We start from the raw sequence: 144,179 nt of genomic DNA, 5'->3' as shown, positions 1-144,179 counted from the left end.
CCTAATAAGTCAATCCTCCATCAGCTCATCCCCATTGAAGAACCTCCTACCCCTCCATCTACCTCACTTGAAGGAACCATCCATACTTCTCCTATCATAGCATCCACTCCCACCCATTCCTATCTAGATCTTGTCCAAAAGCATTTTGAAATATCCTACAACACAAAAGAAGATCCCACCATCCCACTTATTCCCCTACATGATCCTCTTTTACCACCCCCTCCATATCTGAATCCTACCATCTTACCTCCTCCATCTCAAAATCCATTTCCATCAGCCCATCCCTATCAAGATCCTCTCCTTCCATCCCCTTTGCTCCATGATCATACATCTCCCATAATCCATGATGATAGATCCATCGAAAAAGAACTAACTATCATATATGAAGCTTCGACTCCTTTAGCTAATAATGGACTCACATCTTGTGTTCCAAATAATGAACATCATATTAAAGAAAGAAATAAAAGTGTATCTCTAGATGTTGGTATCCCCTCTATCCCTGCATGGTCCCAAGTCCTTCCCTCTCCACCCAAAAGTTCCCATCCATCTTATCCTATATCTATTTTGGGCCCTTATCCTACTCCTTATCTCCAACCCTCCATTTTGGGTCCATATACCCCCTATCCAAATCCCCCACCCTTTCCATCCATTTCGGTTCCTTATATACCTAATATGAATCCTTTATCTCCTTCGTCTATTTTGGGCCCATATCCTCCATCCATTTTGGGCACCTATATCCAGTCATATCCTATGTTCCAATCCATCATTCCATCCCCTCAAATCCACTAGCTAGATCATCAAAGGCACACATCCTTGAATCCCTTCCAACCTGCAACCCCTATCTCTCCATCCATTATCCCTCCATCTCCTCCATGCTCTTATTCCCATCCCATGGCTAATAGTAGCATATTGGATGCCAAAATAAAAAAGCATAAATCCAAAAATCCACAAAAATCCAAGTCTCGACATGTCCCTTCTAAAATACATGTTCAAGAAGAGAAACATTTGATCCAAATCAAAGAAAAGATCAAGAGGCCACAAAGGCCCAAGCTACAAAAGTCAAAAATCATGTGGATACCCAAGATGCTCATAAAAGAAATGCATCTCAAAGAAAAATCTCAATTGGCATCCATTCATGCTACTCCAAAAGCCTCATCCATCCATCCTTTATCCAAATCCCCATATATTCATCCTTCATTCCCCCAATCCACTCTTAGTCCATATGCTTCTTATCCTAAATTTCCCATCCTCCATCTTCCAACTTTACTTGTAGTCCTTATCTTCCTCTTCCTCCATTTTCTCCTCAACCTCGCTCAATCCCATCTTTCCCACCACTTTATCACCTCTCAAGGTGTGTGTGCCAATGATGATCTTTCCTTTCTCCTCATCCATTTACCCACCTATCTTATGTCTTCCTATCCATTATCTGCCAAACTCCCACCCACCATTCCACTTTTTAATCCAATCCTTTTCCATCCATCCTACCAACATCTATGAGTCAAAATGTATAAAAAAAAAAAGGTCAAAAAAAACAAAAAAAAAACATAAAATCAAAAAACAAAAAAACAAAAAAATCGTCCAATGGTGAAAACTTGGCAATTCAGGCGCCTTGGACAAGTACTATGGTGAAAACTTGGCAAACAAGCACCATGCGTAATCCCTCCATCCAAATGCTCTATACACTTGGGGGCACATTCCATCTTCCATCATACCCGTCTCATCCCACCATACCAACCACATCCTATCTGTTTCACCCACCATCCTCCTTTGGATCTTGATACAAATGAAGTCCACTAGATACATGCTTTTGGTCATCCCTTTGACATCCATTTTCCATCAAAGTTTGTATCCACCTATCCCTAATCCACCCATCCTTCTTATCCTCTACCTCATTAACCTTTCACATCCTAGCTTCCATCTATCTCCCTCATCCTCTTGTTGACCAATATCCAATCCTTCCACATCCCTCACAAAAAATCCTCTTGAATAGCATATTATAACTGGGGGCACTCTATTCCTTGGAGACCATGTCGTGTCCATCTTTCCATCAATCCTTATCTTTTTGCATTCCTCTACCCAAATCCCTCTATCCACTATTCCCTTTTTCATCTATCCTTGCATCTCCCAGCATTACCTCCCTCTTTCCATCACCTAGTACATCCCTTGTCATTGGTATCTAGCCCTTAGCTATCCCTCATCCTGAGCTTCCATTCACTATCCTCTCATCCTAAGCTTTTTATCTGCTATCTCCTCATCCTGAGCTTTTTACTCTTGCTATCTTAAGCTTTTCACAAACCATCTTCTCCTCTTGAGCTTTTCATCCTCTCTATCTCCTTATCCCATGCTTTTCCTCTACCTCCTCATCTCAAGCTTTTCATCCACTATTGTCTCATCCCAAACCTATCTTCCACTATCTCTTCATCTTTATCTTTCCTATTGCTATCTTATCATGCTGCACTTTTGTCTGGTAATCCATTGTACATCCTTGGATCTATCAGCTGTATATTCCTTGCCCATTAGTCCTTATCTTGGTCCCGTTGTATACCTCTCATTTCTTCGCATCAGTTCTTGCTTGATCGCAAATTGCAGTTCTCTTGGTTAGGTGCTTTAGTGAATCCTTGTTCGAGATCCCTTGTCATCAAAATGTTGTCCTAAAGAGTTCTGCTTGCCCAGCTCATCCTAGTCCTTGATATTACCGATAAATCCTTGCAGGATGCATCCTTCCTCTTGTCTGATCTTGGTTCGTCAGTATCCAGTCTTACCGATCTCTTTGGAAAAAGGTTAACTTTTTTATGGATTTACATTTTCTTTCGATTTATTTTCTTTTCGAGATTTCAAGCATGATTTTTAAAGTATCTCTTCCAAGTGATTTGGGTTGTTCCCTCCTCACGGTCACCACGATCATTTATATCATCATGTGCTACAAATGGGGCAATTTGAGTGCAAGGTCTTGATCAGGTCTTTCATCTTTTCTTTTCTTTTCTACTTGTGGGTCCCCCAATATCATTCCCACTCTGACTCTTCCCAAATTCATGTGTGATGCTGGGGCAATCCTTGCGTGTTTTTTTTGAGTCAGTCCATCAGTCCTCTAGACGATTGGTGACATGGCCTTGACGTTCTTGGTAACCTTGGCAATTAACCAACAGTCCTATAGCAAATCTAGTGCTCAACTACATGGTGGTACTTCTCTTTGAGGTATCCCCCTACTCAAAAAGCTTCAATGGATTCCCTTCCTCTCCATTATCCCCTATCCATATCCAGCATCTATCTCTCCTACCCCAGCTTGTGCAACCGTATCTCTCAGAATCAATAATCACTCTTAGCTTTAGGGATCCACAATCCTAGTCTTAGGGATCCACCGATCTAATCAATCCACCAAGCCTCATCTTTCGAGATCCATAATCCTAGTCCTAGGGATCTTCAAAACCCATCTTTCATCAATCCGACTCTTTGAAATCCTGTTGCATCAACTTTATAATCCCCTCATCCTTCTCACTATCCTGGATTCCTTTTTATAGCGCTCCACTCCTTCATCCTCCCCCCACTCCTGGAACGACTTAAGCTTCCTTCCTTTTGTGAATTTTACCTCCCTTTATCATTCTTTCGTAGTGAGAGTTTGAGCTAATTCAGCCTCTTCTCTTTGCCAATCTATGTCTCTGCTTATCCCAAATTCTTGTATTTTTCAAGAAGCCGTCGAGCCTCATTTTCTCTCCCCGCTGCCTTCTTGAGGGGGCATCTCATAGTCTAGTCTCTCCTCTTCTTATCCGAGACTGGGGAAACCTTGTTGCTAAAATATCTTCCTCGTGTCGTCTCCGTTCGAACTTCTTTGAAATAGTGTTGTCTCAACACTATGTCAAAGAGGGGAAAAATGTAGACACCTAAATTTGATTACACCGCTTTAGTAATCTTATTTAGCTATCTCTAAAGGCATCATTAATTAAATTCCTATTTAATTAATCCTTTGCCATCCCCTAGCTAATTAATTCAATTAATCATCTATAGTCCTAATTGATAAATCAAATAACCTACTATTTGTCAATTAATCCTATTCTCCTATCTAATTCCAAAACGCTTAGTTATTAAATAAATCACTTTAATAAATAAAGCCCTCAAATCTAATAGCCCCTAAACTATCCTGAATCCTCCATTTAGCCTAATCCACCCCATCCACCCATACTAACCTAGCTTAGCCACTAACTCACCCACCCTCATGAATGCCATCCACTTGCACATCTCTAACATCCTTAATCTAATCCTAGACCAAATGAAATCCCCCCCCTAACCTTGTCACATTCCCTAAGTGAGCTTAAGATTTTCTTAAACCAAGCAAAGTCAACAATCTCAACTCCCACCAAAATATCTCAAACATAAGCCTTCAATGCTCTTACATCCTCACTCATGACTCTTGCATCCTCAACCACCCTCATCAAGCCTTTGACCAACTCTTATCCTATCCTCTCACACCCATCCTCCTTGTGACAAGTGTCACCCCCTATTGTTGGTAAACAAGCACAATCCATGTGCTCCCCTTTAGGTGCATCCTAGCCTTCCCTCACCATCTTTCCATCCTTGCATCTTAGCCCTCTATCCCTCAATCCCTTGGCCTATAAATTGAACCCTCTCCCTTCACTAAAAGAATCCACCTTTCATGCAAAGTTATAATGCTATTTTGAGAGCTCATAAACTACCAAAATGCCATTATAATGTTGGAATCACTCCATGAATCCATTGTTGAAACTTAGCTTCATCCACTCCATCCATCCATCTAAAGCTTGAGCATACATGTGAGCATACATATTTCAATCAGGGAAAAATCCTTCATATCATGTGTTATGCCATTAGGAGCCTACCATTCTTGGTTTTCTTCCTTTTTTGGTGATAACCCTTGGTCCTATCTTAAGTGTTAGCTTGCTTAGTATTGTTAATGCTTTCATTTAATGGTTACTATTCATGTTACACTACTAAACTAGGTGATACACTAGGAACCCAAGGGTGGTCTTTCTTCAGAATCAAATATACTTGCAAAAAGGATATCTTATGAATCCAAGGACTTGGAAGCATTAGAGAGAAGGGTCTAAGGATATTTTAAAATAAAAAACCTTTTTGAAGTTTTGAGTGATTGGAGTGTTGGTTTTTATTAATGCGAGGATTGTATCTAAGGATAAAAAAATCACATTCAATTTTATTCAAGTTCTTATAAATCCTATGGTGTGTTGGATCTTATTCACTCTAAAGTTTTTGGTCCTATAAATATTCTTTACATTGGAAATTTCACATATTATTCTTTAGTTATTAATGATTGTAGTAGAAGGACATGAGTATATTTTATAAAGAGTAAATTTCATGTTTCATTGTGGAAATTGAATATTGGAAGGGAGGAAAAATATTTGAGGACTAATAATGGTGGTGATTTTTTCTCAAACAATTTGATAGGTTCTATAAGTATTGTGGCACTCATAGGGAGAATCTAGATTTGTATGAACTCCATAATAGAACAAAGTTCCATAAAGGATGAACAATATGTCAATAGAGAAGGATATGAGCATGTTGAGTGATGTTAGTCTAGAACAGAGGTTTTGGATTGAAGATGACACACTTGCTTGATACTTCATTAATAGACCCCTTACATTAAATCTTATTGATAAAATACCTATAGATCTGCATGGTCTTGTCATAAGATTTCATTGAATCTTCTTAGAGATTTTTGGTTGTAATGAATATGCATATCTGATAAAGGAAAAAAAAGAATCTAGTTGGAGAAAAAGGCTATGAAATGTATATTTACAATTGAATATCATTATGGAGTGAAAGGGTACAAGCATTGGGACCCTATTGCATATAGAGAGATATGTAGTAGACGTATTTTTAGAGAAACTAGTCCTCCTTCAATTGCATTGGAGTATAAACCAGGGTAAAATATAGTGGCGAATCTTCATATTTTGGAAAATTTGACATTTTTCTAGTGTTATTTTTGGTGATTTTTGAGCCCTTCCATGGTTTCCTGGTCGCCAAGCCTTGTTGGGTTTACTTGGTTGCCTACCATTGTAATCGCTAAGGCAAATGTTACATTTGAGTTTTTTTCCTGGCAGTATTCGCCTTTCACATAGCCAACCAGGTAACGCTTATCATGGTATATTTGCTAGGTTTCAAGTTTCCATTTCATGTAGTATGGGGGAATTCAACATCCCAATTTCATTTTAGTGTGGAGAAGTTAGCTCGTTTCACGTAATTGGAAGTGGAGGAGTTAGCTCGTTTTGGAAACACACTTTCATTTTTTCGTGGAGGAGTCAGCTCGTTTGGTGTAGTAAATTAGTAGTTGTATTGATTTGTAATATGTATAAATCCAAATTAGCCCAATCAATGAGACATTCACTAAATATCGTTGGCACTCCATCAAATTTCTGGCAATGCAAGACACATCGCGGGCACGAATTAGATAGGTTTCATTTGCCTTAGAATGTCAACTCATCAATTATTGAGAATCAAATAATAGATTTGAAAACTTATTCTTTTGTACTTTCAAAGTTTCAAGCTTAAAAAATACATTGTACAATCTTATGAGTTGTGACAGCAAAACCCTTCTTTCTGCACTCTGTCGCAATCAGTTTAACTTAACCTTGAAATCTTTTCGCAAAATTGCGAAACCCTTCTTTTTCTTTTCTTGGGCTATCACAACCGTTAAATCAAATATTCACTTTACCCTTGTGACCCTGAAATAAGCCTTATATCGTCTTCCAATGAGATTCCCCTTTTGTCGTAGCTTCAAAACTTAAACTTTTCACATTGCGGTCTTACAGTTGTCAAAACCCATTTCCTTCTAACCAGTGTTAAGTGGCAAAGACAGCTTCAGCTTAACTTTTAGTGGCTTCGTAGGATGACATATATTTCTATCAGAACCTCATAACATGAAAATCCTTGCCATCACAGTCTCGTGGAAGCCGGAAGTATTTTCCCTTTAACCGCTGTGAACATGCAAAAATTGCCTGACTTAATATTTCGTGGTCTCACAACCAACATACTAACTGCTTGGAAAAAACCTCCGATGATGCAATCTCCCTTTTCGTTACTATTGGAAGTCTTTTCCCTTTAGTCGCTGTGAACATGCAAAAATTTCCTAAATTAACATCTTGCAATCTCGCAACCAACAGACTAATTGCTTGGATAAAACCTCCGATGATGCAATCTCCCTTTTCGTGATTGCTAGAAGACTTTCCCCTTTAACCGCTGTGAACATGTGAAAATTGCTTGAATTAACATTTTACAGTCTCGTAACCAACAGACTAACTGCCTGGATAAAACCTCCAATGATGCGATCTCCCTTTTCGCGACTTCACAACATAATGTTCAATGAATCACCATAATTTAGCTGCTACTGCTGATGCCGCGAAATATCCTTTTCGCAAAGTTGCAAAGTTAAATCCTCATTTATCTTTCCAACCAATGATGATGTGATCTCTACTCTCCTCGTAGTTTCACAACAGACAAACTATTAACTTTCACTTTGATAGCGACATTGCGATAGACCTGTTAAAGCCTTTCTTGTAGTTTTGGAACTGCCAACTTCAAGCTAATGAAACCCTTTGCGAACCTCCAATGTCATAGACTTTGCATATGTTTTTTTGAACCTTGAATACAATGAAATGATTTGCCCAAAAAATTAAAATTTTACTAATTATTATTTTTGGTTCGCCAATGTATAAATTTTTTGTGTTTTTAAAATACCACAATTCGCCTAGATTTTACACATTGTTTGAGACTATGACTGATTCACCAATGGAGATTATTATTTTTTCTTTGTAAACTATTTTTTTTGCCACAATTTTTTATTTTTTTTTGTCAGGCATTCTACACCTTTCGCCAAGTTTTTACACTTTTTTTAAAGAAGGGGTTTCTTAAAGTATACCCTGGTCTAAACAAACTAAAAAGGAAGATGTAATTAAACTACCTTCAACACCTAAGAAATTCAAGTTGAGGCCCTTAGATAGAAAATAAATTGGGAGATCTTGTCGATCTCTATATCTTAAAAAGAGGAGGAAGAACCTCCAACTCAATTTTTTTGAAAGGTCTACAAGGAAAAATAACCACTTGAAAGGTAAATCTTGTGATGTTTAGAAATGCATTTTTTCTTTGAATACTAGTGTGGATCAAACTAGATTTTTACAAGAGACATAAGGTATGAATGATTTTGAATCCTAAAAAACTTCTATGGATGATGAAATGAAACCTTTTAAAAAGATTGATACATGGGATCTTGTATCATTTTCTAAAGGAAAAAACTTATTGATTGAAGTAATTGAATTGAAGAAAAATGTTAGTTTGGATGAAATCATTGTGATGTATAGAGTAAGGGGGTTGCAAAAGGCCACTCTCAGGCTGAGGGCATTGATTATGGTGAGATGTTATCAATTTTTGGAAAAATTACATCCATTATATTTTTTCTTTATATATTATTGTCTCTTATAATTTGGAGGTTTAGAAAATGGATGTTAGAATTGCTTTCCCTCATGGTGGTTTGGAGGAGGATATTTACATGACACAACAAGAGAACTACATGGTAAAATATAACTTGGTAATTTGGTTTGTAAATTTAAGAAATATTTGTATAGTCTTAAGAAGAGTCCTAGGATGAGGTACTATAAATTTGATACACATGTTGAGTTTATAGTTTGAGCATTCGAAAGTGGATGTGTTCATTTCCTATACATTACATTATAAGTTGATGATATGTTATTTAATTAATAAAGGAAAAGTTAAGATTGTAGTACATAAGTCTCAATTCATTGCTAAATTTTAAATTGGAGATCTAGGTACAAAAAAAAGAAAAATTACATTCTTGGGATGAAAATTAGAAGAGATAGAGTGAATACAAAGTTTTGGCTAGGCTAGAGTAAGTATGTGAAATTAGTTTTGAAGAGGTTCAACATGAAAGATTATAGACCATTATGTGTTCCTTTTATAGTTGGAACTAATTTGTATGTTTTTATTGTCCTACATCCCATTAGAGAAAAAATACATTACAAAAGTACTTTATCAAAGTGTAGATGTAAGTTTGATGTATTCTATTGAATGTACTAGACCAAACCTTTCCCAAGTAGTGTGAGTTCTTTCTAAATATATGTCCACTCCTAGAAGTATTCATTTGGATTTAGTTAAATAGTCTTTGTATATTTGAAGGGAACTTTAAAGAATTCTTTGTTAAAGCATATAGATTTCCACATTCCATGAAAATTCTAGTTGTTGCTCTAGATATGATTGCATATAAATTTTTGCATCAATGTTTTGAATCACACTCTGTGGTCCATCATTAGGATCACTCTCTTTTACCCATATGATGTATCACATAGTGCGATTTAAAATTTTGGTACACGCATTTACACACGATCATATCCAAAATAAATAACTAGAGCAATCTTTATGTTATCATGGTACTATGAAGGGAGACAAAATCTCTCTTGATATTTGTGGTTATGTAGATTCAAATTTGGTTGGCAACATTAATGTCTAGAAGATACACTAGTGCTTATGTATTTTACATTATTTAATTTTGTAATTAGTTGGATGAGTAAGTGATAGGTTGTGGTTTCTTTACCCACTATAGAAAATGAGTAAATGGAAGCTACTCACAATTCTAAAGAACCCGTTTGGTTGGCGATACTCTTGTAGTAAGCTTTCTCTATATTTATAATATATTTATTAATGATTTATTAAAATATTATATTGGGAAATTTTTTAATTGTGAGGTTTTACTCCAAAAAGGGTTTTCTTACATCAATCATTATGTTGTGGTATACATTTTAATTATGTATTTTTTTTTTTTTGAGTTTCTATAACTATTGTAAATATTTGAGAAGGTTTTTACTTTACTCTCCTATCAAGATTAATGGAGGAAGTTGTTCCACTACTTAACTTCCTTAGACTTGGGAATCATCATTTGCGTTTTAAAACAGAATTGGTTCTTACAAAATCTTTAAATTTGAAGGGCATTTTAGGTTCGTGCATTTCTCTATTATTTTGATAAATTTTAGTTTTAAATTTTAAAATGTTTTTCAAGGTCACATAAAAGGTCGTCTAGAATAGATTTGAAGAAAATTAGAGTACAATTCAAGGAGTTAATTTAAAATTATGATTACATAATGGCTTCCATCTAATTTACCCCATAATTAAAGTCAACAAATTTTTGATATCTAGAGGTTCATGAAGAATGCATTTACACCAATAAAGTCTAGAAGGGTTAATTTGAGCATAATTAAAGTATATATATTACAAAATTAGAGCTTTCACCAAATTTGTGCTACTAGGGCCGCAAATTAGAGGATTCATAGGATTTTTATTTTTCGAATTGAGGAGGCGGAGGAAAGATTGACAATAAAGACAATGCTTTTGTAAAGAAAAGTGTTATTCAACATATCTATACCTTAATTATTAAGTAAGCTATGCAATCATAAAGTTAAGCATATATTGTTAGGTAAATCATCTTAGAGGCTATAATTTGAGTATCTATGTTATCTTGGGTAATAACTGAGACATAATTGGATACATATAGAAGCTAGTAAATAGTCATTATCATCATGCAGAGTTTATCTCCCTCTTGAAAAACTATTGGATGTATTCCATTTCAAATGGATTGGTAAATGTTACTCTCTCAAAATGACATATTACTTTCTACTATACTCTTATGTTAGACAAAAAATTTCACTGCCATTAGAACGTCTGAAATAACTAAAAGAAACCTTGTCATCATTATCCATGACCTACTCTTGCTAGTTCTATAACTTTTATTTCAAAATACTTCGATTAGAATTCTATTTTTAAAATAATTTGTTTATTCATCGTAAGTTTAACTTTCTATTAAATTAATTTGTTTATTCCACTCCTTTTATAATAATCTTCTTTTCGTTTAAAAATAAATAAATAAATACAACCATCAAATTTAGACCGTGGAGGGCAGCAAGAAAGTCCCTTTCATAAGCAAAGGCTGCATGGCAGTGGGCTCTCACTGTCATGTGCTTTTTAGTGTTGTCAACGCCCTTCACTATCAAAATTCTAAAGTAGTTTTAACATGAGATGATCACTTTATTTCTTTGGTCGCATGCAGAATTGGAGAAGGAAAAGTTGAATTTGGGAGTTTGGGCAAATGTATGAAGTCTTTTCATGCTGATCTTTGTTGGGACCAGAGAGATCTCCTGCATGTGGGTACCCCTCACCACTTTCCTTCATCACAAAATCATCCCAATCATATTTGACTTGCACCTTCTTCACATAAAATATCACGGTACATGTCAATTGCTACTTAGTGGAATTCCCCTCGCTATGCTTTTCAATATCATCATTTGCTTTGCTTTTCAAAGTTGAGAGGCAGAAGACCATCAAACCAGAATAATAATGATGTTTCCTACATATACTTTGATTCCCACCATTTAATGGACGACACTCTCATTTGTACTTGAAGATTCCTTGTCAATTCACTCTCTACTTTTTTTTAAAAGCTACATAGACTTCATAAAGTTGCACAAGATTTTCTTCAAGGCAGTCAGAGTAAGTAATAGTCGAGTGTGGGAATCCATTATTGGTAGGCTAAAATCAAGCATCTTCCTCGACAAGGTATGTGTTTTAATTTGTTGTTTAGATGTGGTCATTAACTACGTGTCTATAATATAAGGATTTTGAAAGGGCTTTACTCTCTTGAACAATTCGTAAGGTAAAAGATCAACAAGCTTGGAACGATAAAGAATTTACAGCATGTAAAACTTGCTCTTACAAATGATAAATCTACACTAGGGTGCTGAGATCAAGTCAAGTTATGAACATTTTGAATTTAGTTATAAATAAAAGAGTTTAAACAATTGATCTATCGGGAAATAAATCTGTATATAGCAAAACGGCTCAGTAGCCATTGTGCACTTACAGTTCTTAATCTGTATATCGAAATTTGTTGATTTTTTGGTGAACCTCTGTAGGTGAGAGCTAACCTTTCGGCTTTCCCACATTTATGGAGCTCTTTGTATAACTCGTAGAGTGCGAGGTGGGTTAAAAGTGTCACTAAGAGCCCCCAATAGCCGCTCACCCAAAAATTAGTACTTTTTGCACAAATGAACCAATCAGCAACCAAGAAAACTAAAAAATGATCAACTATTAGTACACGTGTGATCGACTATTTGTAGATTTCCAATCATTTTTAGTGGGTTTTTATGGTAAGACAATACGTACATGGGAGCCAAGTGACTCGTTTCCCTACTCTATAATATGATTTATATGAGATTGCTTCATAATCTTTATATTAGACATATAATTTTGTTACAAATAAAGTGTACATACCTCATCCCAGCAATTTCAACTTGCAGCTTGTCTTTCAAGAATACAAATTCTCCACCACTAAACTATCTTTTATATTATTGATCAATAAAAAAACATAATTATTTATTTACTTATTTGATTTTAATTAAAATAAAAGTTAAAAAAACAATTTTTTTTTTTTTTTTTCGCCTATGACGGACCCCCACCACCATCAACCTTTTCTCAGACCTTGTCCTTTGATGACTTCATTATCTGTTTGAATTCAATAGAAAAAATCAAACGTGTTCTCACTTTTGTACCTACTATTATGATAGCTGTGCTGCTAACATTTTACCTGGCTTCTCACAATTAGTTTCTATTCCCTAGATTCAGCTCCGCTAAATTGTCAGACAGATATGATTCTAGCAACAAGTTGCGAGTAATACTTTTATATTTTTTAAGCTTGGAGACAACCTGTGTAGCAGCTTTAGACGAATTACAGTACGCTGGCATATATTCTTCAAGGAATTATTGATAATGTCTTCTTTCTACAGACAAACACAAGAGAGGATTTGTAAGAACTATTCTGACAGATTTAGTGTTTATCACTCGACTACAAGATGATTTATCATATGAGTTTTCACCGTCTGTGCTAATGGGAGAGAGACTAGTATTCGTTTTACAGCTAATATTTCCTCCAATTTATGATAGAGGAACAACTTGTCTAATGAAAAGCTCGAGGATATGTAGAATTGTTTGAGTTATTTAGGGGTGACGACAGTGTTGCTTATGTTTGAATGACCTCTATGTCTATTGTTATAGATTTTTCTAATTATAGTTTATAATGGCACATTACAAATGTACTGATAGTTGATCATTTTAAAAAAAATTTTTGTTTGCTGATTGGTCTATTTGTCCAGAAAAACTATTTATTTGGTGAACGACTATAGGTGTGAACATAACAGACATGTTAAAATGGTACTTTTAGACCACCTACAACTTAGCTTCGTAAATGTAGCAAATTTTGACATACAGATTAAGAGTTCTAAATGCCCAAAGTTAACCTAAGCAGCTATTGGGCCATCTCCCCTATACGAAAGTATGAGTCTTTTAAGCGGTAAAAATATGAATATTGGGTTGAACAACTTCTCTTAAAAATGAAAGATAGAGATTTTAATTTCTTTACATTAAAATAATCTAAAAAATTGGTAACTGAAAACTGTAAAAATATGAATATTATGGATTGAACAACTTCTTTTAAAAATACAAGATAGAGATTTTATTTTCTTTACATGAAAATAATCTTAAAAAATTTGGTGATTGTTAGAATTTTTTTTTCCATGAATATGCTCCTTTCTTAATATATTTATTGAAGGATGTCATAAACATCAATACAAATTATTTGTCTATTTAAAAATTAAATATTTTTAATGAACATGTTTCTTTATTGGTGTATTTATTAAAGGATGTTGTAGACACCAATAAAAGATAATTAAATCCACTAAAACTAACAATGCTACTACATAGTACTATTGAGAATTTCTTTTAGTGTTATATATACGTGGAGAATTATAATATTTAAAAAATTTCAAGTATAAGATATTAATTAGTATAATGGTGATTTTTTTACATACAGGTTTCTAAACAAGATGAATTTGATCTAAAATACAACACATATTGAGTAGCTTTTTACAATCAGAATTTACATTAGATGTGACGAGTTTGATAACACTAATTTGACAATTGAAAGACTCAAGGCAGATGTAAACTCAAAGGTTCTCTTGATCAATTCAATGTGACTCATCTTCTTTATTGTCATCCTATTCAGTAGTGTGGGGTTCCTTATCATGTACTACATGTACCTCCAAAGGTTCGTGGACCCAACTACTTGGCGTTGGGATGTACATTTTGTCCCTTGGCATTGACTAGTTTATCTTTTTGTAGCATGTTGATCAAATGAGGTTTATTGTTTATACTATTTAAGATGTAGTAAAAGTTTGTTTGTGGGCAATTAGGCTTTTGGCCTTTGACATACACAAATTTTATGTTGGGTTGGTAGCTCTCAATTTAGGCCTATTTTTGGTTTTCACCCCACTCTTGAGATACATTGTAATCATTCTCTAGTTTTATTATCAACTTTCTTTTTAAGATATATTAAGTAATAAAATTAAATAAATATTATATTTAAATAAGATGTTTAAGTATTTCATTTTATTATATCTTTGCTACATGTTAAAATTTGTAAAATTAAGTCATTTTATTTTTTTCATATTTTGAAGAGATATCTTGATACATGTCTACATTGGCTAACAATGAAATCTCAAAAAATGTTTGATTTATTCTCATAGCCTTCTATCTATCTACATGATACACATTCTTATACACCATCCTTACACATGCATTCTTTATACACTTTCCTTATCCACTTGTTATATCACACTTATATGTGACATTATCTCCATAGAATGGTTAGTCAACAAGATTTGAACATTTTTCCCATAGTAAGACATTTCCATAGTCACAATATTTTCACTTTCTTTTCTAAATTCCAAAATTCACATTTAGCCTAGTTGAAGGCATGCTAGAGTTGCCTTGGTTAAGAGGGCATAATCTAAAGATCACCAAGTGAAGATTTATGAGGATTGTGAGCCGACAATTTTTTTATAATATTCGATAAAAAGTAATATTCTAATTTTTAACATGTATTGTAATATCTTAAGATGGTCCTACATTATTATTATAAATTGGGAAATCCTCAAGGTTGACTAAATAAGTTGTTTAATGGCTTGGTACAAAGAAAAAATGTTTTCCTTCGATGAAAAATATGGTATGCGGTCATATATTTGTAATATGTATTGTGCGAGATTGATACATGAACTCGTGAAGATTAGAGTAGAGTTTGGTGTGATTGAGGCACAGTGAGCTTACAAGGAACTATATTTGGCTAGACAATTTGTTGGTTGGATAGTTGTTATTTTATGCTTGTATTATTCAAAAGGAATAGTACTGAGGGTATTTTGATAGTGGGTTTAGTTTCCCTCCTATCAACTTCTAAAAGGGTTGGAATTTCCTAATAGTGATTCAAAGTCTCCTAGCAGGGACTCATATGTAGTATTTATATTTGATCGAATTCTAACAGGATGATCTATCCTCTAACAAGGAATTTTTATATTAGTACATCATTTTGTGGGTACCATCATCACTAGAGTTTTCCCTCTGATCAAGTGTTTTCCTAGTTAACATATCTAGTGTTATTGTGTATGACTATCTTTCTATGGTTGTTGCATCTACTATTTACATGTTTCAAAATTAATAAAGATATTGAGAGGTATTTTAAGAGCATAACTAAATTTAGCCCCCCTCGTCTTGGTGGACTTTACTTTCTAACAATTGGTATTAAAGCATCAGGTCCTTGAAGGAAAATATTAACAACTTAAGAAGATCTATGGTATATTTTAGGAAAGATTGTCTAAAGTTTGATGGAGTTAACAATGACAACTAGAAAGAAAAGATGAAGACACACCTACTATGCACGTGTTTGGAATTTTGGTTGGTTACTATAAAGACTAAAGTTGTGATTGAATAAGACAAGCGTGAAGGATGTGAGGAAGCAAAGATAAATCTATTGATGCAAAATATGCTTGCTAGAGAAGGATATTTATTAGCTCTTCCCAAAATCGAATATGAAGACGTAAAAATTTTAAGATTTGCTAATGAAATTTGGAATGTTTTACAAATTACATTTGAGGGTGGTAAACATGCTAAGAAGGCTAGATTACAAAGTTGGATAGGTTTATTTCAAGATGTTAAGATGTTGGATGATGAAACTTTAAGAGGATATTTTGCTAGAATATTAGCGATTGTCACATGAATAAATAATTGTAGAGGGGAAAAGTTAGAAGATGAAGTTCTATGGAAAATATTGAAGACTTTGACACCTTCTCATAAACAAACAACACATATGATTAAACATACTATTCCTTACACATCGAACTTTACAAGAGAGACTCTTCTTTTGAGATTGTAGACATCTAAGATGTGAATGAAATAAAGTGGAGAATTGCTTAGAGTCGAGAATGCTTTCAGGGTACAAAGAGACATACCTATGTTGACAAGAAGTGCAAGTACAAGTGGAGACCATGCTAGTAGCAACCAAAAAAAAGATGAAGAAGACAAGAAGATTGGAGAAGGGCTTGTCCTTCTTATGAAGAGAGAACCTAAAGCTAACAAAACTCTTTTTTTTTGGACATGTAAAAAATTTGGTAATTATTCCTCTAAATGTCCTAAAAGAGAAAAGAATTATAAGCCTAGAAAGCCCTATAAATTAAGAGTGCCTAAGGATTTCTTTTATGTTAACGAGGATGATGAGTTTGATTTAAAAATGGTAGACTTATTGAATGATAGTCATCATAAGGATGATGCAATTGGATTTTTTTGCTATTAAATAAGAGAGTCCTAAAAATGAAGAAAGAGCATTAGTATCACAAGTTGAAAAGAAAAAGTCTAATTGGAATGTAGATATTGGTTGTTCCATCATATGACATGAGACATGATTTTTTTTTTTGAATTCAATAGTTATGATGGTGGAATAGTTAGAGTTTAAAATAATGTAGCATGTCATGTAAAAGGAAAAGGATGCATTACACTTGATCAAAAGACTAACAATGAAGATGTTTACTTTGTGGAAGGTTTGAAACATAATATTTTGAGTCTTGGACAACTTGTTGATAAGGGATATTAGTTGTAGTTCACATAGAAGTCTTGTATTATCAACAATAAGAATGATACCTTGATTGGTACTGGTATAAGAACAAGAGGTGATGTATTTTAGTTGAATCTATTGAAATGACATGTTTAGTTTCTAAGGTGGATGATAGTTGGTTATGACATAAGAGATTTTTTCATATCAACTTTGATAATATTGTTAAGGTTAGTACTGCATTTGTACTTAGAGACTTATCTAAGATTGTGAAACCTACTAACATGGTGTGCAAAGAATTTGTTATGGAAAAAATAGAAGAAAAGTTATTTTTTTTGAGAAAAAAGTTTTTACTACTTCATTGAAGTTGGAGATTGTGCTCACAGATTTGAGTGGTCTTGCAAAGACTAGAGCATTTTATGTTGAAAAGTATTTTATCTCTTGTTGATGATTTTCCTAGAATGACGTCAGTTACATTTCTTAACAAAAATTCTAAAGATTTTGAGAAATTTAAGATATTTAAGAGTAGAGTTGAGAATGAATTTGTTTCAAGATCAAATGCTTGAGATCTAATAGAGGTGGAGAATTTATTTCAAATGAGTTTAATCATTTTTGTAAAGATAATGTTATAAAGAGATAAATTTCAACCCTTAAGACACTAGATCATAATGGACTAATAGAAAGGAGGAACAAATCAGTGACTAAAGAAACAAGAGAAATGACATTAGAAAAAAAATGTATCACATATCTTTTGGAGAGAAGCAGTAAATACAACACAATATACTATGAATAGAGTGCTATCAGATAAGGCACTGATAAGATCCCCTAAAAACTTTTGTTTGGAAATACACCTACCATGAACTATTTTGGAATATTTGGAAGTAAATGCTATATTATGAGAGACGATCAAATTGTAAAGTTTGATTCTAGAAGTAATGAAGGAATGTTTCTTGGATATTCATTGAAAAGAAAAGAATCTATATGTTTTAATCAAAGATCAAAAATTATAATTGAGAGCACTAATATGAGAGTTGATGAGAAGTTTAGGAATTAATAAAGTCCATATTTAATAATAATTATGATGAGGAAACTAATAAAAGAACTAACAAAATAATGTTGAAGAGAATTTTTCTTCTTCTGAAACTAACACTAATTTATAGACTGAATAAAGAGAAGAATAAAGAGAAGAATCTAGATCAAAACCTAGAGAAGAACTAAAAATTGAACAAGTGACAACTAACAAAAATATGGCAAAGAATAATAATGTTGAATGGATCATTGGAAGTAAGAACCAATGAGTTATGACAAGGAACAAGGTATATGAAAAACTCTATTTAATTTCTTAAGTTGAACCTAAGAATTTTGATGAAGCTTTTAAAGATGATTATTGGATAAAAGCTATGAAATGATGTTATTTCGTGATTATAACCCTTTTTGTTTGATTTAGTATGTGTTCTTCTATGATGGGTTTTCATATGTTACTTTATGAGTCCTTGATGTATTTTCTATTAATTAAGTTTAATTAAAAGGATTAATTAATGATTTAATTTAATAGAAATTTATTATGATATTTTAATATTTAATTATATTTAATTAATTGAGAAATTAATTGAATAAAAAGTATTAAATTTGGAAATAAAAGTTTTAAGTATAATTTTAGAATGTGATAATATTTATTTAATTTAATAATAATATATATTTAGAGTTCATTTTTAAATAAATGCTAAATATTATTATTAATTGAATTAATAAATATTTTATCAATTAAAGTTTCTTAAATAAATTAAAAGTGGAAAAGATATTAAATTATTAAAGGTTTCTAGATCGCATGATCTAAGCATGAGTTTAAATATAAAAGAAATTAATTAAAACGATTAATTAATGATTCAATTTAATATAAGATTATTATGACATTTTAATATTTAATTATTATTTTTATTTAAATTGAGAAATTAATTAAATGAAAGGAATTAAATTTGAAGATAAAAGCTTTAAGTCTAAATTTAGAACGTGATAATATTTAGTTAATTTAATAATAATATATTTAGAGTTCATTTTTAAATAAATGCTAAATATTATTATTATTTAGGTTAATAAATATTTTTATCAATTTAGTTTCTAAAATAATTTAAAAAGTGAAAATATAATTATTTAATAAAAGATTCTAGTTTGCATGACTTATGCATAAGATTAAATAAAAGAAATTTATTAAAAGATAAAATAAGTGAAAATAATAATGTTACTTTAATTTCATAAAGTGCGCATGAGATTAAAAGTAATAAAGATTAAAAATAGAAGTCAAGTGGAATATTAAATAAAGTTATTTAATAATTCAACTTAATATGCATGAAAGATGAATGCAAAATAAAAGAAAAGATAATAAAGGTTAATTTGGAGTTAACTGAGTTGTGCAAAGAGTCTTCTCGGGTAAACGCACAATTAGTGCCCCGATTTGAGGAGAAATTGCTTATCACAACTTTGGGGGGGTTCATTTTTGAGATAGAGGTATTTGGACGGGAATTTTTGGGAGACAATTTTTGGAAGCGAATTTCAGAAGGCTGATACCAAGAAAGTTTTCGAGAAGAAGGTCATTGAGAGGAGCGAATTCTCTTACAGTTCCTGGAGATTGCATAATAGCATCAGGTTCAGGTAGGGTCTTGTGTTTTGATCATTGATTGAATTATGCAAATTGATATTCCTGTCTACTCTGTGATTGTAAGAACTTGCCTTCTCGAATGTGTCATTTCTTCGTTCTGAATCTTTTGCTACTCGTTTTCATTTGTAAATCTAGATTGAAAAACTGTTTACAAACCTCAGTCAACAATTGAAATAAATAAGAATTAAATCAAGATTTGAGTTTGAATTAAATAGAATTTGAGAAATTTAATAAGGTTAGGGTTGTGAAATTGGATGAAGAAAACTCTAAGTTGGAAAATAAATATGATTGATTTATTTTATTTAAATTTTATGATTGATAAAATTTAATAAAGTAAATTTACTTGAAATCGATATATATAATACATGACTTTATTTATAGAAAACGTTTTAAAAAAAAATTGTTTTTTTTTATACAAAAAAAAAAATATATATATAAAATTATTGTTTTAAGTGGGGGGGGAGGGGATCACCCGTACCCACCCCCCACTGCCGACGGTCGACAGTACCTGCGTCGCAGGTACTACGACGGTAGGTACAATGTACCTGCCGCCGCAGGCCCTGCGACCGCAGGCCTGCGGCAAAGCCGACGGGCTTTAAACGTATGTATTAAAGTTTTATTTTTATATATATATATATATATATTTTAATATAATTTTTATTAATTATAAAATAAATTGTATTATTATTTAAAATTTTTGATTATTAAATTTTTAATATATATATTTTTTAATTAATAAATATTTTAATTTTTATTAATATTTAATAATTAAATAATAATGCATTTAACATAGTTTGTAAATATTAATTTATTAATAATTTTGGTTTAATATTAATAAATTAACAAGTAATGAATAGATTTAAGATAAGAACAAATGATTATTAAAATTAGTTTAATTAAAGTTAATTAATAATGAATATTAATTGATTAAATGGTAGATTTGGAATATTGACTTAATGGAAGTTATTATAGAATTGGGTTAATCGTAAGGGGTAGTTATGAAAACCTAGTTACTTGAATTCGACGTTAAACTGAAACATAAACCTTACCTTAACTCAATAATATACTTTCAAATCCAATCTCTGAGACTTTGATGTTGTCCTTGTGCTTTGAGTGTTTTGGGGTTGGTTTAGCGTTGACCAATTTAGATTTTTACCAGAGGCTCGGGGTTGTGAATGTGATGTCATGATGATTTGGTCTCGATCTTTCTTAACCCGACCATGGTAATGTGATGAAGTGCTCTATGACATGATTGTGTTTACTATTTGTTATTGCTTTCTAGTTTCCTTGTGTGAAGCTGAGGTGTATGCATTTGAGATACTTGACTTAACCATTTTTGAGTCTCGATCAGTTATACTTGGTTTGCTTTTCGGTCGCTTGAGAGGACTGAAGTGTTTGTTATGTTCTTGATGATGTCATGTTTTGACTTGACCATTTTGGAGTCTTCGATCAGTATTGTAATTTACTATTGGGATACTTTCTGGTTGCTCATTGGAGAACCATTGGATTTCGTGATTTATCATTGATGCCTTCAGTTGCTGATAGAGAACTGTCGTGGTCATATGATTATTATTTGGTGCTTATCTGTTGCTCATGAAGAACTGATGTAATTTTGTGGCTTATCTTTTATGATGTCTTTTCAGTTGCTTGTATAGGACTGAGGTGGTTTTATTATGATTCTTGGATTTATGATTTCATGAGCCTAGGGTAGGTTATCTATGTGTAGAGTCGGGAAGTGGCTTGCAATGGGGATCGGGGCCCTAAGAGGCTGCCTGGAGTAACCCATTGTAAGTTGTTTTAATAAGTGAAAACATTTACACTAAATAAGGGAAAATGAACCTAATAAGATAATTGTATGTTCTCTCCCATGCCTTGAGTGCTAGTACAGACTAGGATGGGGTAGAGAGAACGCTTGGTTACGACCTTGCATTCCATAAGTATGCCTCGTCAGTACGAGAGGATACTAATGGCCGCAGGGATCAGTAGGGACCCGGGATTCCTAAGGGATTGCTCGGGTAACTTCTACGTGACTTTTGCGATGACACTTTCCCGCTTGCATATTAGGTTTCCTACGTGTCTTTGGGGTGCCTCTGGGTCTAGATGTCTATCTATGTTGGAACCCTTGAGTTAGTATACTTTTAGGATTTCCCAGACTTAGAGAGTACTTGTGTTTAGTGTTTTGATACCTTGTTTGGGACTTGAGACTATCTCCTCAGCGCGATGGGAGTAGACCATTTAGGTTCCACGCGGTCGGGTGGTAGTGCTTTTACTCTTACCATTGAGATCCATTCTGTGGTCACCGTGGCTGGAGATTTCGTGATTGGCTTTTGCCTTCACTATGTTCTTGGATTATTATGACGGATGGTTAGATTTTATGATAGATGTTTTATCATTATGGATGTATGGATGTATCATGTATGGTGAATAGTTTCATATATTTTTACTGTACCTTGTATCATGGATTTGAGGATATTGTATCTTGATCTTTACATATGTATATTCTTTTAAACCTTTCATACCCTGTGACATGTACAGTGGATGATGGAGCATTCCGAATTAATTTGCCAAGGAACATTCGGAACAAATGTATATTATGGACATTGGAGTTTTTGATTATTCTTTATTATGTATGTATTAGTTGTTAGACTTAGAATTTAATTAAATTTAAACGTGACTCAACGTCTTGGGATCTTTAAGAAATGTAACTTGCAATGTCTGTTTGTCAATGATTACATGTTATTGCTTCCGCTACTATGTGTTTGATGTGTATGTTATACATTCTTACTTTAAAAAAAAAAAAAATGTTTAGCAAACTTAGTGAAACTTTAGGTTAATTCTTTTGGATCCCTTGGCGGGGCGTTACATCTGGTATCAGAGCCCGAGTTTCTACATTGGGAGCTCTGGGTATATTGGAACGCCACTAGTGTTAACTAGTTGAACAAAAATGCAAACCTTAAACTGGAACTTGAAACTAGTTGAACTGAAACATTATGTAAACTATTAGTTACCTATTTTTCATACTTCAACACTTAGGCTTCAAAACTGAAATCATACTTAAACTGAAATTATAGGTAAACTAAAAATTGAAAATATCTTGTTTGCAAAACATGTGTCTTTTATCTATGTGTTTCAGTAGTATGTTTCATGGTTATTTTAGCATCTTGTGTCTTGGATATTATTTTAGGATGGTATCTGGGACGAGATCTTCCGTTAGAGGCCGTAGCCTTGGCCGTGGCAGAGGTCGTGGACAAGGCAGAGGTATTAGTGTTCATGAGTCTATCCACGAGAGCCCCATTCAGGAAGAGAATAGGGAAGAGCATGTCAGTGAGCATCAGGAAGAGAACCATAGAGAGGAGCATGCTGACTCGGAGGAGGTTGACATGAGGCAATTGATGCGAACCATCATTGATCACCTACCTCCTGTTCTTGAGCAGGATAGAGCACATGGGGCAGGACATGAGCATAGACCTAGGTCTAGGAGCCCTCTGAGGGATCGACATAGATCCATTGTATCTTCACAGATGAAGGACCTTCAGAGGTCCAGGGTCAAGCCCTTTAATGGGTAGGGTTCTGGATATGTAGCTGAGCAGTGGCTTATTGCCCTTGACAGGATTTTTGCTATGCAGGACTTTGACAGTAATGTCAAAGCGAGGTTTGCTATCACCAACTTAGAGTTCTTTGGGGCCACCTGGTGGACTATCGAGGAAAAGAAGTTGGGCATTAGCATGGGCAGTATCACATGGGAGTTATTCTTAGAGAGCTTTTGTGAGCGATTCCTACCAGAGGAATGGAAGCAACATAGAGTAGATGAGTTCCATAACCTAAGACAGTACACTATGACTGTTATAGAGTATGAGCGCAAGTTCTTTGAGCTCATGCCCTTTTCAGGATTCAGTGACAACCCAGCGCAGTTGGCACAACATTTCATTAGAGGTTTGAACAACCGTTTAATTGGGGGTGTTAAGGTGTTTGAACCTAAAACCCTCAAGGATGCAGTACATCGAGCCATCCTTGTAGAGCAGAGTGTGAACTTAGGACATGGGGGTTTTGTAGGAGCACCTTCAGCATCAGGATCGAAGGGTGGTCAGGGAACAGGTGGCAATAGGAAACCTCCTACTGGGGGTAATCAGCGGCAGGAGGGTACTTATCCTCCAGCACAGAGTGGTGGCGGTGGTTCCAATACTAGGCACTATCACAACGCTCAGCGCAACAAGCACATCCAGTATGACCAACCATCTCAGAGTGTTCAGTCTTATCCTAGTGGAGGTAGTTTCCAACAATCTAGTGCACCTAGAGTTCAGAGGAGCTTCAATGGAGAGTGTTTCTCATGTGGACAATGCGGACACAAGTCGTCTCGTTGCCCTCAAGGGAAACCACAATTCTCAGGCCAGAGACCTGCAGCTTCAGAACCCACAGTTGGTGGCATGGATAGAGCCCAGAGAGTGTACTCAATGGAGTCTTATCCTCCTACAGGGGGAAAGGGTCCAATGGGACCCGCACAGTGAGTCCTTAGCTTTTCTATTCTTGTAGGCTTCCAGGAGTAAGCCTAAGTCTAGGGGGGGTGGATGTAGTGCCTGCCCCTAAGTCGCATTTTAGTCTTCATTGCCAAACTCTTTTAGGCCAGTTTTATACTTGATGTTTAGTAGCATTACTTTCAGATTATTAGATGTTGTTTTACACTCAATTTTTTATATGATGAGATGACTTGGTACTCTATATTTCATGCATGTATGATGATTATTCAATATTTTTAGTTATCGATGATGATTAGTTAGATGGTTTATTATCACACGTGCTTTCTTATGGATACTTACCCCATACTGCATGTGTATGGTGTGCGTGTTTGTTTTCTTTATGTATGGTGTTTCTGATGTGGTTAAGGAAGGGAGTCGTAGTCACCTGCTAGTCGGGATCTGTACGATGCACCACTTCCTGCCATTGTCTGTTTAGCTTAGAATATTGTGTCTGTACATGCGTGAATTTTATGCAGGTTGCAGGGACCGGGTATCGACTTCCCTGAATTGCCAGGATGAGCGTACCCTATCGCATTATCTCAATGGTAAGAGAGGGGAGATAAACTCTTAAGTCCAAATCCTAAACCCTTTAGCCAATTGTCCTAATTGATAATTAGGACAAGTATCTGAGTTAAGTACCCTCCGAATGCATCAAATGATGTTATTTCGTGATTATAACCCTTTTTGTTTGATTTAGTATGTGTTCTTCTATGATGGGTTTTCATATGTTACTTTATGAGTCCTTGATGTATTTTCTATTAATTAAGTTTAATTAAAAGGATTAATTAATGATTTAATTTAATAGAAATTTATTATGATATTTTAATATTTAATTATATTTAATTAATTGAGAAATTAATTGAATAAAAAGTATTAAATTTGGAAATAAAAGTTTTAAGTATAATTTTAGAATGTGATAATATTTATTTAATTTAATAATAATATATATTTAGAGTTCATTTTTAAATAAATGCTAAATATTATTATTAATTGAATTAATAAATATTTTATCAATTAAAGTTTCTTAAATAAATTAAAAGTGGAAAAGATATTAAATTATTAAAGGTTTCTAGATCGCATGATCTAAGCATGAGTTTAAATATAAAAGAAATTAATTAAAATGATTAATTAATGATTCAATTTAATATAAGATTATTATGACATTTTAATATTTAATTATTATTTTTATTTAAATTGAGAAATTAATTAAATGAAAGGAATTAAATTTGAAGATAAAAGCTTTAAGTCTAAATTTAGAACGTGATAATATTTAGTTAATTTAATAATAATATATTTAGAGTTCATTTTTAAATAAATGCTAAATATTATTATTATTTGGGTTAATAAATATTTTTATCAATTTAGTTTCTAAAATAATTTAAAAAGTGAAAATATAATTATTTAATAAAAGATTCTAGTTTGCATGACTTATGCATAAGATTAAATAAAAGAAATTTATTAAAAGATAAAATAAGTGAAAATAATAATGTTACTTTAATTTCATAAAGTGCGCATGAGATTAAAAGTAATAAAGATTAAAAATAGAAGTCAAGTGGAATATTAAATAAAGTTATTTAATAATTCAACTTAATATGCATGAAAGATGAATGCAAAATAAAAGAAAAGATAATAAAGGTTAATTTGGAGTTAACTGAGTTGTGCAAAGAGTCTTCTCGGGTAAATGCACAATTAGTGCCCCGATTTGAGGAGAAATTGCTTATCACAACTTTGGGGGGGTTCATTTTTGAGATAGAGGTATTTGGACGGGAATTTTTGGGAGACAATTTTTGGAAGCGAATTTCAGAAGGCTGATACCAAGAAAGTTTTCGAGAAGAAGGTCATTGAGAGGAGCGAATTCTCTTACAGTTCCTGGAGATTGCATAATAGCATCAGGTTCAGGTAGGGTCTTGTGTTTTGATCACTGATTGAATTATGCAAATTGATATTCCTGTCTACTCTGTGATTGTAAGAACTTGCCTTCTCGAATGTGTCATTTCTTCGTTCTGAATCTTTTGCTACTCGTTTTCATTTGTAAATCTAGATTGAAAAACTGTTTACAAACCTCAGTCAACAATTGAAATAAATAAGAATTAAATCAAGATTTGAGTTTGAATTAAATAGAATTTGAGAAATTTAATAAGGTTAGGGTTGTGAAATTGGATGAAGAAAACTCTAAGTTGGAAAATAAATATGATTGATTTATTTTATTTAAATTTTATGATTGATAAAATTTAATAAAGTAAATTTACTTGAAATCGATATATATAATACATGACTTTATTTATAGAAAACGTTTTAAAAACAAATTGTTTTTTTTTATACAAAAAAAAAATATATATATAAAATTATTGTTTTAAGTGGGGGGGGGAGGGGATCACCCGTACCCACCCCCCACTGTCGACGGTCGACAGTACCTGCATCGCAGGTACTGCGACGGTAGGTACAACGTACCTGCCGCCGTAGGCCCTGCAACCGCAGGCCTGCTGCAAAGCCGACGGGCTTTAAACGTATGTATTAAAGTTTTTTTTTATTTTATATATATATATTTTTAATATAATTTTTATTAATTATAAAACAAATTGTATTATTATTTAAAATTTTTAATTAATAAATTTTTAATATATATATTTTTAAATTAATAAATATTTTAATTTTTATTAATATTTAATAATTAAATAATAATGCATTTAACATAGTTTGTAAATATTAATTTATTAATAATTTTGGTTTAATATTAATAAATTAACAAGTAATGAATAGATTTAAGATAAGAACAAATGATTATTAAAATTAGTTTAATTAAAGTTAATTAATAATGAATATTAATTGATTAAATGGTAGATTTGGAATATTGACTTAATGGAAGTTATTATAGAATTGGGTTAATCGTAAGGGGTAGTTATGAAAACCTAGTTACTTGAATTCGACGTTAAACTGAAACATAAACCTTACCTTAACTCAATAATATACTTTCAAATCCAATCTCTGAGACTTTGATGTTGTCCTTGTGCTTTGAGTGTTTTGGGGTTGATTTAGCGTTGACCAATTTAGATTGTTACCAGAGGCTCGGGGTTGTGAATGTGATGTCATGATGATTTGGTCTCGATCTTTCTTAACCCGACCATGGTAATGTGATGAAGTGCTCTATGACATGATTGTGTTTACTATTTGTTATTGCTTTCCAGTTTCCTTGTGTGAAGCCGAGGTGTATGTATTTGAGATACTTGACTTAACCATTTTTGAGTCTCGATCAGTTATACTTGGTTTGCTTTTCGGTCGCTTGAGAGGACTGAAGTGTTTGTTATGTTCTTGATGATGTCATGTTTTGACTTGACCATTTTGGAGTCTTTGATCAGTATTGTAATTTACTATTGGGATACTTTCTGGTTGCTCATTGGAAAACCATTGGATTTCGTGATTTATCATTGATGCCTTCAGTTGCTGATAGAGAACTGTTGTGGTCATATGATTATTATTTGGTGCTTATCTGTTGCTCATGAAGAACTGATGTAATTTTGTGGCTTATCTTTTATGATGTCTTTTCAGTTGCTTGTATAGGACTGAGGTGGTTTTATTATGATTCTTGGATTTATGATTTCATGAGCCTAGGGTAGGTTATCTATGTGTAGAGTCGGGAAGTGGCTTGCAATGGGGATCAAGGCCCTAAGAGGCTGCCTGGAGTAACCCATTGTAAGTTGTTTTAATAAGTGAAAACATTTACACTAAATAAGGGAAAATGAACCTAATAAGATAATTGTATGTTCTCTCCCATGCCTTGAGTGCTAGTACAGACTAGGATGGGGTAGAGAGAATGCTTGGTTACGACCTTGCATTCCATAAGTATGCCTCGTCAGTACGAGAGGATACTAATGGCCGCAGGGATCAGTAGGGACCCGGGATTCCTAAGGGATTGCTCGGGTAACTTCTACGTGACTTTTGCGATGACACTTTCCCGCTTGCATATTAGGTTTCCTACGTGTCTTTGGGGTGCCTCTGGGTCTAGATGTCTATCTATGTTGGAACCCTTGAGTTAGTATACTTTTAGGATTTCCCAGACTTAGAGAGTACTTGTGTTTAGTGTTTTGATACCTTGTTTGGGACTTGAGACTATCTCCTCAGCGCGGTGGGAGTGGACCATTCAGGTTCCACGCGGTCGGGTGGTAGTGCTTTTACTCTTATCATTGAGATCCATTCTGTGGTCACCGTGGCTGGAGATTTCGTGATTGGCTTTTGCCTTCACTATGTTCTTGGATTATTATGACGGATGGTTAGATTTTATGATAGATGTTTTATCATTATGGATGTATGGATGTATCATGTATGGTGAATAGTTTCATATATTTTTACTGTACCTTGTATCATGGATTTGAGGATATTGTATCTTGATCTTTACATATGTATATTCTTTTAAACCTTTCATACCCTATGACATGTACAGTGGATGATGGAGCATTCCGAATTAATTTGCCAAGGAGCATTCAGAACAAATGTATATTATGGACATTGGAGTTTCTGATTATTCTTTATTATGTATGTATTAGTTGTTAGACTTAGAATTTAATTAAATTTAAACGTGACTCAATGTCTTGGGATATTTAAGAAATGTAACTTGCAATGTATGTTTGTCAATGATTACATGTTATTGCTTCCGCTACTATGTGTTTGATGTGTATGTTATACATTCTTACTTTAAAAAAAAAAAAATGTTTAGCAAACTTAGTGAAACTTTAGGTTAATTCTTTTGGATCCCTTGGCGGGGCGTTACAGCATCTAGATCTTGGTATGCAAGATTGGATAAACACTTGAAAAATTTGGGATTTGTGAAAGGTGATGATGATAGTAACTTATATCTAAGATAGAATTATAAAGGCTTAAATTGATTTTTGTAGTGTTGGGTATGGGCAAGATCATGAGGGGCCAAAAAGTGGCAATAAAAAAAAAAATCACTTTTCATTTGAATTTGATGAAATGAATTGGGTTTATTTTAAGGACATTATTAGCCTTCTATGGATATGATTATTGTCAAATTATGAGTTTAGTAAGTAATTATTACTTATTTTCTAATGGAGTTACCTATAAAGTGTTGATTTACATACTGATTGAAAAAAGCTTATCACATTAAAATGGTACAACCTTTTCAAAATCAAAAAGACATATCACATTCTATGCTTTTCCTACTATGAGAGAAAAAATAATTTTTAATTTTGTATAGTATTTAATGAGTTAAGTTGGTGAGACAAGAGATTTTTTTTTAATTCCAAAAATTGTTGTAGCAGAAAATTTAATATTTATTATCTACTTGGAATAAAATTACAAAAAAATATACATCACATATAGGTATGGGTCCAATTCTTATATCTATAATTTTAAAACAAATATTATCATTTGATTGTGATTTAGGTGGTTAGACATACACCTACTTCTTATTTTTTCCTAAAATTTGTCATTATTTTGCATTGAAATTCTAAATTTGGAACAATTAATTTATTTTTTAAATCAGAAAAGGGCTAGTAATTTACAAACTACATTCAATTTACTACATATTATATTGTTACCAATTTTTGATATAAGGTTCATACTTAGTTCAAGATTTTACATCAATTTGACTAACACTGATGTCCTAATTTTTCATTGCCCATTAAGGCCATAGTTTGGCCCATTATGATCTTACACACACTCTATTTGTGGATGATAATTTTTTTATAGGTAATGATGAATAAAGTGAAGCATTTTTAGAGGAAAGAAAGAAATAATCTAAAAAGAGTATGATTGGAGAGATGAAATACTTCTTGGGATTATAGATTGTACAGAACAAAAATATATTTTTCATATCACAAGTGAAGTTTTTTAGAGTTTTGTTTAAAATACTTAGATTGGAAATTTGTAAACCTATTGGAACACCTATGGTATCTTGATGTAATTTATCTAGAAAAGATGAACCTCCTACTATTGAACATAAAAAGTATAAATCTATGATTAGTATATTGCACTATTTGACACATACAAGACTTGATATAGCTAATGTAGTTGGGATTGTGGCAAGATTTCAAGAAGATCCTAAAGAATCACATAATGCAAGAGTAAAAAGAATTTTTAGATATTTGAAATGAACACTTTATTATGGATTATGGTATGATAGATAACATGATTCCACTCAAGGTACACTTTAAGAAAGCCGCCTACAAAAAAAGATATTAAATATTGGCGAATCTTTCATTATTTTGAAAAAATGAAATTATTTCTATTGGTGAATCTCTCAATTATTTATTCTAAATATGATTAATATTGACAATTATTTTTTAATCATAATTTTTTTGTATAAATTATTGACAAATCTCAATAATAATAGAAAGTTCATTAATCACCATGGATTATTACAAATCAAAATTGAACATTATTTTATCTCATGGAATATTATGAGGATCATTATGTATACTTTAAATCAATAGTGGAAACTAAATATTGGTGATATATCACTAAAATATCTAATAATTATGATAATTATTGGTTAGTTCCATTTAATTTCACCAATAATATGCTATATTTAGGTGACTCAAATCTAATCATATAACGAATATTGTGGCAAATATTCGAGTTAAAATTTTTTAATAAAATAAATTATTGAATGATTTTAAATATTCTAGAACTAAATTTTATAAAACTATGGCGATTTAGGTTATATCAATTCTTAAATTATTAGCCAAATTACTAGCCCAAAAAACCTAAAATTAGCCAATTTGCGAATTTTAGCCACTAAAATATAGCTTGATTCCACTTTATGTACATACACTGATGTTGATTAGGAATAAAGTGTAGATGACATAAAGAACACCAATGGTCAAGCATTCTTCTTGAGAGGAAGATTGGTCTCTTGGCTAAGCAAGAAAAAATATTGCATTTCACAAAGTACATTGGAAGTAGAGTTTGTAGCAACAACAAATAATTGTAATCAGATTATTTGGATGAAACATATTGTGAAAGACATTGGGATAGAGTTTACTAAGTCTTTCATCATCCATTGTGATAACACAAGTACTCTAAGTATGTCAAAAAAAAAGTATTACATTCAAAGACAAAGCATTAATCTATTAAGTATCACTTTTGATAGATACAATTTGAAAAAAAGAGACTAGATCCAAATATGTTGGCACAAAGGACAAGATAGAAGAGATATTTGCAAAACCTTTGGCTAAGGACACATTTGAGTATTTGAGAGGTATGCTTGGTGTTATGTCCAAACTATTTTTGAGTAGTTAATGAAGAGATTGCATCAGTCCAACTAGTAGTAGAGCATTATTTCTTTATCTAGACTAGATGCTTGATGCTTCTCCTATAGGGAGTTGTGTGGCCTCACATCACATGCCCCATTTTGAGGCACAAAATAGGGAACCCCTAGTTTTAAAATTCCCTATGAGGTATCTAGTGTGAAGCCTTAGTCACTTTGGACCCTTTCTTGGGTCTAGGTCAAACCTTGGTCTCTGATCGGGAATGGTCAAGTAGTTAGACACAAGTAAAAAAGAGCAAGTTTAGGACTTTATTGTGCTTAAAGTATGCACATGCTCTTATGCACCAAGTGTGCACATGTGTACCTCACCTTTATTTTTGAGGTTGTGCACATGCATGCACCCTTGAAGGTGTCCACCTTCAAAGATTCACACTTTGGTCCCTCTTGGGGGCCTATATAAGACCCCCTTCGCTTGAACAATGTCATAATGTGCATGTGCATAGTTGTGCACATATGCACCATGCACATATTTTAAAGGTGCACATGTGTGCTAGTGCACAACTACACACTTTACCATTTCCAAGGAAAAATTAGCATACTAGCGTACTTGCCAAGGTGCACTAGGTGTGCTAGTGCACAAAATTGGCTTTCGGGGGGGAAAATCCACTATCTTGTCTATTTTGACTAGTGTCAACCCTTTTTTTTGTGTCTTTCTAAGTCATGTGGAGTTCTCTTTTGGGTCTTTAAACATAAGATGACTAATTTTTGCTTCTTTGTGCAGATAAAAGACATCCTCATTATCCATAGCACAAAAATTATCCACACTATTGCATGCGCATTTTGAAAACAGGCGCCCTGGGATTTTAGATAGAAGGAGTTCAAATCTATGAAAATGTTGGTCTATAAAGAGGGTGTAAATCATCAAAAATGGAAAAATAAGTACACTAGAGTGCTCCTAGACCTCATTTGAGAAAAACTTAGAAATTATTTTCAAAACTAAGAACTTTGATTTTTTGGTGAATTGATGACCTTGCACGATTCCCTAAAGGTGCACATGTGTGCACGTCCAATTTGAAGATTTTGTGAATGAATTATCTCTAAAGGTGCATAGGTGTGCATACCTAAAATGTCTAGAGGCCCCTGAAGGTCGTGGACATTACCATAGATTCTTTGTCTTCTATAGCAGCTAAGACCACACTCAAACTAATGGCTTTCAAGTTCTAGGGAATGCCAGAGAAGTCACACTTCATGATTTCCACAAGGAAGTGAGGGAAAAGTATAAATCTTTAGAATTATTAGCTCCTCAAGAAATGACATCTACCATCCAAAATTTCAAAGGGAAACATCCACACATCATTTTGGTATAAAGAGGAAGAAAATCTAGATGCTAGAAATCAAGTTTTGACACTTAAAAGATTTTTTTGATTTTTGGGTTCTATCACCAAGGTGTGCATGTGTGCAAGTGCACTTTTCTCAGAGGTGCACCAAATTTTTTTTGAAGAAGCAATGCACTAATAGTTAACTTCTACTTTCTATTATAGAGCATACCATGCATGAGAAACACATTTTGACGATAGTTCAACTACTAGGGATACCTAAAGAAGGTTGAGTTTCCATTTTTAGAGCTTCCAATGACTCTTTGATCCTCTTGTAGCTTCTTTCTTCTTGTCTACTTCTTTCATTTCTTTAAGTCACGTGAAGGCTCATGCACCCATTAATTGATATAAACAAGGGCGAGGATCTACTTAGCACCATTTAGAGAGTCAATTTTTATATAGTTAGATTTGTTTTATTAGTTTTTAGCATGAGTTACATTTTAAGAACTCTCTCTCTTAGCACAAAGGGAGGAGATGATTTCTTATAAATATATGGATGTAATATGTACTCTAGGCCATTACATTGATGCAATAATATATGTTTTTGGTGCTCGCATTCTGAGTGTAGTTATTCTTGCCAGAGTGTGCTATTTTTTATGAATGCATGTTCATGAATTATAATGGAGCCAATGATTTTATTATGTTTTTATGATTGTGTGACCTTTTCGTTTTGGTTTTTTCCTCATGTTAATGAATTTCATTGACATACTAAGTTGGAGAAATGATCACCTATTGTTCCTACATAGCTTCTTGTCTTGCATGAGCACACTTTTTGTGGCCATGTGATTCGATGAGAAGTGAAACATCTTTTGGTTATTATTGAGTTCCCATTGATTATTACATTAGTTGAATTGAGAAAGTGTTTCTCCAATTTTCATCGGTTTCCTACTCAATCTTTTTGATGATTTAACTCGTAGATGTGTTGTTCCCATGGTTTATGTCCGTTAGGAATTTCCCTTTCAAGGTATTTTATTTAATCCCTCGTTATCTTATCTTTTTTATTTGCTTTCCTAGCACTTGGTTAAAATAGGAATTCATATAGTTGCATGAATAAAATTAATTCGTCATAAAACAAAACATACCAAAAATATATCTCTTTTGTGGTTACTTTTGAAAATAGCAGATCAAACATCTTATCTGAAATTGGTTGGAACCATCAAAGGCCTCCTCATGAATATACACATTTATCTTCAATTGAACAGATTATAGTAGGTCACAAGATTGCCTAGAACCTTGGAGTTGATCCTAGATTAGTTTTTCAAGAGAGGAGTTCAAAAGGATTCCTATTGTTAAGCATCATGCAAAACAACAACTCAACAGGGAGTATCTATGTTCGAGATGAGTTATTGAGGACTCTTGATATTGGTATTTAATAGTTTTCTTGGATACTAGAGCTTGAATGGATTATTTTGGAAATGATTAAACTTCAAGAGTTGACATAATATTAACTTTTTCATTGATGTTAGTGGGGGAGAGATGAGTACATGATAAATAATTTACTTGAGGAGAGATGAGTACATGAAAAATATTATTTGATACATCCTTTGGAGGAGAGATGTGTATTTTGATTGATGAAGGTGATTTTCATGTATGAGGGAGATTAAAACCTTCCTTATGCATATTGGTTCTTCATATGATAGGTTGTAAGGATGCAAAAATATACTATCTGAGAATAAGATGAATGTAAAAATATAGATGAAATTCATGAGAAACATGAATGGAGGAGAAAATGAAGATGAGGAAAAAGTATATTTGTTATTCTTGGAACTTAGACATTTTTCATCTATGTTGCCATCAATTCCAAAGGGGGAAATTCTTAGCATTAATGGTGATTACATTCCTATGGGAGAGGATATTAGCATTGATGGAGACATAATTTAGAACTTATGTCTTGCATTCATGACCTTGTTTGTCTTTGATGTCAACATACTAGTTAGTTTGTGAAGAATATCAAAGTTACAGAGGTAGAAGCATTTAGCACAATTCATGGATTGAAGATCAACTTATGTGCACTTGAGGTTATGTTCTACAGTATGTCTAGATACTATAGTTAAGAGAACATACAAAAATATAAAAACTAAATAGAGTTATGAAGATTTTAGTGAAGGAAGCTTTCAAACAAAATTTATGGAAAGAAAGTACTATTATTTTGATTCTATCTCGTCACAAGGATGGAATTGGCTTAAGTGGACTAAGAAAAAGGTTGAAACATATTAGAGATGCCTTGGTTAAGAGGGCATAATTTTTAGATCATTGAATAGAAAGGTATGAGGACTATGAGCCAATAGTTCGTTTGTAATCTAGATAAAGAGTAATATTGTAATGTAACATGTATTATAATATCTTAAGATAGTCCTATATTATTATTGTAAATTGGTAAAACCTTAAGGCCAACTCAATAACTTGTTTAAGGGCTTGGTATAAAGGAAATATATTTTCCTTGGATGAAAAGTATGGTTTGCAGTCATATCTTTGTAATATGTATTGTGCAAACTTGATATGTGAACTTGTGAAGATCAAAGTAGAGTTTGGTTTAGTTTGGAGTGACTGATCAGGGAAGTAATATACATACTTCATATATTCTTTTTTTTGGCTACTATTTTTTCAGTTGGCTATTATTCACCAATTGGCTATTCTTTATTCACCAATTTATGGCCGACATGTTGTAACTAATTTTAACCCTAAAGAGGCAAAAATAATTGTATAAAAGGGCTTAGGGTTAGGGATTGTTTCATAAGGTGTGATGTAAATATTAACTCTTGCAATGGTATTGAGCTGTAAGGGATTACAAATTGTAATTAGATTTTAATCATTAGATCATAATAATATTGAACTTTCTATTTGGTGGACGTAGCCTAAGGTTTGGGTGAACCACGTTAAATCTTGGTGTCTTGTGTTCTCTTCTATGTGATCTATTGTTTTATGATATTATTTATATTTGTATGTAATTGGTATTTCTGTCCATGGTTTAATCCTAACATTTGGTGAAATTGAGTCGTAATGAGCTTACAAGGAACTATATTTGGTAAGACAAATTTATGGTTAGATAGTTGTTGTTTCATGCTTGTATTATTTGGAAGGACTAGTACTAAGGCTATTTGGACAATGAGTTGAGTTGTCCTCCTATCAACTCCTAACAAGGCTTGTACAACCCCTAATAGGGTTAGAGTCTCCTTAACATGGATTTGAAGTCTCCTAAAAGGGACTCATATTTATTGATTGTATAGAATTACCTCCTAAAGTGGTCTATTCTCTAACAAGGAACATTTACATTTGTACATCATTTTTTGGGTACTGTAATACCCCAAAATTGGCTCATTGCCATGATACCAATTCTGGTCTATTGCTGACCAATCCTAAAGTCCTATTCCATTAGGCAAATTCTTATTCGGCTACTCGCTACTTGACTTAATTGTTAGATGTGAAAAACCCTAATTTGCATTCATCATGCTTATTATTTAATTCCTATAGTATTTACTCATATTAGTCACATTAAACCTATTGATTAATATTTAATTTAATTACTAAGTATTTATACTTTAATTAAATTAAATTATATCCTAAGGCTAATGTACTATGGAATTAAATTTATTTAATTTAATGATGTGCCTATTTTAATTAATTAAATGAAATTATTTTATTAAATGGAGAACTTACTTCTAATTAATTAAACAAAGTTGTTCAATTAAATGGGAAGCCATTCCTAATTAATTGAATGAAGTTATTTAATTAAATAAGAAAAGTGTCTGTAATTAGTTAAATAGAATTATTCAATTAAATAGAAAAGGTAATTATGAGAGCATATCTCATTTTATTAAATTAAACATCTCATCAAAATCTCTCTTTAGTTCAAAAAAGGAAATTCCTAGTTCACTGTTGATCAAATTAGAAGTGACCGAAATCACTTGCTTTTACACTAAAGTCTATCTGAGTTGACTGACTCTTACACTCAGATCTGAGTTAGTTAACTCCCTTTAATTTGGGAATCTTCCTTTATGACTGAACTTTACCTTTAATCTTGACCATTGATTGAAATCAATCTCAACCATTGATGGATTCTAGGAAAGTCTATTTAAGAGACCCTCATCTCTTCATTTTGAAGAGGTTGAATGAGAATTTGCATCAAATTGCTGCTGGATTGTGCATTCATTTGAGCTCATTACTTTCATAAGATATTCATTTTCTAGTTTAATCTCATTTAGTAATATGCATACATTTTAGCATAATCTTCTTTTACATGTTCTTAGATTAAACGTGCATACTCCATTCTAGATTAATCTGCATTCTCATATAGATTAGTCACATTTTCTTTTAAATCCTTTGTTCGTAGAGGGTCTGGTTGCTTAACACCTCAAATATGAGGATATCTAACAAGCAATTCCATTTAGATAGAAGGCAACAGGTCACCTTGCCAGCTGATTTTCAGATGAACAATCCAATGTTCATTTCAGGATGAATCCCCAAATAAGGACCATGTTGAAGTGTGTGTGTTAGCATAGGCTGCATTTTCACATATGCAGGTACTACCCCCACCAGGGTTTTCCCTTGATCAAGTGTTTCTGTAGTTACATATCTGGTGTTATTGTGTATGGTTATCTTTCTATGGTTGTTTCATCTACTATTTACATGTTTTAGAATTAATAAATTTATTGACAGTTATTTTAAGAGCATGACTAATTCACTCCCCACTGTTAGTTATCTTGGTGGACTTTTCTTTCTAACATAATCTAGAATGTAATTGGCCCTAATCAGGAAGGCCTTACAACCTAACATATTACTTATCATTTTGTATGTGATTTGTATTATCAATTAGTATTCAATATTTTATATCTTAGTTACAATTACATCTTATTTTATTAGATTTCATGTTGTATTTTCTAGGGACTTGGTCATGTCCTTTGGAGGTTGATGCAGGAGCATCTTAGGTCAATGAGCAATCTTGCATCAACCCATATATGTTTTTAATTAATTTTTTTGTACCACTTTGTTGTTCAAGAAGTATCCATTGTTGCTCATGGTTTCAAGTTATGTATAGTTATCATCTTACTGTGGATCAATTGGACCCTAAGGGTGCAAAAGCTAATTTTTGTTGTTCTTAGAGTTACGTGCCTCTTTCTCTATTTTATTTTCATTGTGTGCTCTTGTACCATCTTAAATTGGAAGCACTCTAATTTAATGAAGGTTTGGTACCTATTTAAAGAAAAATCATTAATCTCCTCCTCTCTTTTATCTCTTCTTCCCTTTGCTATGTCTTATCCTAGGTGGAATTGGGGTAAAACCTAATAGATCCTCATTAAAATTCCTATATCATGGTGTTAAGCTCAAGGTAGGATCTATTCCACCTAGTTCTTTTCTCTCATCCATCTATCCTCTTGGAATCTTCTCCTCATAGTGAAATGGTATTTCCTTAGAATCTGGACCTAATTTTGGGATTTTGAGACATATTTGGGAGCCTTAAGAGACCCCCTATGGGGTTGTTCTCCTGATCATCATAGGTGAAGTACTCCTTGACCAATGAAGAGTGTAGTTCACCCCTAATGGGCCAATAAGAGGTGAATTTCCCCCTTGATAAAGCCCTATTTTGGGTTCCCCTCTTTGGGTCCCATATTTTGAGATGTTCGAGTGTTAACTTCTAAGATTGTTGGCTAGTGTGAGTTAGTTAATTCTAATCTCTATATAAACTCTTCCATTTTCTCCATTTTCATATCCAAGAATCCACAATCTAAACAATAAATTACATCCACAAGTTCAATATCTCAAGTACTCTGGCATTCAAGTTTAAGCCTTCAAGAATCCATTCAAGCATTCCTCCATTGAAGATAATAGATTCAAGTGTTCAAGAAATTGAAGGAGTTTATCTTCAATATCTTCTTCAATCAATTAAAGATCCTTTGTGGCATCTTCTACATACATTTATCTTCATCTTCTAGGTCCAAATCCATTGGTGAAGTCAAGCACATTACATTCAAGTCAAGAGATCTAGCTTTGTAAGGTGAATTCATACATTTACTTGATGTTTCTACTATTTTAATTATTTAAATTCAAGTTTTATTCCTAAATTGGGTATTGATTGAGGAAAACCACCCATAAATGAAACAACATTTTATTATTATTATAGGTTGTGGATCTTGAAATGATGACAATGTTGCAGATCAGAGTACCCTTTCTAACTTTCTTTAAGACTACAAAATTAGAATTAGCATCAAACACAACCATTAGGGGTTACTTTTACCCATGATGGCTAATTTTTCGCCAAAAAAATTAGTTCTCCCCAAAATGATCATTGGAATATTTATAGGTTTCTTTAGTTCCATAGTTTCAAACCTAGATCCGAATACTTCAACTCATTTTGATCAATACAACTAGTAGAAAATAGAATTCAATGGTGTTTTCCCTTACCTTCTTTGTCCTTTTGATATGTCTAGACTTTACATAATAAAAACATTGAGGTTATTTATGGAATTAGATACCTTCCTCTTATTCTTCCCAGATCTAGTTCAAGGATTAGTGATCCTTTTTTCATTTGGTTAGCACTAATCCTCCTAGACATAGTTCTTTAGAATTGGGGTTAGAAGGACCATTTTCCTTATCTTCTCTCCCATTATATTAATATATGTAAAGTAGGTTATGTTTTGAACTTAGGTTTTGCATCATTGAATCACATTTCCTACCATACATTAATTGGTGAACCTGACTTATGACATTTCCACTTCTGATTTGGTGTTAGATCTTTCATTCAACATTATATTTTATTTTGTGATATACATTTGGTGTCTTATTTCCTTGTTTGGTGTATGATCTTTACTACTTTTAGTCCTACTTATAGCCTCCCTATTAGGAGAAGTCATAGAATCATGGCTCTATTTGATCTTGATTCCTCTTCTCCTCTTATTCAAAACCTTGGCGACCCTATGGTTTCTCATGATCCTAATCTTTCCATGGAGAATGAATCTTATCACTCATCTCATGATTAGGATGAGGTTTTAAGAGTTCCTCTTGAATAAGTTGATAAGGTTTCTACTAAGATTGATAAAATGCATGATTTTCTTTTACAAGAAAATCAAAATATTGAGACTATTTTTGCTTTTGATGCTCTTAAAAAAGTGACCCATAATGATGAATGTTGTGTTAATCTTTTGTGTGGTCTTACTTACCTTGTCCATGCTCATGTTAAGCCTTTGACTCAAGATGTTTCTAAAGAAGGAATGGCTCCTCCTATATCTACACTTGAGCATGTTGTGCCTACTTTTGTACCTATCTCTAGCATTTCCACTTATGTCCCTCCTATTATGGCTACTTATGTTTAGGGGCATAATCCTCTTAGCAGTCTTCCTAATCCCTCTTTTCTTGTGATCGTTCTGTTGGAAATGATCAAGACTAACTAGGTTACTGAGAGGGGAGGGGTGAATTATTAACCTCAAAAACTTTAAATCAATTCAATACTTGATCCATTCATCATTCATTCATCTAATCTACTGTATGCATGAGAAAGATAAACATTTATAACACATGTACATATAATTTTGGTGACCCAAAAACCTTCCAAATAGAAAGTAAAACTGGGGTGGAGATGATACCCACAAAACTTTGCTACTGTAGTATGAAGTTAGCTTGTTATGGCTTACATTGATCACTTCTAATAATCTGCCCTATTAAGAGCAATTTGGACTACTAGATCCACCTTGTTAGAGGATTTACAAACATACAATGAAGTATGTACTTTGTTAGGAGATTTATACAAAGACTGTTAAGTCTACCTTGTTAAAGGATTTACAAAACTGATTCACCTATTAGGATGAAACAATGGATCTACTTACAACTTGATTGCTGATTAGATCCTTGAAGTACAGATCTCCTCTTGTGATTGACGAATATTTACTACTCCTTATAGACCTTGCTGAATACTTTTCTCTCCTGCTAATTCGCTTTTATTCTTCTTAAAACATTACATGTCCATTCCTTAAAAACATCTTCATATCTATTGCAAATGATATAATACATTACATATATACCATTCCAATAAATACAATTGCAAGGTTGGCCAAAACACAAGTGAACAAAATATTACTAAGTCGACCAAACAATAGAAAACTCGGGTTCTTCAAGCTGACTTGGTAACCTTTTGATACTCGACATCCACTGCATTACTCGGCATCATCATGCACTTGGTAGAAGTAGAAGATCAGTCCATAGTAATCACATAACATATCTTGGAACTCGGTAACCATTGGAGACTTGGTAGATATAGTATCACTCAGTAAAAATTGAATCCTTCATTTACCTTGCTTTCACTTAGTAAACACTATACTTCCATCACACAAATTGATGACTTGGTAGACACTGTGAAGCGTGGTGAACACTATATGATTGACCTAGATACTGCTAGGCTACACACTCACTTGGTAGCTTCATGAATGCTCGGTATGAACTGCTAGACTGCACACTCACTCGGTAGCTTCAAGAATGCTCGGTATGAACTACTTAAGTGATGAACCTACAAGGTAACCACTGAATGCTCAATATACACTATAGAATGTGTTGGTCTGACTTTTTGTGTAATAGAAGTTTTCTGTTAAATTATAGAAAAGTCAAATGTTCTATTCCTAAGTGAAGCATAAGGTTTTGGATAATTCATCCATAAGAAATAATCATCATGTAAACCCTATATCATCTCTATTCATAAATTGTCAGGCGCGAAATTTTGAATTTTCAAAAGAGACGAATATGCTGTCATATTCCTTTTCCTTTCCGCCCGGGTTACCTTTTCTTCCTTTTTGTCCCAACCGTCAGATTCGACTAGATCTACCATTGTCGTTACCTCGCTATGACAAGTTGCATGCTTATTAAGTATGGCGAGGTAACGAGTGTTGAGTATTTTAAGAGGCAGAACCGTAAAGTGAAGATACGACGATCGGAGATTTGCTTATTAAATGATTTATTGTGCAGGTACACTTTGCAAGTTACCGTCCAAAAAGGATAGGGACCCACTAGAATATCTGACATCAGAGCCGGAATGATGGTTTTACCGGACGTTCCGCCACCTCGCTATCGAAAAAATTAGGCACTTTGCCATTAGCAAAGTAGCGAGGCCATGTGAAAATCTGAAGATGATGACATTGCATCTTACTTGTATCATAATTACACCAGGTGGCATGACCAGTCATAAATACCATTGTCAGCATTAGTTTTAATTAACAGAAGTGATTACTGGGTAACCCTTGCATTTTTTGGCACAGAATCCTTTTGAGTGTCGGAGTTCACTACCTCGCTATCGGAAAATTTAGGTGCTTCACCGTTAACGAGTTAGCGAGGCCCCGTAAAATGGTAAAAGATCGGCAAGATCTTTGGTGACGTGGAATGATAAATGACTATGGTAAATTTTGACATGTGCCAACTATGCAGAGATTCGATTCTCATTAATACCTATCTGACTGAATGTACAAAAAATCTTGAACGTCAGCTTGAAGTGGATCAACGGAGCTCGTTGCCTCGCTATGACAAGTTGCATGCTTGTTAAGCCATGCGACATAGCAAATATAAATCAGGAGATCTTGTGCTTTTTCTTCACCTTTGATTTGGTAAGTGATCAACGATTGTCGTCTCCTTGCTATGAAGAGTTGCGAGGGAGATAATTATAGTGACATAGCGAGTTGCGCCCGCTGCCTTCCTTCTTAAGAAGCCCTGTAGCATATCTTTCGATCATTTTTGGATTAGATCAACGATTGTTGCCGCTTCGCTATGACAAGGTGCTCGTTCTTTATGCATAACGAAGTAGCGACATGCTGACACATGTTCTCAGTCGTCAGTGGGTCCAAATATAAGTGCCATCAAAGAAAGAATTCTATACGTGGCAAGTTCTCATTGGGTAAAATAACTGACATGGCAAATATAACTCCTAGTTGTTCTCTCTATACCACATGATCGTAGGATCTTTGAAGATTGACGACGCAGTTTTAAATGAAAAATGTAGTGCCACTCTCTGTATTAATTAGACAAGAAAGCTTCATCCGTGAGGAAAAACAGAGTATAATATAGAGAGATTTCATCAATTTCATTTCACGCGAGAAAAGATTTGGAGCCATTCTTGTGCAGAAGCCATTACTGAAAGAAAAGCGTGCCAAGGTTTGATAAAAATTGTCAAGTTGTCTGTTCGCGGAAAATTTGCAGGAATACAGAGGAAAATAGAGATAGAATTCAAGTAAGTAATACTACCATAATCTTCGTGAGCTTTTAAGTTCTAAAAAGATAGCCCAAGATGCCTCCAAAGAAGGGATTTTCAGGTGCAATAAACTACTTGGATAGAAATGTGCATGATGATTTGCTTGAGTTGCTTCCTAAGTCTACTGTAGAAACGGTGCAAGTTAAGAGGTTAAGAGGCTAAGGATAGCTGATGGATTGTATGATAAGGGTAATTGGGTTCAGGATGCTCAAACTTCTCAAACTGGTTTGAGTTTATTCAAAAAATGGTTTGCGGAAAGGAAGTTATATGCCCCTCATGCCAATATATGGAATTTTGATCTTGAAAAGCTTGTTGTCCCAGTGTGTTTATGGATTTTGACCTGCTTGAAGCTATAGCAAAAAATTATGACCAAGCCACTAAGGTAGTGAGAAGAATGGATGGTGAGGCTTTAGTTACCATCAGTCCCGAGGAGATTAGGAAGGTTTTCAGTCTGGGACCTCTCACTATGTATCATGTGCCCATTAATTTGATAGAGTTAGAAAAAGAATATATATCCAAAAGGGATGTAGTTAGACAAGGTGCATTGAAATCCCACATAGGCCAGATTGGAGGCCTCCCAACCATAACATCGTCTTCTAAAGAACCATTCAAGAAATCATGCTTTAATGCCAGGGCAGTAGAGATATATAGGACCCTGTGCAGAGTCTTCGAAGAGGGCGAAGAAGATTCTATTCCGGTGAGCTTCATGTATATGATCACCCAAATCTCCTCTTTTGGTGTGGAAATAATTTTTGATTTTGCATCTTACTTGGCTAATGAGATTCACCAGGGATTGGTGGGGATTGCAAAGGGCAAGGTGGAAAAGGTTTGGGGTCAGTACTCCCTATTGATGCATATGTTTCTTTTTAAAGGGGCCACTTATTTTGGTAAAGAAATGGTTTTAAATAGGGAACAAGAGGGGGAGGCACTGCCAGTCCAATTATGGAGTGCAGACATGACTTGGGAAGCAGAAAATGCTAGCTTTGTTAGATTTGATAGGCACTTTGCCTCCAAACTAAGATGCCTCATATTGAGTGATAATCCCAGAATTCCTAAGGCACTAATGCATCTTGTTAGGCCTATGGACAAACCCCATAATCTAAAAGTTTCACATAATTGGGGAGATATTATCCCATATTCAGTCTCAACTGTCATTAGGGTCTATGGATTCAAAGGAACACCCCATGTACTACCCTATCAGGTACCTTTAAAGGTAGGGATAGCTGAATTTTTGTGGCAGTTGGGAGGAGTGGAGGAGGCCTTTTTGCACAAAAGGGGGACAGGATCAATTTTCCTACTTGCACTATAGCCCACCAGTTTGTGATAACTAAAGAAGGGTGGATCTTTCTCCACAAAATTTTGGATCAATATAAGATGGCAGTGTCTCATGCTCATTTTTGTGATACAGAAGGTTTCTTTAACTCTGCTCTTCGACTTAGAATCAAGCTTCATCCAGTTCAGCATGAATTCTATTTTTCTGAAGATATAATAAGAAATGAATATTCTCTCCATGAGCAAGAAATAAAGAAAGAAAAATGGAGAGTCTATTCAAAAGTTTTGGAATTCATTAATTGTTTTGACAAAGATTACAGTCCTCTTAGTAATGCTGCAACCAATGCAGATAAGATAAATAAGCTCATGAGTACTTTCTCTAAGATAATGGAAGTAATGAATGAGAAGAAACAACATTTTATTGATTCTTTTCCAGATAAAGCCAGAGAGGTTATGAGAAAATTGGGTTTCACCCCCAACATTGGAATGGGTCCACTGGTGGTACGAAAGAAGACAGGATATACTATTGTTCAACAGCAGATGCCCATCGTACACAAAGAAAAATAGGTAGTTGAATCTACCAGTACTGTCCTAGAAGAAAGACCCCCTGAACCTTCTCCCAAGAGAAGAAAAATAATAAGGGAAGAAGAATCCCCTGATGAAGGTTACTCACCTTCTCAAAATCCAATGAGAATTGAGGAAGAGCAGCTCACCAATGAGCAATTTGAACAAATGGGGTCACAAGGAGAAATTTTTGTTACACAAGCAAAAATTGATGAAGGGAACCCCCAGGAACCTCATGTGCCAAGTTTTGAATTAACTGTAGTAGATTTCAGAGGAAGGGAATTGGACCCTATTTTGGAACAAGCCAGTCAACAATTTTTTTCAGATAACAGTTTTGTAAGATCTAGGGCTTTCCATCAGTTTGCATGGAGGGTAAACATGCACATTTTTGAGCAAAGGTGTAAGAATATGAAAACAGAGCATCCAGAAATGGATGAGGCCTCCATTCAAAATCAAATAAAGGAAAAAATGATGCAAGAGTTCCTAAATATAACCCCTGATGAGGGTAGACAGATGGTAAAAAGTGCAAATATTTTATTATTGCCCAATTGGGATATTGCTGATGCATTAATTTTTAATTCTGTATCAAATAATTTAGTACTACAGGACCCAAATAAAGAGGAATTCTTGGGTACAACATTCAGTAATGATCAAGCTGCCCTTGTTATGTGGTCCTTGAGAAGAGGATCCAGGACTACTGCATCACAGCCTGATGATTCAGGACTAATAGGGAGTATCATTGTAAGGAGAGTTGCTGATACTTCAAATGTACAGGCAGCCCACATGAATGTGGATTATTCTAAATTTGCCTTGGCCACTACAGAAAGAGAAGAGAAGGAAATGATTGATTTGCACAATAAATATGAAATAGTGGTGGATGCTTACAATCAAGAGGTAAAAAAGAGAATTGAGCTGGAAAACAAGGTATCTCAATTGGAGAAGATACTTGGAAAAAAGAAAGTGGGAGAATCCAGTACACTGAGAATTGCATATCCTCCACAGTCATCTGTTGGATTAACCCCTATCATTAAAATACCAGACACCCCTGAAAGACCCCAATTCTATACTATAGAGGAATTTGAAGCAGAAAAAACCAAATTACATGAGTGGCAGATAGAATTTAGAAATCAGCAGGAAGAAAAATGGAAGCAGGGTGTGACATATTTGAGGGATAAAATACAATGGTCGACTTTTTATGATCAGTTGACAAGGATTGTAACCCTCATGGATGAGTTGAATAAAGAAAAGGATGGACTAGATTCTCTTGCACAGAAATGGAGACAGAGAAATAATGATGTTATAATTATATGTATATCTGCAGTCCAAATGCCTTATCATCAAGTTGAAAAGATTTTTGATTTATTGAATAAGTTAGAAAATTTTGAAAATGAAAGAGATTCTTTACAGAGAAGATTGATACTCTGTTTTTCAAAATATCTTGCTGAAAAATTCACCCTATTTCCTTGTGCTTTAGAATCTGTTGATACAGTAAAGGAAAAAGAAAAATGGAAAAAGGAAATGGATGAATTATTCAATAACAGAATAATAAACATCATCAGTGAGACTGGCCATTGGTTTTGGGTAAAGACAAACGAGGAGCTGGTAAAAGTACAATTGTATTATACTACTATGATAAAAGAATTTGATGATTTAGAGGAAAATACAAATTCTTTAATAAAGATACAAAGAGAAACTCTAAGTTTTGATTGGCCAGATGATGATACTTTTAATAAGTGGAAAAATCAGTTTAGTGAATAGATGTCAGGAGACAATGAGGAAGAAGATGCAAAAGTAATAGTTACCCTTGTAATCAGCAATGATGACATGGAAAATCCCCAGGTTAAAGTGAGTTTGCAGGTAACAAAAGATGATACATCACTTACAGACCTCATGGGTATGTACTCCGAAAGTGAAAAATGACTGCAAGGTCAGATCGTGCTCTTGTCTCAACAATTCAGAAGCATAATAGAAAGGGACCCGCCAAGAAATGTTGTTAATCTTTCTGTTATTTTGTTTTTTGTCTTTCTTTTGAAAGGACACCTGTCACCTTTATTAGCCTGAAGCTTGTTGCATCTCACACTATTTAAGTGAGATCCCAAGGCTAAAGAATGGTCTGAATTCTATTTTTACTAAGTATTGAGCTTAGTCCTATTTTTGGTCCAAACATTTGGAAAGCAAGTTTGTAGCATACTTTTCTGTCAAAATTTTTGAGAATACATGAATGTAGAAAGAACTGTGCTTCTTTTCTGAAGGTCTTTCTGGGTCTATTGTAAAGGATATACCATTTTCAAAGGAAATGAATACAAATTATGAACTGTCCCCATATCAGTTCTTTCTGAATTCTGTCTCCTTTTAAATACTTAGCTACCTTGATGTTGTGTGAGTAAAAGCTTATGCAATTGATTGCAATCTAGTAGGGTTGTACATCCATTTGTTATTGCTGTTAATTCAATGGATTAAATAAAGGCTCTGATGAATGTGATGAGATTGCTTAGGTATTGAAAAGGATTTTTGAATGATAAATTCTGATAAGAATTGCTGATAAGAATTTGTTGCAAAGCAACAAATTAGATCTAAGAATTTACTATAGACTCTGAACCCCAATGGATTAGGCACTGATCGAAAGTTATTTCAGCCAAAAGAGAAGTATATTATGACTAGTTTTTTCAAAATACATCATAAAATCAAATTCTACTTTTATTTCCTGTAAGATATTCAAAGTTGGCCAGCACTTGCCTGCATGGAATGTTTTAGCCTCATTTAGCCATTGCTGTTGAAAACATATGCAGATCTATAGAAGATTTCTAGGCCATATCTGTTCAAGGGATGTGTTTACCAATTTGGTAAGAGTTATGTACATGTTTGAAGATTTAGAAATGAGAATCAAAATTAAACTAAGAATAATTATCATATAATTGTTCCATTTTTGAACCATCCCCGGGTACACCCGCCCTGGTCTTTACAGAGCCAAAAGAGTAGAAAATCGTCTGAGGTTTTGTTGAAGTTGGGTCCTAGTACTTTGCATAGGCAAGTGATAATGAGAATTGGCTATTCTTTAGGTTGTGTATGTACTGATATCTAGGTATTAAGCCTTTTGTCGCTTAGTAGTTTTAGCACTGTTTTAACATTTTCAAACACCAACAGAATGAGTGATGAACTTGGTAATCATTCAGAATCAAATAAGTGTTGTCACTAATGACAAATACAGTATAATTCCAACAATCACCCCCTTTGGCATTAGTGAGAAAAAACTTATGAGCCAAACATTGTGTACACTGACATATTGGATTTGATTTTTCAAAATTGATCTTTGTAAACCTGTTGTATATACATTTCTTACATTTCTTACATGTCTTTGCATATCTCCCCCATACATATGGCATGGTATATACATAGCTTATCACTGTACATATATCAATATATTCTCTCTTATTTTCTCCATTGTCTCTTACTCCCTCTTTGACTTTTACTATCTCTTACTCACAATAATCTCCCCCTTTTTGACAATAATGCCAAAGGTAATCATAATTATACAGAGACACCAAAATGTGAGAAAAGCTCAGAATGTACCTTAAGAATGAGAGCCAATGTCTTATCCTAGTTCTCTTGCAAAATTTTGCAGGTGGAGAGAGCCACTTGAACTTCTACAGAAAGTTCAATCATATGATCTTCTATGGAAAAAATGTTATCATGGATCAATGTTTTTGAATAAGCAATGTGCTTCTGCATTGTGTCCATGATAGGAAGGATCATGTTCTTGATGTCTAATAGTGTAGACCAGATCCTTGCTTCCTATCTCAATAGTTCTACCTACATGTCTGACAGGAATTTGATCTTTATGTAATGTGCGGAGCTTGAACTGGGGTCAAGCTACAACTTTTGAGAACTGACCTTTAGATCTTCATCAATTTTATTCAATTTTACCTTTATTTCTTTTGTGTACTCGGTAACATCACATAGCTTGGCAAAAAGGGATGTCACATTTGTAAGAGAATTTTCAAGATTTCTCAAAATTGAAGATATTTCAACTTGCTTTATTACAATGTGCTAAGCAATGTGCTCAAGCACTTTATTGTCAAATTTCTTCTCTACCTTTTCTATAAGCTTCTCTTGATCAGAAGTGTCCTCATTGAACTTTTGTATGGCCTCTTCTAATTGTAACAAAATGTGTTGAGATGAATCCACATCAACACCTATTGCCTCAGTAATTATATTTTTAGTACTTACAATTATAGTGAATTCTTTATCTCTCTCATCTCTAAGTTGTTTCTGCCTTGCTCTTTGCTCCAAACACTGATTGACCAATCTTATTTCATCAACTGTGGCAGTATCTAGATCTATCTTAGGTATAATAATTTCCTTGTCTAAGTCTATATCCTCATCAATTTCCTTGCCAATAAGTAGAAGTTTTAGTGGAGTCTTTTGTTTTACTTCAGTACTTACAATAGTTGATGAAGTTGGACTAGCAGAAAAAAACTTAAGTTGAGGTAACTGGAGGAAAATGAGAGAGATGCTAAATCTATCCAAAATTGATGTGCTTCTAAAAAATGAAGTATCAATAGGTAATGTACCAACTGTAATATTTACAACTAAAGTACTAACTGGAACAAAAATTGATGCAGTTGAAGCTATGGATGAAAAAACTATAGAACAAACTGGCAAACTTACTATACAAGCTACAATAGGTGACTTAGGAGCTGATAAAGAGGGATGTAGCTTGGTAGATGAAGTGCTTGAAACTTCCATTGAAGATACTTGTAGTTGGGAGATGAAAGGTAAAAATTGAATCCTTTGTTTACCTTGGTTTCACTCAGTAAACACTATACTTCCATCACACAAACTGATGACTCAGTAGACACTATGAAGCTCGGTGAACACTATATGCTTGGTAGATGTTGTTGGGCTACACAGTCACTCAGTAGCTTCATGAATGCTTGGTATGAACTGCTAGACTGCACACTCACTCAGTAGCTTCAGGAATGCTCGGTATGAACTACTTAAGTGATGAATGTACAAGGTAACCACTAAATGCTTGGTATACATTGTAGACTGAGTGATGAACTCGGTAATCATTTAGAATCGAATAAGTGTTGTCACTAATAATAAATACAATATAATGCCAACACGTTCTTCCTACTTCATTATCAACTTCATATCCTTCATACAATAGTGTTCCTTTTATTTACCCCACCCCTCCTACTATGGTTCCTAGTGTCTTACCTATAGTTTCTTCCATAGTAGCTAATTTGTTCACCCTTCCTAGTGTGTCAAATATTCCTATTTTCACTATTCCTTCTTATGATTCCACTATCCTTACTCTTTCTCAGATGATTTCTTCTTTACAACAACAACTCACTTCCTTCAATCAATCTAAGTTCAGTGTTCCTACATGTGATATGGGTAGTCCTTTATCTTTTGGCATTATCCCTATTGTAACTCCTTTACAAGCTGACATACCTCACCTTGACACTTCTAATGGTAAAGATGATCTAGTGACACATCTTAAGACTTTCCAAGTTCTATGTAGTGACTATGCTCATGACTATATTATTTTAGCTAGGTTTTCTTCTCACACCTTTCATGACCAAGCTTTCCAATGGTATTTCTCTTTCATGACCAAGAGAAATAACACATGCATTCATAAGGTATTCTTAAAAATTCTCCAAGCATTTATCAAGTTCAAGTGTTTCCTTCTTGCTTCAAGGCAGTAGCAAATTTTGGATTCTAAGGAGGACATCTATCATCTAAAGCATTCATCTTCTCTCATAATTCATCATGACATGTCACATACATTCCAATTCATAAGGTTTTTTCTTCTTTAATTTCCTTATTATTTCTTTGGGTCAAGGCTCTTAAATTTACATGATCACATATCATATTCAATTGCATCTATAAAGGTAATTATTTGTCTCATTTAATATATTCAATCCTAGTATATGTTGTAACTTACTTTATCAATTCATTTACATCTCAATTTCAAGGTTGATTCGTCAATCTAGGGCTTGACCAAGGAAATCTCTCATCCAACAACAAAAAAAAGTTTTATTGTGTAGGAACAAGATATCAAAATTGTGACCATAGATATTAAAAAATTCACCGAACCATTTAAAAAGAAGTTGGGTAAAATTTGTTACAGTCTTCTGGGAACAAATTGATTTAATCATAAAGTATCTAGAACATGGTGACCTAGTTGACATCTTCTTAAGCCCTTAATAACAATAGTATTTTCTAGGTTTTTTAAAATTGTGATTGTAATTTTGAACTCGAAGTTCCCTCACATTATCAAATTTGTGATTTTGTTGAAAATAGATTGACATAAGTATGAGAATGTGTTTCAACCATTATTTTGTCACTGATGTCAAACCTGCTACTTGCTAGTTGTTGGTGTAAAAATGTATTTACTATTTACACTTTACTTTAGTTTACTTAGTTCAATGCATTATTTTATTATTTATTTGGTGAGACACTTAGGAGTTTGCATACTTTTATGAGTTGTTATGTTGACAACACAGAAATAAGCAACTCTAATTCAGCACATGGTGTCTACAACATTGAAGTTTGCATAATTAACTAAGTTCTCATGTAGACAACATAATTATTCACACTGCTATTTTAGCACATGGTGTCTACAAAATTATTTTGCATGCTACACCTTTTTAGGCTTATCCTCTCATCATCACACTTACTCTTATGCTTAATGGAGGATAACCCACACCTGGTGGACATGTCCCTAGTTGTATGACTTATCATGTTGTTGATTCCTATGTATTCTAGAAGCATTCTAGAGGCCTTTATATATAGGCACTCCTAGTGTACTTACACATTGAATCAAATACATATTGATATTATGATCATACTCTTTATGGTTTATTATTGTGCTTGTGCTTGAGTTCTTTGATCTTGGGTGAATTTTTCCCTAAGAAAAATTCTTACATGGTATCAGAGATTGGATAATTTCTCTTCACATAGCCATTTGAGACCATCTTGTTGCTTTAGCACCTTGACCCAAATCTAGACTATCACAGTCATTGGGAGCATCTAGAGCTAGAACAGACCTTGCCATTGCATCAGGAACACTGATCAGGTGAAAATTGACTATAAATTTACCTATGCTACGAAAAAGTCAATTTTGAGGCAATTTTTTTTGTAAACTAGCACCTGAAGGCCCAATTTACAAGTTTGATATGATCATTCTTTAGATCTGCATATTTTATTTCAAATCAATATTTATTTTTCTCTGCATTTTTGTCAATTTTTTCTGCATATTTTTGGATTTTTTTCAGCCAGTGGGCCCTGCAGAGAAATTTTTTTTGTATAGGCATTGGGCAATGACACCCTAGCCCTACATCCTACATAGAATATTCCTTCTGATTAAGAGAATATTCCAATTTTTTAGTAGTTTATTATTCAACACCAGATTTTATCAATATTCTTGCATTGGGCTAAGCTCAACACAATAGCGGCTAGAACCTTCCAAATCTTGGCAAGGGCACCAACTAACCGACTATCTCAAAATTTGGTAGCCTTGTATATTTTTCCTATCATGGCCTTCACACTTTAAAGTTTGCACAAGGTCCTCTTGCAATGAATGTGGGATAAACCCACACATTTTTGGCACCATGATTATCCTCTCGACAACTATTGAAAAGATTTTGGTGCGACAACAGAGTTTTTTGGTAGCTAACAGGTAACCTCCACTAGCATTTTGATTTCCCAACCTGCATCATAGTTTCTAGTACCACGCGGTGCCTTTTGCACCCCTGCTAGCATCATCTATATGCCATGTAGTGCTTCATGTAGGGATGTGATGATGCTTTTGTTCCACTTGGACACCTTGCATACATCAACATTGCCACCTTGCACTAATCAACAACTGCTACATGGAGTGAGTGTTGTTGACCACATAGTACACATGGAGTATAGTTAGATCAACTCAGATTGCCAACTCACTACCACAAAGGACATGTCAGTAGACACCTATCATCTATACAACCCAATCATCAATAACGTCAGCAATTCATACTACCACATTAGCAAAGGAGTCCTTTTTCCCTAACATTAGCCAAACATGTCATTAAATTTGATGGCTATCTAACCATCATTTCTTAGCATTTTCGAACTATTGTGACATTCATTTGACCATTAAATTTAAGCTCGTAGTTTCTTGCCCAGACCCCTCTCTAGATGTAGTTCTAATTTGAGAGTCTAACTTTGGGAGGCCATAACTCAGTTATCCAAAGTCCAAATCAGGTGCAATTTTTTTCTTGTTTTGGGTAAAATTTCCTAAACTTTTCAATGGTGTAGTTCTTTTCTAGTTTTAGTGCACAAATTTATCAAAAATTGCATTTTTTTATTGATTGTACCTATTTAATCCTTCATTTTGCAACTTAAAACACTCCCTATAGGCTCATCTAGACTTGAAAATAAGTTCCTTTTTTTGAAAGTGTGTTATTTTTTGTTTTCTTTCTAGATTTGCAATTAGATTATAGGGTTGTGTGGACAAAAATATCACTTTTAGACTTGGGGCCTTTTTTACATTGTATTGATTTGATTACTTTTCAGAATTGTTGTACATCCAAGCTAAAATTCTTAGTGAGATATTTGGGCCTCAAAAGGTAGTTGTAAACAACATAATTAGAAGTCCACTTTGTACATTTTGACAAGTGGCCTATTGTATACGCACTAAATATAAAGTGCCAAAAGTATCTTTTTTTCTTTTTTTTTTTGGAGGGGGCGGGGGGGGGGGGGGGGGGTGTGGTTCTTTGATTGAATGAATAGGGGGGGGAGGGGTGGTGTATTGTGTTCTTGTGTCTCTTTTTGTGCTCTTTTATTTTTTTGCATCATGGGTTCACCTAAAGGTCCACTTCTAACCTCACACAATTATTCTACATGGAAAGATATTGTATGGAGTAGATTAATTGTAAAAGGTTTAAATATTTATGTTGATGGTACAATACCCAAACCCACTAATGCTAAAACACTCTCTAATTGGAAAATTAAAGACCAACAGGCTTTAGGAATTATCAAGAGTTGTGTCCATAGAGATCTCTTCTTCCACATTTCTAGTTTCAAGGAAGCCAAACTTGCTTGGGAAAAACTTGAATCATTGTATGGTAAGTTGGATGAGGAAAAGGAATACCATATTGAGGATGACCTACTTCTATTGGATCCAAATAAATTTGACACAATTCAAGAATATATCAACAAAACCAATGACTTTAGAGCACTACTTAAAGATTGTGGTAATCCCATTAAGGATGATAGGTTGATTCATCACATCCTGAAGAGGCTACCTTCAGAGTATGTTTCCTTTGTTTCAAGTTATAATACTCATAGGTTGACCAAGGGAAGTTCTTTCTAGAAGCCTACATTTGATGCATTTGCATAAATGTTGCTTTTTGAACAAACCAAATTAATAGATATGGGACTTCTCATGTCATCAGCTAGCAAAGCATTGGTGGCTAACAATGAGAACCAATCAAATCAACAAGGAAAAAGTTCTAACAATAGCAAGAAAAGGTAGTGGAAGAAAAAATCACAATCTAAGACACAACAATCCTCCTCACAACAAGGTGGTTCTTCTTCCAACAAGAAGGGAAACAATGAAAAGAAGAATAAAAATTTTTGTGCATATTGCAAGAAACTGAATCATGATGAGGATCATTGCAAGACTGAGAGAATTGATGAGTTGGCAAACCTACACAAGAAGAGAAAAAATTAATGTGCCAAATGCTTCCAAGGATTCAGCTCTAACCACTTCAAAGGGAAAAGGGCAAGCACTTATGGCTGGCTCAAGTTCTTCATCCAAATGGATTCTTAACTTCAGTGCCTCATATCATATGGGTTCTTCAAAAGGAGACTTTTCTTCTTCAAAGCAATCATAGGTACCACACATCTTTGTAGGAGATGATACAAAAATGGAATTTGAAGGGAAAGGACATGTGGAGATGGAAATGGGGAATTCAAAGACATTCTCCATGTTCCATATCTTACCTCTAATCTCCTCTCAATTTACTAAATCACTCACCTTGGAGATGGCAACAAAGTTGAGTTCCTTCTAGATTTAGTAATGGTGTAAAGTCTAAAAGATGATACATTGGTTGCAGTGGGGAAAGTCAATTATGACAATAGGCTTTATTCCTTCTCCCACTTTGTGCCTACATCTCCTTTACATGCCTTGTTACCTTAATCTAATCCACAAACCAAATTATGGCATGAGCTGTATGAATATCTAGCCTTCCACTATCTTTAGCAACTTTTCTCAAAAAACATGATCAAAGGTCTACCTATAATAAGTTTTTCTAAGGGTGAATGTTCAACATGTTCAGTGGATATGAATCTAGAGGAGAAGTTTGATAAAGGGAAGTCTTCAAGAGCACCAATTGTTCTTCAGTTGGTTCACATGGTTTTAGCAGGTCCTTTTGTAGTGACTTCAATCAACCAGGGTTGCTACATACTCACTTTCATTGATGACTTTTCAAGCTACACATGGGTCTACTTTCTATATCATAAGAATGAAGTGATGGAAAAATTTCTAGCCTTCAAGAGTCATGTTGAATAGTAATCAAGGAAAGCCATCAAGGTTCTTAGGATGGACAATGAAAGCAGATATGTGGAAACAAGACTTAAAGACTTTTGCAAACTTGAGGATATTGATCTTTAGAATCCACCAGCATTCAATCCACACAAGATAGATGTTGCAGCACTAAGGTTACAAACTCTTAAGACCATGGCAAGTTGCATGATACAAGGCAAGTCTCTTGATCCTACACTTGAAGTTAAAGCTATTAGTAGTACCACTCACATACTTAACAAATCTCCTCATACTACCTTAGATGGTAACACTCCCTTTGAGGCATGGTTTGGTAGAAAACTAGTTGTGAAACACTTTAGAGTCTTTGGTTATCCAGCATGGGAAAACATTTCTTCCAAGAGATGCAAGGCACCACCATCAAGGCCTTGTACTTTCATTGAATATGAAGATAGTGTTAAGGCATATAGACTTATGGGTCCTAAGACTCATGAAATTTTTGTAGAGAGGGATTCACACTTTGAGGAAAATTCACCTAGCTTATCCTCTAATCCTCTCCATACTTCATATACTCTGAAAATTGATAGTGACACTAGTGATAGTGATTCAACAAACTTAGATTTGTGGGATCCTATTGATAGATGTAGAGAGAGGTCACATCATGAGCACATTCCACATGCATACATTTCCATAGTGATAGGTCCAACACAATAGGGTACACCTTGTCTTCTAGCTCTAGCAATAGGGGATGACTACATAGCAGATATTTCAGGTTTGTATGTGGAGTCATACATAGTAGACATGGGAGACATCATTGATGATATAAATCTTCTCTTTGATGATGACAATCCTTCTTTAGTTGTTGCAAGGGCTCACTCTGACCCTCATGTCCATTCTCTACATGATTGATCTTCACAGGTTGATATGATTGTGGATCCTTATGCACAATAGTTGTATAAGGTCTCTTTATCATTCAAGGAGATAGTTGGTTCTTTGGGACAAGTTCTTCATCCATCCTTGCTAGATCTCCACTTGTTCTTTTTAGCAGTCTTGGAGGGGGCAACCATTAGCATTGAAATAGGGACAATTAAGCAGGTTTCAGAGGCATTATTGATCATTGAGATTCTTTCTACACATAGGGGAAGCATCTCATATGTACCTTTGCCATTGTTTCTTCTAAAGGGGAGGAACATTATTCAACACTCGTGGACCAGTTTCTACCTTGGAGTAGCTATCACTAATCGACACTCTTCATTAGGGGGGGACTACCTTGTCTCTTTTTTTTAAATTTTTATGAGGGGAACTTTTTCCTCTTATGGGGTCTTGTCCTTCTCATTCTTCACTATTTTATATACTTGATGTATGTTGTAATTGGGGGTGGGGGGGGGGGGGGTCTTGATTACTCCATCCATCCATGTATCTTGTCTTTTCATCTTTCTTTCTTTTTTTTTGGGGGGGGTGGGGGGGGTGGGGGGGGGGGGGGGGGGGGGGGGGGGGTGGTTCCCATGAGGTTTTAAATTTTTCTTTGCTTTATGAGAGATTACATTTGATTATGTACATAGATACTTGACATGGCCTAGTAGCTAGGATCCATTATGCATTTCATCCTAGTTTTTGTGAGCTTAAGTGCATTCCCCTAAGTTGCACTTTAGGGGGGGTATTGGTATAAATACGTATTTACTATTTACACTTTACTAAGTTTACTTAGGTTATTGCATTATTTTATTATTTATTTGGTAAGACACTTAAGAGTTTGCATACTTTTATGAGTTGTCATGTTGACAACACAGAAGTAAGAAACTCTAATTCTGCATATGGTGTCTATAACACTAGAGTTTGAATAATTAACTAAGTTTTCATGTAGATAACATAGTTATTCACACTCCTATTTTAGCACATGGTGTCTACGACATTATTTTGTGTGCTACACCTTTGTAGGCTTATTCTCTCATCATTGCACTTACTCCTATGCTTAATGGAGGATAACCCACACTTGCTAGACATTTGCCTAGTTGTATAACTTATCATGTTATTGATTTCTATACATTCTAGAAGCATTCTAGAGGCCTTTATATACAAGCACTCCTAGTGTACTTATACATTGAATTGAATACATATCAATATTTTGATCATACTCTTCCTAGTCTACTATTGTGCTTGTGTTTGAGTTCTTTGATCTTGGGTGAATTTTTTTCTAAAAAAAATTCTTACACTAGTAAGGGCCTATTTAGTTAATTTGAGTACTATCATTTGTGTGATTGATGAGGAGGTTTTGATCAAAGGAGATAACAAGAGCACCTAGAGGAAAGGTTGAATTGTGGTATGAAAAAGGAGTACAAAGATCAGTTAAGATAGTGATAATATAGTGTATTGATTATCTACTTAAGGCTACAAAGGTTGAATACACTAACTAAGTCTAGAAGAACAAGTAACAAGAAATGAGTCTACTAAGCTCGACTAAGTCAATAGTAGGTGCCAAGAAAAGTCAGTGCATACTGAGAAGAAAACCAATTGGAGCTAAGAAAAGAGAATTTTTAGTGTGTGCTAAGTGATACAATGTAAGCCAAGTAAAGTTTAATTGATGCTAAGCACTAGTAAATTTTAGTATTTGTTGAGTTATCTAGTGGATGACAAGTGGAAGAATAGTATGAAAGCGGAGTGACAAAATATTGATGCCGAGTGCCAATATTCATATTAAATTATAGATTTGATGAATTTGAACCAACTATTTTGGTTTCTTGAATTTTGTGAAGCATGTGGAAGATAACTATGATGAGTTGATGGCATAGAATCCAAGATAAACCATTTTGAGGTGAATTCACAGAGGATTCAAGGGAGAAGTTTCTAGAGAAACCAAATGAAAAAATGGGTAGATTCATTATATCCTACCTAATCCTACCTAACCCTAAAATGGATGATTGAGGTTGAATGACAACAGATCTTGATTTTCTATTTATAGAGATGATTGGTTAGAAGCAAGGTTGGTCATAATTGAGAACCTAAGTTAGAAAAAAGGTCTAAGGTAATTCTTTATTTAGTTGCCAAACAAAAGAGACTACTATTGGCATGTAAAGCAAGAAGGCTTAAGAGTATGAATTCTTGAAGAGTGAACAAGCTATTAGACCTAAAGTAAGTGAAAGCAAAACAAAATGGAGGACTAAAATTGAGATCTTTAATTTGCAAGTGAGTTGTAATTTGTTATTAGATCAAGCCTTACTGTTACTTTCTAATCACTATAGTAGTCTAGGGTAAATCCTTTCAATTAGGGTTGACCTAATAGTCATTTGTATATTCTTTAACCAGGTGGCATTCCAAGTGAATGGTATACAGTCCTCTAATAAGGCTCACTTCTAATAGGGTGATTTAAACCCTCTAACTAGGTCACATTTAACAATGTGTTTTGCAATATTTAATAGGGTTGGCCTTTCATAGGGCATCACTTTAGAAGAGTGAGAATTAGTAACATTTTATTGGTCATATTTCCCAAATCAGGTTTACATGTAAAATCATTGTGTCAAATGTGTTATTGAATCTATTATGTTTCATGCTTACACTTCTACAATGTTGATTTGATAGTAACCTACAAGTTTAAGTATTGTATGATCTAATGGATATATGCATGAAAATGTTTTATGGATATGGGTTCACTGTGTGAAAATTTTAATTTGTAAGTCTAGACCTTGGATAATTGATTCACCCCCTCTTAGTTATTCTAAAGAATTCCAATAATTGGTATTAGAGTCATTTTCTTAAGAGGACTAATTTGAAGGTACTAGACGAAAAAGATCAAGATGTCAAAGAGCGAGGTACCCAAGCTTAACAAGGATAACTTTCCTGCATGGAAAAGTCTAATGAAGCTATACCTAGGAGGTCTTGGCAATCATGCACAATCTACCATCATCACTGGGCATGTTCATCCTATTGAAGATCTGAAAAAGAAGAAAGAACACAATTGGGAAATATTGGAGATTGCCTCTTCGCTACGTTATTTTGAGTTTGATGATATCAAGGGTTTTGACAATGCAAAGAAGATGTGGGATGCTCGTCACACCATTTATGAAGGAGACACAAATTTTTCGAGAGCCAAATCTAAAAGTCTTAGAGGTAAGTTCAATGATATGAGAATGCAAGAAAGTGAGAATGTTGCTCAATATTGCTCTAGAATACAAGATGTTGTTAATGTTATAAAAGGAGCTACTAGTAAGATTGAAGACGATACTATATTAAGTAAAGTATTCAGAACACTATTGCCCATCTATGCTATTAGAGTTTCTACCATAGAAGAATTGAGATGTATACTGGGTTCTAGTCTAACTCTAGAAGGTTTAGAAGGTAGGCTTACTACCTTTGAACTATCTTTTGATAACTTCAAATCTAACAATGTTGAATATTCTTTCAAAGATTAGCTATCAATAAAGGACCTAAGGAGAAGAAGAAAAAGGTTAAATATGTTTCTACTGATAGTGACACAGATGAGGAGGATGTAGAACAACTTGAAGCACTATTAGCAAGGATATTTTATAGAGGCAAATTAAAATTTAAAGGTAAGTTACCTATCATGTATTTTAATTGCAATGAGGTTGGTCATAATTGTGGTAGATGTCTAGAGAATAAGACCTATAGAAGTGGAGACAAATACAAAAGTAAGAGAGACGAGGACAGAAAATATTACAAAGACAAAGGCAAGAAGTCTTGCTACATTGGAAAAGAGGAAACCAAAGATGGATCTAATGATCATGAAAATGAAGTAGTGTATGTTGCAATGAAGGATGAATCTAATGAGGATGAGGCAACTACATTGGTGTCTTGTATGAACAAGAATGACAAATGGATCTTTGATAGTGGGTGTTCACATCACATGAGTGGAGATAAAAGTAAGTTTATTACCTTGAATTATTATGATGGAAATAGTGTAAGGTTTGGTAAAGATGCACCCTATCTAATAAAAGGAAAAGGATCTATCAAATTCACAAAAAAGATTTTGTGTGACAATTCTTATTATGTTGAAGGACTTAACTATAGCTTGTTGAGTATGTCACAACTGAATAGTTAAGGTTGCAAGGTTGAGTTTTAGAATAAGATAGCTAAGATCTATGATACTGATAGGAAACAAATTGGGAGAGGTGATCAAAATAGAGGTAATCTATTTTATCTTGATATGAATGATGCTACTTGACTTGTTATAGAATTTGATGATGTGTGGTTATGGCACAAGAGATCATATCATGTTAATTTTGATAACTTTGTTAGTATCAATAACATGAGAAGAGTAAGAGGTTTTTCTAAGTTGAAGAAACGTAACAATATAATTTGCAAACATTGTCAGTTAGGAAAAATGACAAAGTCTAGTTTTAAGAGTAAAACTCACACCTCTAAAGGAATTTTGGAGATTGTTCACACTGACTTGTGTGGAACAATTGATGTGCAAAGCTAAAAAGGTGACAAGTAAATTATGCTATTTGTTGATGATTATTCTAGGATGATGATAGTTATGTTTTTGAAACAAAAATTTGATGCTTTCCAAGTGTTTAAGTGGTACTTATCAAGAATTGAGAAGAAAATGGGTAAAAGCCTGAAATGTATGAGATCTGACAAAGGAGGAGAATTTACATGAAATGAGTTTGAGATGTTCTATAATGACAAAGGAATAAAAATACATACATTTGCACATAGGACCCCTCCACAAAATGCAATTGTTGAAAGGAGTAACAAATTTGTAATGGACTGTGCTAGGACACTCATGATGGAGAAAGAATTTGAGATGTCTATGTTTGAAGAGATCAAGTTCTTTGTTGGTTTGTGAGTATATAAGATGCAATATGGTATATGCATCACTTAGTCTAAGTATATGAAGGAAGTATTGAAATTTTTTTGATTGGAAGATTCCAATCTAGTAAGCACACGTATGGTGATAGGACACAAGTTTTTAAAGAATGATGATTTAGCTTATGTGAATCAAACATTGTATAGGTCTATGATTGAAAAATTGCAATATATAATGCATAACAGACCTCATATTGAATTATCTATAGGGATAGTTGCAATATTCTCTACTAATCCTAGGGAGAATCATTTGATGTATGTTAAGAGAATAATGAGATACCTGAAAGGAACAAAAGGCTATGGTCTGTACTACAAGAAAAATGAGAAGTTTGAGTTGAGAGACTACACTAAAGTTGATTGGGTTGGAAAAATTAATGATAGAAAGAGCACTAGTGGAGGAGCATTTTTCTTAGGAAAGAGGTTGGTTACATGGACTAGTAAGAAACAAAACTGCATATCTCAATCTACTACTGAGGTTGAATATGTTGCTGCTATAGTAAATTGTACAAACATTGTATGGATCAAACAATTTCTCAAAGGTATGAAGGAAGAAATCATTGAACATGTTATACTTTATTGTGATAATAAAAGTGTTATAACTATATCAAAGAACCCTATGATGCACACAAAGACTAGGCACATTTCAATCAAGTATCATAACTTGAGAAAGTTAGTTCAAGACAAAGAGGTGAAGATGGAATATGAGAATAAAAAAGAGTAAATAGCTGCTATCTTCAAAAAAACATTAACTAAGGATGCTCATGAGTATCTAAGAGGTAAAGATACCCCTATCCAAAGCTTCTTGAGAAGTACAAGTAGTGTCTTGCATCAATTGGAGCTGAACATTGTATCTTATACATTGATGTAGTAGATTTTGCTTTAGGAGTTTCCTAAAGTAATCAAAGAGCTAGAGTTGCAGATCAATCACAAGTTAGGTGACAGAGGGAGAAACTGAAAGTGTTAACATTTGCATGTTGAAATGACTAGTCTTTGGCATTGTTGTCAAAGAGGGATAAATATCAAAGGGAGAAAAAGGGAGAAATACAGAACAAGAAGAAAAGTAATATTTACTCAGAGGGAGATAATGTACCTAATGTTTACTAAAGAAGGAGAAATACAGAATTGAAAGAAATACATCTACCTAGTAAGAGGTAGAAAAGTATTGAGGGAGATATAAGTCATAAGGAAGAGTTGATTTTTTCTTGATTAGAAGAATTTTTTTTAGCCTATACAAAAGATGAAAGCTACTGATAGAGGGAGATATTTTAATACAAGGAATTATTTTCTTTTTGGTATTATTTTTGGTATGGTTTTTCATCAATTCCAAAGAGGGAGATTTTTGAAAAAAAATTAACATAAGTATGAGAATGTGTTTCAATCATTGTTTTGTCACTAATGTCAAACCTACCACTTGCTGGTAAGGCCATTGCTTAGTTGATTTGAGTACTATAATTTTTAGATTGATGAGTAGGTTTTGATCAAATATTGAGTTATGGTATGAAAAAGGAGTACAAAGATCAGTTAAGACAATGATGACATAGTGTAATGATTATCTACTTAAGACTGCAAAGGTTGGATACAGTGACTAAGTCTAGAAGAACAAGTAAGAAGAAATGAGTCTTCCAAGCTTGACCGAGTGCATAGTAGGTGCTAAGAAAAGTTAGTGCAAGCCAACCAAAAAATTAGTTGGAGCCAAGAAAAGTGAATGTTTAGTGTATGCTGATTGATATAGTATAAGCCAAGTAAAGTTTAGTTGATGTTGAGTACTAGTAAACTTTAGTGTTTGTTGAGTTATCTAGTGGATGACAAGTGGAAGAACAATATGGAAGCCAAGTGACAACATATTGATGCTGAGTTCTAGTATTCATATTAAATCATAGATTTGGTGAATCTGAGCCAACTATTTTATTTTCTTGAATTTTGTGAAGCATGTGGAATATAACTATGATGAGCTAGTGGTACAAAATTCAAGGTAAACTATTTTGAGGTGAATTCAAATAGGGTTCAAGGGAGAAGTTTCTAGAGGAATGAAATGAAAAAATGGGTAGATTCATTGTATCCTACCTAATCCAACCTAACCCTAAAATGGATGATTGAGGTTTAACAATAAATGATCTTAATTTTTTATTTATAGAGATGACTAGTCAAAAGAAAGGTTGGTCATGTTTGAGAACCTAAGTTAGATAAGAGGTCTAAGGTATTGCTTCATTAGTAGCTAGATAGAAGAGAGTGATATCAGCATGTAAACCAAGAAGGCTTAAGAGTATGCATGCTTGAAGGGTGAACAAGCTATCAGAGTTGAAGTGTGTGAAAGCCAAGTAGAATGGAGGATTAAAAAAAAGATTTGTAATATGCATGTGAGTTGTAATTTGTTATCAGATCAAGCCTTACTATTAGTTTCTAATCATTGTAGTAGTCTAGGGTAAATCCTTTGGATTAAGGTTGATCTAATAGTCATTTATAAATCCTTTGACTGGGTGAAATTCCAAGTGAATGGTCTAAAGTTCTCTAACAAGGCTCACTCCTAGTAGGGTGATTGAAATCCTCTAACTAGGTCACATTTAATAGTGTGTTTTGTAACTTTTAATAGGGTTGGCTTTTCATAGGGCATCACTTCAGAAGAGTGGGAATTAGTAACATGTTACTGGTGTTTTTTCCCAAATTGGGTTTCCACATAAAATCATTGTGTCAAATGTGTTATTGAATCTGTTATGTTTCATGCTTACATGTCTGCAAAGTTGATTCAATAGTAACCTACAAGTTTAAGTATTGTATGATCTAATGGATTCATGCATGAAATTTTTTAATGGGCATGGGTTCACTAAGCTATGAAAAGTTTTATTTTTACATCTGGACTTTGGATAACTAATTCACCCCCTCTTTCCCCCTCAGTTATTCTAAAGAATTCCAATAGATTTTTAGGTGAAAAATCATATTCCTCTAGACATTTCAAGGTGAGTTCTTTATCATTTATTTCTTATTTTGGTCTAGACCTATTTCTATATCTTAATTAGGTTGATTTATTACATTTAGAACTTAGACTTATCTTACTCTTCTCATTAGAAAAATTAGCTAATTTGCACATCTACACTTGTACATATTTAATTAACTTTACATTTCATGAAAGAGGAATTGCTTACATAATCCCATAATATAATTTGGTTTAGAATTAACATCTCTTTATCTCCTTGTAATTTTTTTAATCTATCTTGATTTGTATTGTGAGTCTTGTTTGCAAGCCCCTCTTTCTCTTGTATTGAATGTTAGTGAAGAACATAGGCCTTACCCTATTAAGTACTTCCATTTTCTCCCTAAATAGATATAATTTGGAGATATCTAATGGTGCTTATATAAAAATATAGAAAAAATGTCGATGAAGTTTAACCACTATATAATAACCCAAGATATCAAGGTAGGAAATATTATATAGTTGATTACAACTGCTCCAAAATGAGCAAAGTAAGGTGAGTGGAACACTCTTACTTATTTTTTAGGGGCTTTTAATCCTCTTCTTATGTGATAAAATCTATGACTCACAAGTACTTGCAATATAAATATATATGTGGATTATAATTATGGGTTTGTAGGTTCTTCATATAGAGTACACAATACTTGGAAATCCAAAATATTTAGATGAAGAATGCCTAGATAAAAATTGTGAGATATGGAAAAGTTCCAGTCTTTAAAAATATAGATAGGAACCACCATAATGACTACAACTACACCACAAAGAAAAATTATGTTTGGTGTACAAATTGTTGAACCAACAAAAATTGTGGCCACTACATTGATGCCTCATTAAATCTTGAACCTATACTAGTTGAAAGGACATATAATAGAAGTTTATGTCATGACTAAAAAAGAGATGCATCAATTTCAAAAATATAGTGAACATGGACAAGGAGTTTACTTTTGATGTTATAAATAATGAAGGGATTAGGACACATATTTGTTACATTAATGGTGTACAAGATATTCACTATACAAATATGCAGATTTACGTTGTTTACAACATATCTCATGGAATGGTGAAAAGTACCAATAAATTATATAATAGACTCAATAGAGGTCTAAAATTTCTTAGAAACAATAGTCCACCAAGATAACTGAGAGGCGACATGGGAGAGGGGTGAATCAGTTATCCAATAATCAAAACATTTATCAACCTTAAACAATCTTACTAAATAGCAACCATACTAAGATGCACATAAATAATTAAATTAGATTTATTAACTAGGGAAACCCTTTATTAGAGGGAAAACCTTGGTAGGAATGATGCCCACAAGATGATGTATTAATATAAATATTCCTTGTTAGAGGATGGACCCTGTTAGGAGTCTATTACAACATTTAGTACATATGAGTCCTTTTTAGGAGATTCCAACCATATTAGGAGTTGTACCAACCCTATTAGGAGTTGTAGAAGGTAGGACGACCCATTTTCCAAACAAATTCTAGGGTAAGATCACTGAAATCATTGTCCAACCGATCTCTCAACTATTCCTTGTAGATTAATTGTTTGTATTGTACTTTAACTTCATTCCTCTATCCTATCAACTAGACCAATAATTATTAGACCATGTAGACTAGGTCACAAACCTCATATCCAAATATCAAACCTTGGATCTCAAAATGAGACCTTGGCATTGAAGTTCTTTCCAACATCACTTTGCTCTACTTATCTTCACATTCCACTCTTTGTGCTTCTTGCAATCATTCACACATCACATATATAATCATGCATAACAAAGGAAAATGTCCTTCCTTTATACTAAATCCATAAAAAAATTTCTTGAGTTAGCTGTTACACCTTCTCAATTAATTATTATAGGACCTCATTAAGAACATGTTACACTTAGTGATAACATTAATCTTTCACATTGTAACTTGAATAAATTTTTGTATGTGTAAAATTATGACATGTGAACTTAGCTACATCATATTCAACATGTCTTCTACACATATTTCACCTTGGGTTCTCAAAATAACAACTCTATTAAGAGATATAACAAGTTTATTAGAACATGATTTTGTAAACTCTATCTCAGACTAGTCTTCACCAAAACTTACATAACTACTTCCAGATTTAATATCTTATGCTTTCGAGGTTAGTTGCATATGCTAGAAACTTATTATTCTCTCCTTTTAACCTCTCTTAGTGAAAGTACTCAACTATCTATCCATACCAACTTGATCTTTACCATCGTTCTTCTGTTAGATACCATAGAAAACAACTATGTCGACATCAATGATAAACATAATCATTAATGTAATACATCATCATGATAATGATCTAATAATGTTTCTACAATACTCCCCCATAGAAGTATCATCAAAATTCATGCTTCCAGTGATCTCCCCATTTAGCATTGATAGCAACATAGATGAAAAACATCTAGTTCCAAAACTACCAACCGTAAAAGACTATTAGTCTTTCTTTTCAAATCCTCTTCATCAATCATTCTCCCCCATTGATCAATCTCAATGTGCTTTATATCATTTTTAATCTATCCCTTCAATGTATTCTATATCAAACTATTTTTCATGTTGTAATCGCTCCCCCATTGACATCAATGTCAAAGGTTTTAACAACCATCAATTTCTATTACAACTATCTCTAACTTGCTCAAGTGTCAAAATAAACTATTCAAAATAACATCCAACAAGAGTCCTAGATGACTATGTCAATCACAGATACTCCCCCATAGAGGAAGCATCAACATTCAATCCAAACAAATAATAGTGCTCTATTATACTAAACTGATGCACTTTTGCATCATCTACTTTGATGTAGGAAGGGGCATAACCCCTAACATACCTCACAAATACTCAAGAGTCACTTTGGGAAGAGCCTTGGTGACAATATCAATCTTCCTCCAAGAAAGAAGGCTCTACCATTGGTGCTCTTTCTATTATCCATATTGTCTACCCAATCAAAATTAGTATAACAATGTAAAGTGAAATCATTAGATCTATCATACCACAATCTAAAATTTGGCATTCCTTTAAGATATCTAAATATCCTTTTTACTACTACATAATGCGTTTCTTTGGGATCATATTGAAATCTTGCAACAATTCCAACTGGATTTGCTATATCCAGCCTTGTGTGAGTCAGATATTTCAACCCTCCAATCATAGATCTATACTTCTTCTATTCAACATTAGGTGTCTCATACTTTGTAGATAATAGGTTTACACATTTCCAAACCCAACCTTTTTAGTAGATCTTTCAAATACTTAGTCTGAGAAATAAAGATTCCTTCTTTGTCCTGCATAATCTGTAATCCTAGGAAGTATTTCATTTCTCCTATCATGCTCGTTTCAAATTATTTCTTCATTTCTTATACAAAATTTTCACTTTCATCATGATCTCCTCCAAATATGATATCACCAAAAAATATTACCAAAATCATTAATTAATCATCTATTTCTTCTAGTATAGATTATGCCTACCATACCTTTGGTAAATCCAAGCTTTGTCAAATTTTGTCCAACCTTGTATACTAGGTTCTAGGTGCTTTCTTCAAGCCATACAATGCTTTCTTCAATTTGTATACTAAGTCCTTTTCATCTGTTAAGGGAAAACCTTCAAGTTGTTCTATGCATACCTCTTCTTCAAGTTCTCCATTCAAAAATGCTGACTTGACATCCATTTGATACACTTTGAATTTCTTATGTGCTGTATAGGCTAGGAATAGTCTTATAGCTTCTATTCACTCCATAGGAGCATAAGTTTAATAATAGTCTATTCCTTCTTTCTATAAGTAACCTTTACATACTAATATTTATTTGTTCCTTACAACTTCACCTTGTTCATTCATGTTGTTCCTAAATACCCATTTTGTTCCCATCACATTGTTATTTATTGGTCTGGGGACCAATTCCCATATCTCATTCTTCGATATTTGATCCAATTCTTCCTTCATAGCTTGCTTCCAATAGTCATCTTTACATGCTTCATTTGCATTCTTTGGTTCAACTTGAGATATTAGACAGAGTTCTTCATTGATTCTGCTTATTGTCATCACATCTTTGTCTCTGCTTCTGATGATCTACTCGAGTGGTTAATTCTTTTTCATATTCTTATTAGAAGTAGGAGTTGTTATCTCAACTCTTAGCTCCATTGAAGGTTCTAAGCTTTGTTCATGCCTTTTCTTTCCTTTATTCAGTAAATCATTGTTAGTCTCAAAGAATACTCATCAATCCTTTGTTTAGTAACACCATTATCATCATCAAAATTGTAATCAACTACTCTTTCTTGTATCTTAGATTTCTCATCAACTCTTACATTTTCACTCTCAACAATAGTCACCAAAGCTATCTCTTTTACTACTTCCTCTTCATTAACCAATTTAGGCTCATTATCTTTATCATCACAATCATTCAAGAATCTTTCCATACTTACTTTAAATTCTTCATCTTCATTAGAAAATGAACTCTTTCTATTTTTCCTTATTCTCTTTAGACATCTAGATGAAAAATGACCAAACTCTTTACATCTCCAACAAAAAAAAATTTCATACCTTCTAGCTCTCTTTTCATGATGAGATCAATACCTTCATTGATCTTTAAGTCTTCTTTGGATTTGGATATTTCTTCTCTTGTGCTTCTATTCTTTTATATACAACAAAAGGATTCAGGATCTGGAAACACAATGCTCTATTCATTACATAAATTTGATAACTTGCCAAGAATCTCCATCATTTGGGTGTCAAAATTTCCTCTATCTAACTTAGGACTATCTTTCTAAAATAGCTTGCCACTAATCTCCCAAATTTGGTAAGCTTTATCTTCAAGGACTTGATGCTCTGATACCAATTACATTAGAAACAATAGTCAACCAAGATAACTAAGAGGGGGTGGTGGGGAGGTTGAATTAGTTATCCAATAATTAAAACATTTATCAACCTTAAACAATCTTAACCATTCAATCAAAGTAAACAAAAACCATACTAAGATGCACATACATAATTACACTAGATTTCTTAACTAGGGAAACCCCTGATCAAAGGGAAAGCCCTAGCGGGAATGATGCCTACAAGATGGTGTAATAATATAAATATTCCTTGCTAGAGGATGGACCCTATTAGGAGTCTATTACAATAATTAGTACATATGAGTCCCTATTAGGAGACTTTGAATCCTTGTTAGGAGTTGTCCCAACCCTATTAGGAGTTGTAGAAGGTAGAAGGATCCATTGTCCAAACAACTTTTGGGGAAAGATCACTGAACTCACTGTCCAACTGATCTCTCAACTATTCCTTGTAGAATACTTGTTTTTACTATACTTTAACTTCTTTCCTCTATCCTATCAACTGGACCAATTACTAGTAGACCTTGTAAATTAGGTTATGAACCATGGATCCAAATACCAAACCTTGGATCTCACAATAAAACCTCGACAAATGAAGTTCTTTCCAACTTCACTTTGCTCTATTTATCTTCACATTCCACTCTTTGTGCTTCTTGAAATCATTCACACATCACATATATAATCATGAGTAAAAAAAGGAAAATTGCATTCCTTTATACCAAATCCATAAAAAAATTCCTTGAGTTGGCTATTACACCTTGTCAATTAATTATTATAGGACCTCATTAAGAACATGTTATACTTAGTGATAACATTAATCTTTCACCTTTTAGCTTGAATAAATTTATATACATATAACATTATGATGAGTGAGATTAGACATATGATCTTCAACATGTCTTCTACACATCTTTAAATTTGGCTTCTCAAAATAACAAATCTGCTAAGAGATATAACAAGTTTACTAAAACATGGTTCTATAAACTCCATCTCAAAAAAATCTTTACCAAAACTTGCATAACTTCTTCCAGAAATAATATCTTATGTTTCTAAGGTTAGCTTCATATACTTGAGACTTAGTATTCTCTCCCTTTAACCTTACTTAGTGAAAGTACTCAACTATCTATCCGTACCAACTTGATCTTTACTGCTATTTTTCTGATAGATACCATAGAAAATTGCTATGTTGACATCAATGACAAACACAATCATAAATGTAACATATCATCATGATAATGATCTAATCATCTTTCTACAATACTCCCCACAGAAGTATCATCAACATTAATGCTTCCAACAAAATAAATTTGATGCTAGATTCCAAGGTGACCCCATGTGGGGATGAACTCTCTATTCCTAAGAATTAATTTACTTTCACCCCAATTGATTAAGTCAAAAGTTATCCAAATAATTTAGAAATTTATATTATTAGAGTTATTATTTATGTGCAATAAATTTAAAGAATAAAAAAAAAGGTGGTACAAAGGTCTCAAGGCTCATAATCAAATTTTTAGATATATCTCACACTATTATTGATGTTACTCTATGGGGGACACCAACTAAGCACCTAGGTGTAGATTCCATAGAATGTATTAGCCATAAGAAATAGTTAGAATGTTTAGAATAACTAAGAGAAAGGGGGTGAATTAGTTAGTCAATGTCCATATGTCCTAGTTAAACAAACAAACATTTAAACAACTTCAGATCCAGTAAAATCAACTATCAGTCCTTTTTCCTACACTTAATAAACTTGTAGAATGTGAACATTGATAGTAAATAACCACAAATAACATCCACAAAAGTTTGACACTATAATTTAACTTGGAAACCCAATTTGGAAAAACCCACTAGTAACATGTCACCAATATTTTCACTCTTTTGAAGTGAGCTCTATTAGGAGCCAACCCTATTAAGGGTTACAAAACACACTATTGAATGTGACTCTTTTAAAGGATTTAATTGCTCTTTTAGGAGTGGCCTTATTACAGGACTTTAGAAATTCTATGAGAATGCCACCTTGATTAAAGGATTTCAAACTGATACAATAGTTAGAAAGCCACAACAGGTATTGATCTGGAAAATACAAGTCACTTATCAACTCCATCAACTGGAAATTACAATTTCTTATAAACTATTAAAACATTGTCCATTGGTCAACATTGTATTCTAACACTTGGTCATTATTGGATTACTTGGTCAGTACTAAATTTCTTATTTAGCACATATTGTCACTCTATCAATATTGATGCTTGATCAACATTTATTTATGCTCGACACACACTATGACTGGGTTGACACTAGAATCATTCAACATGTATTGCAACTTCCTTAATATTATGCTCTATTTCTTGGTCTTGCCTATGTATTTGATCTATCTTTGATTGCTTCTTCATGGATCTAGTACAACTATCTTTTTCTCTTCTTGTATGTTTAAACAATCATGTTATCTTATCAAATTCTAACTAATCAAGTGTCCATTTGTAGTTTCTACTTCATAACTCAACCTTTCCTCTAGGTGCCTTTATTATGATCAAATTCTCAAGTCCTCTTCATTGATCATATAGATATGACACTTCAATCAAATAAAAAATTGTCTCACCAATAAGGATTTACATCAATAACAAATAACAATTGTTCCAATTGTAGTTTCCAAAAATCTCCTTCTTTGGCATTGATGGAAATACTTCTAGTTACCATGCAATCCAAAACATGTATTGAATCAAGAAACTCCCTCTATGTATAGTATCAAGTCTTCATTAATATCTTGATGAAGGGTGCTCCCCTTAATACCATAAACCATAACAGAAAACAAAGAATCAACAACAAATACGAGAAAAAAAATGGACTTTTTATTTGTACTACAAATGTGGAATTACATAATTGACAAGTATAATATGCTAACCCACATGGGTGTCTTTATTATAATAATTTGTAAGAAAAGCTATGAGCTATGACCCAGAGCTATCCAAGACAATGTTCAGGCCTTTCTTAAATAGGAAATTTTATGCCGCTTGGGAAGGTTCTAGACATTGAAACTTAATACCTATGGCTGATAGAACCCAATACATATAGAGTTGGTCAAATACATCTTCGACAATTATTTTAAAAATTTTGGGTAGCCCAACTGCAGAAGGCCATAACTCTCAAATTGCATCTTCAATTGGCTATTATAACCACTTTTCAAAAATGCTAGCTCCTGATCTATAGGCTTGGAACCATGCAAGCACCCTTCTGTTGAGCTTTTGAACCTCATCCAGGCACTCTAAGTCCTCCAATGAAGAGCTTGAAGATTTTTCTACAAATATTTCCACTGAAAATCTGCAATAACTTCTCTAATACTTAAGCTAGAGATAGAACCTTCATGTAGAAAATGAGAACATTTTGAGCTTGTATGAAAAACTTACTAAAAATAGCAAGCTGCTATAAATAGTAATGACCCTATCTACTAGTCCTTGTTAAAATAGAAAAATCTGAAAAGAAAAATACTTTTCGGTGATGCAAGATTTCCCTTACACCTAGGATGCTCTTGCATCATATCCTTAGTTTCATTTTGATTCTCATCCATGCATCACCTTTAGTTCTATGAACTCCTTCTTACTATTTTAGTCTCTCCCTCTTGCTAATTACTATATGGATAACTGAATGTTATCTTCTTATGTTATCTCCATCTTTCATTTTCTTTGCTTTTCTTATGGTAACTTATTCATAATATCATTCTCTTCATGGTAATCTCTCCCTCTTATTGCATAGGTAACTTTCCTTCATCTCCTTATCTCCCTCCTTGACAAAAATGCCAAAGACATTTTATCTATTTCATGCATCTTTACCATGTAGATTTCTTTAGGTTAATTCTAAATTCATTCTCTATCATCTAAATATTATTGATACAACACATTGTCCTTTCTCCACTACTACCTTAGGCAATTGCCAAAGTAGAACTATTTGCATCAACTTGTAAGATATTTTGATCAACACATTTTATGTAGAGCACCATCTCATCTTAAGTAGCCTTGTCTTAGGGAATCACTCCTAATTTACCTCTTAGATAGTTATAGGAATCTTTTGGTAAAGCTTGAGTGAATATATCAACTATTTTCTCCTTAACATTCCCATATTCCAATTTTACTTCTTTGTCTTGAACTAGCTCTCTCAAGTAATGATACTTGATAGCAATATTCTTAGTCTTTGTGTGCATTACAAGGTTCTTTGATATATCAATAGAACTTTTATTATCAAAATAGATAATGAATCAATTAGTAATCTTGTCCTTCCTACCTTTCAACAATTACTTGATCCATATGATATTTAAATAATTCATTGTTGTTACCACATATTCAACTTCAACTATTGATTGAGAAATACAATTCTTCTTCTTTCTTGTTCATGAAATTATTCTCTTTCCTAGAAAGAATGTACCTCCAATTGTGCTTTTTCTATCATCAACATTTCCTACCTAGTCTGAGTCAATGAACACCTTTAGTTCAAAATTATCATTCTTCTTGTAATACAATCCATAGTCTTTTGTTCCTTTCAAATATCTTAGTATCCTTTTCACTGCCATCATATGATTCTCCTTAGGACTTGAAAAAAATATTTCAACTATCTCAACTACTAATGCAATATTAAGTTTGTTGTGAACACCATATCTTAGTTTTCCAATCATTGATCTATACAATGTCTAGTTCACATTAGTAGAATCATCATTCTTAGATAACTTATGTCCAATGGACATAGGTGTAATAACTTGATGAAAACATAGTCCAATAAATTTCAAATTCCTGCATAGCTATGACTTCTTGACATCGTTGAAGCCCACAAATGCCTCAGAAGCATCTAGAAATGCAAAATACTAGAACATAGAAAATATCAATTTTTTATTTTTTTCTTCAGATTTTTCCTATTTTTTCTTACGAAAATATCCTCAACATCTTCCTCAACTATGTTTTGATCAGAACTGGTCTTGAATCTTCCATTCCAAATGATTTCAATTTCTCCTTGATGTATTTGGATTGAGTAATAAAAATGCCTTGATTCATTTGATATACTTGTAAACCAACAAATAATTTGATCTCTCCGAACATAAAAATTTCAAATTCATTTTTTATCTCATATAAAATGATTTTCATAATGCTTCCTTGCCTCCAAACATGATATCATCAACACATATTTCAAATAGCAGTATCTCATTGTTCTTGCTAGTTTTCAAGTATAGATTATTGTTATCATTAGTTCTTACAAAGTCAATCTTCACCAAATAATTGTGTAATCTTTCATACCATGCTCTAGGGACTTGTTTCAAACCATATAAAGCCTTATGTAGCATACAAACCATATTCTTCTTGCTAGGGTTAAAAAATCCTTCAAGCTTCTCTATATAAACTTCTTCTTCAAGCATCCCATTCAAAAATATAGGTTTGACATCCATTTGATATACTTTAAACCCTTTATAAGAAGAGTATGCAAGTAGTTTTCTAAATCCTAGACTCGCAATAGGGGAAAATATTTCGCCATAGTCAATTCCTTCTTCTTGTGCATATCCTCTGCATACTGATCTAGCCTTGATCCTTGTGACTTCACCTTTTTCATTTATCTTATTCCTAAATACCCACTTTGTTCCAAGAACAATTTTGTCTTTAGGTCTAGGTACCAGTGTCCATGTTTTGTTCTTTTCCATTTTCTCATATTCTTCATTCATTGCTTGAATCAAATCATCATTTTTAAAAGAATCTTTCACTAATTTGGGACCAAAATCACAATGTAAACATGTCTCACTTTTGAGTCTCTTTCTTTTCATAACACTAGATTCTTTATCTCCAATGATTTTCTTAGCTACATGATATCTTCTTACATATTTTGCTAGTATAGGTTGTTTCCTTCTCTCTTGTTCAACAAGTTCATCTTGAAAAATGATTTCAAGTTCATTTTCTCTCCCTTGTTCAGGTTCAAGTCCATGTTCTTCTTGCTTGACATTGTCTTACTGATGTTTGGTTCCTTCTATCTATGACTTGGCATCATTTTTCTATTTCTCAGCACCCACAGTCTACAGCTCAACAACTTGCTATTGCAACTTAACATTCCCATTTCTTGTTGATTTGCAAATTTGTTCTCTTTAGGTGGGGTTTTAGGAGTACCTTCTTTCACATATATGAATGTACTATAGTCTTTAGGTTCTTTCTTGCATTAAACTTCATTATTTTTTGCATATTCATCAACTTTTACATTTGCATTTTCCACAACTTTGTGAGTGTTAAAGTTCAAACATTTATAAGCTTTGCTCTTGGTGGAATAAGCTAAGAATATGCCTTCATCATTTTTAGTATAAAGTTTTTGATTTCAATTTTTTTTGGAAAAAGTGGACGAGCCACGTATATATATATATATATATATATATATATATATATATATATATATATATATATATATATATATATATATATATATATATATATATATATATATATATATATATATATATATATATATATATATATATATATATATATATATATATATATATATATATATAAAATTAAAAACTGGTTTAAGAGCTCAACTGGGAAAGAACTAGTAAAGAAAACCTAGCATCATCATAGTATGAACAAATTACAAGCATTAATATGAAAATCATAGTTTATCAATGGAAAAAACATAATTTTGCCAAAATTCAAACTTTATTGAATTTTGCATTTTCAAACATATCAAAACAATAGGCATAAGGGATTCAATACAACTAAAATTTTCAAATGTTTTACAAAACATGCCTAAAGTTTAGAATACAATTACAAAAAAAAATTAGAACAACACCAATAAACTATTTTTCTTCCACTTCCTCGGCACCCTTTGTAGAAGTGGACATCAAACCAATTTGTATCAAGTTTTCCATTTCTATTATCCTTTAGTATATAGCTTTTTCTTCAGAAAACTCTAAAATACTTTACATTAGGTGCATATCCATACCATAATTCAAAAGGTGTAACATTTGTACCTTTCTTGACTTGTACTATGTTCAAAGTATAAACAATAGTACTTACAACTTCTCTCCAATATATTTGTGAGACATTTTTCTCCATCATCAGTGTTCTAGTACAGTCCATGATTGATCTATTTCTCCTTTTAGTTATTCCATTTTGAGGAGGGGTCCTAGGTGTAAGCACTAAAAAATGGTCATCTTGACTATGTACCCCGATTCCATAATTTTTCTCAAGCTTGAATCAATATTTGCATCAACATTTCCTTTGATCAAATTAAATTATTTGAATTATTTAATTAATCATTATTATTTTACATGAATTTCCTTGATTAAATTGGAATTAATTCATATAACTAATTTTAAATAAATGGTTGATCACTTGGATTTTTGGCAATATTTAATTAAATAAAACGCCTCTCCTAATTATTTTATGTGCAACATTTATTATTTAAAAATAAATAAATTAAATAAATATCACACACTTTACTTCATAAGAAAAGGGTTTATTTTATTTTTAAAATACCTCTCATCTTATAATTTTTATGGAGTTTTACACTCCACATCACTAATTAAATGCTAATTGCACATTCTTTTATGTGGGTCACATCCTTTCATTAAATTTTCAATTTCCCTCCAATTTCCTCATGCCTCATGGCTTTGGTTTATAAGGAGAACTCCTTCCTTTACTTTTCATGATGCAATTTTAGTTACACCATTATGCTACAGGTTCTTGGAGCTTTCATGCAATTTCATTGAGGACTTGAAGCATTCTTGCAATTGATCATAATTTCATACACACTTGATGCTATTACTATAGTTGCAAATTTGAAGCTTTCTTGAAGACTTGGAGATATCTTTCATGTTCATGTCCATTTGAATCTTTCATTCATTCGATGCACTTGTGAAGACCAAGATCTATGTTCATATGAGATCCAACTCTCTACAAACCTTTGCATATTGATGATAGGAAGCTATGAGTAGATTCTTGAGATCTTGCATTTTCATGGAGTTTTATTGATTGATATTGAGTGTAAGGATTCGTAGAAGTGTTTTTTCTAATTTTCCACATTTTCCACATATATTTTTTGGCACCCACCATGGGGCAACCCAACTTTATAGACTAGTTTTTTTGGAAGTAACCCCGTTGTGCAAATTTGCTTGGAGCAAAAAACCCTAGATTTTCAAAGATTTAATCATATCTTACAAATAGCTTGGATTTTTGGTTTAAATTTATTTTTTAGGTTGACAACATATCAAAGAATCTTTAGTAAAAAATTCAGAATTTTTTGAGGTATTTTGAATTTTTATAATTAGTTCTTGATTTTTCATAAAAATATATTTTTTGGCAAAAATCAAAATATTTTTTGGACATTTTTACATTTTCAAAAAGGCCTTTAAATTATATAGGGGGTCCATTCCTTGTGTTTTAGTTTTGGATGCAATATCATAGCTCATTTGGTCAATTTATGAAAACTAGTCTATTTTGGGAAAATGGATCCCTAGTGAACAAATGAAAAGATCTTTTTAAAATTCTAACATTTTTGGAAAGCTCTCTACTTTTTAATAATGGCCTCTTTTCTGAATTTAGGGTTTGAGATTCAAATTTATGTCATATAGGTCCAATCTTGTTGACTAGGTCAAAAATCAAAATTAAAAAAGGGGGACATTTAATGATTAGCTTGCACTTATTTTTCACATGGTTCAATGTATGATATGAGTTTTCATTTGGATTATTTCTTGATTATTGTTACTCCTAACAATTGATTTTCAGATCTAACCCTTGTTTGCCTATTTTCTTGTCTTGCTTGCTGGAGAGTTAATGCCTTGCTTGCACAGAAAAGCTCAAAAAAATATAAAACAAGGTAAAATATACTAAGTGCATTACATGGATTACCAAGTATTCTATTTAAATCTATAACATTTGGTTTCCTTTCATTAAAATGAACCTCTTGTGTGTCTTACTTGAGTGATTTCCTACTTTCATGGATCACATTTCAATTTCTACTTGAAAGGAAAAGAATGAACATAGGTTTATTTTCTCTTATATCTATTGCACATAGCAACTAAGCCCTATAAAAACTATTTGTGGATTTTGAGAGAGTGTGCTTCAAAGATCTTCTTGATGATGAAACCACTTGTAGGTATGGAAGGTGTTGACAATACTACATCAACTTCATTGATCTTCAACATGCTTGGTTGATGCATCACTAAATCTAATTAGTGAGCTTTTGATAGGGTAATCACCCCTATCTTACCTCTTGATACAAAAAAAATGATCCTTACATAATGGATTTGTGAATATGTCTACAATCTATTCTTTTTTATTCACATATTCCAATCTTACCTCCTTATCTTGTAATAGTTCTCTTAAGAAATGATACTTTATTGCAATGTGCTTGGTTTTGGTATGCATCATAGGATTCTTAGAAATGTTAATTGCACTGGTTTTATCATAGAAAACAACAACTAGATCCTTGATCTCTTCCTTTATATTTTTCAACCATTGTTTGAACCAAACAATATTTGAACAATTGAGTGCTACAACAACATATTTTCCTTTTGTTGTTGACTAAGAGATGTAGTTTTTCTTCTTGCATGTCCAAGATACTAGCCTCTTTCCAAGAAAGAATTCTCTACCACTAGTGCTCTTCTTGCCATCAATGATTCCTAACCAATCAAAATCATTGAAAGCTTTCAATTCAAAGTTGTCTCCTTTCTTATACAACAAATCATAATCCTTAGTACCCGATACTTGAGGATTCTTTTGATTGCCATCATATGATTTTTTTTTGGATTAGTAGAGAATCTTACCACCATTCCAATTTCTAATGACATATCAGGTCTTATATGCACTTCATACTAAAGTTTTCCAATCATTGATCTATATGTAGTCTAATTTACTTCTTTTAAATCATCATCTTTTAAAAGCTTATGTCTTGTAGACATAGGTGTATCGACTGGTCTAGAATCCTCCATTCCAAACTTCTTTAGTATCTCCTTAATGTATTTTGATTGAGTAATATAGATACCATCCTTCTTTTGTTGAATTTGCAAGACAACAAAGAATTTGATCTCTCCAAAAATTGACATCTCAAATTCCCTTCTCATTTCCTTAGAAAAGGATTTACACAAATCATCACTTCTAGTAAACAATGTATCATCCACAAAAATTTCTACCAACACAATCTTCTTATTTGGTCCTTCTTTGATGTATAGCCCATTGTTATCATTAGGTCTTTGAAAACCAATCTTTATGAGATACTTGTGCAATCTCTCATACCATGCTCTTGGGGCTTGTTTGAGACCATAAAAATATTTGTGTAGTCTACAAACCATGTCCCTTTTTCTAGGATTAACAAAACCTTTAAGTTTCTCTATGTAGACTTCCTTAGGAATGTTGATTTTACATCTATATGATACACTTTGAATCCTTTGTGTGCAACATATGCAAGGAGTATTCTTACACCTTCAACTCTAGCAACAAGAGAAAAATTTGCTCCATAGTCAATATCTTCCTCTTGAGCATAGCCCTTAAAAACAAGCCTCATCTTATTTCTTGAAACTTCTCCATTCTCATTCAGCTTATTTTTTAATACCCATTTATTCCAATTACATTCTTACCCTTGGGTCTAGGAACATGAGTCCAAGTCTTTTTCCTTTCAATTTGATCAATTTCATTGTTTATAGCTTCACTCAAACTTTCATTTTCTAATGCATCTTTTATAGATATAGGTTCAAATTCAGTAAGAAAACATGTACATTTTAACTTGTTCCTTGTCATTATACTCACTAACTAATCTCCAATTATTTTCTTGGGTGCATGATGCCTTTTGACATATCTAGCAAGTCTGGGCTCCTTTCTAAAATCACTAGGTTAACCATAATTTTTTGTTTAATGCTCGGGTCCCATTATGTGTGACTTGGGTCCATCAGAATGTGACTCAATTTTCTCTTGCTGAAACTTAGGCCCTTTTGATGACTCGGGTTGAACTAGACATTTTGGGGACTCAGGTGGTGAAGGTTATTGATTCTCATTTGCTTGAATATCAAGAACAATATTAATTTCATAGTAAAAAAAGTTTCTATAGTCTTTAGGTTCCTTACTACTTTGTTCTTTGATCTTTTCTACAAACTCATCAATCTTCACATGTGCACTTTTTGTAACTTTATGAGTAGATAGATCTAGATATTTTTATGCTTTTATCTTATTCGAATATCCCATAAATATTCCTTCATCACTTTTGACATCAAACTTTCCTTTTCTAGACTCCTTTAGAATATAACATTTACTTCCAAATAGTTTTAAGTAACACATATTATGTTTATAGCCATACCATAATTGAAAAGGAGTTTGATTTGAATCCTTCATCAATTGAACTTGGTTCAAGGTATGAACTATAGTACTGATTGCTTCCTTCCAGTATTTGATAGTAACATTATTTTCTATCATAAAGGTCCTTGTACAATCCATGATTGATCTATTCCTTCTTTCAATAATGCCATTCTGCAGAGGTGTGCCAAGTAAAGACACTTGTCTTTTCTCTCATTGCAAAATTCATTGAATTCATTAGAAATGAATTCGTCTCCTCTGTCTGATCTCAAACATTTTAGTTTCTTTCCTATTTCTTTCTCTACTCTAGCCAAATACCATTTCAACTTTTGAAAAGATTTTGATTTATCCTTTAAATACATAATAGTCATCATTCTGGAATAATCATCAACAAATAAAATAAAATACTTATCTCTTGTGTAGCTACCAATGCCACTAGGTCCACAAAGGTATGTATGGACCAGCTCTAGTACTTCTTTAGAATGATAGTTTTTTTTCTTTGAAAACTTGTCATTCCCATCTTGCCAATTTGATAATTCTTGCACATGCCCATGTTGGGTTTCTTCACACTTGGAATGCCTCCAATCCTTTTGTTCTTGCTTATGTTTATCAGGTTATCAAAATTCACATGACATAACCTCTTATGCCATAACTAGCTTTCTTTTACTTGAGAAATGAAACATGATCTTCTATTAAAATATAGGTAGAATAGGTTACCTTTTTTTTTGTTGCCAGTCCTAACCAGATTACCTTTTCCATCCAATAGATTGGCCTTTCTATTCATAACTTTTTCCTTGAATCCAATGTTATTCAGTTGAGCCACACTAAATAGATCATGCTTCACTCCTTCAACCCAATAAGAATTATCAAATCTAAGATCATTGGTTAGTGCAATACAACCTTTACCTTTCACATAACATGGTTCATCATTGCAAAATCTTACACTTCCACCAACATAGTGTACTAAGTTCTCAAATTTAGGTTTTTCACCAGCCATATGGTGAGAACAACCACTATCAATAATCCATGTATTATTCTTACTAATATGTGAGATAAGTGAAATTTTATCATTCTCATCATTTGATTCATCCTTAATAACAATGTAGACCATTTCATCTTCTTCTTCACTACTTTTAGGATCTTTAGCAATGCAACAAGATTTCTTACCTTTGTCCTTTTAGTCTTTGTAGATTTTGAAGTCTGTCTTTCCCTTGTACTTGTCATTCTTCTTTTCTTCTTTTCCTTCTCTATTCGGACACCTTACAAAAATGTGACCAACTTCTTCACTAGAAAAGCATATCAAAGGAATTTTTCCTTTATACTTCCCTTTTCCCTTGGTAAATATTCTTGCAAATAATGCTTTAATGAATTCAAGATCTTCATCAAAACCATCTTCATCCTCCCTTTCAGATTGCTTTTACATTTTGCAACTTTTTTGAGTGATAGCTTGGCTTGAAATACAGACTCAAGGTTTCTAGTGTTAGGAACATAATTATCAAAGTTATCTAATTCAAATATTGTCAATCTTCCCACTACTACATCCAATGTTATATCATTCTTGGGATTGCATCTCATCTCTTAAATTTTTGAAAATCTAATTGCATATATAGGAAGAAGTGTTCTAAGAAACTTGCTTACCACTATCTCATCTTCAATCTTTCCTCTTGGGGCTTTGATTGCACACACACTAGCTTTTATTCTTTCACTATATTTTACAATATTCTCATCTTCTCTCATCTTTATTTGATCAAATTATCTTCTCAGACTTTCTACCTTGGATCTTCTTACATTATCATATCCTCCATAGATTTCCTTCAACTTGATTCACTTCTCATGAGAAGTACCACAACCTTATACTTCATCAAATTTATCATAGCTGAGAGTTGAAGCAATATCAATCATCATGATATTATGATTCTTCTTTTTTGTGATTTGTTCAACAATCATAGTTCCAATAGGTGCCACATACTTGGTATCTAGGTACTTTAGGCTCAAGTCTCCAATGGTTTCCAAATGAAATCTCATGAGTTCCTACCATGCCTTGAAGTTATATCTGTTCAATGCAGGGATCTTCCTTCTATAAGATATCCTAATCTTTAGCTTAGGTCCTTGAAACCTTCTCTGCAAGCACTAAAAGCTCTGATACCAATTGTTAGAAATATAAGAGGAGCAATTGAGAGGAGAGGAGTGAATTAATTACCACAAAAATAAATCCTAGATCCCTTATATTTCAATACAAATCAAAACATAACTTTTGTTGAAACTAAATTATTGCTGAACCTCAGTTAACACAGAGGCACTCAGTACTCAGTTAACACAAAAGCACTCAGTTAACATAGAGGCACTCAGTTAACACTAATAATTTACTGTCACTTTACAAGTACTGAAATATCAACTATAACTTGGTAAATACTAAATATGCATATCTTAAGATATTAATTTATATTAACCTTAATTAACTTAGTTGCATAGACATAAAAGAAATAACATGAACACAAGTGACACGAGGATTTAACATGGAAACCCAATTTTTGAAAAACCACCAATTACAACTAGTAACTATTTTTCACTCTTCTGAAGTGAGCCCTATTAGGAGGCAACACTATTAAAGGTTACAAAACACACTATTAGGTGTGACCCTATTAAAGGATTTAATCACCCTATTAGGAGTGGCCTTGTTAGAGGTCTTTAGACACTTCAATCTAGAAATTCTACCTTGTTAGAGGATTTGACAAATAGCTATTAAGCTAACTCTGTTAAGAGATTTGATACACTGCTACAATTATTGGAAAGTAATGACAATATGAACTAATTTCTAATGCAACTATATTGCTGATTTAGATCTCTATTCTATCTTGAATACTTGATCCTTCTTGATTAGATAAAACTCTACATCTTGGTCAACTTAGGATACTCTGCCATTCTTCCAATTTGCTTCGTTGATTTATCTTTTCAATCACATGCTTCTCTCATTCAATCCCACAACTTGACCTTATAATTATATATTTTTCCTTGTCAAGTAAGCTTGAATACACTTACAAATATTCAATATTCATCCCTTAAGTTAGGTAGGCTTAACAAATAAATTCATCAAACTAAATATGCTAATTCAAGAAAATCCTTTGTTAGCCAACCCAGCTTGGTCAACACTAACTCAGAAAAAGACTTTCTTCAAAATTCCTTTGTTAACCACATGAAATTGGTTAATACTACATCCTGAACTAAATTCCTTTAGCAACTGAGTGAGCTCGGTTAACACTAGTTCAATGTCAACTTCTCTTTGGTGCCCAAGTGAACTTGGTAGACACTATCTTCATGAAAACTTCCTTTGGTGCTTGAGTGAAGCTTGATAGATAATGTCTTCCTACAAACCTCCTTTGGTGCCCAAGTGAAGCTCGAGACAGACTACCTTTAAACTTAATTTACTCTAGAATTCTTGGTAAACACTAGAAATTTTCATCATGTCATGTCCCCTTTTCAAATAATTAAAAAATAATAATCTTTGCTAAGGTAGGCAGGCCCAAAAAGGAAAAGTTTCAACAAAAGGGGATAATCTTTGGAAGCTAATGGACTAATAAATGAAGATTATTATTAAAATATGTTTTTTTAACCCCTCTTGGACGTGAGTTAGGGTTATGCCCTCTTTTAAGGGGTTTGGAGGCATTTTGGGCTAATTCCAGAACTTGATTCTTGCGCATTGCTTTGTTGTTCTTCAAAGGCTACCAAACTTGTGAAGAAGGAGACCCAAGAATGGGAGTTTTCAAGTTTCAAAGAAAGATAAGGATGGGAGTTTGAAGCCATTCTATGTGCATGCTCAAGCAGAGTTTGCCTTTGTGCTGAACAGTGCAGATTTGTGGGTTTTTGGGTGTATTTTTTGTAAGAGTTTGGTGTTTCCGATTGAGTATTTTGTATCAGTTTGGGTTTCTGCTATATATCAGACTTTTAAATGTTAAAATAGATCTGAATATATGTGTTTGGATATTATTATACTTCTATGATAGATTATTAAGTTTTTGTGGTGATTCTGAGCTATTTTGTGCTATTTTTGGGAGCCCGATGAGCATTATTTTTGTCCTCCATTTGGGAGCTATTGTGTGCATGTTATATAGATCTGGAAATGTCATTTTATAGGCTTTTATGCTGCTCAAATTTCTATAAAAATTTCCACTTTTATATTTATTAATAATAGGTGAAGCTGTGAAGCTTTTGGCACTATTTCTGGCATACTCGATTTGGGGTTTATTAAGAAATTGGTGGATCTTTGAAATATTGGTTGTTTAATTTTAAATATTTGATTTGAGACTTGAAATATCATATAAAATCAGAGAAAGGGATATTTTAGTGGTATTAGAGCTATGATCTTGCCAGCCTGAGGGTTTGTAGAAGTTTGCATGTCAGTTTTGAGAACTACCCAAATCTCGCATGTCTTAATTTATGGTTGCATGTTGCTTCTAATCAGCTACATGTCAAAATTTATGGTTGCATGCTACTTCTAATCATTTTCATGTTAGTTCTTGGTAAATTTGGTGGCTGGATGTTGCTTCTAATTAGCTGCATGTCAAAATCTATGGTTGCATGCTACTTCTAATCATTTGCATGTTAGTTCTTGGTGAATTTGGTGGTTGCATGTTGCTTCTAATCAGCTGCATGTCAAAATCTATGGTTGCATGGTACTTCTAATCAATTGCATGTTAGTTCTTGGTGTTTGAAGAAGTTATAACCTATTGGGATTACACTCTACTTTATTCAGAATGGACAGGTATAGTATAGAGTCTCAGAGGACACGATCTTGGACAATTGATATATCTAGAGTCAGAACAGTAGAAAGGATGGTTATTTAGAAATTTGAGATAAACTTAGGAAAATAAGCCATGACATGTCTGAATAGTTGGTTGAGCACCATTTTATGATGAATGACATGTTTTTTGACCCAACTAAGGTGGATAAGTTGACTAGATTTCTATTTGGCAGATTTTCTCGTAGGGCAGATGACACAATTACCAAGAACTTGCATGAGGAGTTTGAGAAACTAGCTTATAGCTAGGTAGAGGTCTGCGATTCTACTCCACCACAGGAGGTAGTGAGAAAGGATATTACAAAAATTGATAGTAATGGTCAACTTGATACTCAAATTGAGACAATTGTATACAGGTCATCAAAGGGTGATGTCAGAGGTATTTAGGATGGTATAGTTACAATAGGCAGTGACTACAACATAGTGGGTCTAGATGATGATTATGAGGATGTTGTTGTGCATGATGGTGAGATACCTAGTAGAGATGAGCAGACATTGAGCATTCATGAATTTGCTGAGAAAGAGTACCAGGCACAGTTAGATGCTTCATCATGTGAGGTTGAGGTTGGTAGTACTTCACATGATTTTTCTAGCTAGCTGAAAGTGAACAAAGATAGTATTGTGACTTCATTATCTTATCATGATAGGTATGTGGAGTTAGTTGGTATTGATCATATTACTCAAGTGAGGAGTTTTCTTGAGTTACCAGCTGATTCTAGTTTATGGATATGGACTCGAGATTGTTATATTGGCATTTGGGATTCAGTTGACTGGAGATCTTTAACACTTTTTGGTAGCAGTGTTTTTTTGGGTGCTATCATGGATTTGATTAGCAGATTGCATGGTGTTATCTTTTCTTGTGCCAACAACTTGTCCAATGTTGGTATTAGTTTTTATACACTGGTGTTGGGCTTTGTTCATATATCTAGTCGACCATACTTGCTGGAATGTGTTGATGATCTTTCATATTTGGCAGTGTGTACAGATGAGTCCTAGGATCATATTGGCATTGATGACATCCAGGAGGATGTAGTGGGCAGTTTTGAAGACTTAGTTTCCTCAGTAGTTTCTTTTGGTACAGAGGAGTTGGAAAACAATGCTACAATTTTTGATACTCCGTATGTTGATATGAGCTTTGGAGTTGATTCACATGATATGGATGGTAATACTCTAGAGACTAGTAACTATGAGGATACTCCTTTAGATAGTGCATCAGAGGAGGTTTGTAGGAGACAATCTAGCCAGTGCCATCATGTGTCTAATCAGTTGAGAGTTAGTGAGTGAGACATTGCTATCACTTGCCAACATTTTGATGCTGCTCATCAGTTGTTAGTAGTTTATGGATGGGCTTCTCCTACTAGTGATGAGAAGGAAGGCAATTATCTTTCCTTGATAGAGATCCACTCTTTATGGGAGGCTATTCAGATTTTGAGATAGAATTATATGCAGTTGGTAGCCGACAAAGATTATCTTACAGAGTGGGGGAGTACAGCATATGACACATTATTGGCCAAGAAAGATGAGGTGAGTGAGCTTACTTAGTAACTCGAGGTGACTTCTGAGATTCTTGAGAGTACACAGTTGGCTTTCAAGGAGTCATAGTTTCATTTCACTAAGGTGACCATGGAGTTGGAGCAACTACAATCTTTACCAAACTCTGTACAGTCACAAGCTGTGGTGTCTAGTGATCTGAGGATGTCCATGGTTGAGATTGTCAGAGACAGTGGAGATGGGGATGCATCCATCCTTGATACTAACATTGGCATATTGAGTTTGTTCCCACTAGAGTCAGGTTCAGTTGAGTTGGATGTTGCAACAAATTGTTGTGGTATGCCTGACATGGTGGTGGCCTCTAGTACTAATGGCACAGAGACTAGAGATGTATCAAAGATCATGTGTGATGTTGGTGAGCCAGCAATTGGCATGGTTCCTGCTAGTAATATTACTCCCTTGGCAATGTCTTCAGAGGTAGTAGTCAATTCCAACTTGGTTAGTGATCGATTGCAGTTAGTTTCATCTGGATTGCAATCTGAGCCACCGACTGAGATTGGTGCATTCTATCAGCACTACACTATGAGGTATGCTCATCAATTTACCTTTGATGACCATGTTGATGAGATGATGATACAAAGATGTACTTTGGTTCTTAGTGCTTTTCATCAGTTATTTGACGCCCCGGGATGAGAGTTGTAATGGGCATGACATGGCAATAGGTTATGCAGTTGACAACTTGATAATACATGACTTAGAGCAGGAGTTTGGGAGTGATGCTTCAGCAGTTGTTATTACTAATTCTACTCCTTTGGCTATGACATCTCCTGACTTAGCTGGTGGTCAGTCACAGTAGGCTATATCACTTGTTCATGGAAAATTTGGTTTGGGTTCCATTTCTTGCTCTTTATCTTGTAATGTCTTATCACCATCAACAGTGCATGGGAGTTATGGTTATGAGACAGTGGCCAGTGCTTTGCAGAGTTATGTTGACTGTAGGAGTTGTATAGTGCATGGATTCTCCATACTTGGTATAGTTTCATTCGAGAGCGTTCACCATTGTTGCAGAGTTGGATTGTACATTCCATATAGGCCAGTGGGATGCGTTGATGGTATTTATTGTGTTGGCAATTTGATTTGTCCACTTTACTTGGGTTTTGATGTTCTAAGAGTTTGTGTCTCGTGGGTTTTTGACTATGGCAGTGGTGATTTTGGAGTTTGGTTGAGCTATAACTGTCACTTTGATTATGGATTCCTCTTGGTCATATTGTAGAGGATATTGCAGAAGCCTGTGTTAATTGGCAATAGTATAGTTCATGACTACATTTGGGATCTAGGTGGATTGATTGGTTTATTGTTCAGCCATTGCTTGAGGACAAGTAATATTTGGGAGGGGAGGACTTGTCATGTCCCCTTTTCAAATAATTAAAAAATAATAATCATTGCTAAGACAAGCAGGCCCAAAAAGGTGAAATTTCAAAAAAAGGGGATAATCTTTAGTAGCTAATGGACTAATAAATGAAGATTATTATTAAAATATGTTTTATTAACCCCTCTTGGACATGGTTTAGGGTTATGCCCTCTTTTTAAGGGGTTTGGAGGCATTTTGGGCTGATTCCAGAACTTGATTCTTGCGCATTGCTTTGTTGTTCTTCAGAGGCTGCCAAACCTGTGAAGAAGGAGACCCAAGAACAGGAGTTTTCAAGTTTCTAGGAAGGCTAAAGATGGAATTTTTAAGCCATTCCATGTGCATGCTCATGCAGAGTTTTCCTTTGTGCTGAACAGTGCAAATTTGTGAGTTTTTGGGTGTATTTTTTGTAAGAGTTTGGTGTTTCTGATTGAGTATTTCATATCAGTTTGGGTTGCTGCTGTATATCAGACTTTTAAATGTTAAAATAGAGCTGAATATATTTATTTGGATATGATTATACTTCTGTGATAGATTATTAAGTTTTTGTGGTGATTTTAGGCTATTTTGTGCTATTTTTGGGAGCCCGATGAGCATTGTTTTTGTCCTCCGTTTGGGAGCTATTGTGTGCATGTTATATAGATCTGGAAATGTCATTTTATATGCTTTTATTCTGCTAAAATTTCTTTAAAAATGTCCACTTTCATATTTATTAATAATAGGTGAAGCTGTGAAGCTTTTGGCACTATTTCTGGCATACCCGATTTGGGGTTTATTGAGAAATTGGTGGATCTTTGAAATATTGGTTGTTTAATTTTAAAGATCTGATTTGAGGCTTGAAATATCATATAAAATCAGAGAAAGGGACATTTCACATCATCATCTGAGTGAGTTTGACAGACACTAAATTACAAAGACTTGACATTTTGTGTAATATCAAATACAATATACAATTGAACAATTATTTTCAACATATATGAGACATCATCTCCACCTGAGTTGAAGGTTCAAGCATGTGTAATCCTTATTAGTGGCAAAGGAGATAGTTTCATCGCCTATTAATGATTTAGCCAATATCATCCCTATATGGATAGCGTGTCCATTATTAGAATATCATACCTTAGGTATTAAGTGGGTAAATCTAAACTTCACTTACATATATGTTTTCTACCAGTTTATGCTTCTTCATTAAGAGTTCTCACAGTTTTTGTGGTTGGATTATAAATTAAATGCTTACTTTGATATTTTTTGGGGGCTATTTTAGCTACTAACAAATTTTTTGTAGTTGTATCCCATTTAACTGTTAGTGATTAAATTATTGACTAAGGAATTTAGGAAGTTTATAGTTTTTCATTTAAGTATTTTGAGTGATTTAATTTTTAGATTAATTGAGATTTTTACAAAATTGACTTTATGTTATGAAAAAATGTCATTTTATTCTACCTATTTTTGTGTTTCTACCATTGGGTGAGGTAGGAATTATTATATCTTTTAATTTGAAATAAATTTCTTTATTTTTAATGTGGGTTACGAATTAGTACTCTCCCACAATTTCATGACATTTTAATGCCCATTTAGGATTTTAGTTATTTATTTCATGAATTGGTAAATTCAATTATAAATTTTTTATTGTGTTATGTTGATCATTTGTTTGTGTGTTGCAAAAATAAGAGCTTTATTGGACCAATGTGTTATTGAATGTCATAGAACAAATTGGTTTTCTCTTTTTCTCTTTTTTCATAGTCTATATTTAGTAGCTATGAGAGAATTTTCAGTGGTGATTATTAGAATATTTAGAATAAATGATAGGGGGAGTGAATCATGTAAGAAATAGGGAATACTAAGTGTGGGGCGGCGGGGCTGAATAAGTATTCTACAAACTTTTATCACCAACACTATATTATTAATTACTTTGTACCATGCATAAGAAAGTAAACAAGTAATGCTGAAAAAAAAAAATCATGCATAAAGAGAACTCATAACACTATATTTTGTTAACTAGGTAAACCTTGACCAAGGGAAAACCTTAGTGGGGATAATACCCACTAGATAATCTATAGATATATATGTTTCTTGTTAGAGGATGGACCCTATTAGGAGTCAATGAGACAATGTAGTATAGAGAGTCCCTATTAGGAGACTTTGAATTCATGTTAGGAGATTCCAACCCTATTAGGAGTTGTAGTATAGTAGATGCAAGATGAGCTCACTGCCCAAATATGCACTTCCAATTACAAGAAGAACTCACTGCCCAAATCAGTAATTAGTCTTTATGTATATAGGTGTCATAACTTCTTTCTTGACTGATCTCTAGCCTCAGCTCAATCTTAGATCACAAAATTAGGTTCTCAAAATTTTTGCATATATTGCTTCACAAAAAGTTTGCATATCACTTATTACAATGAAATTGCACTTCTTTTTGCAAGATGTCCTTTGCATAAATACCATGCCTTTTCACAAATTGCTGCTAGGTCAACTAAGACCATAATATAATTTTCCAACTTAGAGTAAAAATCTAGGATGCCAACCCTAATTAGTCAAGTAATTATTTTGTGTACCTTTAATTCTATTGTTTTGTTTCACTCATAAAACGTGAATATCTCTTTTCCATACTATTTTTATTAATGTCTAAGGTTATACACATCATCATAAATATGTATACTATCACCATATAACTTTTCTAGTCATAATATGATGTCAAAAACATCTTACATATAAAACAATGTACTAATGTAAACCAATTTTATACTCAAACAATTTTTTGAGTACTAAAAGCTAAGTATCTTTATTTCTGATGTTTGCCACAAGTATGAAAATCATGTGTTTTCATTAATGACAACAACTACATCACTACATGTAACCAATTATCAACAATCTCCCCCTTTGGCATTGATGGCAATAAAGTAAGGAAAATTGGCTAAGTGACAAAACCTTAACAAAAACTTACAATAATAATCATCTATTACATTACATATTATAAATGCTCAATTACTTAATTGTTCCTCATTTGAATATGATTTCTACATACATAACTTACTATTCAATTTTCTTTTGCATCTTCTCCCCCTTTGACATCAATGATAAAGGTCAATTTTTTTAAAAAAAAACTACCAAAAAAGGTTGTCTGACTTCTATCAAAACATTGCCTTGCTGCATTAAGCTATTAAGATTTTCATATAGTCATAAAAAATAGCCTTTAAACTATTCATACCTTTCTCCCATGTATCCTTTTCTACTTTAGAAGTAGTGAGCATTGCACATAAGGCATAGGATTCAATCTCACCCACATTAAGATCAGAGTAGGTGAAGTTTGCATAAGTGTCTTCAGCTTTGACACATTCTTCCAATTGTCTTTCAATGATTGATATCTTTAGAGAAATAGACTCTCTGAATTTTGATAGTCTTCTCACAATTAGATCATTTTCAAATTCTAGTTTTCAGATATCAGAGTGTACACTGACAACTTATCCTTCCAACTTCAATTCTGTAAGAGGCTTGTTGTACTTAATTGGTTAGAGCTTCTAGCTTAGTTAGCTTCCCTTGAATATTTTTATCCACATCTTTGGTCAACATATATGATAAAGTACAATTGATATACATTACCTTGCCAAATTCTTGACATCTTCAGAGTTCCTTGATAGAAGTATAGAGACTCAACAAATCATTTTGAATATTCTGACAAATGGTGCCAAAATGATTAGCATCATGTGAAATTTGAGCCTTAGACTTAGCAACATTCAATAAATTTGTAAATTCATCATCAAACAATTTCACAACTACTTGTGCTCTTAGTTTGAGATATTCTTTAGCGTGTTTGGCTTAGAGGGTGCTATGCAATCTATCAGTCACCTCCATTAGTGCTCTCTATAGACTTTTTACCTTCTTGTTTTTCTCAAACAATTTTTTCAAGGATGAGATCAAGTTGGATTGATCATCATCATCACCTATTACGTTTGCAAGAGATATAGGAGAGGATGAGCTAGATGCCTTCATCTCATTTTCCTTTTGTTTCTCCTTAGTTGCCTTCTTTAATCTTATCTCTTCTTCTTCCTTTTCTTTTCTATTTCTTTCTTTTGTTCTTCCAACTTTTTCTCTTTTTCTTCACCTTTCCTCTTTTCATCTTCTTTTTGCTTCTTTTCTTCTTCAAGCAATTTCAGCTTGGATTCTTCAATCTTTTTCTTTTCTTCATTTATTTTTCTTTCTTCTTCTTCTTCAATTTGTCTCAATTGATCCTAAATATCTTCAGAAAGGGGCTTAGGTTGATTGAATAGATCTTCATCAATGTTAATAGTAACATGTGTTTGATCAATTTGTATAGTATCACCACTTACTGGTACTTCTAAGATTTTCTCTACAGTAGAGGGTTCTTCCTTTGATTTGCTTAGCATTTGATTCATAGCTGCTATAGTTTCACTTCTAATAACATTATTTTCTTCTCCCATGAATAGAAATGGCCTCAACTTACTTTGCAAGTAAGGTGCTAGTTTCTTCATCAATTTCTTGATTTCATCTTCATCATCTATCATACCCATAGTTCTTAGCATTGGCTTCTGAAGTTCCATGTCTTCTTCATGAACTAGTGTTTTCTTTGCTATAAGTCTGTCATAAACTTTCTGATTTACAAAGCCTTTAATGCTCTCAAGTTTCAAGTTATTAATGATCATATATCTTAGAGTAGAGATATCAATTTGTTCCTTCTCAATGTCATTATACAAATCATAGAACTTATTCATCTGTAAAAAGTTCCCTTCATTAAAAATTGTTGTGTTGAACTTTTCTATCTTGGGTTTCCATGGTTTCCTTGATTTACTTGTTGGCTGCTTAGAAATAGTAATTTTTTTGGTTATTTATCTTTAGGTTCCTCTTCTTCTTCTTCATTATTGGAGTCCTCAATTGTCAACAATGTCTAATTTCTCTTTTCTAGTTCAATAGTTTTTTTCTTGACTCTCTTTTAGATCCACTTGGTTGTTTGACTAATACAACAACATATGGAATGCTCTGTTCAATAGGAGTTTTTGCAATAGATACACTAGATGATTGGCCAACTAACAAAGGTGTCACATACATCACACCTTGTTCACCAATATGTTTCATTCTGGAGATAGTTTTTCTTAATGCTTGTGATTCTTCTTCCAACATACTAGCCTCTAATAGTGCTTTCTTTATTATAGATGCAATCTTCTTATGAGATGTCTTTTCTAATGATGCTTGGTAGGCTGATTGGGCTATTTCCTCATATGTTCTAAATCTTTATGATGCTTAATGAATATCCAATTTCATAAATAGATCAATATAACTAATAGCTATATTATCACTCAATTCATAACCTAGGGGCTCAAGAAATCTTTCCCAAGGTTCTACTACTTCAATATAAGTTAGGTCAGTATCAACCATAAAACATATATCATTCTTGAATCTTTCAACAATTGTAGGGGCAATTATGTATCTCTATTTCATCTCATTTTTAAATGTTCACATGATCAAATTTCCATTGTCCAAGATTTTGTCTACTAGATGCCTTTTGTAAACATCTATTTTCTTGTTCATAGTACATGTTTCACTACTCATAATATTAGTAATTGATAAAAAAGGAAATCTTTTAAGTACATGAAAGAAAATATGATTAATTAGATATTAGAATATGAATACACCATTCTTGGTTCTCTTAATCTTCTCTAAGTTTTCAATAAGTTGTACTCTTAGAATTTCACTCAAATTCACTTGTTCTTTCTCAACATGTATCTTATAAGCTTCATAAATAAATTCTGCTAATAGCTCATCATTCTTAGAACTTGCACATAGAGAATATGCAATGATTCTACTCAAGAATCTTACATCATGTTGTCAAATGATGTTGATCACCATTGCTTCGCCATTATAAACTGCCTTAGTGTAATTTTCAACTTTCTTCTTACCTAATTTGTCGCCAATGGTACAATTCCTTTTTTTCTAAGACCAGTGACCTCATGAATAAGGTCAACAGAGATGTCAACTACATTATCTCCCATCCAAATCTTTCCATTGTGGATTCTACTTAATGTAATCTATGTCCATTCCTTACTATCAAGTTAGTAGTAGAAATGATATTTGACTAAGTCTAAGTCTTTTAGCTGCTCATATCTAGGATTAGTAGTCATATCATGGTTGAAAACAATTCCCATATCTATATTCATAAAATCACTTCCAATAGTTTCAAACTTACTACACAAATAGCTTCCTACATCTTCTAATAACACTACATTGTTCAAAGTAATTGATAAGGTCAAATTAGGGTTTTCCTCTAAAGGTTTCACAGGAAAAAGCTTCAATTTAGGTCTCTCAATATTCTCAACATTCTAATCAATTAACATATCCATGATTATACTGAAAATAAATTTCTCGAACAATTTCTATGTAGAACACCTTTTTAGAGTAGGGTTTTTCTTGAAATCAATTTTCCAAACTAATTTTGGGTACTCTTAGCTTCTAAGATGATTGTAATGTAGAAATAATCAAGTTTTTAGTCCTTTTATTCATTTGGAACTTGCATTAATTATGTACTTTGCTTAATCGAAAAAGGTGTTTATTTCATTTTGAAATCAAATATGTGCTCAAGATCAACTATCCAATCTTTGAATGCTATTCAAGGTTCACCATATCTTCCTTCCATCATCACAATGCTCCAAAAATATTCACTTCACAAAATTCTCTATAGAAACATAGATTTCATCTTCTATTATAGAGTAGATTATCTTTGTTATATGTTCAACAATAACACTTATTTACTTTGTAACTTGTTCCAATAATCTCCAAATTGCAAGCAAGCTTAGCTACAATAAATTTTTTTTATAATACATCTTCTCTGAACCTTGCTATGAGTATATTGATCTCTAAATGAAGTTTCCAATTTGGATGTTGTGAACAAGCTTAATTCAACTTGGTTTAATCATACTTGATTGTTGACTTCAAATTTCCTATCTCAGCATCATCTAATTTTTCTTCTAAAATATCTAATCCCTTTACAAATACCTCTTTGATTTCTTCTCAAAGTTCACTAACTACATTTTTTTGTTCCTCATTGTCTTTCTTAGTTCTAGAGTTACTATCATTTTCAAAGTTGCTTCCATTATAGCTCCTAAATCTGAAGTTTCTTCCATTATTCCTTCTATTATTTTTGAAGTTTCTTCCATTATTTCTTCTATCTATTCTATAATATTTTGATGTAGTTTGAAGTTGTTGCATAACTGACATACTGGGGTTCTGCTTCTAGGACTCTGTTGATCAATAGGTGCTTGATAAGTTTGGGCGATGTGTCCAAAGTTGTTACAATTATAACACATGATCTTCTTCCTTTATTCATATGTCCTTTCATCAGATCTTTTTCTATTTGTAGGGTTAGGGTTTCCAAACATTCTACTATTTCTTCTATCATTATCATACTTAGGTTTCCTACAATCAATTTCATTATGACCAATACCATGATAATTATGACAGTAAAATATTATAACATGATTAAATAATGTATTTTTACAATCTCTTTTCACATGACCTATTTCATTACATGAAAAACATTTACCTCTAAATTCATACTTGGTTTCTTTAGGGAATTCCAATTGCTTAGGTTCATCCAATTTCACAATTTCCTTCTCTTGTCCAACTTCTTTGGATATAATAGAAGATTAACTAGATTCAATCTTATCATCAGATTTGTCTTTCTCTTTCATATCTAATTTACCTTCATGTTTCTTTGCAAACATATTAAATAAATAACCAAGACCAGTCTTATCATTAGCAAGTCTTTGTATTAACATTGATTCATCAAGATTTTCTTTGCAAGTGTAAATCTTTTTAATCTCTAGTTTGCACTAAGTTAGTTCACCTTTCACAATAGTGTTGTATTTATGAATTTCTTCATGATCTTCTTTTAGTGTTTCAAATTTAGATGTCTTCTTTGCTAGATTTTCCCTAAGATTTGATTTTTTAGTTTTCAAATTAGATTCAATTTTGCTAGGATCATTCTTCGATATCAACTTTATATTGGTAATCTTCGATTCATGCTTCAAGATATTGTACTCTATCTTCAATCTTAAATAATCATCATCACTAGTTTTAGATTCAGTAGATCCAGGCTTGAATTTGAGATGTTCAATTTTGTCCTTCAATTGTCCAATGTATACTTTGGAGTCTTCATATCTATTTTTCAACTTATATCTTTCTTCAGTAACAAGATCAATTTGTTCAATTGCCTCTTCAAGGTTCTTCATCAACTATTTCATATCTATAGGGATCTTACTCAATTTGTTAAGCCTCTTTTGAGTAACTGTGCTCTGATACCAATTGTTAGGAATATGGAATATTGAGAGGGGCATGAATTAGTATTCTAAATTTTTTTGTCACCAACTAGATATTATTAATTACTTTGTACCATACTTAAGAAATTAAACAAGTAATGCTGAATAGAAATAATAACCATGCATAAAGAGAACTCATAACAAGATATTTTGTTAACTAGGGAAAACCTAGCCAAGAGAAAACCCAAGAAAATAATGAACACAATAAGAAAAGGGGAATATTATTATTAGAAATGATATGCTATTACATCAAGTACAAGAAAAATAGACTCCACGACATACCCTATGGGATTACAATGTTATTAGATTCTAGAGAAACCCTTCTCATAGTACCTTCTCCCAAACTCCACCAAAAACTACCTTTATAATGCTAGAAATGTCCTTAAATAAACCAAATTAGGTTTAGGGTTAGGAATACATTTTAGAACATGCCATTTGGAATCCACCACCAAAATAGAATGTTCTAGAAAAAACATTAGAAGTCAGTATAAAATTAGAAGAATAAAAAAATGGTAGTCCAACTTCCAAGAGGCATAACTTTTGATCTGGGACTCTGATTTACGAACTGTTTACATTTCTAAAAAGCTCTCCAAGTGATCTATATCCCTATGGATGATCATTGTTTGTATCATATTTTTCATGACCATACAAGGCTGTTTGTCCCATATTTGACTTTGAATGACTCGTAGGAGGTCTCTAGGCAACTTAAAATCACAATAACTTTCAAACCATAAAGCCTTTTGACCTGATTCATTTTTTGGAGTGCTTTAAAGTATGATTATAATAATCCCTCCAAGTTACACCGACTAACTCATTATAATAATGAATCAATTACAAAATAACCTATTTTCTACATTGGCATGTATCCCAAGGTGCTAAAAAACTCTAACCCAGAAAACCAATAGTGGAAGTATGAGAGTTAGAATCGTTATTTGACGCAAATGGGTATCCAAAAATGAAAAAAATTTTAATATAAACCAACATTAAGCACATTTTTGGGTGATATAGGATTGCCCTTACACCAATGGATGTCTTGCATCAGACACCCAACGTAGATTGAAAAGTGACCCTGTCACTTTATAGCTAATAGAGGAAAACCCAAATGGGCAACCTACATTATAGATATCCAAGTTGAGTATTCTATTGGTTGTCCTTTCCACTTCACTAAGTATTCTTCATATTGCCTATTTCTGGTACTCTAGCCCACACAACTATCTATAATTTCTTCAATCTCTTCTTTCACAAAAGTAGGAATTGGACATGGCTCCAGCATACATTCCTCATTTGCACTATCATCATGATATTCTATTAAGTCTGCAATATTTAAAACAGGAGAAATGTGAATCCCATTTAGCAGCTCCACCTCATATGCATTCCCTGAATCATGTTTCTTCAAAATTTTGTAGGGACCAAATTTCTTCATCTACAGCTTGTTATAGGTACCCATTGGAAATTGTTCCTTTCTCAAATATACCATAATGTAAACTCCATCTTGGAACTCCTTATGTCTACCCTTTTGATCTACCCTAGTGTTATACTATAGGTTCATCTTGGTAATATGTGCTCAAACATCCTCATGTAGGTTCTTGACATGTTCAACAAAGTCTTCTTCCTTAGCACCTATCCTCTCCCCTTGCTCCATCTTCCTCAACTCTGGTGTAGTCCTTAGACTACTCCCACACACAATTTGGAATGGTGATCTACTAGTACTCCTATTTACAAAATTATTGTAAGAAAATTCTTCTTGTGGTAGAATCAAATCCCTTCCCTTGGGTCTATCTCCTATTAAAAACATCAACAAATTGCCTAGACTTCTATTCACTACTATTTGTCCATCAGTCTGCAAATGATGTGCAAAATTAGACTTCAATTATGTCTTCAAATTCTTCCACAAAGTACTCTATAAATACCCAACAAATTTAGTATCTCTATTAGAAACAATACTTCTTGGGAGACCATGTAGCCTTACCACCTCTCTGAAAAAAAAAAAAATGCAATATGCACTAGAGCATGAGTCTTGTGGCATGGAATAAAATGTGCCATCTTGGAGAACCTATCAACCACCATAAATATTGAGTCATTACCCCTTTGCATCCTTGGAAATCCAAGAACAAAATCCATACTTATGTCCTCCCAAGGCTTCAATGGAATAGGGAATGGTTGATAGAGTCTAGTATTTTGACTAAATCCTTTGGTTGTTTGACATACTTGACAACTCTGCACAAACTTCTTTACATCCTATGAAAATTAAGGACAAAAATAATGTTTTCAAATAATATAAATGGTCTTATCTCAACCAAAATGTCTTGTCATCCCTCCACTGTGCTTCTCCATGATCAAATTCTCCCTCATGAAACTCCTTGGAATACACAATTGACTTCCCTTAAACAACATACCATTCATTTAATCTAGCCACCTAGTCCTATGTAGAGTAGCAAATTCTTTACACGTCTTCCAAGCCTCTATAAAGTTATGATCCTTAGGGTATAGATTCTTGAGTTCATAAAACCCAACCACTTCAACCTGCATTATTGTTAGCAACAACTGTCTCCTACTTAATGCATCTTCAACCCTATTATACCTTCCACTTCTATGTTTCAATACAAATTTATAGCTTTCCATGAACTCTACCCATTTCAAATGTCGCTAATTCAATTTACCTTGGCTATTTAGGTATTATAATGCCTAGTGACCAGTATACAAAAAAATTCTTTTGGCAAAAAATAATGCCTCCATTTCTTTAAGGCCTAAACTATTGCATAGAACTCCTAATCATAAACAAAATATTTTTTCTTTATATCATTCAATTTTTCACTAAAATAGGCAATAGGTTTACCTTATTGGTTCAATACAATCCCAATAGCACTACCACTAGCATTGCAATCCACTTGGAACACTTTGTTAAAATTAGGAAGTTCCAATAGAGGTTTCTCTATCAAGTTCTTATTCAACAATTCAAAACTCTTGGTAGCTCTTGTAGTCCACTTGAACTCTCTTCTATCTTCCCTCATTGTTTTAGTTAAGGGTGCACATATACTATTGAAATTCCTAATGAATTTCCTGTAAAAACTAGCCAAACCATGGAATGACCTCACCTCAATGGAAAAATTTGGATTAGGCCATTCCAAGATGACCTTCACCTTCTCTAGGTTCATTTTGAGACCCTCAACTGATACAAAAAACCCCAAATAGACTAACTCCCTTTTGACAAAGCTACACTTCTTCAAATTAATCAACAATTTCTCTTCCCTCAACCTTTCAAGGACACTATATATGTGCAATAAATATTCATCCAAAGACTTACTAAAAATAAAAATATCATCCAAATAGACAATAAAAATTTTTACCAAAAATTTCTTTAGTACCTCATTTAGCTGCATGAAGGTGCTTGGCACATTGGTCAATCAAAAGGGCATGACTAACCACTCATATAGACCCTCCTTGGTCTTGAATTTAGTCTTCCACTCATCTCCCTCTCATATTTGTATCTATGATAACCACTCTTGAGATCTATCTTTGTGAAGTACTAAGCTCCACTCAAACAGTCCATAAGATCATCCATTCTTGGCAAACAAAACTGATACTTGATGGTTATTCTATTTATAGCCCATGAGTCTATACACATTATCCACTCTCCATCCTTCTTTGGTGCTAGCACTACAGGCACTACACATGGACTCTGGCTCTCTTGAATAAAATATTTCCTCAACAACTCCTAAACTTGTCTAATTAGCTCCTCAGTCTCATTAGGAGTCATCCCATGAGCAACCTTGTTAGGAAGAATAGCTCTAGGGACTAAATCTATTTGATGAATAATTTGACTTATTAATTGAAACCCTTCCTGAAAATTATTAGAGATTACATATCCATACTCACTTAATAGACCTAAAAATTCAAGTGAAATTTCACTACTACCTTCCTTATCTTTCCTAGGAATCAAAGCATAACACATATGATAATGTTTGATGCCATCCAAAAAATTTCTCCTATCAACAAGACATACCCTAGCACTATTGCATACCTTTTAACCCTCCTTTATCAAGGGCTTCAATTTGTGGTGAACTCCATCCTTTGTTAGAGAGTATGTATTTTCATGACCATCATGTATAGCATGCCTATCAAACTACCACAACTTTACCAACAATAAATGGTAGACATCCATTGAGATGATGACATAGGGAGTCTCATCATGGTAAGTCCCAATCTTGAACATTACCAAACATTGCTTGCTAACCAGGGCTTCAATTTGTGGTGAACTCCATCCTTTGTTACAGAGTATGTATTTTCATGACCATCATGTATAGCATGCCTATCAAACTACCACAACTTTCCCAACAATAAATGGTAGACATCCATTGAGATGATGTCATAGAGAGTCTCATCATGGTAACTCCCAATCTTGAACTTTACCAAACATTTCTTGCTAACTAGGGCTTCAATTTGTGGTGAACTCCTTCCTTTGTTAGAGAGTATGTATTTTCATGACCATCATGTATAGCATGCCTATCAAATTACCACAACTTTTCCAACAATAAATGGTAGACATCCATTGAGATGATGTCATAGAGAGCCTCATCATGGTAACTTCCAATCTTGAACTTTATCAAACATTGCTGACTAACTAGGACCTTATGATCATCCTACACCCAAGCAATCTAATAGGGTTGGGGGTATTTCTCCCTCTTGAGCTTTAGCTTTAAAACCATCTCCTCTGACACCAAGTTGTTAGTGATTCCACCATCTATAATCACATCACAACATTTTCCCTCGCACTTGCACCTGGTGTGAAAAAAACTCCTCCTTTGTCCAGGTTTAGTCTCACCACTTAGTAAGAACCTTTCATTAACTAGAACCTATCCTCTTTTTGCATCCTTTGAATGTGATGACTGTGCATCATCATCCACATGAGCAACCCTTTCTTGACCATTAGTTCTCCTATCTATCCTTTCTTGGCATTGAGAGAATTTGAAGGCTTGATGACCTTCTTCATCAAAATGAAAATAGGTACCATGGAAGCCTCCTCTTCCTCAACCTTGTCCAAATCCTCCACCTCTTCCTCTTTGATCTCCAAAGTTTTGATGATGGGATTAGTTGAAACCTTCATTCCTCTAATTTTGGCTAGTACCTACATCTTTATTTTTCTTCTAGTTCTTATTTTGACCTCCAAATGGCCTACCACCACCCCTTCCTCCTTGACTACACCCTCTTTGCCTTCCATCAAATTTGGTTTTTAGCTTCTCCTCAACTCACAAGGGAAACTATTATGCCTCTTCAATGCTAGTCATTCTAACCAAACTTAACTCCTCCTGAATGCTAGGTCTTAACCCACTAAGGTAACAAGCAACATTCTCCTTATTTTCTTCTACATGCCCTACCCTAATAAGGACTCAGTAAAACTCCTCTATGTATTCCTAGACAAATTTTCCTACTTTCTTTAACCCTTGCATCTTCTTGAACAAATCAAGCTTTTAATCAATAGAAATGAACTGCTTCTTTAGTTTGTCCTCCATGCAATCCCATATTGTGATTTTCTCCTTTCCTCTTCTATTTCTTTCCAACTGAATCTCTTGGCACTAGATTTTTGCATGGCCTTTCATTTTGGCCTTCACAAACATAAACCTATTAGGGTCCCCAATATCCTCATACTCAAAATATTCCTCTAGCTCATTGATCCAGTCGATCAACTCATCCGTGTTTAGATTTCCTAAAAAATATGTTGACATCAATTTTAGGTCTTTTTCCAAGCTTGGAAATGGCCCTAAAAAGCCTCTCTTTTTCTTAGTTTAGGACTTCTCTATCTCCTTCCCAATATTTCCTTCTTCATTTTTTTCCTCACTTTCATCGCCTATGACAACATTCATCCCTCTACAAATCTCCTCCTGTAATGCCCGGACTTGTCTTTGGAGGGCTCTAACCTTAGGAGTAACAACTCCAGCCCTTCCACCACACTCCCTTCATGGAATCATCTTCTTTTATCAAAAACCACAACCACACAATCTTGGTACAAATTTCCTCACAGTCGGCACTCTGTCTACACACTTAGGAAAACTAGCTCTGATACCACTTGATGGGGACAAAAACCAAGACAAAAATGAATAGAACATGAAAAGGGGAATATTATTATTATAAGTGATATGCTATTACATCTAGTACCAAAAAAAATAGACTCCACAACATGCCCTATAGGCTTATAATGTTATCAGATTCTGTAGAAACCCTTCTCACAAACTCCACCAAAAGCTGCCTTATAATGCTAGAAATGTCCTTAAGTAAACCAAACTAGGTTTAGAGTTAGGAATACATTTTAGAATATGCGATTTGGCATCCAATACCAAAATAGAAGGTTCTAGAAAACATGTCAGAAGTTGGTGTAAAATTAGAAGAATCTAGAAATGGTAGTCCAACTTCTAGGAGGCATAACTTTTGATCTAGGACTCCGATTGACAAACCATTTACATTTCTAGAAAGCTTTCCAAGTGATCTATAACCCTATGGAGGAACTTTTATCATACCTCATTTTATGGGCCTGTAAAAGGCTGTTTAATGCCTCAAATATGACTTTGAAGTGCTCTTAGGAGCTCTTCAAGTAACTTAAAAATGCAATAACTTTCAAACTTTAAAGCCTTTTGATCTGATTCTTTTTCTAGAGTGCTTTAAATTAAAAGTATAATCATCCCTCAAATTTACACCCTCTAAATCATTATAATTATGGCTCAACTACAAAATATCCTATTTTCTACATTGGCATGTATCTCAAGGTGCTCAAAAAATTTAACCCAGAAATCAATATTGGAACTATGAGAGTTGGAATCTTTATTTGACCCAAATGGGTATCCATAAATGAAAAAAATTTTAACAGAGACTAACACTAAGTATATTTTTTGGGTGATACAGGATTGCCCTTACACCATTGGATGCTCCTACATCAATTGTACCCACTAGATAATATATTGATATATATGTTTCTTGTTAGAGGATGGACCATGTTAGGAGTCAATGAGAAAATTTAGTATAAAGAGTCCCTATTAGGAGACTTTGAATCCTTGTTAGGAGTTGTAGTATAGTAGATGCAAGATGAGTTCACTTCCCAAATATGCACTTCTAATTACAAGAACTCACTACCCAAAAAAGTAATTAGCCTTCAGGTATAGATGTTTTGTAACTTCTTTCTTGACTGATCTCTAACCTTGGCTCGATCTGAAAACAAAAAATTAGGTTCCCAAAAACTTTGCATATATTGCTTCACAAAAACTTTGCATATCACTTATTACAATACAATTGCACACTTTGTTTTTTGAAAGATGTCCTTTGCATAGATAACATGCCTTTTCAAAAATTAGTACTAGGTTAGATAAGACCATAATATAATTTTCTAACTTAGAGTAAGCTTCTAGGATGCCGACCCTAATTGGTCAAGTAATTATTTTGTAAACAAAATAATATCTTTACCTTTAATTCTGTTGTTCTATTTCACTGGTAAAATGCCAATATCTCTTTCTTGTACTATTTGTACTAATGTTTGAGGTTATACACATCATCATCATCACTAATATGTATATTGTCACCATCTAACTTCACTAATCATAATATGACATCAAACACATTTTACTTATACATTTTTTTACTGCTATAAACTAATTTCATACTTAGACAATTTTCTAAGTACCAAAAGCTAAGTATCTTTATTTCAGAGGCTTACCACAAGTATGTACATCATGTGTTGCCATTAATGAAAACAACTAAATCACTACATTTAGCCAATTGTAAACAAATCACTTATCTTCAAGTCCTAATGTACCAATTCAAATTTCACTAGCTTCAAACAACTTAAACAATCTCATTAAACCACTTGACTCATATAGAAACTCATTAGTAACTTAACATTTTGTTCATTAATTATCTCTCTACTTAGTATATGTTGACCAATAGTAAAATTTATAATAGTAAATAACATGCATCGCACATGTAATATTCAAAAATATATGACACTAGGTTTTAACGTGACAGCCTAATTTGGAAAAAATCACCAAGTAAAATGTTACCAATTTTCACTCTTTTGAAGTGAGCTTGGTTAAGAGACAACACTGTTAAAGATTACAAACCACACTTCTAGATGTGACCCTATTAAAGGATTTAATCACCCTAGATTAGGAGTGGCCTGGTTAGAGGACTTTGCATCATTCCATTAGAATGTGACATTGATTAAAGGATTTACAAAATGAATATGTGTTCAACCTTGATTAAAGCATTTTTACTACCATACTGGTTAGAAAATAACAATAGGATTGATCTATAAAACATAACGCACTTTGCAAATTTAGATGTCCATTTGGTTCATTTGTTGGTTCATTGACTAGACTTCCTTAACATATCCATCACTGATCTACTTGGCATCCCTTCAAGCAATCACACTTTATCAATCTCTTCAAATTTTCTTTGTTACTCTATTGTTCATAGGTTCTCCTTAAGATTGTTAATCAAAAACATCTCTTCAGCCTCCTTAAATAGGTATTTTTGATCTTTAACCACTTAAACATCACCATAGATCTTAGGATTAGGTTATATCCATTGAATCTATCCTTGATTTTGTCCTTCTACTACTTTCTTGATACTTCTAGAAACTTCTCTTTAAATCCTTATCTTTGATCCCATAAAAAACTCAATTCATGCACTAAATATATCAACTCATCAATCCTTATCATCCATGCATTTTTTCTAGTCCAAAGATTCAACTATGTTGGCCTCAAACTTGATTCTTTCATTAATTGTAACTTTTTCTAACACTCAGCCATCACTGTGTAGTTAAGTTTTTACTATTCTATCTTTCTCAACTTCCACGAGCTCACTTAGTCTTCACTATGCTCAATCTCTACTATATTTAACTACTTAACCTTTCTTGACCATAACCATCACTCAGCTAATACTTTTTTCTCAGTTACCTCTTAAGTTAATTAATCTTCTATTTTAGCTCCTTCATTGACCGACCAATTTTATCTATAATTTTCTTGTGTTTAACTCAAAACTTCTTAACTTCATAAGATGGTTGAACATTGCATCATCTTGTCAAAGACTAACTGATCAAGCGTGCCTTTTAATTCCATCACACTTTCTCCTCTTCACTCAACAACTTCACTAGTTCATCTAGTCATCTCTCTTTTCAAATCCTCTTCATCAATTAACTAATATGGTACTCTACAATGTGTCTCTAGTAGTTTGTAAAATAATGAAAATATAATAATTATTCCAATTGCACTTTCCAACAATCTCCCTCTTTGACATTGATGAAAACACCTCTAGTTACCATGCAAATAGAAAATACATTCTCAAGATGTAGCAGTAACAAGTCCTTAACAACTCTCTCTATGATTTGATACAAATCTTCATTAATATCCTTATTGAGTCTCATCTTACACATACTTGCACTTCTTCCTCTATGATATCAAGTGTAAAATCTTTAATGTTAATCTCAATTGTATTGAAAATACCTCTTGAAGATATCTTCTTGTAATTTTGTTTCTCCCTCTATCACTAGATGAAAACACCTCATATGTCTCCCTCTTTTGACAATTAATAACTTCATATAGATTCTCCCTCTTTCATACATATAAAGAATGATAAATGTACAACTCCCTCTTTGACAATAATGATAATAACATCAACCATTCACATACAACATCCTCATGTCATTGTCTGATGGATATTAAAATATCACTTTCTCTTCCATCTTTACCTTGAATCCTTACAGTCTCATCCAACCCATGCTTCAGTTCATCTTTTCACAATCTTTAAGAACTTGCTAAAGTGTGACCTCCTACATTAATGTGTAATATATTCTGATCATAACATTTGATGTAGTACATCATCTCTTCTCAACTTTCTTTAGATATGAGAATAACCCCTAACATACCTCTTATGTACTCAAAATCATCCTTGATTAATGCCTTAGTAAATATATCATCTTTTTTCTCCTTTGTGTTCACATACTCGAGTCTCACTTCTTTTTCTTGTACCAACTCTCTCAAGTAATGATATTTGATAGAAATGTGTTTGGTCTTTGTATGCATCACATGATTCTTTGATATGTTTATAGCACTTGTGTTATCACAATATATCACAATAGGTTCAATGATTTCTTCCTTCATACCTTTCAACAATTAATTGATCCACACAATATTTGAACAATTGATTTTCCTAGCAACATACTTAGCCTCTGTTGTGGATTGAGAAATACATTTTTTCTTTTTGCTTCTTCATGAAATCAATCTTCTTCCTAAATAGAAAGCACCTCCACTTGTACTTTTTTTGCCATCAATGTTTCCATCCTAATTAGAATTAGCGTAAACTTTTGTCTCAAACTTGTCATTCTTTCTATACCATAATCCATAGTCTTCTATTCTTTTTAGATATCTCAATATTCTTTTTAAAACCATCATGTGATTTTCTCTAGGATTAACAAAAAATCTAGCTACAATACCAGTTGCTAATGTAATGTCAAGTCTACTATGTACACCATATTGCAATTTGTCAATCATTTACCTATATAGTGTTTGATTCACCTCAGTGGAATCATCGCTCTTTCAAATTTTATGAAAAGTAACCATGGGTGTTCCAATTGGTCTTGAGTCCTCCATTCCAAAATTATTCAATACCTCCTTGATATACTTTGATTGAGTAATGTAAATTCCCTTTTTCATCTAATAAACTTGTAATCCAATAAAGAACTTGATCTCTCCAAACATTGACATTTGAAATTCCTTCTTCATTTTATTAGTAAATGACTTACACAACAAATCATGTCCACCAAATATGATATCATGAATAAAAAATCTAGCTAGCAATATCTTGTTCTTAGATTCATTTTTTAAGTATAGATTGTTATTGTCATTATTTCTTACAAAACCAATTTTCACCAAATAATTGTGTAACCTTTCATACCATTCTCTAGGGGCTTGTTGTCATGCCTGACCACTACTTCAGTTTTTCTGCATATTAGAACTTTGTTGTTATAATTTACTTTCAGACGTCATGTTTTATTTCTGTAGAACTTGGTTTTATTAATGTCCTTGGGACATGTGATTGGTGTTGAGAAAGCTTTTCTGTTTCAAAAATACTCTATTTTGCGCAGAAGCACTTATGAATCTGACAATTTTCTGATATTTCAAGTTTAAACAATATTGTTGTGTTTAGACTTTAGGTAAAATATGATTGGTATAACTATTGAAAAGTTTTTAATTTAAGCACAGATTTTATGGTTGTAGCTTTCGTATTTTATTTCATATCAACATGCTAATTATGATTATCATGATTTAAATTCAGTGTAATAGTATTAATGTTAATATGCTATATATTGAACTTTTACAGAACCTTAGTATGATTTATTCATGATGAAAAATCCTTTGGCCTGTGTTGAATTTAATTTATGATGTGTAAAGATTTTGAGTCCATGTACTTGGTATTTCCTCTCAATATGTTGGTATGTCATATATATATATATCTATATGTGTGTGTGTGTGTGTGTGTGTGTGTGTGCATTGTTTGTTTAAGGGACTAAATATATACCCTAAGTTTATTCTCTTATGTCAATTGCTTTTAAATGGGTGTTTCTGTTTAAAGTCCGCAGCTGTTATCACAATGCAGCTGTGATGTTAACATATAATATATATATATATATATATATATATATATATATAAATATATAAAGGGGATTTATAACCCTTAAATCCTAAAGGGCTTCACATGTTAAGCATAATATACCAAGTCTTTTGGCAGTGAAATTGGAATTGATGTATGCACGGCAAGGGTAAGTGGCAGTTTCATAAATCTTAGCTTTAATTAGTAATTAAGGCCTTTTTTGGTGGTCGACCAGTTCATTAGAAGTTGGAAATTTTGTTGAGAGTTGGCCAAATTTTGGGTCATTTTTCTCTAGTTTTGATTAACACCAGAAAGGTGTAGCAGGAATCTCAGCTTTGGGGTTTGGAATACTTCTTTTTGAAGCTAAGCATGGTAGAGTTATTCACCAGAAGATGGTTGTCGATTATCATCAGGCATTTGTTGTATTTTCTCTCGAGTAGGTCATCGTTGGTATTTTCAGAAGTGTGGATATTGTTCTCATTTGAGACGTTGGCAACAAGTGTGGTTGCAGAGCATTCCATCTTCTGTTACTTAGGTAGGGGGCAGTTACTTACCTTAATCTCTCTCTGTTCTACAATATCGATTTGAAACGAATGGAACACATTTGGTGAAAAATTTAATATATTACTGTCTTTATTATATGGTTAGTCATTTAATATGTATATATATGAGTAAGAGGAGTATGTGAAGTTCTAAGACCTCACACACCCCTGTGTTTCATGTATATGCGTAATTATATTTTGGGTTGATTTAAATTTTAAATTAAAAAAAAAAAAAAACATTGTTATAAAAGATTTCACAAGAAACTATTTAATATAGCTACTTGGCGCACAAGGATGAGTACCTACAGAGCTTAGCTTTGTGAGCACTCATGCTTGCACATCAAGCAAGAGAGTGCAGTATGTTGGCATGCAACTTTTTGGGATTTTATTCCAAACAAGAGCCACAGAGAAAAGCTCTTTGTGAGCCAAGGTTACGGCACAAAGCTCGGACATTTGAACAAACAAATAACAAGTCACTTTCTTTTGATTATAAAATTTGGATTGTTGAAGGTTTATATGAAGTAGTACCAAATTTTATTGACCATAGGGTTTGTTATCATGAAATGTTTTGGACATTGTGGCAGTGTCAACTGTTCGAAACTTGTTGTAGAATAAACATTTAATATTGCCAGATTACGTGAATGTTGGTTCAACATAAATATGAATTAAATCTGTGTGTAAAATTTTGTTGTCTTTAATGGTAAAAGATATATCTGCCGTCTCAATAATTTTAAATGCGGCTTGTTTGGATTAAATTGGTATTTAGGCAACACATAAGATCAACATTTTGAAGGATGTAGTAAATATAGATAAAATGTTAGTATTAAATATATTTAATGATCATCAACAATGTGGTAGAATGTAGTCGTTTAAAAGTCTGTATCTATAAAGCAATTAAATTTAGTATTTATCTTTTAAGAAATCTATAGATAATCGTTCAGAATATTTTATTGTACAACAATATGAAAGAAAAGAATCATTTGAAAACTAGGATTCTAGATGTTAACAGAGATTTTAAATTATCAATTTATTCTTCAACTATTTGATATCATTTATTTTTAGTTTCATGAACTGAATCAGGGCATAACATCGAATATGTGAGAAGAACATATGGATGTAAAAAAAAAAGTCAATGACAAAGATTTGACATTGGCATTTGTAAACTATTAGCATGAAACTTAGCATTAACAGATATTAGCTTTTAGAATGTTGGGTCATTTTGAGATTTTAAGATGATCAGTCGACATTTGTTAAAATGAATTATGAAGTTTGGTTTTGAGTGAGTTTAGAATTTTGTTTAGACTGTTAATTAACAAAATACAAATACATATACTTTAGTGGTGAGGTTGATATGAAAACTTAAACCCTGTATTTGCTGATAATTGGCGTTTTACTATTACTTTGAGATTTTTATTACACTTCTATAATCTATAGGTGTATGTGTTATGGTTATTCTTTACTGTTTGAAATTTTTCATGAAGTATATCAATAGAATATATATGGTGTTTGAAATGAATTAGAATTCTTTTATTCTATAACTATATCTTGTTATTTGATTTTAGAACTGTTTTTCGTTCGCTATTGATATGGAAAGTTGTTTCAAACAAAAGAATAGATGAAAATGATATATGTTGATTTCATGTATACAACAAGAATATCATATGTACTTTGAATTTCTTATCATAGGTAATTCGAAGGGTATGTTTGGTTTATTAAGACTGTAGGGATAAAGTTACAGTGTTAAGATTATTAAGTATCATTAAAACTGATGTGACAAATTAGTCATATTTACTAGTACTTAATATTATAGTTTTATTCATATTGTTATAATAACCTAAGCATTACTTTTGAGATTGTCTATGGAAGATAAGTTCAAATAGATGAGGAATGTGGTATCATGTAATATGAGCATTCTGAAAATATCTGCTTGATGTGTATTCTTAGAATATCTGAGATGAACATATATCGAGGTGACTGAATTGGGTAATCCTATTCAATTATTTAATGCAGTGAAAACATATAAAATGAATTGGGTGGGTTAATTACATATTAAAAGATAAAATTGGCCTTACCTATGACTTAGACCTAAATGGTTAAGTACGAAGAACAAGGCAGATCTCTATCGTCATATGATGATTACAGTAGAGAATTTTGCTATGAACTAACTATGAGCATACCATTCATGGATGCAGAACCATAGCACCATAATGATGACACCTCAGTATATATATGGGTCATTTACAGATTATTCTTTGTGCGAGTTTAATTCTGCATAGATAAGTAATTGTTTACTTCTTGCATATTAATTTTAATTTGCAAAGTGATAAGAGGATCAGATATCTGCATTATGGTTGTGTATGTGTTTTTTCTAGCATGTATGCAGGTGGATTACACTATTCAACTCAGGGTATACTGAGCATTCTTTGTGTTGTGTTTCATCTCTATGTGTTTTCAGGTGCTTCAAGTTGATTTACAGTTAGCAAAGGAAGACTGATGAAGTTACTTCTGTTTACAGAATTTGTTACTGTAGGGTCCATATGTTGGACATAGGTAATATAAAATGATATCAGAGTTCATTATTGTAATGAACATTAATATGTATTAGAATCATAATGCAAATTTATTGGATGATATCATCCTTTACTTTGAAGTCTATGATTTTAAAGTGAATTAATTATTGTACTGGTAATTGTATTATGATAAATGATTAAAAAAAAATTTTTCTCATTCTTAGTTCCAAATTTTATTTATTTATGCTTAGTATGGCATTTCATTTGGTATTAGAGCATGGTTTGAATAACCAGGACTCTTGGGTTTTAGGGTTCAACTCGTCATTGTTGCGTATTAATAATTTGTGTTTGTAGGTTGCTATCATGCCTCCCATCACTAGAGGAACTCGAGGACATGATATTCTTGAGGATAGCCTTGCTAGCAGAGGCTGAGGTAGGGACAGGGGCTGTGGTAGAGGTCCTAGGCACCAAAATTTTGGTGGGAATGATTAGTTATATTAGAATGCTGGGGTTTGAAACAACCAAAATGATCAGGTAGATCAAGCTATGGTACTTCAGAGGATGCTGGAATGTCTCGATAATATTGAGGCTAATAAGCAGATTCCTGGTGGGGAAGTGAATGATAGAAGACCTCTTGTGCAAGGTATTAACCTTCCTATTGAAGAAGATCCAGTGGAAAGAGCTCAGCTCAAGGATCTTTCCAAGATGAAAGGTCCGTTATTCTATGGTATGGAACAAGGTACAGCTGTAGAAGCTTGGCTGCTGAACTTTGAGTGATGCTTTGTCTTACATCATTACTTGAGTAACATGAAGGTAAGATGGACAGTTATGCATTTGAGAGGATTTGGTTCCTTGTGGTGGGAGCAAGAGTTGGAGAAGCTGGGCATTGATATCTCTCTAGTTACTTGGGAGCTCTTTGTAGAGTGATTCAAGGAGAGGTTTATGTCTGAATATTGGCATCAGGCCCATGCAGAGGAGTTCTTTCAGATTGTGCAGTCTGGATCTACAGTGGAAGATTATGAATGTAGGTTCTACGAGCTTAAGAAGTTTTCTGAGTAGGTTGAAAATGATAAGGCCATGATACAACACTTCATCAGAGGACTTTTGCCCAAGATTGGGGAGGAAGTGAGAACTTTTCAACCTTTGACTATGCAAAAAGCTTCGGAATGAGCAAAGCTAATTGAGATGAAGTCTGGATATCATGGGGCTTCATACAAAACCAACATGAATCCAGCTACTCCAGATGTCAGTGGGAATCAAAAGCCTCCACAAGGTAGTTCAAAATCAAGATTTTCAGGTGGAAATTTCAAGAAGAGAAAGTTCGGTAAGAACTCCAAGAGTTCAGAACAGCCTAAACCATCTCAACCATCTAAGAGTGTGCAGAGTAATAAGCCATTTCCTAATCCTTCTAGTCAAAACATAGGATTCAAGAAATCTGTTGAGTGTTTTCATTATGGACAGTTGGGTCATTACCAGTCTTAGTGCCCTAATTGGGACAAGCTGAAGGTAGGACCTAAGCCAGCTAGGTCTGAAGCGACAGCTGGTGATTTTTCCAGGAACCACTGTATCTTTGCAACCCTAGATCAAAAGTAGGTCGAACACTAGAACATGCTTATTGAAGCTCAGGGTAATACTCAAGGTATGAAAGTATCTATTTTATTTGACTCTGGAGCTACAAACTCATTTATTTCTTTTGCTTTAGTTGCAAATAGTGGTATTCCTGTGATTAGGGCAAAGGATAGATGGCAAGTGGAGTTAGTTTCAGCATCCAAGGTGAATGTTGATATTGTTCCTCCTGACTGTAAAATTCATATGAAAACTTTCACTACTTCAGAAAACCTTAGGGTTATACCTTTAGGATCGTATGACATAGTTTTGGGTATGGATTGGTTAGAACAACATCAAGCCATTTTGGATTGCAAAGTTAAATCAATCAGTTGTGTAGATGATCTTGGTTTAGCTAGAGATATTGTGGGAATCAAGAGACCCATCTCTTTGCGAACAATTTCTGCCAAGCAATTGGAAAAGTGTGCTCAAAAAGGCTACAGTTTGTTTGCCATATTGGTAAACGACTTAAATGATTCCATGGATAAGGGTTCTTCTCATGATCATCCAGTCTTGCAAAGTTTTTTGGATGTATTTGTTGAAGAGATTTCGAGAATACCACCGAGAAGAGAAATTGATTTTTAGATCAATTTAGTGCCAAGAACGGAACCAATTTCCAAGACTCCTTACAGAATGACAGCTCAAGAGCTAGTTGAACTTAAATTTCAATTGGAGGAGCTTTTGGAGAAAGGTTTGATTCATCCTAGTGTATCACCTTGGGTTGCTCCGGTAATTTTTTGTCAAGAAGAAAGGCAGTTCTTTAAGACTTTGTATAGACTATAGACAATTGAACAAGGCCACTGTTAAGAACAAGTATCCTTTGCCTAGAATTGATGACTTGTTTGACCAGGTCAAGGGTACTTGAGTCTTTTTGAAGATTGATCTGAAATCTGGGTATCATCAACTTAGAATCCAAGAAGCTGATATACATAAGACATCTTTTTGCACTAGGTATGGACACTACAAATTCATAGTAGTACCTTTTGGGTTGAAAAATGCACCTTCTATCTTCATGAGCCTAATGAATGGTGTGTTTAGAACTTACCTTGACAAGTTCATTTGGATGACATTTTGGTGTACTCTAACTCTGTTGAGGAGCATGAGCAGCATTTAGGACAAGTTTTGGAATGTCTTCATAGGAATAGTTTGTATGCCAATCTTGAGAAGTGTGAATTCTTCAGATCGAAGATTTGCTACTTAGGACATATCATTTCAGGTGAGGGAATTTTTGTAGATCCATCCAAGATTTGGGCTATTGTTGATTGGCCAACACCTACGAATGTGTTTGAGGTTCGAAGTTTCATGGGTTTAGCAAGCTATTACCATAGATTTGTGTCAAACTTCTCCAAAATAGTGCATCCTATTACAACCCTTCAGAGAAAAGGGAAGAAATTTGTGTGGACAGAAGAGTGTGAGGTAGCATTTCAGAATCTTAAGGAATGTTTGACTAGTGCACCAGTCCTAGCAATTCCAGATTCTTCTAAGGAGTTTGTGATTTGCACTAATGCATCTTTGGATGGCATAGGGGTAGTGTTGATGCAGGAAGGATGTGTTCTAGCTTATGAGTCTAGGAAGCTAAAGAGTCATGAGGTGAATTACCCTACTCATGATCTCAAACTTGCTTTGATTATGCATGCTTTGACCAAGTGGCAACATTTTCTTCTGGGTCAACACTTTGAGTTACATACTGATCATCGAAGCCTTCAATATCTTTTCACACAACCAGACCTCAATGCTAGGCAATGAAGATGGATGGAATTCCTGTGTGAATACGACTTCAAGATTAGTTATGTGCAAGGGAAAGAGAACATGGTTGCTGATGCTCTTAGCAGAATGCGACATGAATTATCTTCTTTGATCCTTATAGTGGATCTTATAAATAAGATTTTATAGAACCTTTTTGTAGATCATTGGTATCAGGATGTTAAGGTGGTTATTGATAGTGGCAGCATCTTGGAAGGGCATTTTAAGGGGTATTCAGTGAATCCTGAAGGTTTGCTACTGTATAGAGGGAGTGTGTATGTTCTTGAGTTGGGTGATTTGAGAAATCTAGTTTTGTTGGAGGCTCACAAAGCACCATATTCAGCTCATCTGAGTGTCAAGAAAATGCTTTCTAACCTTAAGCAGCATTATTATTGGCCTGGAATGAAAAGAGACATAGCAAATTTTGTGGCTCGATGTTTGGAGTGTTAGTGAGTTAAAGCTAAACATCAGCACCCTGCGGGACTATTGCAACCACATAGTATTCCAGAATGGAAATGGGACATCATTTCTATAGATTTTATAACTAGATTTCCTATTACAGCTCATAGGTATGATGCTATTATGGTGGTATAGACTAATTTTTGAAGGTTTCTCATTTTGTTCTGGTTAGATCATCCTATAATGCAACAACGGTTGCCAAAGTATATATGGAACAAACAATTAAGTTACACGAAATTCCTAAAAAGATTATTTTTGATAGGGATCTAGTGTTTACTTCATCTCTTTGGAGATCCATACAGCAAGAATTAGGTACTCAGTTGAATTTTAGTTCAGCTTATCACCCAGAAATAGATGGGCAAACTGAACGTGTCAACCAGATTCTAGAAGACATGCTTAGGATGTATGTAATGGACAGACATAATAAGTGGGAGGAGTATCTACATTTGGTAGAATTTGCATATAATAATGGATATCACAGTTCCATATGTATGGCACCATTCCAAGCATTGTATGGTAGACCTTGTAGGACACCTCTCAGTTGGGACAATCTGGAACACAGGATTCTTTTAGGACCTGATATGTTGCAAGATTTGGAGCAGCAAGTGAAGAGGATCTGAGAACACCTTATTACTGCTCGAGATTGACAAAAGAAATATGCTGATAATCATAGGATTGACCGTCAATTCTTGTTAGGTGATAAAGTGTTTTTACGAGTTAGACCGCGCAAGTGTCCAATACGCTATGGAAAGGGATCCAAGTTAGCACCTCGATTTGTAGGTCCGTTTGAAATTCTAGAATGGATTGGACCTATTGCCTACAAACTTGCTTTGCCAATGAGTCTTTCATGCATACATAATGTTTTTCATATTTCAGTATTATGTAAGTATATATCTGATATTGCTCACGTGCTTGATTGGAAAAATTTGCAGATTTTAGATGGTCAGATCATGTTGGAACCAGTATAGATCATGCAAAGCAGAACTTTGAGTTTAAGAGGAAGAGAAATAAAGTAGGTAAAGGTCCTATGGGACCCCAATGATGAAACATCTACTACCTGGGAGGACATGGAGAAGATGAGAGCAGCTCATCCACACTTGTTTGCTGACTTCTAAGAGAAAGTCAAAGCTTAGTGGGGGAGGGTGTCATGCTTGACCACTACTTCAATTTTTCTACATATTAGAACTTTGTTCTTATAATTTCATTTTAGATGTCATGTTTTATTTCTATAGAACTTGGTTTTATTAATGTCCTTGGGACATGTGATTGGTGCTGAGCAAGGTTTTCTATTTCAAAAATACTATATTTTGAGCTTTGGAAGAGGCACTTATGAATTTGACAAATTTTTGATGTTTCAAGTTTAAACAATATTGTTGTGTTTAGACTTTAGGTAAAATATGATTCGTATAACTATTGAAAAGTTTTTAATTTAAGCATAGATTTTATGGTTGTAGCTTTCGTATTTTATTTCATATCAGCATACTGATTATGATTATCATGATTTAAATTCAGTGTAATAGTATTAATGTTAATATGCTATATATTGAACTTTTGCAGAACTTTAGTATGATTTATTCATGATGAAAAATCCTTTGGCCTGTGTTGAATTTAATTTGCAATGTGTAAAGATTTTGAGTCCATGTACTTGGTATTTCCTCTCAATATGTTGGTATGTCATATATATATATGTGTGTGTGTGTGTGCGTGTGTGTGTGCATTGTTTGTTTAGGGGACTAAATATATACCCTAAGTTTATTCTCTTATGTCAATTGCTTTTAAATGGGGGTTTTTGTTTAAAGTCTGCAGCTGTTATCACGATGCAGCTGTGATGTTAACATATTATATATATATATATATATATAATAAAAAAAGGGGATTTATAACCCTTAAATCCTAAAGGGCTTCGCATGTTAAGAATAATATACCAAGTCTTTTGGCGGTGAAATTGGAATTGCCATATGCACGGCAAGGGTAAGTGGCAATTTCATAAAGCTTAGCTTTAATTAGTAATTAAGGCATTTGTTGGTGGTCGACCAGTTCATATGGAGTTGGAAATTTTGTTGAGATTTGGCCAAATTTTGGGTCATTTTTCTCTGGCTTTGATTAACACCTGTAAGGTGTAGCAAGAATCTCAACTTTGTGGTTTGGAATACTTCTTTTTGAAGCTAAGCATGGTAGAGTTATTCACCAGAAGATGGTTGTCAATTATCATCAGGCATTTGTTGTATTTGCTCTCGAGTAGGTCATCGTTGGTATTTTTGAAAGTGTGGATATTGTTCTGGTTTGAGACATTGGCAACAAGCATGGTTGCAGAGCATTCCATCTTCTGTTACTTAGGTAGGGGGCAGTTCCTTACCTTAATCTCTCTTTGTTCTACGATATCGATTTGAAACGAATGGAATGCATTTGGTGAAAATTTTAATATATTACTATCTTTATTATATGGTTAGTCATTCAGTATGTATATATATGAGTCAGAGGAGTATGTGAAGTTCTGAGACCTCACACGCCCCTGTGTTTCATGTATATGTGTAATTATATTTTGGGTTGATTAATATTTTAAATTTTAAATTAAAAAAAAACATTGTTATAAAAGATTTCACAGGAAACTGTTTAATATAGCTACTTCGCGCACAAGGATGAGTACCCACAGAGCTTAGCTTTGCGAGCGCTCATGCTTGCATGTCAAGTAAGAGAGTGCAGTATGTTGGCACGTAACTTTTTGGGATTTTGTTTCGAACAAGAGCCACAGAGAAAAGCTCTTTGTGAGCCAAGGTTACGACATAGAGCTCAAACATTTGAACAAACAGATAATAGGTCACTTTCTTTTGATTATAAAATTTGGATCGTTGAAGGTTTATATGAATTAGTGCCAAATTTTATTAACCATAGGATTTGTTATCATGAAATGTTTTGGACATTGTGGCAGTGTCAGCTATTCGAAACTTGCTGTAGAATAAACATTTAATATTGCCAGATTACGTGAATGTTGGTTCAACATAAATACGAATTAAATCTGTGTGTAACATTTTTTTGTGTTTATTGGTAAAAGATATATCTGCTGTCTCAATAATTTTAAATGTGGCTTGTTTGGATCAAATTGGTATTTAGGCAACGCATAAGATCAAAATTTTGAAGGATGTAGTAAATATAGATAAAATGTTAGTATTAAATATATTGAATGATCATCAACAGTGTGGTAGAATGTAGTCATTTAAAAGTCTGTATCTGTAAAGAAATTAAATTCAGTATTTATCTTTTAAGAAATCTATAGATAATCGTTCAGAATATTTTATTGTACACCAATATGAAACAAAAGAATCATTTGAAAACTAGGATTTTAGATGTTAATAGAGATTTTAAATTATCAATTTATTCTTCAACTGTTTGATATCATTTATTTTTAGTTTCATGAACTGAATCAGGGCATAACATCGAATATGTGACAAGAACATATGGATGTAAAAAAATAAGTCAATGGCAAAAATTTGACATCGGCATTTGTAAACTATTAGCATGAAACTTAGAATTAACAGATATTAGCTTTTGGAATGTTGGGTCATTTTGAGATTTTACGATGATCAGTCGACATTTGCTAAAATGAATTATGAAGTTTGGTTTTGAGTGAGTTTAGAATTTTGTTAAGACTATTAATTAACAAAATACAAATACATATACTTTAGTGGTGAGGTTGATATGAAAACTTAAACCCTGTATTTGCTGATAACTAGCATTTTACTATTACTTTGAGATTTTTATTACACTTCTATAATCTATAGGTGTGTGTGTGTGTTATGGTTATTCTTTACTGTTTGAAGTTTTTCATGAAGTATATCAATAGAATATATATGGTGTTTGAAATGAATTAGAATTCTTTTATTCTATAACTATATCTTGTTATTTGATTTCAGAACTATTTTTCATTCGCTATTGATATGGAAAGTTGTTTCAAACAAAAGAATGGATGAAAATGATATATGTTGATTTCGTGTATACAACAAGAATATCATATGTACTTTGAATTTATTATCATAGTTAATTTGAAGGGTATGTTTGGTTTATTAAGACTGTAGGGATAAAGTTACAGTGTTAAGATTAGTAAGTATCACTAAAATTGATGTGACAAATTAGTCATATTTACTAGTACTTAATATTATAGTTTTATTCATATTTTTATAATAACCTAAGCATTACTTTCAAGGTTGGCTATGGAAGATAAGTTCAAATAGATGAGGAATGTGGTATCATGTAATATGAGCATTCTAAAAATATCTGCTTGATGTGTATTCTTAGAATATCCGAGATGAACATATATTGAGGTGGCTGAATTGGGTAATCCTATTTAGTTATTTAATGTAATGAAAACATATAAAATGAATTGGGTGGGTTAATTACATATTAAAAGATAAAATTGGCCTTACCTATGACTTAGACCTAAATGGTTAAGTACGGAGAACAAGGCAGATCTCTATTACATCGTATGATAATTACAGTAGAGAATTCTGCTATGAGTTGACAATGAGCATGCCATTCATGGATCCAGAACCATAGCACCATAATGATGATACCTCAGTATATATATGGGTCATTTACAGATTATTCTTTGTGCGAGTTTAATTTTGCATAGATAAGTAAATGTTTACTTCTTACATATTGATTTTAATTTGCAAAGTGATAAGAGGATCAGATATTTGCATTATGGTTGTGTATGTGTTTGTTCTAATGTGTATGCAGGTGGATTATGCTATTCAACTCAAAGTGTACTGAGCCCTCTTTGTGTTGTGTTTCATCTCTGTGTGTTTTCAGGTGCTTCAAGTTGATTTATAGTTAGCAAAGGAAGATTGATGAAGTTACTTTTGTTTACAAAATTTGTTACTATAGGGTCCATATGTTGGACATAGGCAATATAGAATGATATCAAAGTTCATTATTGCAATGAACATTAATATGTATTAGAATCATAAGAGAAATTTATTGGATGATATCATCTTTTACTTTGAAGTCTATGATTTTAAAGTGACTTAATTATTGTACTGGTAATTGTATTATGATAAATGATTAAAAAAAATATATTTCTCTTTCTTAGTTTCAAATTTTATTTATTTATGCTTAGTATGGCATTACACTTGCTTCAAACTGTAAAAATCATTGTGTAGTTTACATACCATATTCCTCTTGCTGGGATCGAAAAATCCTTCAAGTTGATCAATGTAGACTTCTTCTTCTTCAATTAATTGACATTTTTCATTTTATTTGATATACCTTGAACCCTTTGTAAGAGAAATATGAAATAAAAGTTCTCACTCTTTCCAATATTGCAATAGAGGAAAATGTCTTACCATAATCAATTACTTCCTCTTGTGCATATCCCTTGCAAACTAGTCTTGTCATGTTCCTTGTGACTTCTCCTTTCTCATTCAAGTTTTTCCCTAATACCCACTTGGTTCCAATCACATTCTTATCCTTTGGTCTGGGTACTAGCTTCCATGTCTTATTCTTTTCTATTTGATCAATTTCCATAATTGTTTCCTTAATCCAATCTTCATTCTCCAAAACATATTTAATTTATTTAGGTACAACCTCACATAATAAACATGTATTATTCTTCAACTTACTTCTTGTCATGACTCCTGAATCTTTGTTTCCAATGATTTTTGTCTAGTGTATGATTCCTCCTTACATAATTTTCTAAGAAAAGATCAGGTCTTTGTTTCTCTTCATGTATTTGACTTGGTTTTTCTTGCTCTTCTACTTCATTTATCTCTAGCTGCAAGTTGGCCTTGTTTGGATTGTGTTTGGTTTCTACTCTTTGATGTTTGGCTTTTAGTATCTATAACTTGTCTTCTACAACCTATGCTCAGTATTCTACTAATGCTCAATAGATTTCTTTTTCTATACCTTGGTAGTGCCTAGCTGTTGATGCTTGATACCCTCTTTCAATGGTTTAGGTAAGGTGTTAGGTTTACCTTCATAAACATAGACAAAATTTTTGTAGTCTTTAGGTTCTAATTTGTATTCTTCCTCATTCTTTTTTGCAAATTCATCAACTTTGACATTTTCACTTCCCACAATTTTGTTAGTGTTAGACTTCAAACATTTATATGCCTTGCTTTTAGTGGAATACCAATATTCCTTCATCACTTTTTGCATCAAGTTTTATTTTCCTTGTATCCTTCAATATGTAATATTTTCTTCCAAAGAATATGAAATAACTAACACTAGGTGCATAGCCATACCATAATTCAATAGGACCATGTAAATTAGTATGAACTAACTCCAAAATATCATCAGAATAATAAGTCTTACTCTTGAAACTAGACTCTATCATGTTTCCCATTTGATGTTGTTTGCAGATCACTTTATTAAGTTTTCTCAATCTTGGTAATCCTCTTACTCTTTTCATCTTACTAATGCTCACCAAATTATCAAATTTGGAATGACTGTGCAAATAGATAAGTATCTTCATATAGGTCTTGATATAACAAGTTACCTCTTGTTTAATCCCCACTTCCAATTATTTCATTAGTATTATCATAGATCTTTGCCTTCCTATTTTCGAATCTAATTTGATAACCCAAACTGATCAACTATGCCACACTCAAAATGTTATATTTTAATCCATTGATCAAATATGCATTGTCACATTTGATCTTATCATTCAATATAATTGATCCTTTACCTTTCATATAAAATGGTGCATCATTTTCCAACTAACCACTACTTCCATTATAATGTTGTAGCTTGTCAAACTTACTTGTATCACCAATCACATGTAAAATAAATGCAATTTTCTCATCTTCATCTTTCATTGCAACATAAACAAATTCTTCATCATTTTCATCAATATTACTATCAGAGCCATCTCTTCAGAAATGTAATATGATTTCTTACCTTTTTCTTTGTAGTCATTGTTACCTTAGCTATCTCTTCTTTCTCTTCTTCCTTTGTATTTTTTGTCCTACCTTTCTTCCTTTTCATCTCTATCAAGACATCTTCTAGCAATATGACCAAATTTTTTACATGTAAAATAGATAATAGAGAATTTACCTTTTTATTTTCCTTTTCCTCTTGGTAACCTTCCTACCAATAATGCTCCAAGATCATCAAGATCATCATCTAATTACTATCGCTATCCACACATCTTCTTTTCTTATTTCTTTTAGATCCATTAAGGGTTAGTTGAGACTTTAAAGAACATTCAATACTAGCAAGGGAACAACTATCAAAATTTGACAACTCAAATGTAGTGGACCTACCAATAAGACTATCCAACATTAGATTTTTATAACCAAGTGTACATTCTAGTTCTTGAATTGGAGATACTCTAATTCCACATATAGGAAGTAAAATCCTCAATACATTACTTATCATAGTCTCAATAGATGTGGTGCCTCTAGCTCATCTAATAGAATTGAAAACCTCCATGATTTGGCCACAATATTGAGCAATAGTTTCACCTTCTTTCATTCTCATGATCAAATTTTCCTCTCAAACTTTCAGCTTTAGCTCCCAACACATTTTTGTCTCCTCCATGGATTTTTTCCAACTTTTCCCACATTTACTTTGCACTAGTACATTTCTTCACATCACCAAATTTAGCATAACTCATAGAAGATGCCAGATTTATCATCATTTTATTATGCTCTTGCTTCTCCTTTATTTGTTCAATAATCACAGGTTTGGGAACTTCAATATATTCATTGTCCAAATAATATAATGCAAAATATCCAACTCTAGATTGATGCAATTTTATCAATTATTGCCATGCTGGGAAGGTCTCCTTGTCTAACTTAGGTACATCTCTCTTGTACATCTTGATCTTTAGCTTAAGCTCTTCAAAATATCCTTACAAGTACTAACTGCTCTAATATCTATTGTTAGAATATTTAGAATAACTAAGAGGTGGGGGTGGGTGCTTGGGGGGGGGTTGTGAATAAATTATCCTTAGTTCCAAATGTACCAATTGAACATTCACTAACTTCAAAAAATTCAAACAATATCATTAAACCACTTGGTCCATATAGAAATTCATCAGAAACTTAACATTTTGTTCATTACTTAACTCTATGTTTAGTATATGTTGACCAACACTCAAATAAATAAAAATATACAACATGAATCACACATAACATTCACACATATATGACACCAAGATTTAATGTAGAAACCCAATTTAGAAAAAACCACCAAGTAACATGCTACCACTTTTCACTCTTGTAAAGAAACCTTAGTTAAGAGCTAATCTTGTTAAAGGTTACAAAACACACTACTAGGTGTGACACTGTTAAAGGATTTAATCACCCTGTTACATGATGAACTAAATTTTTATTCATCTTAAAATTTTGATCTCTTGTGAAAACTAGGAAGAATTATGTTTTCATGATTAGGGTCTCATAAGTCATTGTCAATTTCCAAGAGAAAGCCCAAACTTTGTTCTACTCAGATTGTAGGGTTTTTTCAAAGTTATTAAGATTTTGGTTTGCAAAATTTAAAATGAAAGGGGGATATGATAAAAAATTAGACATACATATAAATATCTTTATCTCTAAGTTAAGTTTTAAATTCATGTGGTATAAGGTTTTAGTCCTAAATGAATTAAGTCATGAAGTCACAAAAACCTTTTAATCATCGTATCTTTGTATTATGTTTTCTAACTATTTTTATGGTAGTGATGTTGCAAAGCTTTTAGTTAGGAGGTTCATGCTACATCTTGCATAGCAAGGCTAATAGTCAAGTTGATGCTGTAAAGAGGAAAAAATCTTTGAATCATGAGGTCTCAACTTATGATTTTCAAGGTGATCTTTAAGTTGTAAAGCTACAAAGTGTAACTGCAATGATAAAAAGCTAATTTATTACTAAATCTCCTATAGTCAAAGGTGAAGTAATTTGAGATTGGAGAAGTAGAGACAACTAGTGATCATAACACCAAAAGGTTAAGTTATGATTTAAAGTTTATGGATGTGAAGCTGTGAAGAAAGTAATGGTTAGCTCCAAGGTAGTATTCACATCATCACACAAGTTAAGGATGGAAGATTGTTGACTATTGGGAAGTAGCAAAGTGGCAAAGATAAAGTTTTTTTGGCATAGCCAGTATGATAAATGTTAAGTTCTAAACTATGGAGACCTAGAGATGCACATAAAAGGGAGCTTTGCCACTTCACAATGATAAAAGGTAAATAATGATAACAAGTAGCAATGAAGAAGTAAGAAATCATCATGCCTTCAAGAGTTTCAAGCTGTAGTAAGGTATTAAAGACTAGACGTGGTAATAAAGTTTAAGTAGTTGTTCATGGTTAAAAATCACTGGGTCAATGTGGTTAGTGAGATAGTTAGCTAAATGGTTGCAAAGATATGAAATGATTTTGATGATTGAGTTCACTACTTCATGGGTTACTTGCAAATAGTATAGAGTTGATCTATGATGGAGCAATAAGGTATGACTCAATAGTTAATGCCACATCTCCATGATGTTAAATGTTAAACTCTTAACTAGTGTGATTTCACATGAAAGGTTATGAAGTATGTTTCATTTCTTCATGAGTTATCCATTATAAATAAAAGTATATGGTGATGAAGCAGATATGAATGAGTAACACAATATCTAAGGGTGAAGTTGGTAGTTTAATAGATAAGAAATGAAGTGATGAGGAGGTTATGGTAACCATTTTTACACTATCATAGCAAAGATTAATAAAGGTCATAGAGTTATCGAGAAGTGAAGAAAGATGTTAATCACCACATCACTACCTTAAGTTTTGATGGAAACAAATAGAAAACAAAGTGTGTTTCCAAGCTGGCACAAAATGATGAGTTGGAAGTACAAACTACATAAAATTTGAATGCAAGGTAGCTTTTGAAACATTGAAATTATTTTGTACATGTTGTTTTAATGCCATTAATACCATGCTTTGATTTGCAGAAAGGAAATAAAGGTAAAAGGGATAAGAAATTTTTCACCAGTTGCAAAGTGTTTGAAATTATAGAATAAAATTATCGTGCAAAGAAAATCTTAGCAAACAAAGTTTGGTTATATTGTGAGAGACTAAAACAATGATGCAAAAGGAGGGAGAATTGATTGCATAGGTTCAAATTGAAGAAGCTTTGTCAATTTCTTCAAAGGCCAAGAGTCCTAGCCCTTTTTTAAATAATGGTTACACTTTTTGTAGGGTTCATCAAATCTTCAATCTGTAAATGCTCACACTTTTACAAACTCATGTAGTTTTTGTAGAGATGCAAAGGTGCTAGATAGAAATGGGTATGAATTGTTTTGGTTCTTTTATAACAACAGATTGTGTAAGGTCCATTTATCAAAACCTTGGAATAGAAATTTGGGCGAGTTGATTATCTTGAGGTCTTTTTTTATGTCAATTTTTTTAAGGCACTGATCAAAGCATACAATCTTGTTATTTGTGCATTTCACAAAAGAAAAAAAGTATACTCTAAACAATGGACAAGGATACTTTCATTGAGGCTTTCAATCTAGGGGACCTATGTCATTCCCTATTGAATTGGTGAAATTTGATGATGATTTCTAGAAAAAAAATAATTTCTACACTAAGAGGGCCATGTTGAGGCATATTCCACAATTGATGAAGGAATAGGGAGACATACCAAAGAAAGTGAGAGATTATATGCCTCTTGGGTACTTCCAAAGATATTCTCAGAATACAGTCTTTGGTCTGAACAAGGTCTTAAGTTTTGATGGGACTATGGATGCTTTTGGTGGAATCTACATCATGGCATTAAATATTCAAGATGCACATACCAATAGTGGGTATGATTTTGTCACCTACATTAAAAAATTGCATTAACAATGAGATTGTCTTTGCTCAGCAAGGAGAATTGGGAAACTTAAAACTTCATCATTATTCTCTATAGATGCATTTTATTTTGTACAAGAATGTTGGGTGCATTGGCCCAAGTTTCAGTGAGAACATAGAAGAACTTGGAGAGAATTTTCCTGTGCAATGATGGACTAGGATATGGAAAAGCTTCTACCCTTACTCAAATTCTCTTTCCTTTTACAATGATTTTGTCTACCTTGTATTAGATATGTTGGGGGCTATAGTAGAGAGGATTCTTAGAAATGTTAGGAAATTTATTAAACCCTCTATTTGCTTTGATGAAGGAAAATAATCAGGGCATGATTGGGGAAGTGTTTTTATATTGGCAAATTGCACAATCATTAGGGGTTTTGGATTCCCTTAGCCACCACATCTCCTTCCTAGATTTGTTCTAGAAAGGTTAGGAATGGTTGATTTTTTTGGCAATTGATATCTATATATAGGGAGTATTTGGGCCTTACTATTAGGAAGGGAACATTCTTGTGTAGAAGTTCCAAGTGTGGAGACTTTGAGATTGGTAAGAATGCAACTGAAGAGACTGATACATTCCTTAGAAATTTTAAATTGTCAACTACTCTTGCAAGGACATATGATCCTTTTGATGTTGTTAGAGATGCCCTAAGGCAAATGAGGGGATATAACCTACCTTTGAGTAATTAATACTAGGAGGAGGATATCATTCCATATTTCTAGATGAAAATATATGATGAGATAGGACAATAAAGTGGAGAAAGATAATGGGCTTTGAAGAAGAAATGAAGAGAATTAACCCATCTTTTATGGGCTTCTTTTATGAAGAAGGATATTGGCCTAGATTTGATAAGTCTATTGAAAATTTTGATGAAATTATAGCCCAATTTCTTGAAGCAATAAAAATCATAGTGAATCCTGAATCTCTTGAGCTTGATATTATACTAAAAGTAGATGATGATGAGGAGAAACCTGAAATCTCAACTTGGGTTTAAAGAGACAACAAGAAACAAAAAATGGTTGAGATTTCTCAGAAGGTATAGGATAAATCCTTATAGGTTATGCCAAGGGGTAGTGAGTATTTCAATGATATAAGGAAAAGATTTTTAATGGCACATACAACTGAGGATGAGTAGAAGCTAAAGAAAATAGAGTTGGAGGCTATGATAATAGATGACATGATCATACAAGCTAGAGGATTTATGAAAGATGACAATTTCATAAAAATAGAAGAGATTAAGGGCTTCTTTTTCAAAATAAAGAAAAATGAATTGTCACTGAAATTAAAGCCAGGTGACTTCAATGAAAAGTTAGTATAAATGGCCAAAAGGCTATGGGAGTATGATCCTAAGAGTGAAACCTTAATTGTAAAGGAGGCAAGAGAGCTAATAAAGAGATGTGGTATGATCATCTTTCTAGGATGGGAAATCAACTCTTCATTTTTGTTTGACCAAATAAGAAGACAATTTCTTTTGAGGATGTGAATCAATATGGAGAGTTGAGAGGGTATGGTTACAATATTGATGCACAAAACATGGAAATATGGAGTTAAACTCCAGAAAATGAAAATTCAACCCTCATGGAAGTTAGAGATTCCCCTAATGGAAATGTAATTTTGTGGAATGTTCATTAGACATCTAGTGATCAAATTTATGGATTGATGACTTCAGCATCATTACTAGGAAAGAAAAGAATTGATGTGTTATAAGAGAAAATATACACAGCCTTTGAGAGGTATGTGGACACAAGGAAACACTATGAGGAGGAGATGAAAAAGACATATGTTCTAGATCAAAGAAATCTCTAGTTGGGGGATGAGGTGAAAACATTGAAAGATATTGCTAGGCCTATTGTTGAGGTTGAAGATAAAGGTGTATAAATAGATGATTATACATCAAGTGGAGGTGATATAGAAGGCTAATCTATGGTCACTGATGAGCAAGAGATAGAATCAAGCAAGGAGACAAAAATTAGAACAATACAAAATTTTATGATTCATAAGATAGGCTCTTTAAAATATTTATCACAAAATATACATAGCAGCTAGATTTCTTTGCAAGGAGTCGAGCATCAATGTTTAGATGCAATTTCATTATTATCCCCTTTATTCACAACTTAGGGCCTGTATAAACAATTCTTTGAAAACTTTGTATCAATACTAACACAAAAGGAGTTACCCAAGGGAGTAATTATCCTTATTAGGAAATTGATTCATAAAGTTAAAGAATTAAATGGTTTTTTTCTTGGGAAAATTACAATTGATCTAGAATAAAATGGAAACAATTACCACAAGGATTCCCAACTTTGTGCCTAACATCATTGATGAAAATGGGAATGTCAAGGAGTGGTAGGAATGATCATCCTCTTTTGATGATATTCTAAAACATGTAATATTTGTTGCATACTATAACAATGAGGCTAATGTCATGGTAGTATATGATATGATTGATTTATTAATAAAATAGAATCAAAGATGACAAAGGTGACTACAGAAGTGAAGTTCATAACATATGCAAAATGGAACAAGTGCCTTGACATACTGAATACAATCAAAGATGCCACTTGGCTAGACATTGATACTAATATTTCTATCTGGGAGGTCATAGTTGGTGATGAGGCATATTAATGTCTTAATTTTGATATAGTTTTCATAGTTTGGACTTACTCTTCATGCTTTTTCAAAGACATTTCCAAAATATTTGTGTAAATATCTTGTGAAATTATGTCAGAGATAGCTAGAACTTACTGAACTCATGGGTAGTGTGTATGACATGCTTTGCTTAATATTGTGCATAGAATGTAGTATTTTATATAAACATCTTAAGCTATGTTCTAATATCTAAATAAGAGTAGGAGTGCTATCTTGCATACATGTTCCAAATTTTTCTAACTTTTAGGAAAATGAAGAGCACACAAAGGGTGGTGATTACTACATTAAAGGAAGAGGATGATGGAGACCAATCATGGCAAGAAATGCATAGTTTAGTTCCCATGGATAAACTACACCTACAAAGGAGCTACTATTCTAAAAAATCTAGGAGACACAACTTGTTATATTTCCTACAATTTGTTATTTTGTTGCTTTGTAATAAATATACTATGTCATGGTTGATCTTACACCTTCTTTTTTGGCGATTTGTGTTCAAGACTTTTATGTCATGTTTTTAACAAGTATCCAATCATTGATATAAAGGATTTGGATAATCTTAGTAAGCTAATGAGAATATAGACAATGCTGGTTTAAGATTCAAAAGTTACTCTTTTTCTATTCCACATGAATTATTCAATTGATGCAATCAAAGAAGGATTTTAATGAAAGAGTGATTTTTGAATACTTGTTGTGTTTGTAGTTATTTGAAACCAACCAAGGGGGCCCACTTGGGAGGTGGAATAGATTTAGGTAGAGTATATTGATTCTTTACAATTTCATATTTTCAAGATAGATTTATTGTATTAGTCCTGCAACATTGTTACTATGAAAGTTCCTCCAACACTTGTAGAAACTGATCATGGTGGATTTTTTGAGTTGTTAACTAGTTTAGGTTCATTTTCCAAAGCTTTCTACATTTATTTTTTGTTTTTCCAAGTGTGTTTACTATTTTTTAATAGTAGTAAAGATTCTTTTCATGTATTTTACTTTCCTATAGCATAGGTGTTAAGACTCGTAAAGAAACTTAGTGCACATAACATGCTGACCCATTTCAAGTCTTACATCCCTAGGTTGAAAATTCAAGTGTATTTCATGATAGAATAGGTAGTCTTAAGAATAGATATAATATCCTAGAGAAAGACAATGGTGTGATTATCTTCATCTATTATGAAACTGTACATTTTTCGCATCATTGCTAAGGGTGGTGTCAAACTAGGAACCTTCATGAGTCCTTTATTTTCAGATTAGTTTGTTAGCTAAAAACCACAAAGTGTTGGGCTTGATCAACAAGTCACCAATTCAATTGCATGCATAAAAAAGGAAAACAATGAGATGAATATGGAAAATTTCTTCCATGGGAGGCTATTAATTTGAATGAAGAAATTGAAGAAGAAGTTGAGTTACCTTTTGAGGACACAAGCCTTAATTTTCCTACACGATCTTCCTTTAGAGAAAAAACCTTGGACACAAGTAGTCTTCAACCTTTTGCTAAAATTTTGGCCAGCTTTCTTGATAGTTCTTGTCTAAATCCACTTGTTGTTAACAATCCTATAGCCAATGCTCCTTTTTAGTAGCAAACCCATAATCAAATACCTCTAGAAATGACACAACCTACTTTTCCATTTTGTCTCCTAAGCCTCATAACCAAAGCTTATCTTAAAAATATACCCTTAGTTTCTCTTCCAAAGTTTTATGGCCATGTCACCGAGGATATTGATACTTTCTTGTTTGAGTTTGACATACTTTGTCATAGCTTTGACTATAATACTGATGTCCATAAGCTCAAGTTGTTTCGAACAACACTAAAAGAATCAGCCTTATGATAGTTCATGGGCTTAGGAGCCAATGCAATAGGTACCTGGGATGAAATGGAAACTCTATTTCTGGAGAAATACAAAGAGCATTGCAAGGGGAATGATCCAAGGGGATGTGATATCTTTAGAATATCACAAAAAGAGGATGGAACATTGGAAGACTATGTTTCACGATTCTTGTATACACTGCAAAAGAACCCCCAACATGTATTGGCAGAGGATTCATAGGATCTAGTCTTCTTGAGAGGGGTAAATGATAATTATTTGGAAGCACTAGACCTAATGGCTAGTGGTGATGTATATCAATCATCTTGGGATGACTTCAAGAAATTTTTTCTTAACAACTCAAGGTTAACTATGAAGAAAGGATGAGGACACTGGTCCATAGCTACTAAACGGATCAATTAGGGTATTTCAAAGCTTGAGATATCTAATCTACTCTAAAATTTCAAGTAGGACATCATAAATGGTGTCACTACACATCTCAACACAATGAATACAAGGAAGAAGCATGCAAAGGCTGAGGTACTATTAGCTAAGTACTATCCACACAATTGGAAGTAGAAGAAAGATTGTCAATACAAATTGGTCCTTAGTGTGGAGAACCAACATCTTCCAACTGAGTACCTCAAGATAGAAGGAGAGGATGAGCAAGTATTCTTTGTTGCTCAACATCGGCCATGGGCCCCACATCAAGGTATGCCTCAAGACCCTTTACAAAATTCAAATCCATATGGTAATCAATTGTGAAACCATAGTGTCCAAGGTCCTCCACAATATAGTCAACCTAATTGGAGTAGTACTTGGTAAAATAATCCACAATAGCCTCAATGGCCTCAGTACTCCCAACCTTCCTAGCCTAACCAACAAAATAACGAATGAAACAATTAGTAGAACCAATGGAAACCACCCCAAGGGATTTGGCAGTCTAAAAACCAATGGAGAGGACCTCAACAATGGCCTAACCAAAATCCTAGTAACCCACAACTACCACCTCCAGTCCAATAACCTACACTAATTCCACCACTTGCAAGTTCTAGACCTCAAAAGAAGACTTAGTTTCCTACACAACCTCAACCAAATCCAAATAACCAACAACCACAACAACCCATGAATTCTATTGATGCTTAGTAATATCCTACTTATGCTCTAGATGTTGTAGATATATATTTGAGATTTCATATAGCCCTACTAGTGCCTAAACCACCTCTCATAACTAAAATACCAGATACTCCTATAGCATCAATACCAACAACTTCTCTGCCACAAATGGGTGACCCAACCAATATACTATCTTAGCTCAAACTCAAACAATAGTTGAATCACCTTTTCCACAAAAGCTCATACAAAGTAAACTTGTACAAGTAGAGGAACAATCCTTTGACATCATTGATCAGCTAAAGGACATGCATGTCTAGATTCCTTTGTTCCAAGCTATTAAATATGCTAATATTTCTGGAAAAGTCATCAGAGAAGCCTATCTGAAAAAGCTTGGGAGAAAGAAAAAGGACCCAACCACACCCCATGTTATATGAAAATTGGTTGATATTATATTAGGAAAATTGGTTGTTCTTAAATATTCTTATCCAAGAAGTCTAGTTGTGAATGTGATTATAAATTGTTAGTCTATTAAAAATGCCTTGACTGAACTTGGTGCTACTATAAATATTATGACCAAGGATACTATGAAAAAGCTGAATATGGAAGGATTAAGGGCTACCTCAATAATTTTGCAACTTGCAGATAGCTCTACTATCACTCCTAATGGGATGATAGATGATATAGTAGTAATGCTAGACTCTCTAGAGTACCCTATAGATTTCATGATTCTATTACCAAAAATTAACATAGTTGGTTACCCTATCATTTTAGGTTGACCATGACTAGCTACAACTGATGCAAATATAAGTTGTAAGTCAGGGAGTATGACCATATCAAATGGACATTCAACAAAGAAACTTGTCTAGTATCCTCCAACACAACCCCAACTAGATTTAAGCACACCTATATGGCCAAATTTAGGGGATCGAGAGGAAGAGTTAAGCTCTTTAGCACAACTTATGATGTTATATAGATAGTGGTTTCTAAAGCTACAAGAGGAGGATTTAGTAATTCAAAGTATTCTTAATAATACTTGTATGGTAGAAAAGGATGTATCTGATAGTTCTATTTTGGAACTAACTACATATGAGGAATGTAATGAGAATTGTTTTTTCCCCAAGGAGCCAGACATTATCCATAAGCGTTTACCATGTGAACTAGATACAAGTCCAATCTCTGAAGCTATTATGGCTGATCTCATAGCTACTGTTGAGTTATCAAAAGGTCATAATCTCCATGTCAATAAGAAACTACCTCCCAAATAGATGAAATAGTTAACAGAGCATGAAAAGGCTTTTGCATGGGACTATGGGGATATGAAAGGGTTAAGTCCTACATTATGCACTCATAAAATATATATCAATGAAGGATGCCTCCCATTCCATCAACCTAGAGGAGGATTAATCTAGCACTCAGAGCAATAGTTAAAACTAAACTACAAAAGTTGCTTGATGCTAGTTTTATATACCCTATATCTGATAGTAGATGGGTCTCACCTCTAGTTATAGTACCTAAAAAAGGAAGGGAAATGGTAGATTTGTGTACATTAGAGAGAATTGAATAAGGAAACCAAGAAGGATCACTTTCCTTTACCTATTATTAATCAAGTTCTAGACACTCTGGTTGGTAAGAAATATTTTTTCTTTTCTTGATGGGTATAGTAGTTATAATCAAATAAGTATAGCTCCAGAAGATTAGGATAAAACCACATTTACATGCCCATGGGGTACTTTTGCATATTCTTTCTTTCCATTTGGCCTATGTAACACTCCCATGATATTTCAAAGAGTTGTAATCAAAATTTTTGTTGATATATTATCGCATGACTGCATGGAAATATACATGGATGATCTCATAACATTTGGAGTCACCTTTGAGGAATCTTTGATGAATCTTGTGAAGGTTTGTGTCTGATGCAAAGAACATAATCTATCACTCAATAGTGAGAAATGTTTCATACTCATGCAGGAAGGAGTGGTTCTTGGTCATTTTATATCAGCTATAGGGATACAAGTGGACCCAACTAAGATAGAGGTAATTCTAACATTGCCCATACCTACCAAACCAAAGGATGTAAGATCTTTTCTAGGTCATGTTGGCTATTATAGGCATTTCATAAAAGATTTCAGTAAAATAGCTAGTCCTTTGTATACACTATTGACTAAAGAAGCTGAATTCATTTGGACACCTGCATGCAATGAAGCCTTCTTGCAGCTTAAGAAACTCCTCACCATAGTACCAGTTCTGAAGGGACTAAATTGGTCAATTCCATTTCATATCCATACTAATGCATCACACTATGTTGTAGGTGTTATATTAGGAAAAAAGTTTGCTAACCTTGAAAATGCAATCTACTATATTAGTAAAAGCCTCCATGGTCTTGAACTAAACTACATAGTAATTGAGAAAGAACTTTTAGCTATAGTTTATGCATTGAACAAATTTAGACATTATATAACTAGATATTCTATTTTTGTTGATACTAATCACTCAGCTATAAAGTACTTAATGAAAAAACCTGCTATAACTGGTGGATTGGCAAGATGGCTCTTTTTGTTACAAGAGTTTGATATTACCATTGTTGATAAGCTAGGAAAGTCCAAAATAGCTATTGATTATTTGTCGAGACTTCACATTGTTGATGAAGATATGATTCTAATTGATGATACCTTTCCAAATGAGCATTTGTTCCACATAGCAACTCATACACCATGGTATGTAGACATAGAAAACTATCTTACTACAAATAGAATGCCCCAACACTTCTCTCACAAGGACATGAGGAAGCTACTAGAGAAAATTTTTCATGCTTCATGGATAAATAACAATCTCTTCTATACTAGACTAGATTAAATCATGAGGAGATGTGTCAAGGAGGATGAGATATATGACATACTACATGCTTGTCATGACAAATCATATGGAGGCCATTTTGTAGGAAAAAGAGCTACACTAAAGGTACTTACAATTGGATATTATTGGCCAACATTATATAAGGATGCAACAAATTATACAACCAAGTGTGACAAATGCTAGAGGATGGGCCAACCAACCAAGTCATATGAGATGCAACTCAATCCATAGATTATTGTAACATCCTTTAACAAGTGGGGTATGGACTTCATAGGTCCAATTGACCCACCATCAAATGGAAAATCCTACATCATAGTATGCACAGATTATTTAAGTAAATGGGTGGAAGTCAGGGAAATGAAAAATGCAAGAGATGAGAAAGTAGTTAAATTCTTATATGAGGAAATATTCACATGCTATGGAGTTCCCAGAGAACTTTTCATAGATCAAGGTGGTCAATTCACATCAAACTTGATCACTAAACTTATGAAAGAATACAACATAAGGTACCAAAAATTCAGTCCTTATCACCCTCAAGAAAATGGGCAAGTAGAGATCACCAATAGAGAAATTGAGGCCATTCTGACCATGACAGTACAAATACATAGGAAGGATTGGAGCAGTAGGTTAACTGAAGCTGTCTAGGGGCATACCAAACTACATGGAATAGAACAACTAGATTCACTCCATTTGAACTTTTGTATGGAAAAGCAACAATGTTGCCTATTGAATTTGAACATAAAACACTGCACACTACTTTGGAATTGAACATCAGTCTTCGTGTAGCACAAGAAGAGAGACTTATCCACTTGAACTCATAGGATAAAATGAGAAAGATATCTTTGGAAAGGATAGAGATCATTCAATAGTAGAAAAAGAAGTGACATGATGTACATATCAGTAATAGAAAATTCCAAGTGGGAGATTGGGCTCTCCTATATGATTTTCATTTCAAAGAGAATCTAGGAAAATTGCAGACTCGGTGGCTATGACCTTATGAAATCTAGTATATATTGGACAATGGAGTAGTCCAGCTAACAACCATTGATCCTATCTAGTTCAAATTACTTGTAAATGGCCATAGGTTGTGCCTCTATCATAAACCATAGGCCAAAGATGAGTTCTTGCAGCAATTCCAACCAAATAGTTTACCAACTCCTACGAACACAGTTCTTACAGCAGAAGGTGCAAACCTTCTTCCTATAGTTGTACCATGAAAAACCTTCAATGAGTACTCATAATAAAACCTCATTTAATCTAAGGTCCATTCTTACATTCATTTTTCTTTTTCTTCATATCAACTCATCTATCATCCACTCACACTCTATGTCACCCACAAATTCTATTTTTACTGCTTTCAATAAAACATACTACAACGCTTTTTTTGCAATCAAAATTTTTTTCCACCTCATTAGTTTGCATGAAATATGCTCTAAAATTTTCAGGTACAAAATTTTTACTCTTTATTCATTTTTAGCGCATAGGTTTTGATATTTATATATAATACTGCATTAAATGTATCATATAAGCCTTAAGTTAGTTTCTCATTCCTATGCCAAAATTTTTAAGTGTCGACACTTGTCAAAATTTAGTGGGGGCCGAGAAAGTATATTAATTTCCAAATTTCATCTCCATGTCACCTTATTCATGTCCACACTATAGGTTCTACTTTGGTGGCAGTCAAATTTTAATTTTAAAATCTTTTCTATTTGTCGTACCTTTTCATCACAATTTTTGGAAAGGTCTCATGTGTTTTACATGATTGAAAAGGACTATGATTTATTATGAGAACACTTCCAATTAAACCTTGATGTCCTTCATAATTAATTGCATCATTATTTGACATGCTAAACATAATAGAGACTTGTTAAGAGAATGTGCTATCAACATTTCTCAGAAAGATCAATTTGAAATTCAAAGAAGAGGGTATTTGCAGAAGTGTTAAAAGGGTAAAAATTATCAAGGTGGTGAGAATAGATAAATTTTATGCTAGGAATTTTGAAGATGGGAGGACAATTACTAAGACATGAGTCAAGTGTTCATAGTATTCTACTTGTGGACATGGAAATAATCTAATGATTTAATGCCTATGGATGGCTTGAGTACTTCCTCCAGTTAACTAAGTTCAATGAAGAAGTAGATATGGAGTTTATGAGGACATTTGATGAAGGGGAAGCCACAATATGGGGTTTGATAGTAATTGCTACCGAGGAGTAGATAGCAGAAGTCATAGGACTACCAGCTAATGGGGAGCATTATTTGAATAAACATGATGCTAGGTCATTGCAGGCATAGTTCTCTCAGTTGCGTGACCCTCTATTGGAAATTAAAAATCAAGGGTGTATATGACTCTCTCTTCCAGCTCTGTATTTAGAATTGACAACCCATATCATCATGTATTTGACCTACGAAGGTAGGTTTTCAAACTTGCACGCTCATCATTTTAAGCTACTCAATTATGTAAGACATAACATTTAAGTTAATGTCCTCAATTTACTTTATGACATGTTGTTTATTAGTGTTAAAGAAACTCAAAAAGGAAATGTAAATTCTATTTCTCATTATGCCCTCATCAAAATTTTAGTTGAAAGGTCTCTTAGGGATTCCTCCCTTGTATCATTTGCAAAATTTGTTAAATTTAGAACCTTGCAACCTCAAGCCAACCCTATCTCACAAAATTTAGGGAATGAGGAAGAAATTGTAGAGCCTAGTCAGAATCTAGCTAAAATAGAAAAAGAACCAACATTATCCTCTCCTAATAAACTTGTTGAGCCTATTTCAGAGGATGATATACCTAGCTCTTCTAGAGACAAAGGAAAGCATAAGGTTGGTAAAGGGAACCCTAATATTGAAAAGGAAGCCCAAAGCCCTTCTATTAAAGTGACAAAGAGAAAAAAATTTGTTCCTACATAAACCATTCCTATAGTGTCTACCCTAGTAGCACCTAAACCAAAATAGACCTGCAAAACAATAGAAGTTAAAGAGTTTCCTATGTGTCAAAGCCCTCATATGTGAGGTCAAGTAACCCCCCTTTCTAGTGAAGACCTAAATGCTTCAATTTAGAAATATCATATAGAATCAATGGTTGAGAATATTTCAGATGACTCTCTTAAATAGTTGGAATCCCAAAATGTGGAAACAAATGAAAATGAGCCTATTAATGAAATGCCATAGGGAAATCAGGAAATGTGTGAGTCAAACCCTACTATTGTTTCAGAAAAAGCCACTAAAAATGATGAACCTACTTGCCACTAGTCCCTTTATATTCTAATGTTTCTATCATGCCTTATAGATCCTCTTGGTATACCCATTACATCCAGCAACCTGTTAAGGAACAAAAGAAGAAATCTATGGCTCAAGAATTCCCTTCATCTATAATTCAATCTATATTATTTTCTTTGTACAATCACTTCATTTTTCAAAAGGACTTGTGGAGGAAAGAAAGAGACCAAATGTAGAAAGTAATATTTGACAAAGATGAAGAAATTGAGTCCCTAAAAGAGCAACTTGAGAAATAGAAACAACAAATGAATAAGGCTTTAAAGTTAGCTGATTAGGTAATGGCCTATAGGCCACCACCAAGGGTGCATTCCATTTGTCTAAAGGAGAAATTTTTGCTATTTCAATTGATGATGACAATAAAGGGATGTTGATTATGAATTTAAAAATGATAAAGATTTCTATAATGTGTATCATACTTTTCCTTCATGGTAGAAGATTTTTTGTGTGAACTTTATTTACATAATTTCATAATTCTACATGAGACAAAGTGGAACCCTCTACTTTAATAGGGGATGTTCACCTTAGAGCTTTAATGTCCTAGATGCACAACTATACAAATTGTGATAGGTAGTTAAATTCCTATAGAGATCTTGAGAAATCTAAACCATTAACACTACGGGCTGAATCACGCAAGCCTGATGACCTTCTAATAGATTGATTTAGACTAACCTATGGTAGACTGAAACCAAAGATTTGGGAGAAAGTGTTTGTAGAAAGAGAAAAGGTTTATAGAGAACAAGAGACACTTCCAAACTTTACACAAGAAAGAGCTATTGTAGGGCTTAGGAATCGATGGAACCGACTACTAGAAGCTTTCAAAAAAGTAGAACTACATAGGCCTATCAATTATGAGGTAGCTGTTCATAGGGTGGCCAAGTATATACAACTAGGAAGACAAATTAGAAAGGAACTATGGATGCCATATACTTTTCAACCTCCTACCCTTCTTTGGCCTCTTTATGGTAATGATGCTACCAAACTAGATCCATTGGTTGAGGAACACATGGGTGAACATTGGAAGCACTCTAGAGGATTCTTCTAAACTTTCAAAAGTGGGAAGGAAGGGAAAACTACAGTGGGAGACTTTAGATCTATGGGAAGGAAGTATAATGCTTGAGGAAAAGAATTTGAATAGTGGGGGATAGATGATGAGGCATATTAATGTCTTAATTTTGATATAGTTTTCATAGTTTGGACTTACTCTTTGTGCTTTGTCAAAAACATTTCTAGAACATTTGTGTAAATATCATGTGAACTTATGCCAGAGATATCTAGAACTTACTAAACCTATGGGTAGTGTGTATGACATACTTTGCTTAATATTATACATAGAATACAATATTTCATATAAATATCTTAAGCTATGTTCTAATATTTGAATAAGAGTAGGAGTGTTATCTTGCATATATGTTCCAGATGTTTCTAACTTTCAGGAAAATGAAGAGTGACAGAAAGGGTGGTGATTACTGCATTAAAGGAAGAGGATGATGGAGACTAATTGTGGCAAGGAAAGCACAATTTAGTTCCTATGGATAAGTCACGCTTGTAGAGGAGTTACTATTCCAAAAAATCTAGGAGGTGCAACTTCCTATATTTCCTGCAAGTTGTTATTTTGTTGCTTAGTAATAAATGTACTATGTCATGGTTGATCTTCCACCTTCTTTTTTGGTGATGTTTTTCAAGACTTTTATGTCATGTTTTTAATAAATATGTAATCCTCTATATAAAGGATTTGGATTGCCTTAGTAAGCTAATGAGGATATAGACAATGTTGGACCACTAGTTTTAGATTTATAAGTTCCTCTTTTTCTATTCTTAATGAATTATTTAGTTGATGCAATCAAAGAAGGATTTTAATGAAAGAGTGATTTTAGAATACATGTTGTGTTCATATTTATTTGAAACCAACCAAGGGGGCCCACTTGGGAGGTGGAATAGATTTAGGTAGAGTAGATTCATTCTTTGCAATTTCCTATTTTAAAGATAGATTTATTGTATTAGTCGTGCAACATTGTTACTGTGAAAGTTCCTGTAGCACTTGCAAAAAATGATCATGGTGAATGTTTTGAGTTGTTAACTAGTTTAGGTTCATTTTCCAAAGCTTTCTACAATTATCTTTTGTTATTCCAAGTGTGTTTATTGTCTTGTAATAATAGTATAGATTCTTTTCATGCATTTTACTTTCCTACATCATAGGTATTAAAACTCTTAAAGGAATTTAGTGCACATACCATGCTGACCGATTTCAAGTCCTATATCGATGGGTTCACAATTCAAGTGTATTTCATGATAGAAAAGGTAGTCTTTAGAATAGATATCATATCCTTGAGAGAGAAAATGGTGTGATTATCTTCATCTATTATGAAACCGTACAGCTGGTATAAAAGCCTTACCATCTAGAGATAGTGACTAAGTAGTTAGGTAAGAAACTAAGGTTATTTACGGGGAGCAGTTAGAAATAATAGCTAAATGCAAAAAAAGACAAAATAGAGAAAGGATAGTGATTATAATAGGTTGTTAAGTTGTACACATTCTCATCTTGGAAATACCTATAGAAGAAAACCCAAACTGTACCTGAAGATTAATTGCCACTTGCTAGTTTTAGAAATACTTCCCATGTTCCGTCCAAGTACAAAGAATGTTCTGCAAAAGAAGATATCTGATGTCTTTGTATTTATTTTTTAATCAATTTTTGAAAAGTTTCTTCCCTTCTATAGTTTGTTTGCAATCCTTGTCTTATAAAAGGATTTCCAAGATGTAAATTGAGGGTTCAAATTTTGTTACTTTTTAGTGATAATCCTATTTTATAGTCATTCCAAATTCTTGTGTTAATTTAATGTTGTTTCAAATTTTTAATTCAAGAACATGATGAATGAATGAAATATTGTCAAATCTTGAATTATATTTTGAGTCTTGTATCATATATATGTATTATTCTCAAGAGGATTAATACAAAAGGAGACATTTTTGAATATTTGTGTCCTTAATTTCTCTCTCCATTTTCATGTGCTTGTCATTCTAAGATTCAATGAACATAGTTCATTTCATTTAATGTAGCTTGGATAGGTTGTATATCAACTCATTGTTGCATTTGATTCAAGCAATTAAGTATATGCTTCTATGAGCTAATAGGATTTCTAAGTATATGGAAGGGATATCATAAGAATGAGATTTAGGGTTAACAACTGATATACTTGGTTGCAAGTCAATTAAATAGATCAATTTTTTTTGATATGACTATGTGTAAAATTGGATAAGGAAATGATTATTAGTTAGGGTACAATTTGAAGAAATCATTTAGTAACACAAATAATTTAAAATCAAATCAATATCTGAAGTCTATAATAGAGAATTATATGTTGGTCATTCACTTATTGTAATAGCATTTGAGTTTGTAGTTAGTTGCTATAATTTAATAGTTGATTTCAATTCTAAGAAGATTAAGAGACCAAATCTTCTTTAAGGGATGTGTAGTGTGGAAATATGTAGAGATGATGGAATCGCTAGTTAAAACTACCTTTGTTAGTAGAGCCTAAAGTGTAGGAAGCACTGTTGCATCATTAAGTTGGTCTATATCCAATTATGTTTTGTTGCAAATTGGAAGTAGCTAATCCGTAGGTATATTGTTTATTTTATATTTTGGTATTGTTTTAAAAATGTAGATTTAAACATCAACATTAGAAGTGGCATGGTTAGTGGATTTTTGATCATTCCATTAGAATGCCACCTTGATTAAAGGATTTACAAAATGATTGTTAGGTCAACTTTGAATAAAGGATTTTGACTTCGACTATGGTGAGAAAGTAACGACGAGTTTGATCTATAAAACACAACTCACTTTGGAAATTCAGATCTCCATTTAGTTCATTTACCAGTTCATTGACTAGACTTCAAAAATATATTTTTTACCAAATTCTGATAGAAGTTCTATTAGAGTTATGGCATTTCTACCTGTCATCATTGTAATTCCAACAATAGACCATCAGAATTGTTAAGACAATAGGTTGTGACACCATAATTGTAATAGTTTTTTTATTAGGATTCGGTATCAAATGTATTAGTATGATTAACACCTTTATTACTAATCTTCTTGACCTCTCTTCAAGAAATTGTAGTTCACCAATCTCTTCTCTTTTACTCTGCTACACTATTCTTCACACGTTCTCCTTAAGATTTCCAATCAACAACAAATCAACCTTATAAAACATCTATTTAGCCTCTTAAAATAGGTAATTTTGATCTTTTTTTGGTTAAACATCACTGTAGATCTTAGGGTTAGGTTAGATCCATTGAGTCTATCCATCAATTTTTCCTTCTACTTTGTAAGAATTTTCCTTAGGGAAAAATTCACCTAGGAAGTAAGAACTCAAAGACAAGCACAACTATAGACTAGAAAGAGAGAGTATGATTAGAATGACAATACATTCATTCAATATGCATTACGAGTACACTAGGAGTGTTTGTATATAAAGGCCTCTAAGATGCATCTAGAATGCCTCAGAATCAGCTGTTAGTGTAGTTTTTTATTTTTCTTATTTTGCTAGGTTTTTCCTACACTTTTAATAATCTTGCTTAGGTTAATAAAGCATGTCTTATTAGGTGAATGGTTGTGAGGTGTCACCTTCCTACATGTGAGCATCAATTAGCTATCTTGGGAAGATACTTTGCTAGCTTTAGTCCGATAGATGGTTGCTCCTCATTGGTTGGTGTTGCCACCTCCTCCCTCTTCCTAGCCTATATAAGCATGCTACCTGGCTTGTATTTGTATCTCTTGTTTTTGCACCCTCTTAATGCTAATTTGCTTCCAGCATTTGCATTACTCTCTTGGAGACTAACTCTATGATGCTATTTTGATTTTGTATCATTTGCATTCATAGTTTAGATATTTACTCTTTGCACTAGTTTTCTGGGTTATTAATCTTTTCAGATTCTAACATGGTATCAGAGCTTTTCTATGTGCAAGAGTAGATTTTAGTTTCCTTATTTGAGAGATTGGGGGGGGGGGGGCAAATAAATTTTATTGTAGTTTTTTAAAAAATGAAGTATGCTCTTCTCTTGCATCCTTGGATGATCTTGAGAATCAGAAAAGTTTTGACAAAAATGGTTTTCCTCTGGGGTTTCAATCTCAAATCTGACAACCAACTTGCATATTTGGAGTTTTCAATTAGTTTTGTAGGTTCCAGCATGCCATTGATGGACTTAGGAAGCTGATCCAGCATTTGCATGTCATATTCTGGTTGCTGGAGTCATTTTTAAATTTTTGGAGCCGTTTTTTACTATTAAAGGCGTCTAATTTACACTACAACAACATCTTCTGTACATCAACAAAAAAAAATACTTTCTGGGTTTTGTTCGCAGCCCCGAAAAACTATCTGGGTATCTTTTAGATTTTGCATGCAAGATGTATATTTTTTAGAATCGAGCATGCAAAGCTACAGCCATACCCCTCTCCATTGGCAGCCGCAGATTTGAATGCAGTTTTCAAATGTCTCGTTCTTGCTCATACAGACTCTGATTTTGATGATTCTTGTTATGAACTTGGCTATTTTTTTGTGCTCTATCCACTAGTGGAGTTATTTTTTGATTTTCATGCATGAATTCTTTAGAAATTGTAGATTCTCAGCCGTGACTGTGCACAGTTCTCATTTTGAAAACTTTGGAGGATCATAACTTTCTCATATGACCTTGTATCGAGGTGATTCTTTTTTTGAAAGTGCATGATTTTTCGATTAGATCGCAGTGGTACTATATGTTTCCTTGATTATTGTGCCCAAGTTTCACTTTTAGCATATGCTCTTCATGAGGAGGCCCTGTCGGTTTTTCTTTCGTAACTTGAGCATACAGACATATTTTTTCGATCCAAAAAATGCATCAAAAAGCTGGTTCTGAGACGAAGACAATGGTACAGGTGTTTTTGATTTTTGCTACAGTCTAGTTGCCTATTTTGGCAGTCAAAGCCAGATGTTCTATTTTTCCTTCTGGGAGCCATATCTTGCTCATTCAGACTCTTTTCTGGGCTTGCCAGATATCATTGGAAAGCTGGTTCTGTGAGTTATTCAGTTATAGAGATCTTTTATCTAGATTTTACTCCAGGTTCTTTCTCCTCCGAGTTTTGCACTTTTGCACTCTGGCGGATTACTTGGATTCTACAGGTCCTGGAATCTCTTCTTCTATTCTTTTGGCTCACTCTTCTTTCTGACTTCTGAGCATTGTATGCTTCTATTCTGTTGCATTCCTTTTTCTATAAACGCACTGAGATAAAGTGCCTACTTTTGCATATCCGGGATCTTGTACACCTTGTGTGTGTCTGTACTCGCACTCAGTTATAAAGTGCCATGGGGGGTTATGATGTTTTGCCATTTTGTGCTCATCCACCTTTGTCAAGTGAATTTTTCTTCCATGACATTAGCCCATGCAGTGTGTCGGTGACACCGCCCTTTATCCTGTGCTTGTATTTCTATTGCACTATTGGTGTTCCTGATTCTTCTTCTTGCAAATGTTTTTGGCATTGCATTTCAGTGTTCCTGTCACCCCTCTCCCTGTTCAACATTATGGGGGGTTCACTTGTTGTTCTATGCTTCTTTGGTTGATGGTTCATGCCTTCTATTTCCATGGAGGTTCTACAGATCAGCATTTTGACAGAGTTTGCAGCTTCATGCTTCAAAGATGCTTCATGCTCTTTTTTGTTCCTCTCTTTGGGACATTTCCTAGATTGGAGGCTTAGTTTCCTTCATCTAGTTCTTTTTCTTGTATTGGGTACCTGATCAGGCCTTGTTGCCGGGACCCATTTCTACATCCACCTAAGCTTCACTTTTGGGGGGGTGTTAGTGTAGTTTTTTATTTTTCTTATTTTGCTAGGTTTTTCCTACACTTTTAATAATCT

This window comes from Cupressus sempervirens, chromosome 7 (assembly GCF_028749045.1).
Source record: "Cupressus sempervirens isolate cs-2001-9-10 chromosome 7, ASM2874904v1, whole genome shotgun sequence".
Classification (NCBI taxonomy): Eukaryota; Viridiplantae; Streptophyta; class Pinopsida; order Cupressales; family Cupressaceae; genus Cupressus; species Cupressus sempervirens.
The sequence above is the reverse complement of the archived record's forward strand: the minus strand, read 5'-3'. Positions refer to the sequence as shown.